The sequence below is a fragment of the Tamandua tetradactyla genome, chromosome 7 (genome assembly GCF_023851605.1).
Source record: "Tamandua tetradactyla isolate mTamTet1 chromosome 7, mTamTet1.pri, whole genome shotgun sequence".
Classification (NCBI taxonomy): domain Eukaryota; kingdom Metazoa; phylum Chordata; class Mammalia; order Pilosa; family Myrmecophagidae; genus Tamandua; species Tamandua tetradactyla.
Genome location: NC_135333.1, coordinates 58,685,824 through 58,830,002, shown reverse-complemented (window position 1 = coordinate 58,830,002; position 144,179 = coordinate 58,685,824). Strand labels below are relative to the sequence as shown.

Genomic DNA, 144,179 nt, shown 5'->3' with positions numbered 1-144,179 from the left:
GAAAGCAAGGATATATTTAAAAACTAATAGATGATGTCAAAGTACATAGGAGTTAGGTTGAAGGGTCTCTACTGGACATATTTGAGATAATTTGTGAATAAAAAAATGATAGCAATGATCTGTTTTATAACTACTTGTCAAAACATACTTGAAAATTTACTGTTTTTTGTATATATGTTATATTTCACAATAAAAAATTTATTAAAAATCAAGGCACAGAAAAAAGTGATAATAATGAATTAAAAAACATGGAATTTCAAAAAAGAATCTACGAGTCCATAGCTATATTCAAAAGTGAGAGAGAGGGGGTGTGCCGGTTTGAATCTGTTGTGTACCCCAGAAAAGCCAAGTTCTTTAATCCTCCTTCAGTACTGCTGCATGGGAGCTTTTGAATTGTTTCCATGAAGATGTGACCCACCCAATTGTGCATGTTAACTTTTGATTAGATGGTTTCCATGAAGATGCATCTCCTCCCATTCAAGGTGGGGTTGTTTACTGGAGTCCTTTAAGAGGGAAACGTTTTGGAAAAAGCTTTAGAGTCCATGCAGCCAGCGATCTTTGGAGATGAAGAAGGAAAATGTCTTCTGGGGAGCTTCATAAAATCAGAAGCCATGTGCCCTTCTAGCTGAGAGAGAAACCCTGAACTTCATCAGCATTTCTTGAGTGAAGATAACCTCTTGCTGGTTCCTTAATTTGGACATTTTCGTAGACTTAGAATTGTAAACTTACAACTTAATAAATTCCCCTTTTTAAAACCATTCTTTTTCTGATATATTGCATTCCAGCAGCTTACAAACTAGAATGGCGGGGGGGGGGGGGGAGTAAAGGGGAACTCTCTTCTGCAGGAGAAAGCCTGCTACCAAATATAGAAGGGATTACAGAATTAATCACCCTTTTGCAAATCCAATGTCAAAAATTTTTAAGCAAATATTGTCAGCAAATGGTAAAACCATTGGAGGAAAAGTTAGTGGGAGACAGGTTATTTATATACTCTCAAAATAACAGACACAGAGATTATTTATTAGTTACTAATGTAAAATGGTAACTTACAATGGAGAAATCTCACATGTGATACAGTAAGAAGTGCATGACATCACTGATGTGGTATTCCTGAAAAAAATGCTTAACCTAAATCTAAACATGAGAACAGAAAAATCTAGAATGTGGGACATTCCGAAGACACCTGGCCTGCATTCTTCATAAAAACCAATATATATAGAGAGAGAGAGATCAAGCAAAGCAGTAATAACAGGTTAATTTACATAAAGAGTACACTGGAGACCCCTGGCACCATCTTTACAACTTTTCTGGTGATTAGAACGTTTTTTTAATTAAAAAATTGGGTGTAGGGGTACAAGAGTAGTTAGTTCAGTGGTAGAATTCTCGTCTGCCATGTGGGAGAACCAGGTTCGATTCCAGGTCCGAGCACTTGCAAAAACAAACGAACAAGCACTCAAAGAAAGAAAAACAAGCAAACAAAAATTCAACAAATGGTGCTACAATAATGGGATACTCACATGGAAAAAGAATGAAATGTAACCCCCACTATACAAAAATAGAAAATTGGATATAAAAGCAAATATATAGAGAATCCTTTGGCTCCCACTGGACAGAGGGGAGACTTGAAGTTACCTTGATGTTAAAGCACTGACATGCTGGCCTTTTCTTCATAACAAAGTTTGAATATTTGAAAGTAGCCTAGGAGAGAAAGATGAGCCAGTTGGGAATGAATGTTATTGTTTTGAGAAGTCCCATTTTCACTTCTGAATTGCTACAGAGCCCCACTAGTGATAGTCTCATTAGCAGCTCAGGTTCAATCCAGACTTCTCTGGACTCTGTATGGGTCTGAAGTTAGCAAATCTTGCTGAAAACACATGCACTTAACCATATGCCTGCTGCTAACCAAGATGACTGTTCAAATTTTTCCCTTTCCTACAAGGGAACATAAAGAACCCCAGTGAGGCTCAGTGAGCCATCTACCTGATATATAGAGTGTGAATATAGAGAGAGTATACAGTGTGAATGAAAATAATGATTTTTATCATTCCCATGCCATGGTGGGAAAATAAATATCAGGTGAGTAAAAAGAGAAATAAACTAAGAAACTGTGCAAAAATGCAGTAGAAAGGGAAAAAGGCAGACTATAAAATAACATCTGTTATATGGCTACAAATACAAACCCAAGCTTCCTCCAGTTACAAATTCCAGTAATTCAAGCCCTTGTTTGAAAAACACGGGACCTCTAGTGCCACACTACCACCCACAAAACCCACTGAGCAATTTCTGGAGTTGTTGCACATGAGATACTGGCCAGCTTTTTTATATTCTTCCGCCCCTAACCCCTCATCCTGATAACATGGATGTTCTTTCCAAATCTACAGACCCTTGTGAGACCAATGTGACATTACTTCCATCAGTTTTCACTGAGATAAGGTCAAGCTGTGTTCCACAAAGAATAAGGAGGCTGACCATTTCTCAACTTCTTACAGGGAGACCCCTTTCCATTTCCTCCTCTAATTACCCAAACTAGTCCACAAAATTATTCCAATAGTAAAGCCAATTCTAATCGGTGCTTTTTGTAGCTATGCTTCTCAGACATAAATGCACAAAATAATCACCTGGAGTCTTGTTAAAGTGAGGATTTCAGTTCAGTAGGAGCTGAGCCTCTGCGTTTCTCGCAAGCTCCCAGTGAAGCTGACGCTGCTGATCCACTAACCACACTTTGAGTGGCGAGATGCTGTAGTAATTAGTAGCTATGTTCCTCGCACACAGTATGTTTCCAATAAACATGTTTTGAAGGGAAGACTGAATTTATTGAATGTTTCTACAACAGTAGGTTAAAGAAAAAATGCTTTATCAAGGTATCTCTTACTCATGTTCTTTTTGGTTGGAGTTATGTGACTGGAATGTTGTTAGGTGGAAGCAGAACTGGCAAAGAGATGTTTACCTTGTCCTGTGGAGCAGAACAAGAGAGCATTAATAGCTGAGAGTTCTGGCCCATTCTGTCCAGTGTCCTAGCATCCTTGAACATATTGCAGAGGCTTCCATTCCTATCCCCATAACAATCCGTGGCCAAAATTGGTAGATTTATTCATCGCTTATTCCCTATTTCCCCTAACTCCAAGACACACACACATGCACACACACATACATGCAAGCACACTTCTTTTAGTTCAGATTACTTCTTCTGTTTCTGTAATGGAAATGTGTGATCACACATCAAAAGCAAACTATTAGTGGAGTTACTGCCTTCTAGCCTAGCCCTAGATCTGCACAGAACAAAACACACATGCTTCACCTATCTATGATTGTCAGATATAAAATATAATGTCAATGGAATATGACTCTCTACATTTGTCTTTTCGAATAAATATATGATACTCTCTCATTTTTATTTCATTTCAATAAAATTATCTTCAATTATAGGCTCCATGTCTGCAAGAAACACTCACTCCTGGTGCAGAGTTCTGTTCAGTCCTACTGGTCAGAAATATTTCAGAGTCATTCAGCTTTGCAAACAACAAGATCCTTGAAAATGTAGGTAAGGAAGCCTGAGCGCTGACAGAATTTGTGGGTGATCCTAAGTGATTTAACATATCTGTGCCTCAGTTTCCCCTTTAGAAAAATAAAGAGATTTAACTAGATGAGATCGCTTTAAAGTCAAACATTCTTCGATTCTAGACAAGTTCACAAAAACAAAAGCACTTAAAATACCTAAAGAATATCTTCTCAAGCATATGTGTTTGCAATTGACAAGCAACTATATATATATACACACACACACACACATATATATATATACACACATTGCTAGTTCTATTTTATACTATATCTTTCAGGTTAAATTGATTAAAATAAATACCACACAGATCTAGTTTTCATACGACTTGACTGCTTTTCTCACTCTGCCATGGATTCTCTGTGACCTTCAACAAGACTTACACACACACAACGAGTACCTGCACCCATCACATTTCTGTTTCCATTGATCCAATCCTGTCCTCAACAAGTGTATTTCTCTAACTCCAACATACACCAAATCCTAAAGTTTCAGCATCCTGTCAGATTAACTTTTACCAACATGAATACGGTGCCTTTTAGGTATTGTGGACATACCTAATAGTTTCAAGACTAAGAAGATTGGGTCCCTCTGTAATTTCCATTTATTAAACCTGTTTCTCTCAGATGGAATTACATTTTCTTAAAAAATCAACTCCATTCTCCACATGAAACCTTTTCAACATGGGCAAACATCTCTCCCCTCTGTCTTTTTCTTCTTCAGATGAGATTTTCCCAGTGTTTCTGACTTCTGCGACATCACTTTCAGGTCCTTTAGCCTCTTACTTAGCTTCTTCAAGTCAAGCTCCCATTTATCAATAACACTTTAAATATATGACATCAAAAACAACTATGCTCTGAATACATACAACATTCTTTGAAAAAAAAAGGATTCGTAGTATTTTCATTATTCTTTTTTCTAGAGCTTTTGTCTTCTCTCAATGTGAACATCAGAATTTGAAGCATTTTCAATAGTAAAACTTCACAAAGAAAAGTACACCATCTCTTGAGATGAAAGTATCTGTTTTGATCTTTGAAGTACATTTCAAGCTCTTTCAAGTGGGAAAATGAGTTCCCATAATGTTTTTTTCACTCATTGTGAAAGCAAGTTTATAATTCTTAGATTTAGGTTTCCACTCTGGGGTACACACGGAGTCCTGATTCTTGTTCCACTAGGCAATCCCACTTCTGTGATAGAGACTCTTCTCTGTATTACTTCTACTCCATTGTCCAAGCAATCAATTTTCCTTCTATAGATTACAGTACGAATTAGTTACCACAGTTACAACATCAAGGAAATGAATCATTCTACAGCCAAATGGGATTATTAAGGATGTGAGGGACATAGTTTACTAAGCAAAGGTCTGGTTCCCACGCATCTACGTAAGTGTGTAAAGGAATAACACCTTAAGATGGTAAAGTGCTGTGAGCTCTTTCTCCAGCTAGCACATTTTCTTTCCCCAATCCTATTTCAATTATGGGGCTGACCTGTTGCCATTGACTCAAGAGAGCCATGTAATAGGCAGATAAACAAGAAGTCTTCCTGGCTTTGGTTTCCAAAGACGAATGTTCAAAGGAGAGTAGAGGGGATTTCTGGCATGAAATAAATGTTTGGAAGAAACATGTGTCAAAAAAGCAGACTCCCTTACCAAGCAGAGAAGAAAAACTGTACCAGGTTAAAAGTGGGTGGTGGAGGGGTGCATGGGTAGGTAGTTCAGTGGTAGAAGTCTCACCTGCCATGCATGAGACCTGGGTTCAATTCCCAGCACATGCACCTTCCCCCCAAAACAAAAACAAAGAACATTGTGAACAAAATCCCCTATGATATACGTATCACATATTTCCATCTGTGTATGTATAGCTATAGAAATACATATATGTAGGGAGACACATTTTTTAAAAAGTGGGTGGGAGGTGAGAGGGAGAGAGTATATGGAAGAGGCTGTCAGGAGAATATAGACATCATGGGGGCCCAGCACGAAAGAGGGAAGTCATAGCAAAGGGAATCCAGAAAGTCAGTCTCAGCTCAAATAGGCACCATGTACTGACTTCACCAGGGGCCCGACAAATTGTCTATTCCCTTTCTCATTTCCTGGCTTAAGTATTCTCCCAAATGTCAAATGGTTCTGACATTAGCACATTTGAAAATCTACATTTTCATATACTTAAATACAATCAAGTAATCACTTGTGGCAAAGAATTAAAAGGTTCCAACATAATCCATAAAAAATAGAGTATCAAGTCGTTCATTCTTCTATCTCTTCAATGTCTTGCCAAAGTCACATATATAAACCCTGTAGGTTTCTCTCAAAGTCTATATACAAATTTTAAATAATATTTTTTCTGATTATAGAATTATGCTCATTACAGAATCTTGAAAAATACGTCAAAATATCAACCGTATTTGTTAAAAGATTACCTGTAATCTCACAACCAGAACCATTTAAATAATAATTAAAGTATCTTACATGTCTTTCAATTTTTCTGCTGTACAAATCATAACAAAACTTAAATCACATTATCCAGTATATCTGGTTAAGGATTTTCCACATTGTTGCTTAAAATATTATCATGATCATTTTTCCTTGGCATGAAAACTTCTTCAGAAATCCCATTCTTAATAACTGCATTAAATACCATATACGAAAACACTGCAATTTACTCTAAAATCCCCCTAGTATTTTCTTTTTTTTAAGTTTCTACTACAAATAACATTCCAATTTAACTTAGAGGTAACACTTTTGACCTCATTCTAAAAATTAAGATTTCTGGGTGTCCTCTAGATCCTTAAACATGATTCTTTATTCTTATCTCTGACTATTTTTTAAGACTAGATTCATAGAAAAAATATTACTGGATAAAAGAGTAAATGAATTTTTTAAAAGATTCTTGATGAAATCATTGCAGAAAACAATTACATTGCCAACAACAAAGTACGAAAAATGTTCAACCTCATGAACACAAATAAAAGCAAATGAAAATAACCGAGAAAACACTTTCATAATATTTAAGTTCAAACCCAGCAAGAGTAGGAAGAGATCTCTCCTACCCTATGGCATAATTTGCTTAAGTCAATAGGCTTTTTATTCCTGTTGCCAAGGAGAATAAGAGGAAATGTTCATTTTGGAAGCATCTTTCTTAGTCTAAGGAGTGCGTGAGGCCTTAACATACATTATCTCATTTAATTCTCACAATCTAGCATGATGGAAAGGACTTCCCTCACTTTGGTCAATACAAAATCTGAGGTCCAGAGAGTCTAAACAAGTGGCAAAAGATCACTCACACAAAAATCTGGTGGAGCAAAACCTATCTGATTTCAAAGGATAAGTTTTGAGCCCCAGAAACAATATTAATTATCTAATACAGCACCATCCAGTAGGAATGCAGTGAAAGCCACATATGTAATTTTAAGATTCTTAATAGCCACATTTTGAAAAGTAAAAAGAAGTAAGTGAAATTCATTTTTATATCATATTTTATTTACCCCAATATATACAAATATTATTTCAACATATAAAAATGAAAGAAATGACTAAAGCTATATATGTATATATGTATATATAATGTATATATAATATTATATATATATACATATATATGTGATAAGGAATTCTCACTATACAATCCCAGCGGTGTTGACTATCTGGCATAGACTTCTAAATCACTAAAATAACTTTTCCTTTCTGGTCAAATATTTTAATTTCACCAATCCATTCAGTTCTTATAAGGAGCCAATTTTGCATTAAGGCATTTTAAAGTTCTTTTCATTTCCACATTTATTTATTGAGCAATTACTAAATTGATCTAGGCAAACCACTGGCTTAGAGAGGTGCAAAGAAGGGGGTTACAGAGTTCAGAAGGAATCCTTTGCCCTTATGAAACTCAAAAATTAGTAGGGGAGACAAAGGAAATGACTTGTTTTTTATAATGGCATACTGTGATAGGAACACATACAGAAGCCTTATCAGAGCAAGAAAACAAGCATCTAACTTTACCCAAGGCTGTGTTTAAAACTCATTGTCATTTTGATACAAATGAATGTAATAAACTGTATAAACAATGTTGTGAGATGAGAGCCCAGGAAGTCAGGGAGTCAAATAAAATCCATACCACGTAAAAAATTCAGAAATGAATAGTGCAATACCATTTGATTGTAGCACAATAATGTAACTACACTGAGTGATGCTGAATATGAGTATGATTGAGGTAGAAGGGCTGGGGGCACGAATGAAACCAGAAGGAAAGACAGAGGATACAAACTTAGACGGTATAATTTAGGAATGCGTAGAGTAAGCAAAGATGGTGATTAAACGTACAAATGAAGACCCATTTTTTTAAAAAGGCTTTTACCTCTCTCCAGGGAAAGGAAGGACAGATGCCTTTTTGGGTCACCTGCTTGGCTGTCCAACTTGCCATCCCCAAAGTAGGCCCAGCGCAACGGTCTGTTTGATTTGTAGACAAATCCAGCAGATCCACTTAGAAGATACAAATTTTCTCTAGTGGCAAAGGAAACCGAAACTCTTCAGAACGTCTACAGAGAGCAAGGGGTTTGTCTAGCAGGATCCCAGAGAGCATTCCAATTTGTCAGATCTCCCAAAGTTCTCCATGGAGGCAAAAAGCTAGTGAGAAGGGGGCAGGCAGATTAATGATTCTGCCCAGGGCAATAACTTTCCTTTGCCACTCATTCCCTCCTAGCCACTGTCCCCAGCGCCAGTGAAACTGATTTGGGATCTCTTGTCACACATCTGCAGATTCATCAGTACAATGCTAAAAACTAAACTAAACAAAAACCAGCGCATTCCTATCTTCTGTGAACTCTGGTCAGTTTTCCTTGGCAGAACTAGGTTTTCTACCTGTCTGTGGTGCTTCCTACACTTTTCTGTTTAACTGTAAGCATCTTGAGGCTAAGGAATGCTTATCTACTACTGACTCCACAGTATCTGAACTTTAGTAGAGAGGACAAATATCTGATGAACAAAAAAATGAATGAAGACACGAAGCCAGAAGCTATATCACAGAAAGTTTTTCTCTTATAGTCATGAAGCCCCTTTAGTTCCCCTTTTCCCTCTCTTGTAGTAAAACGGAATGAACGCAAGAGAAATAGGAACTTTTGATTTGGGCAAGAGAGCAGATTGCAGTTGTCAAAATCTTCCCACTATAAACTCATAGAAATTCTGAATTAAACATGCAGTGTTTTAAAATGTTTCTCTGAGCAAACAAGAGAAAAGGGGCAGATATCTCTGGCCCCAAGATAAGAAGGAACTAAAAGTTAAATTTATAAATGCAAGAGCTGATGTCACAATTGCCTAGGGAGAGCCTGGTATTCAGGGACATTGGTTTTAACATAGTCACGGGGCCAGGGAGATGGTCTTAGGCCCACGTAAGATAAGTTGTTATAAATCAGACTCCTGTAAAAAGCCAGCTCTACAGAAGCACAACCTCCATAAATGGTGGTCTAGAGAAACACTTCACCCACTAGCACAGGGAAAGTTGCCTCTGCTTAGTTTCTAGCAGAAAAAGGGTCTTCACCCAAGAAATCAAAACTCTAGTTGTGCTCTTCAATTTAAATTTTGAATTTACTACTATCCACATGGTCATAAAAGTCCCCAACTGAGAAATTATCATAAAATTCGCCCTATGCAGGTAATATCTCTGGGCCAACTAGACGAAACATACACAAAGCATTTCCACAATAAAGGCTGCTGTGGATTTCTGTAGCTCCAAAAATGAGCTAAAACTCCAAATTAATAATTATGCAAGGAAACAATCCAACATAAATGAGAATAAACTAATGCAAAAATTTGAAGGGCTGAAACTCCAAGCATTTCAGATAATAGAACAATCTAAAAAGGATTATAAATACACATATTTTACATTATTAAAACCACAAAATAAATTATCACAGCTATAAGAAAAAATATAAATTTAAAAAACAGGCAGAATTGAAAAATATTTTAAAAATGAATAAAACTTGAAATAAAAATATATTGAAATGTGAACTTCCAGAACAAGGTAAACAATGCTTTAAACAGATAAAGAGACAACTAGTGAATTAAAAAATAGATCTGATAAAATTACAGACTATCACACAAAAGACCTAAGTAAATGAGAAGTATGAAATGAGATATATGAAAGAGAAGTCAAAATAGAGGAAAATTACGAAGTCCTCTGTTTCAGTCAGGATTCACCTTGTTGGCTTGGGTCAATTCATCCTTCAACTTTCCCCAGCCTCTCAAAAATTTGTCTTGTGGCCAACTCCTAACCAGAAACATGCAGGGAAGGTAATTCTGGGAAATGTAATTTAGCTTAGCCAAGTTGACGTATCACACATCTTTGTACATACATTTAATAGGAATGCCTAAAGGAAATAATAGAGAGTGGAAGAGAGGCAATATCAAAGAAATAACAACCAATACATTTCCAGAGTCGGTGAATTAATAAATCCTCAAATTCAAGAAATACAGTAAGTCCCAAAGGTAAAGAGAAGATGGCATTAAAAGAAACCAGCAATAGGGGAAGGATAATCTAATTAGGGGCAACTTTTAGATCTACAGAAGACTTCTCCACACCAACAATCTAAATAAGATGGTGGAAAAATATCTTCCCTGGGTTGAAAAAATATATGTATCTGCTCATCTAGAATTGTATTGCTGTGATAAATTATCATATAAGAGTGAAGACAAAAATAAAGACATTTTCAGACAAACAACATTATGAAAATTTATGATTCCCAAGCCTCACTGAAAAATAAAGGAAGTTCTGCAGGAGGACAGAAATTGAAACCAGAAGGAAGGAGTAAGATTCAAGAAGCAATGGCAAGCACAGAAATTGATAAACATATGGGTAAATCTAAAAGATCATTGATTGTATAATATAAATGACTGACCTGTTTGGTATTTTGACTATCTTAAGGGGAATGAAGTTAAAATGGACTTAAAGTGTTAGACAACAATAGCATGTAAGAAAGAAGGGGATTATCACAGTTAGTTGGTCTAAAGTCCTTATATTGTCCAGGAGAAGTGTAGTCATACGGATTAATTTTAAACATCCTTAAGTCAAATGCACATTTGAAAAGTTTAAAGATAATCATTTGTGCTGGTTTGAAAGGATTTATGTACCCTAGAAAAGCCATGTTTTAATCCTAATCAATTTTGTGGGGTCAATCATTTCTTCTAATCCCTATTCAGGACTATAGGTTGGAAACGTGATTAGGTTATCTCTATGGAGATGTGACTCAATCAATTGTGGGTATTAAAGTTGATTAGATGGAGATGTGTCTCCACCCATTCTATGTGGGACTTGATTAGTTTACTGGAATCCTACAAAAGAGAACGACTGGACATTCTGGGAGAGCAGATAATGATGTCAGAAGGACAAGGGAACCACAGAGTCCACCAGCCAGTGATCTTCGGAGATGAAGAAGGGAAACACCTCCTGGGGAGCTTCATGAAGTAAGAGGCCTGGAGAGAAAACCAGAAGATGTCACCATGTTTGCCATGTACCCTTCCAACAGAGAGAAATCCTGAACCTCATCAGCTTTTTTGAACCAAGGTATCTTTCCCTTGGATGCCTTAGATCAGACATTTCTATAGACCTGCCTTAATTGGGACATTTCCATAACCTAAAAACTGTAGACTTGCAACTTATTAAATTCCCTTCTCAAAAGCGATTCCATTTCTGGTATATTGTATTCTGGCAGCCAGCAAACTAGAACCCCATTCAAAGGAAAAAAAAATAGAACATACAACTTCCCATAATGTAGAGGGCAATCTACTTTCAGTATAGAGGAATGAGTACTTACAAACTCATTCTCCCACTGGACATGATGTAAAAACAACTTCTGTAGTTCTTTGGTGACTGAACAAAGACAGATAGGTTTTGGAAAGGAATCAGCACTTGGAGTAAGTGGCTGGCAAAGGGTAAATATCGTGAGTACTACTTTTTTTTTTTTTTTTTTTTTTTGCCTTGGCCCTGACAGCAGCCACACTTGAGGCAGTAGTGGAGACAGTGGCATAAGGGCAGCTAAAACTACAATGGTGAGTCCATCATCTTTCTGGCACGAGGAACCATGGAAAAGAGCATAGGAATCCAGGGTTGCTGTAAAGTTAAAGAAGAACTCCAAAAAGAAGAAAGCCAGAGAAGGGAAAGTCAAAGTCAGTGTTTAAGCTTAGCCCAAACCTTGACTGACCCCTGAAACATGCCTGTGTTGAGGCAAATTGAAAGTACAATCAGTACAGCTTTTTTCAGTTGTCTGAGTAAACAAAATGCCAAATCCAAGACAACCCAACTGTTGGAACTATCAGACAGGTACCACTTTTAGCTACATTCAATGAGATAAAGAAAAAATATGCATGCCTAATGAATGAAAGGATAAGTAGTCTTGGCAGAAAATAAAAAGTATAAGTATAAATAGAATTCAATGGAAATTTTAGAAGTAAAAACTATAGCACCTGAGATTAAAAAATAATTAGATGAACTTGAGAGCAAATGGAGATGCCAGAAAAAAAGGTCAACGAACTTGAAAGTAGAACAATAGAAATTATCCAATCTGAATAAGAAGAGAGAAAAGAGATAGAAGAAAATTAACACAGCCTCAGATCTGTGGGACAATTTAAAAAAATTATCATATGGATAATTGGAGTTCCAGAAAGAAAAGAGATACAGATTTGGACAAAAAATATTTGAAGAAAAAATGGCAGAAAACTGCACAAATTTGGTGAAAAACTTAATTCACAGACAAAAAGTTTAGCAAACCATATACAAGATAAGAGAAAGAGAAAAAAGAAAATCTTGAAAGTAGCCAGAGAAAAATGAAACATTGCATACAGGGAAACAACTTGATGATTGTATACTTCTCATCAGAGACTATTCAATGCAGAAGATGGTGGAACAACATCTTTAAAATACTAGAAGAGAAAAAAGAATCTGTCAACCCAGAATTCCATATCTAGGAAAAAACACCCTTCAAAAATAAAGATACAGGCAGGCCATGGTGGCTCAGCAGGCAGAGTTCTCATCTGTCATGCTGGAGACCCAGGTTCCACTCCCTGATGTCTGCTCATGCAAAAACATAAAAAAAAAAGATACAATAAAAGGGAAACTAAAGTAACACATCATCACCAGACCCACACAGCAAGAAATAATAGAGGCACTCCTTGACAGAGGCTAAAGGAAAATTATACCAAAGTGAAGTTTAAAGCTTCAGGAATAAATAAGAACATGAAAAATGATAAAAATATGGGTAAGTATAAAAGACTATTTTTCTTTTAATCTCTTTAAAATACATATACTATTTAAAGCAAAAGTTATAACTGTGTACTTTGGGGTTTTTAATATATGTTGATACAATGCATATGACAACTATACACAAGTCAAGTCATAGATGGGCTACATAGTTGCAAGTTTTCTCATTTAATGTGACATGGTGAAATGGTAATTCTAAGTAGACTGTGAAAAGCTAAATATTTACAAAATAATCCATAGAGCAATCTCTAAAAAAATAATGTAATGAGGTACAATAAGAAAATTAAAATAGAATTCTAAAAAAAAATTCAAATTGTCCAAAAAGAGGAACAGAAAAGCAAAAACCCAGAGAAGACAAACAGAAAACAAACGATAAATTGGTAGACTTCAATTATCTATATAAATAATTAGGTTAAATATTAATAGATTAAACAGCTCCCATTTTAATAGCAGAGATTAGCAGAATAGATTAAAAAGTAAGACCCAACTATATGCTGTCTATGAGAAACATACACAGATAGACTGAAACATATAGACACAGATAGATTGAAAGTAAATAGATATAAAACGCAATCCATGCAAACAGTGAACATAAGAAGGCTGAAATGGCTAGAGCAATATCACAAAACAAACTTCAAGAGAAATAGTAATACCAAACATAAGGGGAACATTTTATGATGACAAAAGGGTCACTTTATAAGGAGGACAAAGCAATTATAAAAGTGTATGGACCTAATAACAGAACCCCTAAATACATGAAGAAAGAGTTAACAAAATTAAAGGGAGATAAGGCACCTCCAAAATTATTATAGATTTTAACATTCACTCAGAAAATGATAGAATGAGACAAAAAAAAAAGCAAAATTATATTACACTTCCCTGATTCCTTTTTCTCTTACTGCCTAGCTCTGATATTGAGAAAAGTAGAGAATTATTATATAAGCGCTTTGAGCACACTGGAGAAATGAGCTTTATAAACGCAAATCATTTCTACTCGTATGTGAAGGTGAGCAGCTTTTCCTTCCCACCCTTTCCCCACATACACACTCTCGACAGAGTACCTACTTCCCTAGACAACATTCCCATGCTGAATGTTGCTCACTCAAGCAAGAGAAAGGAGCAAGAATAGCAGGATGCGGCATTTATATTTCAGTGATGGGTAGGGAGGGAAATCACTGTTTACTGAGAATGGTACCCCAGGGATTTTTGCTCACTCATTATCCTCTTGCTGTCCAAGACTCTCTTCAGTCCTCCATATAATGCAGCCAGAAGCAGTTTTCAATTTGTAAAGCAAATATATTGTCTTTTGAGGTCTTAATCTCCAAGAAAGGCATATTGAGGTCTGCAAAGTTATGAGGTCTATGAGGCATTGCCAGTGGAACTCTTCCCCACGCTCCTGTTGATGTCCGGAGAGCTACTGGAATCCATGGGCCAACCCAGAATGTGGCAACTGGTGAGCCGGTCTCTGTCTGGAGGGAGGGTGATGGACTCAGAGGACAGCTACTGACACATAGATGTTTTAGTCTCAAGTCTCAGTGGAGCTCTGGCATCACTGGAGGTTTTTTAGGAAGCCTGACAGAGCCATAAGAAAGGAAGAAGCCACTGTCTATTGCCTCTTTCTTAAGTCCATATCCTAAGCCAGTTCTCCATTGGGAGAAATTTTTCCCAAGGAATATTTGTCAATGTCTGGAGACATTTTTGGTTGTCATGACTTTGGAGGAGGGGGCTAGAGGGAGGGATGGGAAGCTGGTACAAGTGGCTTATCTAGTGGATAGAGGCCAGGGATGCAGCTAAGCATCCTCCCATGCACAGGACAGCCTCCCACAAGAAGGAATTTACCCAGTAAAAACAACATCAATAGCATCAAGATGAAAGACCTTGCTCAAGGAGTACCAAAGTTTGGTATGCCCACAATACTCGCCTGGCACTCCAGAAATCATAACTGGCAGAAAGAGAATTGAACTCAGGTTTCCAACTGTAAAGGTTAAGTTCTGATGTCAACTTGGCCAAGTAATGATGCCCAGTTGTCTGGTCAGGCAAGCACTGGCCTAACCTTTGCTGCAAGGATATTGCATGGCTGGTTGATGAACTGGAACACTGGTATATTCAATCATCAGTCAGTTGATTGCATTTGTGGCTGTTTACATCTGCAATCAACTAAAGCTGTCTCCCTGACTAAAGCTGTCTCCCACCAATAGGATAATTCAATCAGTTGAAGACTTTTAAGGGAGAAGAGAGACTTTTTCACTGTCAGTGCGCCTCTCCTGCGGAGTTCATCCAGACCCTCCACAGGAGCTGCCAGCTTCACAGCATGTCCTACAGATTTTGGACTCTTCCATCCCTACAGTTGTGTGAGACACCTTTATAAATCTTGTATTTACAGATATCGCCTATTGGTTCTGTTTCTCTAGAGAACCCTGACTAATACCAACTATCTATCCCTCAAACTACAGAAAATCCATTGTTGCCTAATTCTTTGAAATGAAAATACAAAGGTCAAAAATTCCTCTCCCAAGAACAAAATACATGAATGAACAAGTGACCTAGTCAATCTGGATTATCCTAGATCTCCCAGTTCTAAATTGGAAGCCATATTGCCTCTAATCTCAAGAGATGCTCAGCCCAGACAGCACTGGAAGAAGGAACTGGAATGAGGTCCAATTTCATATCTCCATGAAAAATGCTAAAACTCTCCTAGGGCTTTGGAGTCATTCTCAACAATGGTTTTCCATTTCCTCCACAAAATACCCACAGTATTTAAGAGTTTGACAACTTCAGAAGTCTACTTACCTCCTCAACTAGAGGAATTGGAATAAAGTGGTATAACTGTCTATGATGGGTAATTGTGGTCTCACCTGAAGGCCTGGAAAGAACTGGCTACTCTTGCATGACCTGTTCACTATCAGTTAAGTCCAAGGTTAAAGGTGGATGTTGAAAGAACTCAAGGGAGACTTAGACTTCCACACTTACTCTATCACCAAGTACCTGTGTGATGTCCTGCCTCAGTTTCTTCCTCTCTCCTCTATCTCCCCATTACATGTTAAATAAAATCCAAACAGCCTGGCATTCAAAACAATTCTCAGTCTGAGCCCAGCCTCCTAACTTACCCTTCCTTCCCATCTCCCAATCCATCTTCCTACCAATCCCTCTCTTCCTTGGCCATCTCCAGGCCAGACTGTCCTTTCTCTCTGAAATCTCTTCTGCTTCCTGGTATACTTGTCACCTGTCTTGAGTCCTCAGGATAAGGGTGCCCCCTTCTATTCAATGGCGTTTGCCACACTGAAACTTGGTTCTGTTTCTAAATGTCTTTCTAAACTGTGAGTGTCCAATAAGGAGAGGGACCACAACCAACCTACTTATCTTTGAATTCCTGGGGGCCCTGGCAATTACCCAGTGCCCAGTAAGTGCTCAATAGATATTGAATGAATAGATGAATAAATGAGTAAAAGCTCAAGCGGTTTCACCTTAGAAGCTGGAGGCATGGGAACATGTGTTGTACGTGTGCCTTTCATGCCCTTTGATTAGAACAGACACAAGAAGCTACATGAATAGCCAGAGACAGCACTGTGGCATCAGAATCCACAAGATTTACAAGATGGACAAACTTAAAAACACCTTCTCTACTTTCAAAGCAGGCCATGGCTACAAGTTTCCAAAAGGAAGGTCGGGTAGAGGAGGACATAAGCAAGGCTGATATCAGTAAGAAGTAAGATCAGTAATAAAACTCTTCCAAGAAACTGCTTCCCAGTTTACCAATGTGTGTGTGTGTGCGTGTGTGTGTGTGTGTTTAATCAATGAAGCAAGTTGCTAGGGCAGGAGGGGGAAGTGGGAGGTCATGGGAGGATAGGAGGGGTTGAGGATACAAAACGCCTGCCATCTCATAACGTGGACAACTAGATCTAGCTATATTTTCAATGAAATCACATCCCGGTGAAGACACCACGTCTGGAATTACGATCCACCCTGTGATCTGTCACTTTTATATACACACACAAGGGAGTGGAGCAGTTTCCATAGAGAGAAACTATCACAGCCCACTTACGAGCAATACAATAAAAGAAGGAGCCAGAGACCCCAGCGGAGACACAAGTTCAGGGTGATGCTCCTGGAACCAGCGCCCAGGTCCTGAAGCTGCTGCCTGCCTCACTGAGCATTTCTCCTCCCAGGGAAGTGCACTTATAGGTAAGAATTGGGTTGGGGTCTGATTTATGGAGGATGCATTTCTGGACAGGTTGCAAGCGCCCCTGGGTGCGAGCCCAAGGGAACAAACGCCGTGCTAAGCGCCACGATCTGTGCTTTATATAAGGAGAAACCGGCCCCAAGAGACTATGGAGAAGATTTCTTATGGGGTAAAATGATCCTTTCTTTGTTGGTATAGAAAGACCTGCTTCACAAAGGGTAATAAATCCAGGGGCAGAATGTGAACTTACAAATTGATATATCTAAACAGAGTTCAATTGTGAACAAGAAAAACAGCCCTTGGTGATAGTCTACAAACCAGGGAATGAGCCGGGCGGAGGGGTGGGAGGTGGAGGTGAGAAGCTACAGCAGGGAGGATACTGGCATTGATTGCCTGTCAAGTGCCAGGATCTGCCACCTATGTCATCTCCTGTCATTCTCCTGACACACCTGTGAAGCAGGTAATATCTCCATTTTACTGATAAGGCAGCTGAAACAGAGAACTTAAGTGTCTCATTTAAGGCAAATATGGGACTGAGGGACTTTTTGAACACAGGTCCTCTGCTTCCAAAGCCCAGAACCCTGTCCACCTGGATACACTGGGGGCATTAGAGGAGGTGAGTTGAGGGGATAGAGGGAAAAGGTATCTGCATTGATGGACTAAGTACTACTTGGGGTAGGGAAAGGGCGATAAAAAGATGGGTGCTTGCTGTCTAAGAAGTGTCTGAGTTTTCTGAGAAATCCTGTTTGCAATCTTTCATTTAAGCTTAGCTATCTAGGGGGAAAATAAAAAAACCTCTGATGACGGATTAAATAAGAAAATGTATATGGGTACTGCAAATAACCAGAGTTATTTATAAAATATCCATTTTCTCCTGGCTGTTCCTTGCTCTGCAAGGGAAGTGGCTTTCCTATAAAAATGCTATCTAAAAAGTTTTTAGAGGGGGGTGCAAGGGTAGTTCAGTGGTAGAATTCTCGTCTGCCATGAGGGAGACCTGAGTTCGATTCTGGCTCATGCACTTCACCAAAAACTAACAAGCAAGCAAACAAACAAACAAAAATTCAATAAATGGTGTTAAAATGACGTGATACTCACATGGAAAATGAATAACTGTGATCCCGGGCATAAAACATACAAAAAAAAAAAACAGTTTTTAGGGTTAACTATTAGCCTTTAGGGTGAATCCTTAGAGGGTCTAAGTGTAATAAGTATAGAGATGTCACACTTAATCACTTCCATGAGTCTTAAAAACAAAACAGCTTATTATTATATTATCTTTTTTTAAATGTTTAAAGGTTCCCTAGATTCTGCAGCCACTATTTTATAAAGTGTTTTATAAGTTCTTCATTTTGTAGTTCAACTTTCTAGTGTTTGCAGACAAACTGGACAAAATGGGGAATGGGTTTGCCTTCCTTGGCCCTGAAAAGTGGGGCTGGCTACTGTGGAATCTGCCACTTTTGCCTTCTGGTCTTACTGCCCCATGCTCTTTTTTCCTTCCAGAACTTTTTTTTCTGGTGGGTCCTCTGAACTTTAGGCTCACCAGATTCCACCCTCATTTCTTCACATTTTAGGGCTTGGGTCTCACATAGCTCTGAGAAGTGACTGTATATCTTTAAAACCCCCCCTAGAAAAGTACTTCTATAGTAATCCAGAGGAATTATTGAGTTTCAGGTACCAGAAGGAGAAAAATATAGATGCAGAGCTTTCCTGGGATGGCACATAGGATGATGGCTTATTATCATAGCCATTAGAAGGAAAATCTAAATTGTTGTTTCACTAAGGGTTATGGCTTTTACCCTTTTAGGTCCAAAAAAATGTAGCGAAAGAAAGAGGCTTGCTTAAGATTTAGACTCTAGGTGGGGAGTAAAGACTGTCTTTTCTTTGTGGAAGGTTTCTTTTCTTTTACCCAGAAAATTCTATCTCTAAATAAATTCTAAAAGGAAAAATTCCAGAAAGAGATCTAAACCTTTCCTCTTTACAACTCCCTTCCCTCCACAGCCACTCACTTTGATGGTGAAAATATCTAGGACCACAAAGAATCCTTATATTTTAGGCAATCTAGAACTTACATGGGGCTTCTAGATCATGTACTATTCATTACAGTTTCATTTGCTTTATAATTTTTCATTAGTGCTGAGATTAAGGGAACACCATTCATTAACCTGACAGCCATGCCCCATGCTAGAGCTGAGAGGGTTTGCAGAAAGAGAAAACTGCTACGGTCACAGCCACATACAGAACATTTGTTCCCAGATACTTTTTACAAGTAATTTAGACACCAATAGTATCCCCTCCACAAACACAGTTTCTTCTCTGCTGCAAGTTCTGGGATTTTAAAATAAGAAAATAACAATTTTTTTAAAGGCACAGTCTTTACAAGTTGACCAGAAAACATGCTAAAAGGTAAATACAGAGTTTAAAAGGATCTCTCTTCCCCATCCCCAGAGGATTACTTTCACAACTCAGAGCAGACCCCGAGCATTTGCAGAGGGGCATATCCAGAGGGTTGCCCTTAGCAAAGGAAGACTTTCTGAAATGTATCCCAGGAAAACTGTAAGAAGTTATTTATACAAGGCTGTTTCAGAAATTCTCAAGAGATGCCAATATATACATAGGACTTAAAAGCAAAAAACAAAAGCCTCATAAAGGATTATTTCCCTGCGTTAAATAATAATATACATATACAGAGAGAGCATATATGTAAAAAGAGACTTTAAAAGAAGTTGCTTTGCCTTGGAAAAAAAAAATCATTTAATTAAGTGCCAAGGAAAAGCATGTCTGCATACTAATCTGAATTTCTATGGATTCTTCAGTTTAGTTATCAAATATTTCTTGAACTTCATAGTATAACGCAGGATTGACCACTTCAGCCTTTCCCAATCACCCCAAGTAGCTCAGCCCACAGCCAAAATGACCCAGGACAATTTCTGGGTAGGAAAAGCTTTGGTATATTGTAACATAGATGGAGATGCCAAAGAAATACATACTCAAAGTACTCCAAGTCTTTAAGAGGTTAAGAATATAGAGGCAAGAAAATTCACATCAGAAGAACAGCCAGGTGAGCAGAGATAGAGTCCCAAGACTGACCTGGAAACAGAATGTATTCTTGAGATATTTGCAATTACTGTGTAAAATTCCAGGTAGTTGCAAAAAACTATCCTGGGCAGGGATTAGAGGCAGGTGGGCTGGGGAACGTTCTTTTCTGTGCCTGTGGGTTAAGCTGCAACATTTAGGGAGGAGGCAAAGCTAGGGGAGGGAGGGTGAGCCATATGCAAATCAACAATGTGGAGAGTAGGAAGACAGTGCCAAGACTGGATCCATTTTAACTTTCACTTAGAACCTGAGCTTTTCTTCATTAGGAAGAGACAGAGAAATCATTTAATTCTTCTGGTCCCTTTTGTAGAGGGGCGTGTTGCTTTCACAGGTAGAAAAGAAAAGGAATCAGAGCAAAGAGACGCTGAACTTACTCTCATAGAAAGAAGCACTGAGACTCCGAGCATTTGGGGGACATGACTAAGCCACAGAGCTTGTTAGTGGGAGGGATAGGATTGAGAGGCAGATCTGTGAAAGGAACAAGAGGAATAGAGGGGCACAGAGAGGGAAGTTTTTCCTACAACTTTTCCACCAGGGTTAACCCTTTCTCTTGTGAATTGTATTTTGGTTGTTTGAATCCTTCCAAGGTTAACAAGCCATTAAAAATTGCTCCCAAGCCTTAAGATGTCTTCAAGGTACAAAGAAGGGAAAATCAGGACTCATGCTATAATTATCCAGAAATAACTAACTGGATCTTCATAAAATGATAGAGTTGTAAGTCTAGTTATTGAGCACAATATTTAAAGAAAGAATAAATCTATTTTTCCATAGAGGCAGTAAAAACACCCCCTGAAAAATGTTCTCCAGGAACTTTGACATATGGACTGGGATGCTTAGATTGGTGTTTCTCGATTGACAGTCTCTGGAACAGCAGCTTTAGCATCACTAAGGAATTCATTAGAGATGCAAATTATCAGGCCCCCCACCAAACCTATGATTCAGAAACTCTTGGGATGTGTTCAGCCATAAAAAGGAATGAAGTTCTGATGCATGCTACAATATGGATGGGCCTTGAAAACATTACACTAAGTAAAATAAGCCAGATACAAAAGGACAACTGTCGTATAATTCCACTTATATGAAATATAAGCAAATTCACAGAGGCAGAATAAGCAAATTCATAGAGACAGTAAATTATAGGTAACCAGGGATTAGGGGTAGGAGAAATGGAGAATTATTGCTTAATGGGTACAGATTTTCTGTTTGGAGTGATGAAAAATGGAAGCTGGTGATGGTAGCACAATATTGTAAAAGTAATACCACTTAATTGTGTACTTTAAAATGATTAAAATGGCAAATATTATATTATGTATATGTTAAATATATATGTTACCACAATAAGAAGAAAGTGGGGAGGAGAATGAGAAAGGGAGGGAGGGAATGGCGGAGGGAAGAAGGAGGGAAGGAAGGAAGGGAGGGAGGGAGGAAGGAAGGAAGGAAGGAAGGAAGGAAGGAAGGAAGGAAGGAAGGAAGGAAAACTCTTGGGATGGGGCCCTGTAATCTGTTTGAACAAACCCTCCCTGTGATTATAAAGCATTCTAAAGTTTGAGAACTACTTAGTTTAAAGTAATGGCAAAAAGAGTCTGCTTACGTTGGGTTGACAAGGGTGGTACATAACCAAGAAATACAAGCCAGAAATACAATTTAACAAGGATATTCGTCTGCAGGATCAAATTACTAGATCATATTACCTGGCTTATGTATAGTAAATGCACTTCTGTAAAGGCTGTGAATAAATCAAATCTTATCCTAAAGGACCTGTAGATTATTCATATATAAATAAAGGTGAACCAGCTTTAATTAAGTGCCTGGTTATACCAAGAGCTTGTACACATTCATCTTTCACAATAACCCTTGCGAGGCAGCTATTATTATCACCATTTATCAGATGAGGACATAGAAATTCAGAGCAGTTAAGTAACCTGCCCAAGGCATTCAGACAAATTCAGACAAGCATGGAATTTGGACCTATGTCTATCTAACTCCATAGTCTATGTTGTTTTCAGTGCACCATGTTACATGCCCAAATGCAGCTATTTTAAAACTGTGGATTATTTAAAGCAAAAATCATGTATTTTTTTTCACTAATTGTTGGACAAACTAAGCTCCAAATTTTTATAATGCAAAACAAATGAACCAACAAATAAAATAAGGAAAAGACAGTAGCTGCAATGTAATGCCTAGGAAAGCAAAAGATTTCTACAGATCATTTGTCAAGCAAATACATGTGTACATGGTACGTGTGCATATGTGTGTGTGTCTCCAGGGTAAGTAAAAAAGCAATGATTTACATCACCTTCCACTAGAGAACTAGCTCAGTTTTTTTGTGGTTCTCATTGCTATTTTTAAGGGATGAATTCTAATCTCCATCTATTCACAGCATAAAGAAATTTGGTAAGGGAGTTTCTATTCATTTTACAGGAAATGACCTGCCTAAGGTCACATTGCCAATAAGCTGCAGAGCTCAGCCTAGAATCAGGTCTCTGATTGCCGATCCCCTTCCTGCCACTACCTTTCTTATCACTACAGGAGACATTTAAATGTTTTATTACAGCTAACTGTTCAGAGGAATCCTTATATTGATTTATCCAATTTTTCTTAGTTATTCAAAACTATATAAAAAAATAATTTCCTCAAATGTCATAGTTAATCATATCCACTTAGCTTCCTTTTATGGAAGCCAGGTATGTCTTAGATAATAAAATAAACTCCAGGTTTAGATAAAGCACCCAGAATATGAATGGCCTACCCTTTTACTACTTGCATCTTATAAGATAGTCCAGAGGACATTTTATTAAGACAATGCTGCTTGAGAAAAAAATGTCAGGGTGTCAGCAAGTCCGAGGATAAGAACAGCTGGCCGTGCTAACTCAAGGAAGAATTAAGACAAAATCCCAGACATGTTTGACCTCACGTTTCTTTTCTCATGTATGATGAAGAATGCCAGTGAAGCAAATGAGCTTCAAGTCCTTACTTTAGAGCTGGAGAGAGTGAGTTCACCAGGCAGGCAAAGGGAATTGGGGTTGGGCCAATCCTAGGCACAGGAGGTAAATTCTGCCATTCCACAGTTTTCCAAAGGGACTACCTCATTGCCATTACCTTCTCAAACAACCGTGTGCAGAGGAGACTGGGCAGAGGACATGAGTGGCTCAATAGCAGCCTCTCTCCATTGCTGGGAAAAGCAATTCAAGGTCCTTGTCTAATCCTATTGATCAATGGGCCAACAACCATTCACTGATGGAAGGTTTGGCTCAAATATCTGACCTTTAAAGCCTCAACAGCTCAAGTTACAGGAGGGCCTGTGATCTGGACATTTTCATCGGCACCTATTTCAGACTCATTAAGGCATTCTTTTTTCCCTTATCTTTCTTTTCCTTTTAAAAATAGAAAAACAGATTCAAATGGTCACTATAGACTATGATTGTTCCATATGTCACAGTTTTTCCTCCTTGCCCTGGAGACAATTGCCTGAACCACCCTGCATTTGGAAATACCAATGAACAGGCAAAAGAGGAAGGCATCAAGCCATTCCCAAAAAGCATGATCCTGGCCAGCAGCACCCTGGATTGATCATTCACTGTGATCAATCACTGTCATTCAGTCTAATAACCAAGGGCACACACATATTTTTAGAGATAAACAATAATTTTAGGACTGAGGTCCCATGACTGGAGGATATAGATTTTCTGTGAGATACCGAAAGTCTCACATGGAGACCAAATGGTTTTGGCTTCAAACTTCTGTAGTCAAATCAATGAAGTTAAAAGACCTGATTGTTCTTAAGAGAAGCTGTGATAGCTAGCAGAGCTAGCACAGGACTAGTATTGAAGATTTAACTCAGGAACATTCACTAGATCACCAACTATGAGGCCTTTAAGCAATAGGCACGTATTGAACCAGGCTTGTTCATGGAAAGAGAAGTAAAAATTTGCTTGGCTGCAAAAATACACCAAGTTAGGCTGCTAGCCACTTACTTGGCATATTTGTTATTCACTTTGGGCCAGTGTCTATCTGCAATGCTGAATTAAGTAAAACTTAGTAAAAAATTAAAATTAAGATGGTAGTAGAGTAATTGCCCTCAAACTTTAGTGTTCAGTAGAACCACCTGGAGGTCTGTCAAACCACAGATTGCTGGGACCTAGAGTTTTTGATTTACTAATTCTAGGGCAAGGTCCGAGAATGGTTTGCATTCCTAACAAGTTTCCAGGTGATGCTGATACTACTGATTTGAGGACCACACTTTAGGACCCACTATGATAGAACATCAGCAACACTCCATTGGATTTTATTCCATGTCCATTGGACCTCTGAACCTCTCTTATACCTCTCCCCTATCCTTATTTTCTACTACAGGGAGAGATGCTGCTGCCAGCCCACTTCCTGTTGCTACTGCTCCTGCTCCTAGGGACCCCAAGGGCAGGCCTCTCCCGTAAGTTCTACAAAGCCGAGTCTGTCTTCAGCTGCATCAACACAGCCCTGTCTGAGGCGAAAAAGAGTCAACTGGAGGATGCAACCCCTCTGAGCAAGCGAAGCTTCCACTATCTGCCCAACCAAGACCCGTCTTCAGGAGAGAAGGAAGAGGAGGAAGAAGAGGACAAAGAGAAAAGGACTTTTCCTAGCTCTGGTGGTGGAGGCAGGGCTGGAAGCACCAGGTACAAATACCTGTCCCAAGCACAGCTCAGGGGGAAGCTGTACCAGGACAAGGCCAAGAACGACCAGCGCACCAAGTTCACCCTGTCCCTCGACGTCCCCACAAACATCATGAACATCCTCTTCAACATTGCCAAGGCCAAGAACTTGCAAGCCAAGGCAGCTGCCAATGCCCACCTGATGGCACAGATTGGGCGGAAGAAATAGAAGTGGAGGCAAAGCAGGAGGGCAATGCACCAAGGTCAGAAGTCAAGGACAGAGGTCAAGGGCAAAGGATGAGGGGAGACCAAGTGCTTTCCCATCCAACTGCTTTGTATTTTGGGGATCAGTCCAGGTTTACAGGCTATTTATTACTGAACCCCTCTTGCCTCCAACCCATTTTTCCTTTCTCTCTGTAAATATACCCAGAAGTGCAGTATTATTCAACCTTTAAAGAAAACAACATAGTTAATGGCTCTTCCCAGATTCTGTGTCTCCTTTCTCCTTCCCCATGACAAGAAGCAAAAATCTCATATTTCTTCTCTCCAAGCTTCTCCCCGTTGACCCGTTGCCTAAGAGGAGAGCAATCAAAGCTCCTCCGCTTTCTATACACCACCTCCTGCGAAGACAGGAGGTGAGGAGATGCATCTGTCTTCACCTTGCCACCAAACCCCTTCCCTACCTCCCCCCCCCATTAAAACCAATGGCTTCTTGAACTCCTGGCTTATTTCAGTTCAATTAACTCCATTATTGTACAATAAGTACACTTTTTGAAAACTACAAAATAAAAAGAAGTTAATCTATCTTATGAAGGTTGGTAGACTTCCTAAGAGTCAGAATACTTTATGAAGGACTGTGACTATGTCTGCACTGAGGACCTTCCTCTAAAGCCAACTGAAATTTAAAAATAAATAAAAATTTAGCTGTTAGTAGAGAGATACTGGGTTGAATGATACAAAAGGAGAGAGTGAGTTTTCTGTACTGCCAGTTGCATTCAAAACTCTGAGTTTGGAAAAGGGAAGGGTAATTAGGGAGGTTAGTGATGAATCAGCTCCCAAGAGGGGAAATGGTTCTTGAAGGGCTTGGAAGGAGTAAAGGAGAGATCAGAGGTTAAGAGATGTTGAGCGGCAGTACTGTGTTAGCTGTTACTAGATCTGGAGACACTTCCATGTCCTGATTCCATCCAAGTGACCTAACCTGGGATCAGTTTCAGAATTGCCACCTGAGCTTTAAATTGTCACCTAATAGCTTTACATTACCCTCCTCAGGCTTGCCAAACACTTGCATGGCTCCCTAGGGCATGGGGCCATTAATTCTTTAAGAAGTTCTCACTGCAACCACAAAGACTGCCCAACACTGTGCTGGGTCCTAATGGAGATATGAGAGGTATAAGGTAAGACCTCTGCTCTACATGAATTGACAGTCTAAGTGAATAGACAAAACCAAAATAGCAAACACTACCAGGGAGTATGTAAGTGATGAACTGAAAAGAGATAGCAATTTGTGTAAAAAAAAAAATATATGTATATATGTATATATATATACATGGACTCCAGAGATTAATATAAGCAAAATTCCATTAAAAATGGACATTAGCAGGAACTCTTATGGCTTCCTGATGGCAATGCCTGACAGCCAGATTTTCAGAAGATGATCCTTGGTCCTTGGTCCCACTACTTTCTGCATGGTGATAAGTTAATAAACAAATAAATAAAATGAACTTCTGCAGGGTAAAGTTAACAAAGCAGACAAACCAACAACTACCATCACTACTACCAGACACAAAGTTAACAGACTAATGGCAGGGTGCAAGGGTCTTCCATGCAGGAGACCCAGGGTTGGTTCCGGACCCATGCACTTCCCAAAACAAACAAACAAGCAAAGAAAGAAAGAAAAAACAAACAGAAATTCAACAAATGGTGCTGCAATAACAGGATAGTCACAAGGAAAAAGAAAAAGAATGAAATGTGACCCCCTCCATACAGCATACAAAAAGAAAAAAAGACTAATGGCAGATTTGAGAAAATATATGCCATTCATATCAAAGACAAATGACTCCTTGGTCAAATATATAGAGGTACTAAAAATTTAGAAGAAAAGGAAAAACTCATGAAAAAAATAAGCAAAGGACATGAATAGACAGATCACACACAAATACAAATGATCCTGAAATACATGAAAAGATGGTCAACTTCATTCCTAATAAAAGAAAACAAATTAAAACTGCACTGTTATACAATTTCTCACCTCTCAGATTGTCAGAATTCCATAAGTTTGATTATATACTTCATTGGTTGGTGTTAATAGCTTCCTTCCTCCATTGCTGGCTGGTGGGAGCATAAACCCTAGAGAGACAATCTGGCAATATTTATCAAAATTACAAATTCAGGAAGATGGCCGACTAAAATAGCTCGAGATTAGCCCTGCTCCACAGAAAAGTTAGAGAAGGGACAGGAGGGCGATTGAGGTGGCAATTCAAGAGGGAGACTGACCTGGGAGAGACTTCTGCACCACATGCGGCAGCCCTGGTTATAGAGGCCAAGGAACTGAGAGGCAGAAAGCTGGAGCCTGGCGTGGAAGCGCAGAGCCTGCAGGAGTGCACGGACAGGAGTCAGGGGCTAGGAAATAAGCCAGGCCGTGTTCCTTATGTGCGCTACCTTCACCAGCACAGCCTCTTAAGCAGTGACTCACTCCACACCCCACGTACCTGAACCCCATCACCCACTTCCATTCCCCAGGCACCCCCACCCCACCAGCCTCCAATGCACATACCGGCCCAACCTACCTCTCCTGCACTCCTCCTGAGCACTACCTCCCCCTCCCTGTTCCCTGCAGGCTATTGCTAGCACATAAAGGCTGTAGACACTAACCTCCATATCTAGGCTACCCCTGCCTCCCCCCATACTGTCGCATAGCCTCACCCTGCCCTCCCTGAGCTCTGCGCATCCCTTTACAGCACTCCTAGGCCCACACATGCACACGGACCCCAGTCATGTCATTCAGCTCTGGAAACCACACTTTACGGCAATCCTAGAGTTGCACATGCACACAGTCCTCAGCCTCACTTCCCAGGTCTGAGAAAGTGCCAACCTGCAGAGCCAGATCACATCTGCCCCCAACCCATGAAGGCATAATGCTGACCTGCTGCCACAGCTCTACACATGTGCACAAAGGGCCCTGTGCCTTAGACCAGCACACACCAGGGTTACACCCCTCCAGACCGGAGCAAAGCTACATCCTCCCAGGCCGCTGGGTGCCCACGTTCAGAAGCATCAGCGTAACATCCCCAACCTGTGCCCAAACCTGCCCTGAAGCAAATCACCATACTGAGTGCTCCACCCTGTGCCCTGATCCCTGCTGTACAACCATCCTGCAAACATAAGGTCTTAGACTATTGAAAGAAATCAATTCCCAAAGTAAATCAACAAAGATATTTATATGCCACGAAGACAGCAGAAGATCACTAAGCATATCGCAATGTAGACAGATATAACCCTGCCTAATGACCAAACTGAAACACCAGAGGAGACACAGACGTTGGAACAACTAATTAAAGATGTTCAGACAACTCTACTTAATAAAATAAGTGGGATGGCAAATTACATAAAGGAGACCAAGAAGCCAGTAGAAGAGCATAAAGAGGAATTTGAAAGAATAAATAGAAAAATAGCAGATATCACAGAGATTAAAGACTCTGTTGACCAAATAAAAAACATGCTAAAGGGTGGGCCACAGTGGCTCAGCAGGTGGAGTTCTCGCCTGCCATGCCAGAGACCCTGGGTTCTATTACCAGTACCTGCCCATATGAAAAAAAAACATAGTAGAGGCACACAACACCAGATCTGAAGAGACAGAAGAAAGAATAAGTGATATAGAGAACAGGATTTTCGAAGACTCAAAACAGCAAATGGCAAAAAAGGTGGAAAAAACTGAATGGAAACTCAAGGGAATGATAGACAAAACAAAGCACACAAATATAAGAATCATTGGTGTCCCAGAAAGAGAAGAGAGGAGTAAAGGGTTAGGAAGAGTAGTTGAAGATATAATGGGGGAAAACTTCCCAACCCTCATGAAGGACATAAATATACAAGTCAAAGAAGCCAAAAAAACTCCAAACAGAATAAATCCAAATAGGTCTTCCCCAAGGCATATATGAATCAGTCTGTCAAATGTTGAAGAGAAGTAGAAAATCCTGAAAGTGGCAAAGAGAAAAACAGTCTACTACATACAAGGGAAATCAAATAAGACTGGTACCCTGGAGGCAAGAAGGCAGTGGTATGATATATTCAAGATCCTGAGAGAGAAAGAATTGCAGCCGAGAATTCTGTACCCAGTCAAATTGTCCTACAAAATTGAGAGAGAGAGTAAAGTTTTCACAGACAAATAAGTCCTTAAAGAATTTGCCAACAAGAGACCAGCCCTACAAGAAATACTAAAAGGAGAACTGCCAGCTGAAAAAAACAAGACAGGAGAGGGAGGTCTGGAGGAGGGCACAGAATTGAAGAGTACCACTAAGGGTAATTTAAATAATACAAAGAGAAAGAGGGAAAATTAACAATTCATTTTTCCATCAACCTAGCAATCCTGCTTCTGGAAGGCATTATTAGAAGAAGTTAGAATTGAAATTAGAAAATTGTCAAAATTGAAATGTTTTTTAAAAACTCCCATTTCCTAAAAAGGTCAAGCTCAAAAAATGAAGCAAGATGCAATGGGAAAACCACATGATAGAGCAGAAAGAATCCTAGGCTGCAATTCAGAATGCTTATATCTGAATCCACGTCTATTTATCACGAGTTTATGAGCAAATCCTTTAGCTTCCCTGAATACTGGTGTCCAGGAACTCTGCTAGGTGCTTTTTATAAACATTATTTCATTTAATTCCCATAAGTGCATTTCAGGGTAGCTCTTACTTTTTCCATGTTGAAGATGGAGAAATTGAGAGCAAGAGAAGTTAGAGAATGTGTCCAAAATCTCCCAGATTTTAAGTGACAGCATCAGAATTCAAACTCAGATCTGTCTGGCCACAAATTCCTCCAAGCAGTCCTGACTCTTCATTTGTAAAATGGACATAAAAATACCAGACACCCTACCTTAATTCCCTAGAGCTGTCTTAAAGTGCCACAAACTGGGAGCCTTAAAACAACAGAGATGTATTGCCACAGTTCTGGAAACTGAAAGCCTGAAATCAAGGTGTTGGCAGGACCACGCTCCCTCCAGATGCTCTAGGGAAGAATTCTTCCTTTTGTCTGTGGTGGCTGCTGACAATCCTTTCCATTCTTTGACTTGTTGGCAGCAAAACTCCCATCTCCGCTCCATCTTCACATGGCTTATGTGTCTCTGTATCCAAATCTCCTTCTCCTTTCTCTATACGGATACCAGTCACTGCACTAGGGCCCACCCTAATCCAATTAGATCTCACCTTAACTTGAGAGCATCTGCAAAGACCCTATTTCCAAATAAGGTCATATTCACAGGTACTTGGAATTAGGACTTCAACATAGCTTTGGCGGAAAGGGATACAATTTAACCACAGCTCAAATGACCTATGAATGTGAAAGCAGCTAGCAAAGCACCACACAAACATCCAGGGTTATGATTAGTATGTCTCCAGCAGGTGAGTTGGTATTTAATATGCTTTCAGAGCCATACAGATGATTTACGGCAGCATAATCACATGGTGCATGAACTAGAGAGAGCTTGCAAAAGCTGTAGCACACCAGCAGCAGTTAAGAAAGCATGTTTCCCACTAGATCGCTACCATTAGGCAAGCCCAGCCATCTGCTGTCTGGAATCAGACCCTGAGAGGAGGATTTGAGTGCAAATCACGCTCTTCTAACCATGTGTTCATAATGATATCCATAACGTGTGGAAACCAGCAGTAGTCAGATCCAAGGGTCACCATCACTTTTGGTGGGGCAAAAAGGAAGAACTGATGTCAAGTCTTACTGTCCTAAAAGGATGAAACTTCTGGGCCTCCTGCCTTGTCAGTCAGGGAAGGATAAAAAACACAGAGAAGAACTAGCCTTGCCAGACACTAGATTCTAACAATCCAACTTCACAGCAAGGAGCTATGGCCAAGGAGTATTTTATTAAAATATGACAAGCTTATGATAATCATTGAGTGACACAGTAGGAACTTAGTGACTGAGATTTTTCATGAGTCCAAGGGGCATTATAATTTGTCATTTTGTCAGGGCACAATTTTGAATTACTCTGCAAGGCAGATGTACACGAATAAGTTACTTCTCTGGTAAGCAAGCCTGGCCAATTACCCAGCATCTGTGTCCCCAAGTAGACTAGGTTAGTCTCTGCTAATTGTCATATATGCCCCATATCATTAAAGACCTCCACAGGGTTGCTTATGTGTTATCATTATATATCACTACATTTTGCAGAGGAAGTTGCTGATAAAAGTAGCAATGCACAAAGGTCTCCAGCACAGTTTCTCTGAGTATAAGGGCTATTTGATTCTGTTTTAGGAGTTTACCAGAGAACCATACCTGTTATTATGCCCTCAACTGTAATATATGACTTGTTAGGAGACTGTCTAGGAGAGAACACTCAAAAAGGAAAGGCTAACAGAGCGAAGTTGAATTGACATGTGAGTGTGTAATAAATATACATTTTTAAGTTAAAAAATAGAAAGAGGTTAATTTACCTTATAAAGGTTAATGGGCTCAGAATAGTTTTTGAGGGACTGAGACTGTTTGCATTGAGGACCTTCCTCTAAAGCAAAACTAATTTTTTTTTAATTATAATAATGCTTTAGCAGTGTCGGTAGAGAGATACTGGTTAAGTGATACCAAAGGAGGTGGTGAGCTTCCCTTATCAAGAATCACTAAGATTCTTAGGGCCAATAAGAACACTTAAGCAGCAATTCATCACAGCCAGGAGAAGAATTTGTAAAAAAAAAAAAAAAAAATGTAATAAAAATAAGGAATGAATAAAAGGTATATGAGGTTCATAAGAAAAACAATATAAAATTTTGAAATGGTCTTTTCAGTAGATAAAATGATTTGGTGTGAGTGAAAATTCTAAAGACATTCTCCATCAGATTCTTTGTGCTGGTTTAAGCTCCTCAAAAAAAGAAAATTAGTGTAAGTCCCCTTTTAAAAACAAGGATCAATTGTCTAGTGAACCTCTCCTAAGGGGACAAGACAAGTGGACAGATGGGATGATCTCTAGATGTTCTATCTAAGAAAGAATCCTGAAAACAAGTACTAACAGCAAAAGAAGCTGCCTGTTTCTGACAGAATTATATAGGAAGCTGTAACCAAATAATTGGGGGAAAGTAGAAATGACACCCAGAATTCAATAAGATGCTTTATGTAAATCCAAGAAATGGGTGGGACCCAAGTTTAAGGGTGTTGAGTGTTAAACTCAAAAGAAAGACACTTTCATCTATTAAGAGCCAAAGAAATCTGAAATCTAATCAAATCATGCAGATAGCTACGATTAAGAATCACAGATACTAATCTGATTTGAAAATTAGATAATAACAAGACTCAAATCTAAGAGTGGGCTATTGGACCATCGTGTTCTTTAATTACTGAAGTTCCTATTATAGACTATTGTTGAGTGCAGCACGTCCCATTAGAGCTGCAGATAAAGAACTAGTCACAGTCTGGTCAACACCACTAAGGAGCCTCAGCAAGCTGAGATGGCAAACAGAACAATGACAAAAAAAAAATGATCTTGGGAAGTTAACCCAAACCTATGAGATGACAAGTTCTTTTCTTAAAGAATAGTATATTTAATCCCAAGAGGTAACACACATACACACACACACACACATGCACACACACACTGCATGTACTGATCGCTCTCACTTTAAAATCACAAGACTCTTCAGGTGGGCTCTTTATACTGTCCAGTACTGATAGAACATTTCCATACTATTCAGACTTCAACTATCCTAGACTTTCACTCATTTTCTTCTCGCCTCAATTTTCTAAAATATCCTCCCCATCCAATCTCAGTTGATGCCCCTGCTTCCTGTTTTACTAAGAAAATTTAATGCTTCAGAAGCAAAATTTCACAAAAATCCCACCCACAGCCATCTACCTAACAGCCTGTGGACTCATGAACTCTTCCTTCCTTCCTATTAAGGTTGGTGAACTATCCATGCTCCTATGTAAGGACAGCACCTCTGTCATGGTTTACGTTCCCATCCCCCTCACCTACTAAAGAACACAGATCCAGCAACCTTTCTTTTTTACTCTCACATCATCAACTTTACCCTCTCTACTGAATCATTCACATCAGCAAACAAATTTCATTCTTACTTCTCCCATACTGAAAAACAAAACAAAGAAACCTTATGCTACTTCCTCTTCCAGATAAAAACCCTTTGTTCTTCTCCCCTTGGGAGCAAAACTCTTTGAACGATGTCTCTATGCTCATTTTTCTACCGCTTTTCAGTAGATCTGTGTTAGGTAACACATCGTTCCATGGGCTCATCGTTCCACCGAAACAACCCTCTTCACAGACAGCCATGACCCTTATGAGGCTAAATTCAGTAGTCAACTCTCAGCCCTCATCCTACTTGACCTATAAGCAGCATTTGATACAATGGACCACTACTTCCTTACTTTATGTATTTTTTCCACTCTGCTCTCCTCCTTCCTCCATGGCAATGCCTTCCATGTCTCCTTTGCTGGTTCCTTTTGCCAGCAAATGAGATGGTTTGTTTTAATTCCAGAGATCCACATTTGCTTTTCTCATTTCCTTTATCTTCATCAAAGTCTTCATTCTCATTGCGGTCTCTACTAATCACCTTACTTAAAACTGTAGTTCCTTATCCACCTGACTTGTTCAATTATTTTTCCAAAATATCTCCTATTGCCTTTTAACATGCAATATAACGTACTTATTTATTATGTTTGTTGTTTGTCTCCAGATCCCGCCTCAGCCCAATTATGATATGGACTCCATGAGGTCAGAGATTTTTGTATTTTTTGTTCAATGTTGTATCCCCAGTGACTAGCATGTGCTAAGTGCTCAATAAATAATTAAACAAGTAAATCAAATAAAGATGTATTGAAGTTCTTGTCATAAGAAATTTGTACATGCTTGATATTTAAAGTATGATATTTATAACAGTTAACAGTATTTGGCCTAATAGAACAATATCAGCCTTGTAATTACAATTTTTTTTTTCTGGCATGGGCAGTCTCCAGGAATTGAACCCTGGTCTCTGGCGGCATGGCAGATGAGAACTCTGCCACTGAGCCACTGTTGCCCATCCTACAGTTTTAAAATATGTAAACTAAGTAAATAATTTACACTTGTGAGCTAAAGTAAACATCTTACCAGTTTATAGACAGTTTTGGAATACCTATAACCCATAATCACCATATTTAGAGTTTAATTTATTAGATTTTCAAAGAATTACGATATTTGGGAAGAACTTTCAGGCAATGAAAGACCTAAAAGAAAATGGAGTCTATCAAATTTATAAATGCAACCTAAAATATTTGAGAGTTTATCTAAGACTGTTAAAGAGGACCAAAAAAAATGTATATTACCTTTAAAAGAGAATATTTATATTTGCTAGACTTAAAATAAATTTGTAAGCTGAATTAAAAGCATAAGAAATCATTATGATTTTATCTTAATTTTAATAGATTAACTATACATTTTTAAAAAGAAAAGAAAACCCCTAGATGGTGTTTCGGTTTTTTTGTTTGCTTGTTTTCTTTTTTTTATTAATTAAAAAAAAATTACAGGAAAGAAACACAAACATTCCCAATATGTGTTTGCTTGTTTTGACATGCGCAAATGCACAGGTGCACACAATGTGCTCCAGAATATCGAAATCTCACATCAGTAATCAAGCCTGGTTATTTAAGCATTTCAATAGTGCCCTCCAGTGTCTGAAGAGAGAAAGAACACATGTCTATTAAAGACAAGACTTTGTGAAAGTCTAATTAAACTCCAAACCATTGTGTAGGTTAAGAAAATGGAAAAAAAAAGTTTCATCAACGAGAGATTTCATAATGCCTCTCAGTTACCTACAACCCCTGGGGTGGGAGCAAACGGATGACATGGACCAAGAGGCTTCATGGAGCAAGTGACATTTGAACTGGGCTTTGAAGTGGGGCTTAACTCACATGGTCACAGAGGGAGAGAAGAGAGAAAGGGGTGAGAATGAGGAAAGGCATACGCATGAGAGACAAATGGTCTAGTTTGAGTTAATGAATAAAAGAACAGAGGAAGACGGGATTGGAAATTTAAGTTGCCACTGGCTGGGGCAGCCTCTGAATTTCATGCACAAGAGTTCAGACCTCATGTTTAAGGCAGTGAAAATGTTTTCAGCTTTGAATAAGGGAGTGTTTTAATTTGTTAAAGCTTCCAGAATGCAATATATCAGAATCGTAATGGCTTTTAAAAAGGGAATCTATTAAGTTGCAAGTTTACAGTTCTAAAGCCATGAAAATGTCCAAACTAAGGAATCCAGAGAAAGATAACTTGATTCAGGAAAGGCCGATGGGTCCAAAACAGCTCTTTCAGCTTGGAAGTCTGCTAGCTTTCTCTCCCAGCTTCTTCAAACAGCTTTCACGGGGGCATTTTTCTTCTGCTTCTCCAAAGGTCTTTAGTTGTATGGGTACTAAAAGCTTTTTCAAAAATGTCCCCCTTAAAAGACTCCAATTAGCAACCCCACCTTGAATAGGTGGAGACATCTCCATGGAAACCACCTAATCAAAAAGTCCCATCCACAGTTGGGTAGGTTACATCTCCATAGAAACAATTTAGCCAAAAAGATGCCACCCAAGTGGGCCCAGCCTTTCCAGAACATCAGCTAGTTCCCTCTCCCTACCCCATATTATTGACAGCCCCTTCCAACGTGAAAAAGTTAGAATGGGCATAGCCCAGATATCCCGAAAGAGTGGAAGAAAGATTAAAGGTGATGGTGGAGTTATACAGAGAAGGTAGAGCTTAACAAACAAGTATAATTTGTTAATAATCATTATATTGATATTTCTTTTAGATTCTAGTATTTTAAAGGAGCTAGAAGTAATCTCCAGTATTTCAAAGGAGCTAGAAGTAAAAAGCTAAAATTGTGGAATTGTAACCCACACCGAACTCTGAAATCTGTTCTACAACTAATTGTTGTGCTGTGCTTTGAAATTTATTGCTTTTTTGTACATATGTTATTTTTCACAAAAAGAAAAAAAGTTGATTGTGATGATAAAAAAATATTTATTCCTCTAGCCTCCAATATTCTGAAGCAGCTAGAAGGAAAAATCTGAGATGATGGTATGGTATCCCATGACAAACTCTGGGATCTGTCCTGTAAATACTTGTTGAAGAGTGCTTTGAAAACTATTGCTTTTCTCTTTCTTTGCTTTGCATATATATTAGAAAATTTAAAAAGTTAAAAAAAATTAATATATCAAGCTAAAAGACATCTCCTGGGATTACACAAGAATAATCAGGTAGAATATGATAAAAGCCTTCTTACCATATATCAGAAGTAGCAAACTGCTGGTCCTCTGGGCCAAATGCAGCAGGCAGATATTTCCCCCCAATTGAATTGTTGCTACTCCTCCTTCTTCCTCCTCCTCCTCCTCTTCTAATGAACTGACTTTTTCTTTAATCAATAAACTATATTTTGTCTGGAAGAAAAAAATGCCACCCAGCAATATTGACAAGCATTAAAGATACAGGGAGAACAGAGAGTAAAATGATTCAAGCTATATCTGAGAATGTTTAGTCATGGAGTAGTAGTCAGAAGGAAAAAACAAAGGCAGTAGAGCATTTAGACAGTACAGTGGTTAAGGGGAAAGATGTGATGACCTGAGTTAGGATGGCTTCATTGAGGAGGAAAAAAAATGTATTGAATTCTGGAAGGATTATGGAAATAGAATTGATAGGATTTAATTCTACGTAAAGAACAAGAAATAGGAAACTGTCAAAGATGGTGGTGTTCATAAGTGCATGGAATCTTGAATAAGGCATGAGATTTTACTGGTTTTTCCAGGTTAATGTGATGCCCTCATAAATCCCAGAGTAATTTGGGCAATGAATAAAGAAGTATTTGCAAACTGTGGAGAAAGGAGGAAATATTCAACTTCCACATTTGGAGAATTTCTGATATTCTCAAAAGCAGTGGGGAGAACCAAATCAATAGGCTAAGCCCTCAATCTGGGGGTTTGCCCTATGAAACTTATTCCTGAAAAGGATAGGCAAAGCCTACTTGAAATTAGACCTAAGAGTCACCCCCAGAGGACCTCTTTTGTGGCTCAGATGTGGCCTCTCTCTTTCTAAGCCAATTTGGCAGGTGAACTCACTGCTCTCCCTCTTACGTGGGGCATGACTCCCAACGATGTGAAATCTCCCTGACAGTGTGTGACAGAACTCCCAGGATGAGCCAGGACACAGCATCAAAGGATTGAGAAGCCTTCTTGACCAAAAGAGGGAAGAGAGAAATGAGACAAAATAAAGTTTCAGTGACTGAGAGATTTCAAACAGAGTCAAGAGGTTATCCTGGAAGTTATTCTTAGGCATTATATAGATACCTCTTTTTAGTTCATGGTGTATTGGAGTGGCTAGAGGGGCATACCTGACACTGTTGAGGTGTGTTTCAACAGCCTAGATTTTTGATAACGATTGTATAAAGATATAACGTTTGCAATATGACTATGTGACTGTGAACACCTTGTGTCTGATGTGCCTTTTATCCAGGGTATGGACAGATGAGGAAAAAATATGGGTAAAAAAATAAATAATAGGGGGGACAAAAGATAAAGTAAATTGAGTAGATGGAAAAGCTAGTGGTCAATGAGAGGGAGGGATAAGGTGTATGATATGTATGAGTTTTTACTTTTTATTTCTTTTTCTGGAGTGATGCAAACGTTCTAAAAAATGATCATGGTGATGAATACACTACTATGTGATGGTATTGTGTATCATTGATTGTACACATGCATGGAATGTACGTGTGTGAAGATCTGTCGATAAAAACATTGGAAAAAACACAAAGAAAAAAAGAATAGTGAAGGGAGTTCTTGTGTCAGAGGAAAACGATTCAAGATGGAAGCACGGAAATGCAGGAAGAAATGAAGAGTATCAGAGAAAGTACTATGAGGTTAAATTCAAATAAATATTCACTGTTTACAACATTAATAATGGATATCTTGGGGGTTTAAAAACATAAACAGCATTAAAAGATATGGTAATATATGCCAAAGGTGGGAGGAGAATAAATGAAGTTGAAGTGCTCTATGGTCCTTTCATTGTCTGGGAAGGGGTAAAAATACTAATGCATGGTAAATGCTAATACATCAAGTTTTAAGTTTTAATTTCTAGGGTATCCCCTGAAAAAATAAGAAAAGAATGTTGAACTAACAAACTAATAAAAAGGAAATAGGAAAAATAAAGAAAAATACTTTATAAATCCAGTATTGATATAAGGTATGAAGAATCAAGTGGTATAATAAGCTGATAAAAGTTAGATCCTCAGAATCTCGCATTGGAAAGGGCCTGAGAAACAACTTTGTCCAATATAAGGATTAACATATAGAGAGATTAAGTATATATTTCAAGGTTACATAATTGTAGCAATGTCATGACATGGACTCATCTTTCCTAATATCTAGTTTAATAGTCCTTCCATGTTATTCATTACCATATTACAGCCAGGATTAAAAGAAAAAGCCCAAAGAAAGGTATCTGGATCTTAATGACCAATCCTTAGGAGACTTAATCCTAAACCTCACAAGTATGTGAAATGTTCATAATAGACACGTCATCAAATACCTTTATTTACTACTGACTAAATTGTGATTTTAAAGTGCAAACATGAAAAACATAGGTTAATTGTAAAATAGAACCCTCCCCTGAGCTAGTTGAATACTAGCATAGGATCCTTCAGGCTTTGAAGAAAGTTTGCTTCTACACCGAAAGTAAAGAGCCAGGCAGTCCACCATTTTGTCTTTGTTGGATTTGGTGAAATGTCACTAAGGTTCACTAAGCCACTCTTTTATTTGGAAAAATATATTTTTACTTTCCACCAAATGTTTGATCACCTCAAATCAGAGACAGGACAATAAGACTCAAGTTCCCATGCTTCTACTATATTGGAAATCCTGGTACACCTCAGCTCTAACAGATACCTGGTTTTGATTAGAATTCTGATATGAGGTGGTTTTAGTACCAGCATTTCCTTGGCAGAGGGCCTTGGAAATAGGGTCTGAATGGGACCCAACCAGATGCTTATAGAATTGAAAACAGCCAAAATTCAATGATTGTTGTCTAGCATACCTTTATAGACATTAATAATTATCATTTTTATCATGCTCCGGGCATTGGGAACGATGGTTTGAGTTGAAACCAGGTAAATGGTACATTGTTTGAGTGGCACTCTTGAAGCCCATACATCAGAGCAGTGCTTTTAGTATGTAAAAGAATCTCCCTGGGAATTGTTAATAATGGTGGGTCAGCTCTTGGGTCCAGATGACAAAAATAGAAGACAGCAGAATTGTATTTTGGTAAGCCTCACAATTAGGCACACAACTTGATATCCCAGCCAAGGCTTTAGGGCATACTATTTTCAGATGCCTATGAGGGTCAAAGGCATTTAGCATGTGGAAAACAAGAGAAAGCAGAAGTGGCAGGCCAAGACCGAGAGGTAAAATACTCCAGATAATTGAGGCACCTGAAAATTATGTACTGTCAGTTCAAGAGCAACATCTAAATCCAAGAGAACAAATTTCATAGGATTTAGTTCACTTTAGTTCCAACTATTAATCAAACTAATGTCCTGGTTTTGATGTACTTATAGAAACTTCTAAGCTGTTTGAAAACAGGACAATTCAGTACCAAAAAAGAATACTACGTCATACCCTCTCCCATCCTGGAAATTCCCATTAAGCGAGTCTGAAGTAAAGCCAAAGAATCTGCACATTTAAGAAGCATCTTAAGTGGTTCTGATTCAGGATTCTGCTGGCCACATTTTGAGAAACACCTCCTCAGAGACCAGAGACCTGAAAGAAATCACTTTTACCTTCTCACCTGCACGACGACAGATTCAGATTTCAGAAAGGCCCAGAAGTGTTTGGTGTTTTTGTTTGTATAAAAAGCAAACAAATCTTATGGTGCATGTTTGGAGAAAGGAAAATAACTGTACTAAAAAAATGCAAATATTCATTATTTAATCAATATAAAAATATAGACAGGGGGAAATAGCATTAATAATCAACATGTTCTGTTTTCTACCATAGGTACAGGAAAAGGAAAGCTTAAAATTTAGGATTTTGTGGTCTCTGTGTTAAAAATTATAGCATAGACTAAAGCCAGGATTTCATTTTGACAAGAAAAGTAATAATAATAAATATAGAAGTGATTTAGCAGTTTAAAGCACTACAAATCTTAGAGAGTTCACGGGTAGCTGTGCTAAATTATGCTAATATATAAGGAAGCATTTGTTCATCATTAGTACTGACTCATTTAACTTGGTGCTGGAACTCAGAGTCTTCCTGATTTTATTCCTTTTTCTTCTAATCAAAGGAACTCTACCTAACAAGTATATAATGGTTTGAAAAGGAAGCATATTTTAACTTAGCATTCATTTTCACTAGCCATGCTTGCATCAGCAAATTTGCCCCACTTCCTCATAATCCTTCTCCAGGGCTGCCAAATCTTCCCTAGCTTCTAAGAACTCCCCTTCTTCCATGCCTTCTTTAATGTACCAGTGCAGAAACGCCCGCTTGGCGTACATGAGGTCAAACTTGTGGTCCAGGCGGGCCCAGGCCTCTGCAATGGCCGTGCTGTTGCTTAGCATGCAGACGGTCCGCTGGATTTTGGCCAGGTCGCCTCCTGGCACCACAGTGGGCCGCTGATTGTTGATGCCCACCTTAAAACCGGTGGGACACCAATCTACAAACTGAACAGAGTTCCTCGACTTAATGGCTGCAATTGCTGTATTCACATCTTTAGGGACCACATCCCCTCTGTACAGTAGGCAGCATGCCATGTACCTCCCAAGCCGAGGATCACACTTGACAAGCTGGTTGGAGAAGTCAAAGCAAGCAGCAGTGATGTCTGATACAGAGAAATGCTCGTGGTAGGCTTTGTCAGCAGAGATGATGGGGGCAAAGGTTGACATGGGGAAATGTATCCTCGGATAAGGTACTAGGTTGGTCTGGAATTCAATTAGATCCACATTCAAGGGCCCTTCAAACCGGAGGGAAGCAGTAATAGAAGACACCACTTGGCCTATCAGCCTATTAATGCCAGTGTAAGAGGGGCATTTGACACCAAGCTTCTGATGGCATATGTCATAGATGGCCTCATTGTCCACCATGAAGACACAGTCTGAGTACTCAATAGTTGAATGGGTAGTGAGGATGGAGTTGTAAGGCTCCACCACAGCAGTAGAGATCCTGGGGGCTGGGTAGACAGAGAACTCCAACTTTGTCTTTCTGCTATAGTCTATCGAGAGCCGCTCCATTAAGAGAGATGTAAATCCTGATCCAGTGCCTCCTCCAAAACTTCGGAAAATCAAAAATCCCTGGAGTCCACTGCACTGTTCTGCCTGGGGGGAGGTAAATGAGATGTGAGAACTCAACCAAATACATCCAGAAGCAGCGGTAATGGAGGGATACAACAAGCTCCCTTAAAAATACTTTCAGAGGGTGGGCCATGGTGGCTCAGCAGGTAAGAGTGCTTGCCTGCCATGCCCGAGGACCTGGGTTTGATTCCTGGTGCCTGCCCATGTAAAAAAAAAAACAAAAATACTTTCAGAAAGGACTTTACCATTGTTAACTCCACAGCAAACAGATCTATTTTGCAATATACTTGGGTGGTGCTTCTGGAGTGGGGGAAGTTCCTTGGAATTTCACTATAAACAAGGAATAAATATACAACTGTCTTTCACTGCTCTCCATGAATTTATGAGTATGCGATCTCAAGCAATGCCTTTACCAATAGCAAAGAAAAGGAAAGGATTAATAAAATATTGAAGCAAAATCATTTTTCCTTCAGAGTAGATGAAGTGTCTATCACTTTATGCTCAAACTACTCTCTGCTGGTTTAAAAGGTTACCTGGGGATTGCACCAAGCACAAAAACACTTACTAGGTAAAGGACTCACCAGGCTCAGGCTCTTAAAAGGTGCATTAACTGTTGGCAAGTAAAGTAGCTAATTCCAGTAAGGAGTGCCTCCTCTAACTTTACAACTCATAATGACTATTAGAAAACAACAAGTTTTAGAGTGCTTAGCAAGCTCCAGATAACAAATAGATACTACATTAGCAGAAGCCAGGGTAGGGGGGCACACAGTAAGTGCAAAGGCTTTTTGCACCCTTCCCATATAGCAAAGCACATTCATATTCAACTTCAAGGCACTTCTCCAGCTGTGAGCATCCACCGTGAGGCTCCAAGGTGAGTGGGCTGGGTAGTGATGGGGGTGGTGGTAGGTGATATTCCAATACTTAGGAGTCCTGCTGGAGAATCAGAGGTGCCCAGGCATGGCCAGGTCTAAAAAGAAGAGAAGCCACTTGCCAACTTTCGGGTCCTCTCTAGCACAAGGTCGATGATCTCTGACCCCACGGAGTAGTGACCTCTGGCATAGTTGTTCGCAGCATCCTCCTTTCCGCTAACGAGCTGCTCTGGGTGGAAGAGTGAACAGTACTTCCCTGTCCGAATCCCATCTGCAGAGGATGCAAAGTTGTCAGTGCTCTTGCTCAGTTCGGCTCTTTAACCTTTTGCCACTCTCACACAGCCCTGTACCCTGACCCCCATTCTTTCCCGTACAAATTCAGCCTTGAATAATCATAAAATTGTATTGATCTTCCCCATGATTAGGGAGAAAAATTTAGAATAATTTTCAAGTATTCTGCTCTTTATAAATAAGTGATGCCAAGTTTTTGATTCTTGGCCAGCAGCCTCTAGCAATTAGCTCACAAATCCAGGAAAAGATGTAGTGTTCTGCTACAACAGATGTGTGTGAAAACAATTAGCAAGGTTATAATTAATTTCATCATACATAAAATGAGGACCAATGTTATCTTTCCTTTAGGCATATTTGTCATGCTAATCACCCTAAATGACCACTGAGTGATCTTCTAAAGTTGGACAAGGACTGTAGGAGCCTATTCAGACAGCGTAGTATAATCTGAAAATTCTACCCTTTGATACTTGATTTGTTTGTTTTGACTGTGGACAGTTGAGTACACTAGAATTTAAAACTTTCATTACCTATAACAGTTGGTTCCAGGTCCATGAAGAGTGCTCTGGGCACATGCTTCCCAGCTCTTGTCTCACAGAAGAAGGTATCGAAAGATATATTCCCATGCTCCATTTTTGCATTTGCCAGTTGATCCTTTGTACTATCGAGAATGATGCCATCTGGCTGGATTCCATGCTCCAAGCAATACAGTTCCCAACAAGCATTCCCAATTTGGATACCAGCTTGGCCAATGTGAATGGAAAGGCACTCCCTCTGAAATAAACCACAGTAAATTATAACTGCACAGGCCTTCTTAAGATGAACAATGTTACTCAACATGTCTGGTTAAAAGTAAAAGAAACCAAGCTAACTTAAGCCAACCAGAGATATGTATTATAAGGATAATTAAAAGTTTCTCCTGGAAACCAAAAGCCAGAGTGCTTCAGTAACAACTGAAGCCAAGGACCCAAATCCCATGAAAAGGTTTCTAACAACAGCATAAATTTAGCAACTATTGTGTACTAGGCTAAGACATGGGTTGAGATTGTATTTACTGTGAATAAATTTAACTAGTTATTTAAAAGAAAAAGAAACCAAACTCAGTGTATAACCTTGTCACATTTTAAAACCCCTTTGCAGGGGGCCGTGACTGATGCCGGATTGAGGCGGCTGGGTGCTTGGGGACGCGCACTTCATTCCCCGCCCGCCCGCCCGCCCGCGCATCGCTCGCGCTCCCCGCCCGTCGCCGCTGTGTTCCGTCGGTTCTCTCGTTAGTCCTCCCGGCTCTCCTCAGCAACCCGTCAGTGCCTCCAAACTTGCGACTCGCGGAGCGGCGTCCTTGGCGTGAAGAGACCGGAGTTGGAGTCGCCGCCTGAGTGCCTTTCATCTGAGAAGTCCAAGGTACTTTGTAGAACTTCTGCTACACAGGCTGTGCATTTTGCAGCAGATTTGTAAGAAAGCTACTGGGGGAGTGGAGACAATACAGAGCAGCTCCCGGAGCCACGACGGAGATCAAAGGGACAGCGTACCCCATCCTGGAACGGCTGACTGTCTGGGAGAACCAGCTCCGGTGAGAACACCGAGGGACGCGGGCTTTCCTGGGCGGGACGGCAAGCGGCCAGAGTCCCTCCCTTCCTCCTTCCCAGGCCAGCTGGCAGAATTGGGCAGGCGGTCCCCTCAGGCCGCGGCGGCTGGCGTCCCCACCATGTGAGGCCCCCCGGACCAACTGAAAGAGTTGGGTCAGAAATCCCCAGACTGCGGAGAATGGTGACCAGTGGGACCCTTCCAAACACGTGACTCCCCGGTCCGCCTAGGAACAGTGTACTCTCCCAGGCTGCGACAGCTGGCGCCCTTCCGCCACACTTGGCGCCCCAGGTCGACTAGGAAATTTGGTTGGGCGCTCTCACGTGCTGCGGCGGCCGGCGACCCTCCCTGCGTTCGGACCCCCGGGCTGGCTGGCACTCTTCCAAGACACTTCGGCTGCCAAACCTCCCCTACGGTGAGAGTTTTCCAGAGTTAAAGGACCCACAGCAACTTTTACTGGTGGATCCCATAGACAAACGTGTGCCACGAGTGCCACCTACTGGGCAGGATAAGAAAAACAGAACCCAGAGATTTCACAGAAAAATCTTACAACCTGTGGGGTCCAACACTCAGGGAAATCTGACTAAATGCCCAGACGCCAGCAGAAGATAATGGATCATGCTCAGAAAATTGAAAATATGGCCCAGTCAAAGGAACAAACCAATAGTTCAAATGAGATACAGGAGCTGAAACAACTAATGCTGAATATACGAACAGAAATGGAAAACCTCTTCAAAAACGAAATTGATAAATTGAAGGAGGACATGAAGAAGACATGGGCTGAACATAAAGAAGAAATAGAAAAACTGAAAAAACAAATCACAGAGTTTATGGAAGTGAAGGATGAAGTAGAAAAGATGGAAAAAACAATGGATACCTACAATGATAGATTTAAAGAGACAGAAGATAGAATTAGTGATTTGGAGGATACAACATCTGAATTCCAAAAAGAAACAGAAACTATCCGGAAAAGAATGGAAAAATTCGAACAGGGTATCAGGGAACTCAAGGACAATATGAACCGCACAAATATACGTGTTGTGGGTGTCCCAGAAGGAGAAGAGAAGGGAAAAGGAGGAGAAAAACTAATGGAAGAAATTATCACTGAAAATTTCCCAACTCTTATGAAAGACCTAAAATTACAGATCCAAGAAGTGCAGTGCACCCCACAGAGATTAGACTCAAATAGGCATTCTCCAAGACACTTACTAGTTAGAATGTCAGAGGTCAAAGAGAAAGAGAGGATCTTAAAAGCTGCGAGAGAGAAGCAATCCATCACATACAAGGGAAACCCAATAAGACTATGTGTAGATTTCTCAGCAGAAACCATGGAAGCTAGAAGACAGTGGGATGATATATTTAAGTTACTAAAAGAGAAAAACTGCCAACCAAGACTCCTATATCCAGCAAAATTGTCCTTCAAAAATGAGGGAGAAATTAAAACATTCTCAGACAAAAAGTCACTGAGAGAATTTGTGACCAAGAGACCAGCTCTGCAAGAAATACTAAAGGGAGCACTAGAGTCAGATACAAAAAGACAGAAGAGAGAGATATGGAGAAGAGTGTAGAAAGAAAGAAAGTCAGATATGATATATATAATACAAAAGACAAAATGGTAGAGGAAAATATTATCCAAACAGTAATAACTATAAATGTTAACGGACTGAATTCCCCAATCAAAAGACATAGACTGGCAGAATGGATTAAAAAACAGGATCCTTCTATATGCTGTCTACAGGAAACACATCTTAGACCCAAAGATAAACATAGGTTGAAAGTGAAAGGTTGGGAAAAGATATTTCACGCAAATAACAACCAGAAAAGAGCAGGAGTGGCTATACTAATATCCAACAAATTAGACTTCAAATGTAAAACAGTTAAAAGAGACAAAGAAGGACACTATCTACTAATAAAAGGAACAATTAAACAAGAAGACATAACAATCATAAATATTTACGCACCGAACCAGAATGCCCCAAAATACGTGAGGAATACACTGCAAACACTGAAAAGGGAAATAGACTCATATACCATAATAGTTGGAGACTTCAATTCACCACTCTCATCAATGGACAGAATATCTAGACAGAGGATCAATAAAGAAATAGAGAATCTGAATATTACTATAAACGAGCTAGACTTAACAGACATTTATAGGACATTACATCCCACAACAGCAGGATACACCTTTTTTTCAAGTGCTCATGGATCATTCTCAAAGATAGACCATATGCTGGGACACAAAGCAAGTCTTAACAAATTTAAAAATATTGAAATCATACACAACACTTTCTCGGATCATAAAGGAATGAAGTTGGAAATCAATAATAGGCGGAGTGCCAGAAAATTCACAAATACATGGAGGCTCAACAACACACTTTTAAACAATGAGTGGGTCAAAGAAGAAATTGCAAGAGAAATTAGTAAATACCTAGAGGCGAATGAAAATGAAAACACAACATAACAAAACTTATGGGACGCAGCAAAGGCAGTGCTAAGAGGGAAATTTATTGCCCTAAATGCCTTTATCAGAAAAGAAGAAAAGGCAAAAATGCAGGAATTAACTGTCCACTTGGAAGAACTGGAGAAAGAACAGCAAACTTATCCCAAAGCAAGCAAAAGGAAAGAAATAACAAAGATTAGAGCAGAAATAAATGAAATTGAAAACATGAAAGCAATAGAGAAAATCAATAAGACCAGAAGTTGGTTCTATGAGAAAATCAATAAGATTGATGGGCCCTTAGCAAGATTGACAAAAAGAAGAAGAGAGAGGATGCAAATAAATAAGATCAGAAATGGAAGAGGAGACATAACTACTGACCTCACAGAAATAAAGGAGGTAATAACAGGATACTATGAACAACTTTATGCTAATAAATACAACAATTTAGATGAAATGGACAGGTTCCTGGAAAGACATGAACAACTAACTTTGACTCAAGAAGAAATAGATGACCTCAACAAACCAATCACAAGTAAAGAGATTGAATTAGTCATTCAAAAGCTCCCTAAAAAGAAAAGTCCAGGACCAGACGGATTCACATGTGAATTCTATCAAACATTCCAGAAGGAATTAGTACCAACTCTCCTCAATCTCTTCACAATAATCGAAGTGGAGGGAAAACTACCTAATTGATTCTGTGAAGTCAACATCACCCTCATACCAAAACCAGGCAAAGATATTACAAAAAAAGAAAACTACAGACCAATCTCTCTAATGAATATAAATGAAAAAATCCTCAATAAAATTCTAGCAAATCGTATCCAACAACACATTAAAAGAATTATACATCATGACCAAGTAGGATTCATCCCAGGTATGCAAGGATGGTTCAACATAAGAAAATCAATTAATGTAATACACCACATCAACAAATCAAAGCAGAAAAATCACATGATCATCTCAATTGATGCAGAGAAGGCATTTGACAAGATTCAACATCCTTTCCTGTTGAAAACACTTCAAAAGATAGGAATACAAGGGAACTTCCTTAAAATGATAGAGGGAATATATGAAAAACCCACAGCTAATATCATCCTCAATGGGGAAAAATTGAAAACTTTACTCCTAAGATCAGGAACAAGACAAGGATGTCCACTATCTCCACTATTATTCAACATTGTGTTAGAAGTTCTAGCCAAAGCAATTAGACAAGAAAAAGAAATACAAGGTATCAAAATTGGAAAGGAAGAAGTAAAACTATCACTGTTTGCAGACGATATGATACTATACGTCGAAAACCCGGAAAAATCCACAACAAAACTACTAGAGCTAATAAATGAGTACAGCAAAGTAGCAGGCTACAAGATCAACATTCAAAAATCTGTAGCTTTTCTATACACTAGTAATGAACAAGCTGAGGGGGAAATCAAGAAACGAATCCCATTTACAATCGCAACTAAAAGAATAAAATACCTAGGAATAAATTTAACCAAAGAGACAAAAAACCTATATAAAGAAAACTACAAAAAACTGCTAAAAGAAATCACAGAAGACCTAAATAGATGGAAGGGCATACCGTGTTCATGGATTGGAAGACTAAATATAATTAAGATGTCAATCCTACCTAAATTGATTTACAGATTCAATGCAATACCAATCAAAATCCCAACAACTTATTTTTCAGAATTAGAAAAACCAATAAGCAAATTTATCTGGAAGGGCAGGGTGCCCCGAATTGCTAAAAACATCTTGAGGAAAAAAAACAAAGCTGGAGGTCTCGCGATGCCTGACTTTAAGGCATATTATGAAGCCACAGTGGTCAAAACAGCATGGTATTGGCATAAAGATAGATATATCGACCAATGGAATCGAATAGAGTGCTCAGATATAGACCCTCTCATCTATGGACATTTGATCTTTGATAAGGCAGTCAAGCCAACTCACCTGGGACAGAACAGTCTCTTCAATAAATGGTGCCTAGAGAACTGGATATCCATATGCAAAAGAATAAAAGAAGACCCATCTCTCACACCCTATACAAAAGTTAACTCAAAATGGATCAAAGATCTAAACATTAGGTCTAAGACCATAAAACAGATAGAGGAAAATGTTGGGAGATATCTTATGGATCTTACAACTGGAGGTGGTTTTATGGACCTTAAACCTAAAGCAAGAGCACTGAAGAAGGAAATAAATAAATGGGAACTCCTCAAAATTAAACACTTTTGTGCATCAAAGAACTTCATCAAGAAAGTAGAAAGACAGCCTTCACAATGGGAGACAATATTTGGAAATGATATATCAGATAAAGGTCTAGTATCCAAAATTTATAAAGAGATTGTTCATCTCAACAACAAAAAGACAGCCAACCCAATTACAAAATGGGAAAAAGACTTGAACAGACACCTATCAGAAGAGGAAATACAAATGGCCAAAAGGCACATGAAGAGATGCTCAATGTCCCTGGCCATTAGAGAAATGCAAATCAAAACCACAATGAGATATCATCTCACACCCACCAGAATGGCCATTATCAACAAAACAGAAAATGACAAGTGCTGGAGAGGATGCGGTGAAAGAGGCACACTTATCCACTGTTGGTGGGAATGTCAAATGGTGCAACCACTGTGGAAGGCAGTTTGGCGGTTCCTCAAAAAGCTGAATATAGAATTGCCATACGACCCAGCAATACCATTGCTGGGAATATACTCAAAGGACTTAAGGGCAAAGACACAAACGGACATTTGCACACCAATGTTTATAGCAGCGTTATTTACAATTGCAAAGAGATGGAAACAGCCGAAATCCCCATCAACAGAAGAGTGGCTAAACAAACTGTGGTATATACATACGATGGAATACTATGCAGCTTTAAGACAGGATAAACTTATGAAGCATGTAATAACATGGATGGACCTAGAGAACATTATGCTGAGTGAGTCTAGCCAAAAACTAAAGGACAAATACTGTATGGTCCCACTGATGTGAACAGACATTCGAGAATAAATTTGGAATATGTCCTTGATAACAGAGTCTAGCAGGAGGTAGAAACAGGGTAAGATAATGGCCAATTGGAGTTGAAGGGATACAGACGGTGTAACAGGACTAGAAACAAAAACTCAAAAATGGACAGCACAATAATACCTAATCGTAAAGTAATCATGTTAAAACACTGAATGAAGCTGCATCTGAGCTATAGGTTTTTGTTTTGTTTTGTTTTGTTTTGATTTTACTATTATTACTTTTATTTTTTTCTCTATATTAACATTCTATATCTTTTTCGGTTATGTTGCTAGTTCTTCTAAACCAATGCATATGTACTAAGAAATGATGATCATGCATCTATGTGATGATGTTAAGAATTAATGATTGCATATGTAGAATGATATGATCTCTAAATGTTGGGTTAATTTCTTTTTTTCCGTTAATTAAAAAAAAAAAGATAAGGGATAATTGGAGCTGAAGGGATACAGACTGTACAACGGGACTGGATATAAAAACTCAGAAATGGACAGCACAATACTACCCAATTGTAATGCAATTATGTTAAAACACTGAATGAAGCTGCATGTGAGGTATAGGTTTTTTGTTTTTTGTTTTTTTTTTCTTTCTATTATTGTTTTAATTCTTATTCTGTTGTCTTTTTATTTCTTTTTCTAAATCGATGCAAACGTACTAAGAAATGATGAATATGCAACTATGTGATGTTATTAAGAATTACTGATTGTACATGTAGATTGGAATGATTTCTAATTGTTTTGTTAATTCTTTTTTTAATTAATAAAGAAAAAAAAAGTTAACTCAAAATGGATCAAAGATCTAAACATTAGGTTTAAGACCATAAAACAGTTAGAGGAAAATGTAGGGAGATATCTTATGAATCTTACAACTGGAGGTGGTTTTATGGACCTTAAACCTAAAGCAAGAGCACTGAAGAAAGAGAAATAAATGGGAGCTCCTCAAAATTAAACACTTTTGTGCATCAAAGAACTTCATCAAGAAAGTAGAAAGACAGCCTACACAATGGGAGATAATATTTGGAAATGACATATCAGATAAAGGTCTAGTATCCAGAATCTATAAAGAGATTGTTCAACTCAACAACAAAAAGACAGCCAACCCAATTACAAAATGGGAAAAAGACTTGAACAGACACCTACCAGAAGAGGAAATACGGATGGCCAAGAGGCACATGAAGAAATGCTCAATGTCCCTGGCCATTAGAGAAATGCAAATCAAAACCACAATGAGATATCATCTCACACCCACCAGAATGGCCATTATCAACAAAACAGAAAATGACAAGTGCTGGAGAGGATGCGGTGAAAGAGGCACACTTATCCACTGTTGGTGGGAATGTCAAATGGTGCAACCACTGTGGAAGGCAGTTTGGCGGTTCCTCAAAAAGCTGAATATAGAATTGCCATACGACCCAGCAATACCATTGCTGGGTATCTACTCAAAGGACTTAAGGGCAAAGACACAAATGGACATATGCACACCAATGTTTATAGCAGCGTTATTTACAATTGCAAAGAGATGGAAACAGCCAAAATGTCCATCAACAGAAGAATGGCTAAATAAACTGTGGTATATACATACGATGGAATATTATGCAGCTTTAAGACAAGATAAACTTATGAAGCATGTAATAACATGGATGGACCTAGAGAATATTATGCTGAGTGAGTCCAGCCAAAAACTAAAGGACAAATACTGTATGGTCCCACTGATGTGAACGGACATTTGAGAATAAACTTGAAATATGTCATTGGTAACAGAGTCCAGCAGGAGTTAGAAACAGGGTAAGATAATGGGTAATTGGAGCGGAAGGGATACAGACTGTGCAACAGGACTAGATACAAAAACTCAAAAATGGACAGCACAATAATACCTAATTGTAAAGTAATCATGTTAAAACACTGAATGAAGCTGCATCTGAGCTATAGGGTTTTTTGTTGTTGTTTTTTACTATTATTACTACTTTTATTTCTTTTTTCTATATTAACATTTTATATCTTTTTCTGCTGTGCTGCTAGTTCCTCTAAACCGATGCAAATGTACTAAGAAACGATGATCATGCATCTATGTGATGATGTTAAGAATTACTGAGTGCATATGTAGAACGGTATGATTTCTAAATGTTGTGTTAATTTCTTTTTTTTTCTTTTTTTCTTTCTTTCCGTTAATAAAAAAAAAAATTAAAAAAAATTAAAAAAATAAAATAAAAAAACCCCTTTGCAGATAAATTTGAAATATTACCTTTTCATGCCTTAAGATTTTATATTTACTATTCATTTGTTCTCTGAATAGGGAAGGATATTCTAAGCTTAAAACTAACAGAAAATTTACCAGGGGAAAAAGCAATAGACTTAACAACCTAAAAATGTAACACTTTTATAGCACAACAAACAAAAAACTGGCCTAAGTTTTCCAACAAGCATGCTAAAAGACTATATATAAATCAATTTTTACATACATCAGTTTTTAAAGAAACATTTGAAACACCCATTAGATATACAGGCAAACAACATAAACAAATGAGTTTCAAAAGGGAGAAATAATCTAAAATGCAAAATTTAGACACAGTGGCATTAAGGCGTGATTATAAGAGTGAAAAACAAGAACCAACTTACTTAACCATTTACCTATTGCTAGGCATTTAAAAGATGGTACATCAGTACAATGGAGAGTTATGCAGCCCTTAAATGCTTAGAAAAAAATTTATGAACTGGAGAATGTTTATGATAAAATATTAAGTAAAAAATCATAACTATATATAGAATATGATATTAAATACATTTAGAAATAGCCATACGAAAAAGCTCAAAGAAAATGTATCAAAATATTAACTCGTTATAGCTGGGTGGCAAATGATTTTGTTTTTATGGTTAGATTTTACTTGATTTCCTCCACCCTCATCAGCCCATATCTCTTACCCCATGAAATACCCAGGAGTATAGATTTCACTTTCAAATCAACATTCACTTTTTTTTTAAGGACAAATAACTTTCTTTGGTAATTTGAAACATATACAAGTATCTACTCCTCTAAGAAGGAGAAACAAAAAGCTAAATCTTAAAAAGTCTAAAGTGGCAGTGATGGTTGATTTTAATAATAATGTATTTTGCTTGCCAGTAGCCATGGAACACGTCTACATAGTGTGAGGCACCTGTGTTTTGTAGCATCAGGGCCCTTCAGCTTATTGGACCTCATAAGCTGACAGGCTACCCCACACTCTTCCATGGCTGCACTGGCCCAAGGTCTGAGATTCAACTACACTAAGACCTCAGATCTCCTTGGTCATCCCCTGGCCTGCAGCCTCCTCACACGAGGGAGGGAGAGTGTCCTGGCTGATTCACACCCCTGCAATTTGACTTGGACTCTGTTCATTCTCAGCTGTATCAAACCCTTGTACTTTGTCCCCTTGACTCATAAGGAACCCTCTTTGCTATATGAGAAACTCAAAATCACTACTTAATAAGTAGAATTTCCATTTGGCGCCTTCTGTGCATAACTATCAGTTTCGTGTGTCAAAGGCTGTGAACGTCATTTAAGAAGCATTTCACTTAGCACCAACCAATATTTGAACCTCCCTCTGGTACATAAAAATCAAAACAACACAGTCCATTATAAACAGGCTTTTGACAGCCTTATCTGCAATGCAAACTTTTCATTCCTCTCCCCTCTGCCTGGACTTAAAATAGTCTGAAAACATCATCTGCTGTGATCAAATCAAAACGTAGTTCCCCAGATTCAGGTAAAACCAAAAAAAATTGTGTTTCTATACCATGATATTTTCTCAATCTAAAAAGTTTACATGTAGATTTCTTTCACCAGCTCCCTTCCTTAGCTGTTTATAACCAAGTCCTGGATTCCACTGATAAGTGGAATTGGTATTTACTCACAATATTCACAAGAAAAATAATCCTCAACATGATTATTGTCCTTCAGAAGGTCTGTATTCAAGTGGTTCAGACATTAGAATGAGACCATTCTTTTTTAACTCACCAGGAGTAAATAGCAGTAAGGACCGACTTTGCCCTTCTTGGTTTTAGAAGTAGCTGGGTTTATAGCATAGCTGTGCCCAAGGGGATTCAAGGCTCACTTTACTTTATTCATCTCCTAGCTTCTCCCTCCTTTTCAAACTATCTATTAAAATACTAGTCACACTATAATATAAAATCATAAAATGTCAACTGAATGTCAATATTCATAAGTCACAGCACATTAATCAACATCATTTAAAAGCTTATTTAGATTCCTAGAAAAGTGAAATTTTTTAATTAAACTTTTACTTTGAGATAATAATAGATTCACATGCAGTTGTAAGAAACAATACAGAGAGCTCACTTGTGTCCTCTTACATTTTCCCCATGGTAACATCTTGCAAAACTATATGGTATATCACACCCAGAATATTGACATTAATACAGTCAAGATACAGAACATTTACATTATCACAAAGATCCTTCATGTTGGAAGGCAAAATTTTTAAAAGTAAAACAGTATTGAATATACTTAAAATGCACAAAGATGTGAGAAGATCAAAGCTGAAAAAGCAGTGAGAAAGCTTGCTTCCATTTAAGAACTAAAAATACTAAGATACTAAAGATTATGTGGCTTGCACATAGGATATTAAAAGGGGAAATGGATCTTAAAAGGTGGCCTCGGAATAGAACTATTGTAGGTAATTATATATATTATCATACCCAAAGAGCTAGGCTCAATAGAGGACAAAGATTATCTGCGCACTTTAACCTGCCTCGCGTTTATGAGCTTAGCAATGGAAACGTGGGTCTGAAGTCTCCCGAAATTCTAAGAGCATAACTAGAAGTGAAACAATCGATTTGTACAGAGAATAAGTACAGCAGGTCTAAAAGAAATGTAAAAACTAAAGGAAGGAAATGTTCTCTCTTCAATGACTCAATTAAAGGAAGAAAATGACTCAAATCAACTAAGCTTTACGTTAAAAGAAGCAAAACTACAGATGAATCAATTAGAGCTCACCCAATTTGCTTCAAACTTACATGGATGTTGAAAGAAACAAACGTCTCTAAAACACTCTCCTCTCCTATTAAGAGTTCATTAAATTGTTTGCGGGGGGAAAGGGTCAAATATGATTAAAATTTGCCGCGAGTCAACAATTTGCAAGTATGGTAGCCACTTACCATGCTGGACTCGGCACTCTCACTGCCCTGTGGAAATGATTAAGGAGTGCTTCCACGGAAACTTTATCATAGGGCCAGGAAATGACTCCACCTGAGGTTTTTCTTCACTTAAAGCAGTACAACCTCCAGTCTCAAAGTAGCTAGCTGTCTTGAGCCTAAACCTGTGAAAAAGTTTCTGCACGACTACAGATAAATCAGTTAGAGCTTATGTAAATCTGCTTCCAATTTATCCCTATACTGAAAAAGATAAATATCTTTGAAAACTCCTCCTCTGGTATAAGAACTTATTAAGCATGGTTTGGTGGGAAAAAGGAGAGAGTATGAGTAAAATTTACGGCAACATGAAATCATGTTTTTCTATTATATGAGTACAAAAAAAAGTATTATCTTCTCCTTAAGTAATTTTCAAACAATTCCCAAATGCAATTGAGTAAACCAAGCAAGTGTCCTTTTTACCTCTGCCTCATGTACCTCTACCACTACCACCTTCAAATATGTGGAGGTTTTTGTGGGTTTTGCTGTTATTTTTTATTAATTACATTAAGATCAGAGAATGTAATCCATATGATTTCTCTCCTTATATGTTTGTTAAGACTTCCTCTTTATCCTGCTATATGGTCAACTTTTAGAAATGTTCCATGAATGCTTTAAAAGAATGTGTATTCTGCAATTGTTGTATACAGTGTTTTATATATACATATATATATATATATATTTGACCATTAGGTCAAATTGACTCATTGTATGGTCCAAATTTTGTGTATCAATTATTGGTAAAGGTATGTTAAAATTTTCCATTGATTGTGGACTTTTCTATTTCTCTTGATCTCAATTTTTGCTTTATATATTTTGAGTCTATTTTATTAAAAGCATATAAAAAAGTTTTATTTTTCAGGGAAATGAACGTTTTATCTTTTCAAAATGGCTCTTTATCTCTACAAATTATTTTTGCTCCAAAGTATTATAAAATATTAATATTGCTGCACTAATACAGTCTTCTTATGGTTAAGGTGTAATAGGTCTCTTTTCCCATCTTTTTACATTCCTAGAAACTTAAAAATCATTCAGTATTTTTAGGCTTTGGATGTGTTACTTGTGAACAGAAGATTATTGGCGGGTTTTTTTTTTTTACTATGTTTATATTTTAATTGAGAATTTAGTCCATTACATTTAATGCAACTACTTGGTTTTAGATATACTACCTTATTTTGTGCTTCCATTTGTCCCATATTCTAGATTATCTTTTCTCTCCTTTCTGGTCTTCTTTTGAATTGATGAATACTTTTTTAACATGATAATTTTATTATTTATTAATCAAAAAAGATTTTTATTACTCAGGAATCTTAGTTTGTAACATCTCTTCCTCACAACTTTTAGGAAATGAAGACATATATCATGGTTGCTAATTCAGCCAACTAATTGTGATGTGCTACACAGGTCTGGGATAAAAACTTACCAAGAGTAACACAAATGGCACACATTGAGCATCTGTAAGGCCATAGAAATACTGCAATAGCTCCTTAAAAGTAGGTTTGTGTTTTTTTTTGCATGAGCAGGCACCTGGCATCGAACCCAGCTCTCCGGCATGACAGGCGAGAACGCTGCCTGCTGGGCCACCATGGCCTGCCCAAAAGTAGGTTTTGACTAGCTGTTTATACATAATCTAGCAATTAATCTAATAAAAAGTAAACTGAGTAATACAGTTAAAAATGGCTTTATTGAAATATAATTCACATACTGTTCAATTCACTCACTTAAAGTACACAGCTCAATAGTTTTTTGTATATTCATAGATATGTGCAACTATCACCATAATCGATTTTACATTTCCATTACTTCACAAAGAAACCCTGTACCCCACAGCTATCACTTCCTAGTGCCCCTGTTATGGATTGATTCATGTTCCTCAGAAAGACATGTTCAAGACCTAATCCTGACCCTATAGCTGTAAGCCTGTTTGTAAAGATGACCTTTGAAGATGTTAGTAGTCATGGTCAGGCCAAACTGAATCAGGGTAGGCCTTAATCCAATGTGACCGGAGTCCTTATAAGCAGAGGAAATTTGGGCATAGTGAGGAGTAGTATTACAAGACAGAAAGAAATTGATGGCCATATGATTAAGGTAAAGATCGAGTTATATGTTGCTGGCAAACCATCAACAGAACACTATATCTTTGGAGAAAGCATAATCCTAAGAACATCTTGATCTTGGCCTCCTAGTCTCCCAAACTGTAAGACAATAAATTCCTGTGGCTTAAGGCAACTAGTCTGTGGTATATATTATAGCAGCCCTAGTAAACTAAGATAATCCTGATCCTCTCAGCCCTAGGAAATCATTGATGTACTTTTTTGTCTCTAAAGTTTTACATACTCTGGACATTTCATATAAATGGAGTCATGTGATATGTGACCCTTTACATATTTACCATGTAAAATATCCCCATCTCATTAACTCCCAAGCATACAGTTGAGTGGCATTAATCACGTTTACAATGTTATGCAACCCTCACCGCTATCCCTTACTGAAATTTTTCCATTACACCAAAAAGACACACTGTATGCATTCTGTTTTAAATTCCTATTACCCCTCCATTCCAACCCTGGTAAACTACCCTTTACTTTCTGTCTTCTGAATTTGCATATTTTATTTTAGTTATTTCATGTAAGTGGAATCATACAATATCTACACTTTGGATCTGGCTTATTTTACTCAATATGGTACCTTCAAAGTTCACCCTGGTTTTAGCATATATCATAATTTCATTCCTTTTTTTAATGATGAGTAAATTTTCATTTTATACACACACACACACACACACACACAACACACACACATATATATATAGACCATACTTTATTCATCTGTTGATGGATACTTGGGTTGCTTCCACCTTTTGGCTATTGTGAGTAATGCTGCTATGAACATTTGTGTACAAGTATATGTTCAGTTGTCGTTCACAATATTGCTTTCTTCCATTCTCTCTTTCCCCTCTTTTTTGTTAGCCTTTTTACTATATCTGTTAGGTCTCTTAATTTCGCATATTTTCAATCTCTTTGTATCTCTGAGCTACATTCTGGATAATTTCTTCAAGTATCTTTTTGTTCAGTCTTTCTTTGGTTATTAAAATCATACACTGAGTTTTCAATTTCAATTATTTTATATTTTTTAATTTCATTTCGTCCTTTTTTCAAATCTACTACTTTTGTTATAGGTGATTTTTTTTACAACTGGCTAGTTCCAGAAGGTATTGCCCATCTTGCCTTTTATTCCTTTACACATAGTAACTATAGATGTTTTATAATCTGTGACTGATTATTCCATGAAACCAAGTTTTTGCAGGTCTGTTTCTTCTGTCAATTATTTCTTCTGGCTCCTGACCATGTTGACTTTTTTCCTTGTGTGCTTGCTTTGACTGGAAGCTTCTGATTTTCTTTGTAAAAGTATGTAAGAGAAGTCCTTGAAGACTGTCATGAAAGTATATTTCTCCAGAGCAGATTTGTATTTTCTTCTGCCAGGCTTCTAAAGGCATTACCTATTTAAACTAAATATATTCATTGTAGTTTTACTTAAAAGCCTTCCAAGTGATGTGATTTGGGGTTGTCTATCCGTCTGAAAGCCAGCTTGCAGTATAGCTTCTCAGAAGCAGTTCCCCCCAAGTCCCTGCTCTGCTCACGTATTTGCAGTCTTTTGGGTATCGAAGCTGTAATAGGTTTATCCTTATTCTAAAGGCATTACATTTGGGGACTGAACTTTTTAGGGAAGGGACTTCTATTAAACTGTATCTTAGATGGGCCCTAGGAATTGATTTCTTTCAATTATGTCTCTGGCAAGTACTTTTAATATAAAAGGAGTTTCTGACCTCTACTTACTTCAATGAATTTCTGCTTTCCTCTCTGACAGTTCGGTGAATCTTTATTACCTTATTCATCAATGCTTTTAACATGTTCTTTTGTATTTTGGTAAGTATTTTTTGCTTTATTTAGTGGGAAGGGATCCAAATAACTTATATTATTGGAAATGGTATCCCATTTGTTTATTTTCAAACATGTTTTCAGCATATCTCTCATAAAAATAATGATACATTTTATGAGCCCTTGCATATCCAAAATGTGCTTACTTTCTTTTCACACTTAAATAATTATTTGCCTGAATATGGGCCACACAGTTCAAAATCCTGTTTCCTCAAAACTAAAATATTGACCTTCTATCTTCCCTTGTTATCAATGAAAAATATTTTCTGCTATGATTGTTTTTTCTTTGTAGGTGAAGAATCCCATCACATAAAAATAGTGAGTCTCTGTCCTTGGAAAAATGTAATCCCATCACATTTAATGTATTTTACTCTCTAGAATCTCTTATGAGTTTTCTCTTTATTTTTTGCATAGTGAAATTTTTCTTGCTCTTTCTATATGTAGATCTTTTTTAAATCACCTTAACCTATACTTAATGGACATTTTCAATCTTCGGGTCAGATTTTGTCCTGGGGCTAGAATTTTCTTTTTATTTCTTTCACTATTTTCTCCTCTCCATACTACCTGTTCTCTCCCCTGAAATTCTTATTAGATGGAACTTGAAACATTATATTCTATACTCTTGACTCTTAACTCTTCTTACATACTTTCTATTTTTTGTCTCTTTACACTATATTCTTGGGGAATGCCTTAGCTAAAACTTTTAGGTGACTGATTTAGTTTGTTAATTGCTGCCAGAATGCAATATACCAGAAATGAAATGGCTTTTTAAAAGGGAATTTATTAAGTTACAAGTGTATGGTTCTAAAGCTATAAAAGTATTCAAACTAAGGCATCCAGAGAAAGATACCTCGATTCAAAAAAGGCTGATGTCTAGCACATGGGAAGGCACACAGCTGGCATCTGCTGGTGCTTGTTCCCGGTTCCACTGCTTCCAGCTTTTGATGCAAGGGTTTTCCTCTCTAAGCATCTGTGGGCTTTCACATATCTCCTCTGGGGCACAACTCTGCATTCTGGCTTGCTTGGCATTTCATGGGAAGTCACATGGCAATGTCTGCTGGGTTTTGCATCTCTGATCTTCTGTGTCTAGGTGTCTGCTCTCTCTGTCAGTACTCCAAGCATCTCCAAATATCTGTGTCTTTGTCGACTCTGAAGCAACTCTTTTCTCCACAATGCATCCCCTTTTAAAGGACTCCAGTAAACCAATCAAGACCCACCTTGAATGGGCACAGTCACATCTCCATCTAATCAAAAGATAACACCCATAACTGAGTGGGTCAGTCTCCATAGAAACTATCTAATTAAAGGTTTCCATCCTACAATATTGAATCAGGATTAAAGGGCATAGCTTTTCTGGGGTACACAACACTTTCAAACTAGCATACTGACTAATTTGCTTTTCATCTCTGTTAGTTCTTCTATTAAGCTGGTCTTTTGGTTTCTTGTTATTTTTAATAGTCAAAATTTATTCTTTTCTTTCTGAGTATATTGGCATCCCAACTCTCCCTTTAAAATCTTTGTGTGTGTGTGTTTGCTTTATTTACTCTCTTTCCTTGTAAGTTAGTTCTTCCCCCTTTGTGAATTTTATGTCTCTCTCTCATTATGAAGGTATCCCTTAAATCTTTCAGCAGTTGTGATTTTGTCTTAAACCTGTTTTCCAGCCTGCCCTATTTTCTACAGTTGTGTATAAAGACAAAGCAGAAAGGGTTAGAATGTATTGCCAATTAGAGTGGGACTGTAATCTATGTTCCCATTTAGTACTTCTCATTTTTTTTCCTAGTATATTCAGTTACCTGAGATACTATCCTGCATCTATAGCTCCAAGGTCTTCTATCACTGTTTCAACCTATGGATAGATGTGACTACACAAACAGAGGAGAGGGCAGAGGCTAACTGGTTTACCTGTTCCAAATGCACCTCCAGATTTAATCACTCCAGCAAATCCCGCCCCCAAACCCCTTCTGAATCTTGTATCTGTTGATTCTTCATGAGGCTCTCCCTTAAGTATAGTATTCTTCAAAAGTTTCCTCCTGAACTTATTATGGGCTCTAAGTGTCTCTGGTTTTGATCTTCCTTAAGTTAGTTCTATCTGTTCCCCATCTGCCAATAATTCTCCAAATGTTTAGACCCCTGATAATTCCTTATAATGAAAAATAAAAGTAAGCCACTACCCTTTTGTAAAATCAGGATGGTATTTGATTATTTTGTTGCTATATCAAATTTCTCCCATTCTTCCCTGATGCAATATTTGAAACAAGATGAGGGAAAATCAGTCAATTTGAATGTCTCATGTCTAATCCACCAAAACACTGAGTATTTTTCATTAATGTTTCTAAATTCTTAACTCCACTGTGAGTTATAATTAATTTAGATTTGCAAGGGATTCAGAAGAAAATCTTAAACATCTCTTTGGTAATATAATTTAAGAAATTAATCCATATTTTCAGTAATTTCTTTTTTCCTTGAAAAATATGTCTTCAAGAAAAAAAGTGTCTTCAAGTAATAATTATAGGAATTTCAAGTCTGCTGAGGTCTCCTGGTGATTGTCCTCAGGTCCCGAAAGAGAGTAAAAAAACTTACAAGTGAAAAAGTTTGATGTTTAGATTTAGGATTTTCCTTCTCTTCAAAGTTCCTTTCTTAGGTATGTTTTAATATGGGTTATCAATTAACCAGCTAAGTAATGAGAAAAATATATCTTCTGGGCAAGGAATTTTTGTGTTTTTCTTATTCAGCTCTGAGAAATTATTCTGACTGATGTTCTGACACTTCCAAAGTTTTCTTTGATAATTCTCTGTTGGCAGTCCTGGATGCTGCAATCACTTTCACTGTCATTCCCACCCCACTCCACCCAAGTCTCTCTGTTTCCCTTCCTCCAACCTCCTTCCTGATTACTAACATAATTCAGCATTTTAAACCTTCAATGACCTGTTAGTAAAATAGTCTAAACATAAAGGAAATTAGTTTCAGTCTACTTGTCTTTAATAGTGCCTCTTTCTGGCTACACAATTTTCTTCTCAAGTTTCATTCTCTTTCTTTCCAAAAGCTAATACACCCATTTAGGATTTTTTTATTTCCCTCATTGGAATATCTGAAAGCAAACCAATTTAGTTTAAAATAAAAAAGCAAAACACAAACACACACACATATGCAATCATTAACCCAATGTTAATAGATTTTAAGGGACACATTTGATTTATAATGTACCCGCTTGTCAGGCCAGATGATTGAATATTTTTCTTCAAAAAATAAGTTTAACCCTAAAGAACAACCAGGACTCTATCTGAGATCCTACCAAAGTTGCACACACTAAGTTTACTTTTCAGAAAACTAAAACCTTCAGATGGTTCCTAGGCCAAGTAAGTCCTGAAACCCAGAGGTGCCAGTATCACCAAGAACATGAACCAGTTCCATCCCCCTATCCCATATTGTCACCAGCCCTTTTCAACATGAAAAAAGTTAGAACAGGCATAACCGAAATATTCCTAACGATTGGAAGAAGGATCAAAGGAGAAAGAGGAGTTATAACAGAGCAGTCAGGATTTAATAAATGAATACGACTATGGAATAATTATATTGATATTTCTTTTTAGTCTCCAGTGTCTTGGAAAAATCAGTGGAACTATAACCCATACCAAACTTTAAAATCTGTTCTATAACTAATTGTTTAAAATGTACTGTGAAATGTATTGCTTTTTTGTATATATATTTCATGATAAAAAATGTTTACCATAAAAGTAACCTCATTAGCAGCTTAAAAAAATATCAGTTTCATTGTCTTTAAACAAGCATTCTTCTGATTTTGATTTTCTGCAAAGGTAAATCTGCAGACTAAATGAAAGAACTGATGTATCCATGATGCTGAAGGGTAAATCACAGTCTTGGAAGAGGCAGAAAAAAAAATTGGAAAGGGTGTTTTCTCTCTAAATTGAATTATAGACAGCTGGTTCATACAAATAGGGCCACACTGGCTGTTAAGAAATTGAAGTACTTCCATACTAGTTGGTCCATAGCTACTGTTGTGAGTCAACGAAGTCCCTCCCAGATTGCCCCAGCCCCACCCCTAGAGCCTCCCCTACCATATCACTTCAAACTAACAACTAAAGGAAGCTTCAGGGGCCTGGCTTCAGTTCTGAAGGTCAGTGCTTGTTCCAGTGTGCCCCAAAAGTCCAACATTTAAGTATTGACTTCTCTAGGAATCCTGGAGGATCAGCTAGTGCCCTGCTCACTCATCCATCCTATTCTTGGGCAGCTCTGGTGGGCCCCATTGGGAACCACCCAAAAGGTCCACCAGCCAGTACTCTATGAATTACTCCTATCATCTCCCAACCTGTGCACCTGCCAGGCAAGGACAGAATGAGACCTCAGGGAATGGGCACCTTGGCACACAAATACCAAGTCCTGACTCCCAAACCTGTGGCCATCCATCTCGGGCTAGCAGTGTCCTCATGAGTTCATTAACACCCACCCAACACCCACCCTTACACAGAGGTAACAACATTAATTTTATCAATAAAAATGAGAGTTAAAGGTAGCCCAGCTCTGACTGTATGCCAATGACTTTTCAAAAGGTATATTCACACATCATTACCCACCCTATACACCTGCAGTTTACAGATGAGGAAACTGAGAGGAAGGAAGGTTATTTTAAACTAAACAAATTAAGCCAGGATCTGAACTCCTGCAGCCTGCCAAGAGCCCACATAGATAGCTACTGTGCTACCCTGTCTTTTATTTCACAACAGCAATTAAATTTGACCCATTAATTTAAAATGTCAGTCTAATAAAGTGCTTTTATAACTTCATCATTTATACAGATACTAAATGTATTTTTTTAAATTTCAGACATTATTGTAACATTATATCATATATTTTGTACATATATATCATATATTTATCCCATACATAATTGCTACTACTTCTTAAGAAGCTAAGAGAAAAATCAGAACAAAAAGAAAAAAAAATTGTTGATGTAAAGAGAAATTGTGTAGCTTTTAAGACTTCTTGCCAAATGATTATCAATATGATGCAGAAGTTATGGAAAGAATTTTTTCATTTCACTATGTGAATTCATATCATTTAGCTAGTGATAATCAATGGCAAACAAAAGATCACACCAAAATCAACAAATAATTGGAATGCTTTGATAAATGCTTTTCACTATAACATATCATTTAGTAAACAGTTTTACAAGAATCTAGTTTGGTTTATTTAGATAATGTAAAAGAGCAAATTTTGCAATTATTAATTTATACATTAATTTACCTTAGCATAATAGTGTTAATATATTTAATATCAGCCGAATAATTATTGATATTATTGAATATGAGTGGTGAAGATTTTGGAAATTATCTTTGAGGAAGTTTCCCAAGAGAATAAATGTAAATCTATGGTTGGAGACTAGAATTGAAGAAATCTGAGTAACACTTAGGTCCAATTACAGGGCTATCTTCTTAGGGAAAGAAATTCAGAGTGGGATTTATATACATTTCATATATATATATATATATATATATACATATAAAAGATGAAACCTAACCCTGTCTATTAAGGGAGGAGGATGGATTGTACAGAACTGAGAAAAAAAGAGAATTCAGGGAAGAATTATCAGCCATTTATTTGACACTGTCATGGCAGAATCTGGCACTAAATTTGGAGGCAGAGGTTCTCAGATTAGCAGAAAGTTAACTTCTTGTAGGAACCAGACACTTCACCAGACTTTTCCTTGTCCCCAAAGACCAACCCTCAAAATAGTCCATTTTCCTTTACTCTGCTTCTCTGGTACCCATAAATTTTCTTAATAAAATTTGTCTTCTGTTCATTATTTCCCTTCTATCTGGCAGGGCCTGGCAGATATTATAGCAGGAATTCAAAAAATACATTTGAATAATTGAACAAAATGATAAGTTCTAAAGTGTCTGTTAATTGGAAAGGGTGTTCCAAAAATGGTGGAACGAGATAACTTCACACTGTTGACATTCTGGATTATCTGGCGCTGGGAGTTGGTTATTATAAGTCCTCAAAGGACTGATCACCTCTGATGACATCATCAAAACCAGTTTCAGGACCTGTAGAACTGAGAACATGCTCTGAATTGTGAAGATGTCACCAAAGTACGTGGTTGAAAATACAAAATTGCTGTTTCTACAAGTTAATAAAGGTCAAGTACCGGCAATTCCATATGCTTCAATCTAAATGCATGTACCTTGTGAAGTTGTGTCTGGATGGATGCCAACTCAGCCTACATTTTGTATCATTTATTCTAACTGCAACAAAGCAATACTTTTTAATTGCAGAAAGGGGAGAGGGAGAGTAAGATGGAATGGGGTGATTCTTAAGCAAAAGCATCCTACTCCCTAATTTCCTACCATTAAAAAAAAAAGGTAAAGCACTTTTCCTTATGATTTAAAGGTAAAGCAAGTTCCATTCCTTGTCATTTTAAAATATGAGAAAGTAAAAAGAGGAAAATTTTAGACACATTTTAATTCATTGACTTCATCTTTTTCTCTGTGTAATCTTTTGTAATACATAAATCTAAATATAGTGAATATATCTCCATATTCACATTTTTATTTAAAATTATAATATGCTATTCTACTATACACATTTTAGATCATTTTAACTGGCTGAAAATATTCTTTCCTGTGGATCAACCATAATTAGGCATTTCCCTATCATTGTTTTTTCAGGCTGTCCTTAATTTTCTGACATTTATTAAAACAATGTCCTTCATATCTTCACGTATGAAGCTACATATCTACATATTACTGTCTATCTATCTATCTATCTATCTATCTATCTATCTAATCTATTTCTCCCTTTACTGTACATTCCCAAAAGTGGAATTATAGTGCAAAAGAGAGGCTATATTAAAAAAAACATTTTTTACTATGAAATGAAACATACATACAAAAAAGCAGTAAATTTCAAAGTACATTATAACAAGCAGTTATAGAACAGAGTTTCAGAGTTTGGTATGGGTTACTCTTCCACAATTTTAGATTTTTCCTTCTAGCTACTCCAAGATACTGGAGACTAAAAGAAATATCAATATAATGATTCAGCAGTCATACTCATTTGTTAAATCCTATCTTCTCTACTGTAAATCTTCCTTCCCCTTTGATCCTTCCCCCGATCTTTAGGGGTATTTGGGATCTGCCCATTATAACTTTTTCATGTTGGAAAGGGGTGTTGATAATATGGGATAGGGGAATGGAACTGGTTGATGTTCTTGGAGAGGCTGGCCCTTCTGGGTTTCAGGACTTAACTAGCCTAGGAACCCATCTGGAGGTTATAGATTTCTGTAAAGTAATCTTAAAATGTGAAACTTTTGAAGGCTTTCAGATAGAGCTCTATGTGTTTTCTAGGGTTACCAGGAATGGTTTGGTTGGGAATTGACAAACCGTGGCAATTAGCAACATCTAGTTGAAGCTTGGGTAAGAGTAGCTTCCAGAGTAGCCTTCAGAATAACCTCTTGACTCCAACTGAACTCTCTTAGCCACCAATACCTTATTTTGTTATATTTTTTTCCCCATTTTTGTTCAGGTAGGTATTGTTGAACCAGGGCCAAGCTCATCCCTGGGAGTCATGTGTTACATTGTCAGGGAGATTTCCACCACTGAATGTCATGTCCCATACAGCAGGGAGGGGAGTGAGTTTTCTAGCAGAGTTGGATTTAGAGAGAAAGAGGCCACATCTGAGCAACAAAAAGAAGTTTTCTGGAAATAACTCTTAGGCATAATTATAGTTAGGCTTAGCTTCTCCACTACAGAAATATGTTTCATAACAGCAAGACTCAAGATCAAGGGCTTGACCAATTAACTTGGGAGGCCCTAATGTTTGAGAGATTATCAGGGTTTTCCCCAGTGGAAAAGTTTAATAGTTCCGTATTTTTTTCTCCAATCCCTCAAGGGACTTTGCCAATACTTTGTAATTATCTGCCCAATATACCCTGGGATGTATCTGGGTATTATATAAGCTATACAGAATTACAAGCCCTCCTTCCCATTCTGGGCTCCATGTGTTTGGGTTGTTAAATGAGCTATCAAGGCAGGTGGATTGTGTGAAAATTTAGGTTTAGGAACCAGAATAAACCTCTCTCCCTTTGGTCTCATACAGTAGGTGAAGCTATATAATACAGACAATATCATCCTTTCCCCTGTATTCTGATTTGCCTTACTCCCAATCCAACAGACTTCATTCTTATCTCTAATTGAAGCCAGAACTCTATTTTGGTTTCTTTATCAGTTGTTGTATGTAGCGATGCTGACTTTCTGAGCTGCAGAGGCTCCGACTCTGAGTCTTAGGTGTCACACAGGTAGCCAAAGTTCCAGGGAGGTACCAGGTTATACATATACAGCACAGTATCTCAAAATCTAGAAATAACATTTACAGCTCCAAATTAAATGTGACTGCTATAAGAGCTTACAATCTAGGCCCCAATTTTCTTATAGGTATTTTCCAAAAGAGACCATACAATATTTGTTCTTTTGTTTCTGGCTTATTTCACACCACATAATGTCCCCAAGTTTCATTCACCTCACTGTATACCTCACGATTCAATATCCCATCATATGTATACACCACAGTTTGCCATTCTACTTCCCAGTCAACGTATCCTTCAGCTACCTCCAACCATTGTGCATCATGTATAACATCCAAAGTCTGCAATTGATGTCTCACACTATCCTTACTTCACTAAACAATCAACACTATCATTTTTAGATAATTTTCATTGCTCCAAAGAGAAAAATAACCAAAAGCATGCCTTCACCAAACAGCATGTCCAAACCTCCCCTTAGCTCTTGTCCTTCCCCACCCCAATTATTTACCCCTGGTATTACTGTGGTACTGTTGATGTCTTCCTGTTAAATATAGACCATAGCACGCAATGGTAGCTTTTCCCCTATACCTCCCTCTCATTGACTCTTTGTAGAAGATTCATACCTTTGAAGTAGTTCATGTAAGAGCTGATTTACATTTGTAGCATTAATCTGTGGGATAGATAGCTCTATACAATCCTTTTTAGTCATGTTCATCTTCAGTATGGCAATAGTACCTATAAACCCACTAATGAACTACCATAACTCCTATCCATTCCCTCACATTTAAGTTTCACCTCATTAGTACCGTTCACCCATCTCTAGCTTCTGTATATCGCTAATTTCCCCTATATTCTATATTATAAGCCTCTGAGTTTACTTTTACCAAGGTCATAACAGCAAAATCATTCAGTATCTATCTTTTTGTGTTTGGCTTATTTCACTCAGCATTATGTCCCCAAGTTTCATCCATGTTGTCATATGCTTCAGGACATCATTACATTTTACTGCTGGAAAATATTGCATCATATGTATATATCACATTTTGATTATCCACTCATCTGTTGATGGGCACTTGGATTGTTTCCATCTTTTGACAATGGTGAATAATGCTACTATGAACATTGCCGTGAAAATGTCTGAGTGTTACTGCTTTCAGTTCTTCTGAGTATATACAGAGTAGTGATATTGAGGAGAGGCTATTTTTAACCTTTGACATATATTGAACAATATGTAAAATAAGAAACGTTTGTTTATCAATTGTCTTTTTTAAGAGGATCCTTTATACTATGTTTTTTGCTGACTTCTTATAAATAGAGGATGAATGCACTTTCATTCTGTTTTGCTAAGGAGAGACTGTTCCATATTAGGAGACAGGTGGGCACACAATTAGATTTTCCTGGTGCATACAGACAACCCCAAGAATACATTTTTCATTACCTCTGGTGATTAGAGACATATCTCACATGAATAATTTAGTGTGCATAGGACCAATAACCAAGTTTCGTTTTAAGTCTTGAGGATTTAGCGATGGAATCAGAATTAAATCCATATCCACCCACTAATCATCTGCAGATTTTCCCAGCTTCCACCCCACAACCTCTCCTTTTCTGTTTCTATTTACGCATATGAGTCAGAGGCGGGACTCCAGGTCTCCTAGCAACCTCTGACTATTCCCCGATTGGTCTGTCACTTTGCAGCCGCCATTTTCAAACCCCCGGATGATTGTGGCGACAGCGGCTTCCCCCTGACAGGAACTTTTCTCCCTTCCAAAAGTTGTCGGGCACGGTGCCCGATCCTCTCGATCTCCCCGGGCATCCGGCCCACCGCCCCACCCCGCTTTTCCACGCCATGGAGCCAGAGCTGGCGCCTCAGAAGCAGCCCCAGCCGCGGAGGCGAAGCCGCCGGGCTTCGGGGCTCAATATTTCTGGCGCCACCGAGACTTTGGTCGACACCCAGCCGGCTCCGGACCCCGACAGGAGGTAAATGCCCGGAGGCAAGCCGGGGCCATGTAGGGACCCGGATTTGATTCACCTTCCCACTTCAGGCCCCAAATATCTAACTTCCCAACAAATATCTAACTTCCCAATCCCCCAGACCCGGGGAGGAGGGGGCGAGGGGACTGCGAGGGAGTTGTCACCAGTCGCCCCTGACTCCCTTCCCCAAGAGTGAGGAGGGCTTAGCAGAGGTGGCCGGGCTCGGAAAAAGGTTGTGGGTAGGAGTTTTGGCTGGTTGCAAAATTCGAACTGTGAGGCCGGTACTATCAATGAGCCTGGGGAGGTCGGAAGGGGCCGCGGGGTGAAGAGGCGGGGTGGGGGGCGCGGGGAGAAGGGAATGTGTCACCGGAGCGGGGGTAACTTCTAATAGACACTACGCTTTTAGCCCAAAAGCGAGCGTTAAAAATGAATGATTTTGCAGCTACCAGAATCCTTCCAGAGAGAACCGGCAACGTTAGTGACTAGAGCACAGCTCACTGTCTCCCGGGTAAAGAGAGAAAGGAATGGTGGCTGACATTTTAATTATTAACTCTTTTCACATTTCCTCGTATATTCATTATGTGAGTCTGGACAGTCAGAAACACTAGATGAGGGTTTCTAAAGGTTACCTCTGGGAAAGGAGCAGGACCAAAAGTACTGAATACATTGCTTTCACATCATAATATTGGAGTTGGTGGGTTCAAATTACTGGTTGCTCGCTAAGGCTGTGAAATGGAGATTATAATACTATCCACTTCATTGTTCTGAAATTAAATTCTTAGCATAGTGCCTGCTGTGGTCACTAAATGTTAACTATTGTCAGTTTTTATCTATAAGAATAATATTTCCATATCTGTACCATCTTTTCAAAAGTCTCTGTGGTCCATTTAACAGTTTTGTTTAGATAAATTAAAAGTGCCTTACATAATTTACATTCCAGTCATGCCTGGATATGCTGATCTCTTTCTGAAGAATAGGAAAACACCTTAGTCTCATAAATAAGGCATTTATAAACCTCTCTAAGTTACTCTGCAGAGAGCTAGACTTTTTCTATCACATACTGATTTTTTGTTAGTTTGAAGTTTAAGGTAACTTCTACCTGAATATATCGTTCTGAAATTCTCCATATACCGATTCCAGTCTTTATTTAGGAGATAGTGAAAGAGCAGAGAGAAAGAAATCACTATGTCTGAAACTGAGAAGTAGAATCAGGAAAGACTAGTTAAGGGAAAGGGGAAATAGAATTGCAAAAGGATGAAATGGAGACAGCATTAAATTCAACTACATTGATTCAGAAATATTTGTTGATCACCTGCCCTGTGGCAGACATTGTTGTAGATACTGGGAATTCTAGTAAACAAAACAGGTAAGTCCCTGCTCTCATGAAACTTAAATTCGGGATTGGGGAGAAAGATAATCAAATATATAACATGTCAGTTATATGCCATCATCAGTTGGTGATGCTGTGAAGAGAATCAAGGCATGGTAAGGGGCACAAAGATGGGGAGAGCAGAGAAAGGTAGTGTTGCTATTTTTAAAAGATCATAAGGAAAAGGTTCTCTGATGATTCTGGTGACATTTGAACAGAGACCTGAAGGAAGTAAGGAACTAAGCTAATGTGAATTTTTGGGAAAGATGTTCCAGGCAGAGAGAGGCAGCAAGTTCAAATTTTTTGAAATGGAATCCTATTTGGTGTATGAAGAATATCAAGTCAATGTGAGTGGAGTGGAGTGAAGTAAGGGGGAGATGAGGTCGGAGAGATGGTTGGGACCAGATCGTGTGGTATTTGGTAAACTGTTGTAAGGACTCTAAGTTTGATATAGTGATTTGGGAAACAATGTGATCTATTTTAAAAGAATCACTCTGGCTATTCCGTGGGAAGAATGGAAGCAGGGAGACCAATTAGGAGGCTGTTGCAGTTGCAATATCAGGTGAGAGTGGTGGAGATGGTGAAAAATATTCATACTTGGGGTGTATTTTGAAGGTAATGCTGACAGGATATGCTGATCAATTAAATGTGGAGTTAAGCAAAAAGGAAGTGTGAAGGATGACTCCTGCGAACCAGAAGAATGAATTTCCAAGTTCTCAGAAAGGGAAGACTAGGAAGAAGCTTGCTTTTGTACATGTTAAAGTATGAGACTCCTATCAGAGAGCTCATCACAACAATTTTTTTGACGTTATTAAAGTATAACATTTGCATATAAGTGTGTTTGAATAATAAGTGTTCAGTTCAATGAAATTTCACAAAGTAAACCCACCTGTGTAACTGGATATAAATTTGGGAGTTATCAGCAAATTGATGACTTGAAATCATGGTACTGTATAAAGACATTTAGATACTAAAATTTAAAAGTTTTAGGACTAAACCCTGAGGCACTCTGAACATCTAAAGGTCAGTGTAATGAGGAGGCTTAGAAGGAGCATCTGGTAAGACAGGAAGAGAACCAAATGAGAACAGATCCAGGAGGCCAAATGAAGAAAAGTTTTCAAGAAAAAGGAGATGACATTGTTAAGCTATGTCAAATATTACTGATAGGTCAACTAAAATAATGACTGGAAAGTTTGTTTGGTGAGGAATGAAATGATCATTACATTTGTTAATGAGAAGAGTATATTGATCTTAGATGGCTTCCATAAAATAATTAGAATAAACACTGTTTTGCAGTGGATTGAGAAAAGAATATGGTGTGATTTATTCAGGATATATGTAAGTGTGATTTCCCAGGAAATATGCAGGTGGAATATATTGTCCTTAATTTTTTTTTTTATTAATTAACGGAAAAAAAGAAATTAACCCAACATTTAGAAATCATACCATTCTACATATGCAATCAGTAATTCTTAACATCATCACATAGATGCATGATCATCGTTTCTTAGTACATTTGCATCGGTTTAGAAGAACTAGCAACACAACCGAAAAAGATATAGAATGTTAATATAGAGAAAAAAATAAAAGTAATAATAGTAAAAAAAAAAAAAAAAACAAAAACCTATAGCTCAGATGCAGCTTCATTCAGTGTTTTAACATGATTACTTTACAATTAGGTATTATTGTGCTGTCCATTTCTGAGTTGTTGTATCTAGTCCTGTTGCACAGTCTGTATCCCTTCAGCTCCAATTACCCATTATCTTACCCTGTTTCTAACTCCTGCTGGACTCTGTTACGAATGACATATTCCAAGTTTATTCTCAAATGTCGATTCACATCATTGGGACCATACAGTATTTGTCTTTTAGTTTTTGGCTAGACTCACTCAGCATAATGTTCTCTAGGTCCATCCATGTTATTACATGCTTCATAAGTTTATCCTGTCTTAAAGCTGCATAGTATTCCATCGTATGTATATACCACAGTTTGTTTAGCCACTCGTCTGTTGATGGACATTTTGGCTGTTTCCATCTCTTTGCAATTGTAAATAACGCTGCTATAAACATTGGTGTGCAAATGTCCGTTTGTCTCTTTGCCCTTAAGTCCTTTGAGTAGATAACCAGCAATGGTATTGCTGGGTCGTATGGCAATTCTATATTCAGCTTTTTGAGGAACCGCCAAACTGCCTTCCACAGTGGTTGCACCATTTGACATTCCCACCAACAGTGGATAAGTGTGCCTCTTTCACCAGCACTTGTCATTTTCTGTTTTGTTGATAATGGCCATTCTGGTGGGTGTGAATTGATATCTCATTGTGGTTTTGATTTGCATTTCTCTAATGGCCAGGGACATTGAGCATCTCTTCATGTGCCTTTTGGCATTTGTATTTCCTCTTCTGAGAGGTGTCTGTTCAAGTCTTTTTCCCATTTTGTAATTGGGTTGGCTGTCTTTTTGTTGTTGAGTTGAACAATCTCTTTATAAATTCTGGATACTAGACCTTTATCTGATATGTCATTTCCAAATATTGTCTCCCATTGTGTAGGCTTTCTACTTTCTTGATGAAGTTCTTTGATGCACAAAAGTGTTTAATTTTGAGGAGCTCCCATTTATTTATTTCCTTTTTCAGTGCTCTTGCTTTAGGTTTAAGGTCCATAAAACTGCCTCCAATTGTAAGATTCATAAGATATCTCCCAACATTTTCCTCTAACTGTTTTATGGTCTTAGACCTAATGTTTAGATCTTTGATCCATTTTGAGTTAACTTTTGTATAAGGTGTGAGATATGGGTCTTCTTTCATTCTTTTGCATATGGATATCCAATTCTCTAGGCACCATTTATTGAAGAGACTGTTCTGTCCCAGGTGAGTTGGCTTGACTGCCTTATCAAAGATCAAATGTCCATAGATGAGAGGGTCTATATCTGAGCACTCTATTTGATTCCATTGGTCGATATATCTATCTTTATGCCAATACCATGCTGTTTTGACCACTGTGGCTTCATAATATGCCTTAAAGTCAGGCAGTGCAAGACCTCCAGCTTCGTTTTTTTTCCTCAAGATGTTTTTAGCAATTCGGGGCACCCTGCCCTTCCAGATAAATTTGCTTATTGGTTTTTCTATTTCTGAAAAATAAGTTGTTGGGATTTTGATTGGTATTGCATTGAATCTGTAAATCAATTTAGGTCGAATTGACATCTTAACTATATTTAGTCTTCCAATCCATGAACACGGTATGCCCTTCCATCTATTTAGGTCTTCTGTGATTTCTTTTAACAGTTTTTTGTAGTTTTCTTTATATAGGTTTTTTGTCTCTTTAGTTAAATTTATTCCTAGGTATTTCATTCTTTTAGTTACAATTGTAAATGGGATTTGTTTCTTGATTTCCCCCTCAGCTTGTTCATTACTAGTGTATAGAAATGCTACAGATTTTTGAATGTTGATCTTGTAACCTGCTACTTTGCTGTACTCATTTGTTAGCTATAGTAGTTTTGTTGTGGATTTTTCCGGGTTTTCAACATATAGTATCATATTGTCTGCAAACAGTGATAGTTTTACTTCTTCCTTTCCAATTTTGATGCCTTGTATTTCTTTTTCTTGTCTAATTGCTCTGGCTAGAACCTCCAACACAATGTTGAATAATAGTGGTGATAGTGGACATCCTTGTCTTGTTCCTGATCTTAGGGGGAAAGTTTTCAATTTTTCCCCATTGAGGATGATATTAGCTGTGGGTTTTTCATATATTCCCTCTATCATTTTAAGGAAGTTCCCTTGTATTCCTATCTTTTGAAGTGTTTTCAACAGGAAAGGATGTTGAATCTTGTCAAATGCCTTCTCTGCATCAATTGAGATGATCATGTGATTTTTCTGCTTTGATTTGTTGATGTGGTGTATTACATTAATTGATTTTCTTATGTTGAACCATCCTTGCATACCTGGGATGAATCCTACTTGGTCATGATGTATAATTCTTTTAATGTGTTGTTGGATACGATTTGCTAGAATTTTATTGAGGATTTTTGCATTTATATTCATTAGAGAGATTGGTCTGTAGTTTTCTTTTTTTGTAATATCTTTGCCTGGTTTTGGTATGAGGGTGATGTTGGCTTCATAGAATGAATTAGGTAGTTTTCCCTCCACTTCGATTTTTTTGAAGAGTTTGAGGAGAGTTGGTACTAATTCTTTCTGGAATGTTTGATAGAATTCACATGTGAAGCCGTCTGGTCCTGGACTTTTCTTTTTAGGGAGCTTTTGAACGACTAATTCAATTTCTTTACTTGTGATTGGTTTGTTGAGGTCATCTATTTCTTCTTGAGTCAAAGTTGGTTGTTCATGTCTTTCCAGGAACCCATCCATTTCATCTAAATTGTTGTATTTATTAGCGTAAACTTGTTCATAGTATCCTGTTATTAACTCCTTTATTTCTGTGAGGTCAGTAGTTATGTCTCCTCTTCCATTTCTGATCTTATTTATTTGCATCCTCTCTCTTCTTCTTTTTGTCAATCTTGCTAAGGGCCCATCAATTTTATTGATTTTCTCATAGAACCAACTTCTGGTCTTATTGATTTTCTCTATTGTTTTCATGTTTTCAATTTCATTTATTTCTGCTCTAATCTTTGTTATTTCTTTCCTTTTGCTTGCTTTGGGATTAGTTTGCTGTTCTTTCTCCAGTTCTTCCAAGTGGACAGTTAATTCCTGCATTTTTGCCTTTTCTTCTTTTCTGATATAGGCATTAAGGGCAATAAATTTCCCTCTTAGCACTGCCTTTGCTGCATTCCATAAGTTTTGATATGTTGTGTTTTCATTTTCATTCGCCTCGAGGTATTTGCTAATTTCTCTTGCAATTTCTTCTTTGACCCACTCGTTGTTTAAGAGTGTGTTGTTGAGCCTCCATGTATTTGTGAATTTTCTGGCACTCGGCCTATTATTGATTTCCAACTTCATTCCTTTATGATCCAAAAGTGTTGTGTATGATTTCAATCTTTTAAAATTTGTTAAGACTTGCTTTGTGACCCAGCATATGGTCTATCTTTGAGAATAATCCATGAGCACTTGAGAAAAAGGTGTATCCTGCTGTTGTGGGATGTAATGTCCTATAAATGTCTGTTAAGTCTAGCTCGTTTATAGTAATATTCAGATTCTCTATTTCTTTATTGATCCTCTGTCTAGATATTCTGTCCATTGATGAGAGTGGTGAATTGAAGTCTCCAACTATTATGGTATATGTGTGTATTTCCCTTTTCAGTGTTTGCAATGTATTCCTCACGTATTTTGGGGCATTCTGGTTCGGTGCTAAATATTTATGATTGTTATGTCTTCTTGTTTAATTGTTCCTTTTATTAGTAGATAGTGTCCTTCTTTGTCTCTTTTAACTGTTTTACATTTGAAGTCTAATTTGTTGGATATTAGTATAGCCACTCCTGCTCTTTTCTGGTTGTTATTTGCGTGAAATATCTTTTCCCAACCTTTCACTTTCAACCTATGTTTATCTTTGTGTCTAAGATGTGTTTCCTGTAGACAGCATATAGAAGGATCCTGTTTTTTAATCCATTCTGCCAATCTATGTCTTTTGATTGGGGAATTCAGTCCATTAACATTTAGTGTTATTACTGTTTGGATAATATTTTCCTCTACCATTTTGCCTTTTGTGTTATATATATCATATCTGACTTTCCTTCTTTCTGCACTCTTCTCCATACCTCTCTCTTCTGTCTTTTTGTATCTGACTCTAGTGCTCTCTTTAGTATTTCTTGCAGAGCTGGTCTCTTGGTCACAAATTCTCTCAGTGACTTTTTGTCTGAGAATGTTTTAATTTCTCCCTCATTTTTGAAGGGCAATTTTGCTGGATATAGGAGTCTTGGCTGCAGTTTTTCTCTTTTAGTAACTTAAATATATCATCCCACTGTCTTCTAGCTTCCATGGTTTCTGCTGAGAAATCTACACATAGTCTTATTGGGTTTCCCTTGTATGTGACAGATTGTTTTTCTCTTGCTGCTTTCAAGATCCTCTCTTTCTCTTTGACCTCTGACATTCTAACTAGTAAGTGTCTTGGAGAACGCCTATTTGGGTCTAATCTCTTTGGGGTGCGCTGCACTTCTTGGATCTGTAATTTTAGGTCTTTCATAAGAGTTGGGAAATTTTCAGTGATAATTTCTTCCATTAGTTTTTCTCCTCCTTTTCCCTCCTCTTCTCCTTCTGGGACACCCACAACACGTATATTTGTGCGGTTCATATTGTCCTTGAGTTCCCTGATACCCTGTTCAAATTTTTCCATTCTTTTCCCTATAGTTTCTGTTTCTTTTTGGAATTCAGATGTTCCATCCTCCAAATCACTAATTCTATCTTCTCTTTAAATCTATCATTGTAGGTATCCATTGTTTTTTTCATCTTTTCTACTTTATCCTTCACTTCCATAAGTTCTGTGATTTGTTTTTTCAGTTTTTCTTTTTCTTCTTTTTGTTCAGCCCATGTCTTCTTCATATCCTCCCTCAATTTATCGATTTCCTTTTTGAAGAGGTTTTCCATTTCTGTTCGTATATTCAGCATTAGTTGTCACAGCTCCTGTATCTCATTTGAACTATTGGTTTGTTCCTTTGACTGGGCCATATTCTCAATCTTCTGAGCGTGGACCGTTATCTTCTGCTGGCGTCTGGGCATTTAGTCAGATTTCCCTGGGTGTCGGACCCAACAGGTTGTAAGATTTTTCTGTGAAATCTCTGGGTTCTGTTTTTCTTATCCTGCCCAGTAGGTGGCGCTCGTGGCACACGTTTGTCTCACGTGTTTGGAAGGGATCCCCCTGGTCACCGTTCTCCGCGGCCAGGGGATTTCCGATCCAATTCTCTCAGTTGGTCCGGGGGGCCGCTCGTGGTGGGGGCGTCAGCCGCCGTGGCTTGAGGGGACCCTGTGGCTCCTATTATTAATGCCCCTATTGGTGTTTGGTTGGACCCAGTCCCTGCCACTGTCGGAAATTCCCTCCTCTCCCTGGAGGGGTGCCAGTCGCCGGTCACCGCGGCCTGGGGAACTCGCCACCGGACCAGGAAGCCACCTGCGGGGAATGGGCGCCAGTTGCCAGCCACCGCAGCTTGGGTAGCCCTCTGATCCGAGACTCGTAGCTGGTCCAGGAAGCTGCCCGCGAAAGAGGGGCGCCGGCCGCCGTGGCTTGGGAACCTTGCCTCTCCGAGACTCTCAGCCGGCCCGGGAAAGAGGGAAGGAGGTGCTCCGGCCGCCAGCTGCCGCTGCTCGGGGAATCGCGCGCTGCTCGGGGATCTCACCGCAGCAGAGTCTCGCAGTCAGTCTAGCCAGTCCAGACTGGGGTAAGCTGTGTGTCCATTCCCTGCCGTGGCCCCAGGAGCTGTTCTACACTGTTTCTGTTCACCTGGTAGTTGCTCTGGAGGAGGAACTAAGACACGCATATCTTACTAAGCTGCCATCTTGGCCCCGCCTGTCCTTAATTTTTAAGACCTTATAATCTAGTAGGGAAGAAATTTAATTTACAAATGTGTATGACAAAGATTGCTTCATAGATATACTGAGGATGTCACAGATGCACATAATGAAAGCACTTAATCCTGACTGAAGAGAATAGGAGATAATTCACTATAGTAATCTTGAGGGATCAGATCAGAGAACAGGAGTTGGAGTTAATTGGATGATTTCAGATAGGGGAGAAGCATGTAAAAAGGCCCTGAAGCAAATGAGCAGGATGAGTTCTGGATACCATAACTGTGTCACTATGGCTAGATACCAATTGCGTAGAGGAAGGAACTGAGATAGAGGGAGGGAGGAGGTTATAATAAGAGATTATGCTGAATATAAGAGCCATGTCATGAAGGGAACTTAGATGCCATGACAGAGTGTTTGAGTTACATCTTAAAAGACTTTAAACAAGCCAATGACATGACCAGGTTTGCATTTTTAAAGGTCACTCTGTCTTTCATCAGGAAAAAAGATAGCATTTTAGGGTCATGGCACTCTTTGGAAATCTTAAGAAAACTATTCTGAAGAACAGTGCTCATGTATATAAAATTTCAGGAAATTCATGGTGCCCTGGAGCCCAATTATGAATACCAAATAAAAAACCCCAAGTGCAGATGATGGACTGGTGGGAAGTAAGTCCATTGTAGCCTAGATGAAAAAAATGAGCTGGCACGTGGGATTGGAGAACACTATACACTGAGTTTCACTGAAACAGCAAAAAAAGAAATAATAAAGGAAGAGGACACGAGTTTGTGGGACAGGAAAGAAAGGAGATGATTAAACAAGGACTTAAAAAGGCAGAAAAAGATGGAATCCAAATCTAATATAGAGAATTAAGCTTGGCAAGGAGTTATGAATGGTATAGTTATAGATATATTGGGGAGTGGGTGAAGAGAAATTCAAGGACTTTTCCACCCAGTTTCTATTTTTGTGTGAAGCTGGGAATCATATTTCCTGAGAAAAAGGTGTTGACATATGCAACATGAGGAAGGGTGATAAAGTTTAACAGAGAATGAAATAACTCATCTATATTCCGTTTTCCAGAAAGGATATATGACTGTCTATAAGATCTATACAATTACATAAATTATGACAAAACAGTATCAGTTGATAGTAGAACAAGAAACAAAAAAACTATTTAAGGATGAAATCAGATCCCAGAAATAACAAAGATGGACAAATATTAAAGCCTTTTGTGTGGCAAAACTCACTATAAACTAATTTGAAAGACAAAAACAAACAAACAAACAAACAAACCTAGCCAGAGACCTGGGTTCAATTCTCGGTGCCTACTATAAAAAAATTTAAAAATTAAAAAAAAAAGAAACTCATGTCTTATAGCTGTTACTTGCACTCCACCTGCTGCTCAATTATTCAGATCTTCTTTACTTTCTTCCAGAAGTATTTTGTATATATTTTGTAGTTTTCAGAAGATAAATTTTGCACTTCTTTGGCTACATTTATTCCTAAGGCTTTTATTTTTGTAAATGGAATTGTTCTCTTAATTTCATTTTCAGATTGTTCAGTGTAAATCTATAGAAACACAACTGATTTTTGTATAACAATCTTATATCCTGCCACCTTGCTGAATTCATTTATTAATTCTAATAGTTTTAGTGGATTCCTAAGGATTTTTTATAAACAAAATCATCTAATCTGCAAATCAAGATAGTTTTACTTCTTTTCCAATCCAAATGCAATTTATTTCTTTCTCTTGTTTAATTACCTGCCTAGAACATTCAGTAGAATGTTGAATAGAAGAGGTGGGAGCAGATATCATTATCTTTTTCCCCAATCTTAGGGGTAAAGCATCAGTCTTTTAACATTAAGTTTGATATTATCTGTGGGTTTTTCATAGATGCCCTTTACCAAGTTGAGGAAGTTCCGTTATATTCCTAGATTGTTGATAGTTTTTAATCACAAAAAGGTGTTGGATTTTATCAAATGCTTTTTCTGTGTCTCTTGCAATGATCATGTGGAGTTTTTTCCCATAATTCTGTCAATATGGTATATTATGTTAACTGATTTTTAGATCTTAAACCAACCTTGCATCCCTGGTATAGATACCACTTGGCCATGGTGTATAGTCCTTTTTATATATTGCGGGATTCAGTTGGCTATAATTTTGTTGAGAATTTTTGCATATATATAGTCATCAGTCTGTAGTTTTCTTGTGATGATATCTTTGTCTGGATTTGGTATCAGGGTAATACTGGCCTCATAAATGAGTTGGTAAGTGTACCCCTATTCTGTTTTTTTGGGAGCATTTGTAAAGAATTGGTATTATTTCACCTTCATTTTTGAAAGATAGCTCTGGTGGATATGGGATTTTTCATTGATGTTATTTTTTTCCTTGAGCATTTTGAATTTGTTATTCCACTGTTAAGATTTCTGTTATAATAAGAGATTATTAGAAACAATTGGCTTAAGTGACCATGGAAGTTGGCAAGTCTGAACTCTAGGTTAGGCTGAGATGTTGAAGTTCTTAGTCTGAATTCTCCAGAAGTTGGCTGACCAGAAATTCCATCTAAGCCAATACTGAAGTTGAGACAGAACTTTGTCTAATGTATGAAACCCTCAGTTCTGGCTTTTGAGACCTCCAGCTGATTGGATGAGGAGATTGTCCCCATTGCTCAGTACAATTTCTTATATTGATTGTAGATGCAATTAACTGTTTGTAAGTCCCATGTATGAAATACTTCATAGTAACAAGTAGGCCAGTGTTTAACCAAACAATTGGAAACCTAGGCATAACCTTGAAACATTGGATTTCAATAAATTCTTAAATAGTTCAGCCAATATTTCTTCAATAGCTTTTTGCTTCTTTTCTCTTTTTCTTGTACCCCCGTTTTGCATGTGTTGGTGGGCTCAGTGGTGTCCAATAATACTCTGAGGCTTTCTTCATTTTTTTTCAATCTTTTTTGTCTGTGTCTTTCAGCTTGCTTAATGTCTATTGACCTGTTTTCAGGGTTGTTTATTCTTTCTTTTGCCGGTTCAAATCTACTGATGAGCCCCTCTAGTGCATTTTTCTTGTTACTATACTTTTTATGTCTAGAAATTCCATTTGGTTCTCATAATTTCTCTTGGTTAATGATATTCTCTATTTGATACAGCATTGTCTTCCCACCTTCCTTTACTTCTTTAATTATGGTTTTCTTTAGTTCTGTGAACACATGAATAATGGTTGTTTTGAGGTCACTCAGACAGTTTCTGATGACTGCTTTTTTTTCTGGTGCATGAGTCGTACTCTCCTGTTTCTTTGCCTGACTGTAATTTTTTTTTTTTAACTGGACATTTTGCAAACTATATTATAGCAACTATAGGTACTTGTTCCATACTTCCCCCTGCCCTTCCCCATAGGCTATGTTATTGTTATTTGCTTGCTTATTTGTTTAGTGGTTGGGTGGATTATTTTAGTGAAGTCCCCCCAGCCCTTCTTCCTCGCCCCCCCCCCCCCCACACACACACACAGTGTTAAGCTTCTGATGTTGCTCCTCAGGAAAGCACAGCTTTGAGTATGCCCTTGTTCACTCTAGGATGACCGTGGTTTCAGTAGGTCTCTCTTTTTCTTTTTCCCTAACCACATCCAGCTGTCAAACTCCATTAATTGTGGCTGAGGGCTCAATTGTTTTCAACAGTGCCCTGTGGCATACATTGCTCTACAAAGTATTCCATTTAAATTTTGACTCCTTTGAAGGAATAGTTTCTGAGGTCAGTGTTTGTTATTTGTTCCAACCCCAGGAAGGCTCCTCTAAGCAGACTTAGTCCCTGTTTCTCTCCTGCAAAGGAGGCAACCTACAGTTTAGCCAGAGAATTAGGAATGTCCTCCATATTGCCTTTCACCACTCCACCATTGTTTTTGAGAGTAGACTTTTTCCAAGCTCCATTTAAAATGGAGTCTTTCCTTTGGTAAGATATTAAGAGCCATCCGTTTTAAAACCTGCCTCTCCCTGCTTGCAGAATTTTTGAGCCAGGGATCTGGAGCTGGGAACAATGGCAAGCTTTTCTCATTCCCTCTAGGAGCTGAGCACTCAGTGGATTTGGGGCTGGCCAGATACCCTCTTAGTTTGCCTCTCTTGGTGTGGAACCCCTACCTCACAAACCTGAGCAGGATGATCAGGGCCCAGTCTGTTCAGCACTCTGTGCCCATGGGTTGAGAGCCCCCATCTCTCAACTGTACTCACCCAGGACTTAGTGCAAGCAATGTAGTGGGGAATGGAATGAGAAACAGTGGAGTGGTGTCTCTATCTCCCTTTGCTGGGAACAGGAAAGGAACTGAATTTTTTTTTTTTTTTTTACCAAATCTTTGAAACTTTTTTTTTAACCAAGTTTTTATAAATTTTCTTTGAACATATTTTTTTCACTTGCTGTTATCTTTAAGACATTTATCATTAAGACATTTTCTCACTCATTTCTATGGGGAGCAGGTCACCAGAGCTTCTCACTCTGTCATGCCTGAATTTGATCCATTGCCTTTTGTAAAAACAGCTTTATTGAGATGGTATTTACATAGTGTTTTAGTTTGCTAGCTGCTGGAATGCAACACACCAGAGACAGATTGGCTTTTAATAAAAGGGGATTTATTTTGTAGCTCTTCAGAGGAAAGGCAGCTAACTTTCCACTGAGGTTCTTTCTTACGTGGGAAGGCACAGGATGGTCTCTGCTGGCCTTCTCTCCAGGCCCCTGGGTTCCAACAACTTTCCCCGGGTGACTTCTTTCTGCATCTCCAAAGGCCTGGGCTGAGCTGCAAGTACTGAGATGAGAAATGCCAAGCTGTTTAGGCTATGCTACTTGTGCTCTCTCATTTAAGCACCAGCCAATTAAGTCAAACGTCATTCATTGCCGCAGGCCCGCCTCCTAGCTGACTGCAGATGTAATTAGCAACAGATGAGGTTCATGTACCATTGGCTCAAGTCCACAGCAACAGAACTAGATGCGTTCACCTGGCCAAGTTGAATCCAACTACCACATATAGTATAGAATTCACCCATTTAATGGATGCAATTCAGTGGGTTTTAGTATATTTACAAGCTTGTGTAAACATCATCAGAATCTAATTTTAGACCATTTTTATCACCCCTGAAAGAAACCACAGACCCATTTGCAGCCAGTCCTTGGCCATCACTAACCTTTCTGTCTCTAGGTTTGACTATTCTGAACAGCATCATTGTCTTTAAATATAAATTAGATATGTTGATTTATTTTTTAAAAATCATAATAGATAAGGACAAAGAACACAGGTAGTTCATGAAGGAATATATGTGACCAAAACACATATGAAAAAATATTGAAGTTCACTAGTGATAAAAAAAATACAAATAAATCAAATAGGAATGGTTTTTTTGTTGCTACTTATCTGAGTGGCAGCTGTGCAGATTTTTCTAGGGCAGCAGTTCTCAAAAATTTTGTCCTCTGGACCTTTATAACGCTTAAAAATGATTAAGAATCCTAAAGAGTTTTTGTTTATGTGCCTCCTTACATGTTAGCATAAATAACATATTTTTTGAAACAATTATTTTCCCAAATCAAATAATTAGTGGAAAAAGTGGCATTGTTTTACAAATTTCACATCTCTTGTGACTGACTTATAAGAGAACTGGATTCTCATATAATTCTACATTTAATATGTTGCAGTATGTTGTTGTGCCTAAAGTATATAAAGAAAATATGACTTTAGATAGATTTGTAATGAACTCCAGTGCAGGTTTTCAATGAGTTAATCAGTATAAACTGGCTGGCTGAAGTATTCATAACTTCTGAACTGCTGAAATCGTTAAATTCTCCCTTTAAAGTCTTTAACTAGATTGTATGAGACATCTCTTGTTGTTGAAGACAATCTCTGTTGTTGATTTTAGATATAATCAGCCATAAATGTAGTCAACTTACTGGTGATTTAAATCTGTGAAATACCCTCACAGTAGCAACAATGCCAGTGCTTGCTTAATGAAACAATTTGGCGCCATAACCTACCAAGTTGATGCCTGAACTTAACTATCACAGTCCACCCTTTGTCAACATTTGGCACCCATAACATCTCCTTAAATCATACGTAATCTCTAAATAAAAACAATAGGAGTCACATTTTCACCTAACACAATTCATCCTGTGTATAACTGAAAGTACATTAACTTTCTCCCTGGAAGAGGGTGCAAGTTCTTGGGTAATAGTCACTCTTAAACTTGATATCCTGTAATTTAAATACTATGACATAAAGTTAATATAAATTATGCTATCTGATAAGGGGATAAGATAAGGAAGAAAACAAGGATATTTGCTTTATATATATTTACAAGCATTCATAACAAAACAAGGAAGAAATATAATCATTACAATCCTCCTTTTTTAACCAGTCATGAGTTCATAGTTTATATTTATAACTACTTTCTTCTACTGCCCACGCCATATTCCATTTACCTTCAATAAGCACCTCTTCTGGTCTTGGTTCTTTGCTTGGTAGGGTGACCCAAACCTTCATTCCTGAAGTTTCTGGACCATTAGTTGTCCCACCTGCATTGGATTGTTGACGTTTTCCATTGACTTAAGTACTAAGAGATGCCTTAAGGGATCTCCTATATTCCAGGCAAACTCTTCTTTATCTCCATTGTGAAGTAACAGTCTTATCTCCCCTTGATAATCAGAATCAGTCACCCTGACCAGTATAGTAATTCCCTTCTTTGTCTATTGATTCACAAGCATGAGAACCTCAAAGTGGTCAGGTGGCAATCTTAACTTCCAGTTCAAAGGAATCATTGTTGTGTCTCTTGGTTGACGCGGTCCTGACCAGTAGAGCTTTAGGTTGCAGGGATAGGAAACAAAATTTTTCCTGTTGGATCACTAGGGGTAGTAATGAGTTGTACAGCACTCATTTCTACCTTTTGATTACTGGACCTATTAATCCTGGATATGGGAAAACACAAGAGAGTGGATGCTGTTTAGAGCATATACAGCCTCCTGAAGAACATTTCTGCAGCCCTGCAAGGTATTGCCACCCAGTTGGTGCTGTAATTGAGTTTTCAAAAGGCCATTCCACCTTTCTACAAATCCAGCTGATTCAGGTTGATGGCAAACATAAGACCAGTGACTTCCAAGAGTATGTGCCCATTCCTTTACTTCATATGCCATGAAGTAGGTTCTTTGATCCAGAAGCAATGCCATGTAGAATACAATGATGGTGGATAAGACATTTTGTACATCCATGGATGGTATTTTTGGTAGAAATATTGCATGCAGGGAGGCAAACCCATATCTGGAGCATGTGCCTATTCCATTAGAACAAACCACTGCCCCTTCCATGATGGAATTGTCCAGTGTAATAAACCTGCCACAAGGTTACCTGATTACATTGGTGAATGGTATCATATCAGGAACTGAATAGTGGTCTCTGCTGCTGGCAGATTGGTCACTCAATATTGGTTGTAGCCAGTTTGGCATTGGTGACTGGAAGTCCATGTTGCTTAGCTGATGCATAACCTACATTCCTACCAACATGGCTCCTTTCTTCATGAGCCCATTGGGCAGTGACAGGAATGGCCAGGGAAAGACCAACTGCTATCCACAGAGCAAGTCTTCCTACCCATATGATTGGAAAAACTTGAGCAGGGAATCAGGGAACTGAATGACAATATGAAGCGCACAAATATACGTGTTGTGGGTGTCCCAGAAGGAGAAGAGAAGGGAAAAGGAGGAGAAAAACTAATGGAAGAAATTATCACTGAAAATTTCCCAACTCTTATGAAAGACCTAAATATACAGATCCAAGAAGTGCAGCGCACCCCAAAGAGAATAGACCCAAATAGGCATTCTCCAAGACATTTACTAGTTAGAATGTCAGAGGTCAAAGAAAAGAGAGGATCTTGAAAGCAGCAGAGAAAAACAATCTGTCACATACAAGGGAAACCCAATAAGACTATGTGTAGATTTCTCAGCAGAAACCATGGAAGCTAGAAGACAGGGGATGATATATTTAAATCACTAAAAGAGAAAAACTGCCAACCAAGACTCCTATATCCAGCAAAATTGTCCTTCAAAAATGAAGGAGAAATTAAAACATTTATAGACAAAAAGTCACTGAGAGAATTTGTGACCAAGAGACCAGCTCTGCAAGAAATACTAAAGGGAGCACTAGAGTCAGATATGAAAAGACAGAAGAGAGAGGTATGGAGTAAAGTGTAGAAAGAAGGAAAATCAGATATGATATATATAATACAAAAGGCAAAATGGTAGAGGAAAATATTATCCAAACAGTAATAACACTAAAAGTTAATGGACTGAATATCCCAATCAAAAGACACAGAATGGCAGAATGGATTACGACCCAGCAATACCACTGCTAGGTATCTACTCAAAGGACTTAAGGGCAAAGACACAGACGGACATTTGCACACCAGTGTTTATAGCAGCATTATCTACAATTGCAAAGAGATGGAAACAGCCAAAATGTCCATCAACAGACGAGTGGCTAAACAAACTGTGGCGTATACCTACAATGGAATATTATGCAGCTTTAAGACAGAGTAAACTTATGAAGCATGTAATAACATGGATGGACCTAGGGAACATTATGCTGAGTGAGTCTAGCCCAAAACTAAAGGACAAATACTGTATGGTCCCACTGATGTGAACCGACATTCGAGAATCAGCTTGGAATATATCATTGGTAACAGAGACCAGCAGGAGTTAGAAACAGGGTAAGATAATGGGTAATTGGAGCTGAAGGGATACAGACTGTGCAACAGGACTAGATACAAAAACTCAAAAATGGACAGCACAATAATACCTAAGTGTAATGTAACTAGGTTGGAACACTGAATGAAGCTGCACCTGAAATATGGTTTTTTGTTTGTTTGTTTGTGTGTTTGTATCTTTTGTTTTTGTTTTTTTCTTTTTCCTTTTTATATATATATATATTTTATTAGTATTATTATTTTAATTCTCTTTTCTATATTAACATTCTATATCTTTTTCTGCTGTTTTGCTAGTTCTTTTCCTAAATCGATGCAAATGTACTAAGAAATGATGATCATACATCTATGTGATGATACTAAGAATTACTGAGTGCATTTGTAGAATGGAATGATTTCTAAATGTTGTGTTAATTTCTTTTCTTTTTTTTGATTAATAAAAAAATTAAAAAAAAAAAAGAAGGTAATATGACAGGAGTGAGTGCTATGGGCTTGTGGACCACTTCCTTATGTAACTTACTTGTGCCTTCAGAACATACATGAGCCCAGTCTCATATATACCACTTCCATTTGATAATGGAATGCTGCTGTGCTTATCTAACTTTATAGCTTGGTGGGTGAGACAACATCTAGTTCATGACAGGTGTGCCAGTTTGAATCTGTTATGGATCCCAGTAGCCAAGTTCTTTAATCCTCATTCAGTATTGCTAGGTGGGAGCTTTTTTTTTTTTTTTTTTTTTTAAAGGAAAGACAGAGAGAAGGAAGGAAGGAAGGAAGAAAGGGAAACATCTTTAAACATTTCTTGTTTTATTGTATTTTGTTTTTCCGTTTTTTGTTACATGGGCTGGGGCCGGGAATCGAACCGAGGTCCTCCGGCATAGCAGGCAAGCACTTTGCCCGCTGAGCCACCGCGGCCCGCCCTAGGTGGGAGCTTTTTGATTGTGTCCATGGAGATGTGACCTGCCCAGTTGTGGGTGGCAACCTTTGATTAGATGGTTTACATGGACATGTGTCACTACCCATTCAAGGTGAGGTTTGCTTACTGGAGCCCTTTAAGAGGGAACCTCTTGGGAAAAAGCTTTAGAGCCCATACAGCCAGAAATCTTTGGAGATGAAGCAGGAAAATGCCTCGGGGAGAGCTTCGTGAAACAAGAAGCCAGGAGAGAAAGCTAGCAGACTTTACCACATGCCCTTCGTCAGCCTTTCTTAAGTTAGGGTAACCTGTTTTTGGTGCCTAAATTTGGACATTTTCACAGCATTAGAATTGTAAACTTGCAACTTAATAAATTTCCCTTTTTAAAGGCTGCTCCATTTCTGGCACATTGCATCCTGGCAATATGAAAACTAGAACAACAAGCAGTTCATCTTTCATGGTCACTTGGTGGCCCGTGGTTAAGTTTTCAGTCTCTACCAAGGCCCAGTAGTAGGCTAAAAGCTATTTCTCAAAAGGAAAGTAGTTATCTGCAGAGGATGACAAGGCCTTGCTCCAGAATCCTAAGGATCTGTGTTATGACTCCTCTATAGGGGCCTGCCAAAGGCTCCGGACGGTATCTCTACTTGCCACTGACTCTTCCGGCACCATTAGATCTGCTAGATCATTTGGCCCAAATGGCAGAGAAGCTTGCACAACAGTTTGGACATGTTGCAGAGCCTCTTCTTGTTCTGGTCCCTGCTCAAAACTCGCAGCTTTGCAGATTATTTGGTAAATGGACTGGTGTAGCTTGCCCAAATGAGGAATATGTTGCCTCCAAATTCTAAAGAGGCGAACTAAGTATTGTGCCTCTTTTTGGTTGTAGAAGGGGTCAGATACAGCAGTTTATCCTTCACCTTAAGGAGAACATCTCAAATGCCCCACACCCCTGGATGCCTAGTAATTTCATGGAGGTGGAAGGCCCCTGAATTTTTGTGGGATATATCCCCCACCCTCATGCCTTACCAATAAATCCAAAATAGTTGCTACTTCTTGCTCACTAGAAAACTACTCTGTAGATCACCATGACATTTTGGGTCCCCGAGAATTAATGTCAGTTCTGAGCTAGTGTCTATCAATCTCCAGAATGTCTGATCATTTCTTGTTCCCTGTGGTAGTTAGATTCAGTTGTCAGTTTGGCCAGGTGAAGGTGCCTAGAGCTATTGCTGTGAACATGAGCCAATGGCGTGTGAACCTCAACTGTTGCTGATTACATCTGCAGTCGGCTAGGAGGCGTGCCTGCTGCAATGAATGTTTGATTTAATTGGCTGGTGCTTAAATGAGAGAGCTCAACGTAGCACAGCCCAAGCAGCTCAGCATACCTCATCTCAGCACTTGCAGCTCAGCTCAGGCCTTTGGAGATGTAGAAAGAAATCACCCTGGGGAAAGTTGTTGGAATCCAGAGGCCTGGAGAGAAGGCCAGCAGAGACCATCTGTGCCTTCTCACATAAGAAAGAACCTCAGTGGAAAGTTAGCTGCCTTTCCTCTGAAGAACTAATGAAATAAATCCCCTTTTATTAAAAGCCAATCCATTTCTGGTGTATTGCAGTCTGGCAGCTAGCAAACTAGAACAGATTTGGTACCTGAGAAGTGGGGTGCTGCTGCAGTTTGCAAATACCAGATATGTTGGAACATTTTTGTGGATAGCTAAGGGGAAGATTTTGGAGGAACTGTGAAGAGAATGATGAAGTCCTGGAGTGCTTGAAGAGACTGTTGGTGTAAAGGGAACCACTGCCAGTCTGGTCAAAGGGGGCACACAAAAGGAACAAATTGGAGTTTGCAGAGTGAGATCCATGGAAGCTTGGGTCTGAAGCCAAGAAACCTCGGCCAGGAGAGTGGACCCACCCATATACATGGAGAGGGTGAGTTTGCCCTGAGGACAGAGGATGAGTCTCCCATCTCATTGCAGTGAAAGAGTTGTGCCGCCTCAGGCCTTTGAAAAGGTACAGCATGCTCCTTGGGGACTGGGGAGGGCCTGGCTGCCACCACATGGAGGGGCTGAGCATGTGCCCTGGAAATGGCAGAGAGCCCAGATGTGGCCCCACGCCTGGAGAGAGTGGAACCGAGAAAGAGGTCTCCTCAATGTTCCCCGAGGTTGATTTGGAAAGAGGCAGGCCACTGCATAGGCCCTTGGAAAGGGTGGGACTGCCACTTGCTAAAGCTGAAGAATAAATGACTTTCAGACTTTGAAATCCAATGGTGTTTGCCCTGCAGGTTTTCCTTCCAATTTCTCCCTGTGGATCCTATGACTGTCTCTCCTTTGCATATTGGCACCAGATATCTTGTTTTGAGATTCATAGGTCCACAGCTAGAAGAGAATTTTTACACCTTAATATTGTTTAAGGTGATGCGTGTAGTTTCCAAGTTGACTTGTGGTAGTTAAATTCAGTTGTCAGCTTGGCCAGGTGAAGGTACCTACATCTATTGCTGTGGACATGAGCCACTGGTGTGTGAACCTCTGTTGCTGATTACATCTGCAGTCAGCTAGGAGGCATGCCTGCTGCAGTGAATGATGTTTGATTTACTTGGCTGGTGCTTAAATGAGAGGGCTCAACATAGCACAGCCCAGGCAGCTCAGCATACCTCATCTCAGCAGTTGCAGCTCAGCCCAGACCTTGGAGATGCAGAAAGAAATAACCCCGGGGAAAGTTGTTGGAACCCAAAGGCCTGGAGAGAAGGCCAGCAGAAACCATCCTGTGCCTTCCCAAGTAAGAAAGAACCTCAGTGGAAAGTTAGCTGCCTTTCCTCTGAAGAATTGATGAAATAAATCCCCTTTTATTAAAAGCCAATCCGTTTCTGGTGTGTTGCATTCTGGCCGCTAGTAAACTAGAACATTCCCCAATGCTGTCCTAAGTAGAGATAGAAATTTTCCTTTCTGACTGCTAGAATTATCAGTTCTCCCTTTAAAGCCTTCACCTGATTGGATGAGTCTTCTCTCATTGCTGAAGGCAATCAACTGAGTAATGATTTAAATCCATCCGTGAAATATCCTCAGTTATAGTCAGGTCAGTGCTTACTTGTTTAAACAGCTGGACACCATAACCTAATCAAGTTGACACAGGAACTTAACCATTCACAATATTGTACTACCATCAGCAGTATCCCATTTCCCCAATTCTTTTATCACCTCAGACGAAATCTATACCCATTAAGCAATAGCTTCCTCTTCCCATCCCCCCCTCCCCCAACAGCCTCTTGCAACCTATAATCTAGTATTTGTGACAATGAAATTTGTTTCTTCTAAGTGTATCGCATAAACAAGATTATACAATCTTTATCTTTTTGTATCTGGCTTATTTCACTCAACATGATATCTTCAAGATTCATCTATATTGTAACATGCATCAGAGCTTCATTCCATTTTTTGGCTAAGTAATATTCTGTTGTGTTTATATACTACCTTTTGCTTATCCATTCAACTGTAGGTGGACACTTGGTTGTCCACCAAAGATGGTTGCTTCCACCTTTTGACTAGTATGAATAATACTTTTATAAACATTAGTGTACAAATAACTGAGTTTCTGCTTCCAGTTCTGGATATAAAGCAAGAAATGGGATTGTCAGGTCATGGTAATTCTATTTTCAACTTCCTGAGGAACTAAAATTGTATTTTTAGCTATGTTAAATATATAACGCACAAATAACTGAATCAGTTCTTATAACCCAGGATCATCACTATTGTTTCTATTTATGTTTGTAGTGTGCTAAAGATAAAAATATGGTCACATAAGCTTGTTAGGCTCCCACATCAAATGACTGTACTTTTTAACAGTTTTACTGAAGTATAATTTATGTAACAACTTCCACCCATTCTAAGTGTACAATTCAGTGATTATTATTAAATTTGTAGAATGTGCAGCCATTACACAAAATATTACCTCAACTTTATTTGCAATCAACCCCCCATTCCAAACCCCTCCCTAGGCTCCCTGGGCAGCCATAGATCTGCTTTTCATCTCTATAAATCTCTGCTTTCTGGGTATTTACATAAATGAAATCATACAATATGTAGTCTTTTGCATCTAGCTTCTTTTACTTAGTATGTTTTTGAGATTCATCCATGCTATAACATGCATTGATATTTCATTCCTTTTTAGTGCTGAAGTATTCCATTATACTATTATACTGCATTTTGTTCCTCCATTTACCAGTTGTTGGACATTGAATTGTTGCCAGTTTTTTTACCATTCTGAATGATGCTGCTGTGGATATGTGCATCCAAGTCTTTGTGTGTACCTGTGTTTTCATTTCTTTTGGGTAGATTTCTGTGGGTAGAATTGCTAGGTTGTATTATGTTTAACTTTCTAAGGAACTGCTCAACTATTTTCCAGAGAAGACTAGATTTTTAATTATGTTTGCTTTTAGTTCTTTTCCTCTTCCCTCACTGTTATTTGCTGCTATAGTTCTATGTATCTGTACTTCATTCCCCGAATTTGCTGCTGTGGGCAAGGCACGTGATAAACCAAGTATATTAGAACTGAATAATGCAAAAGCACCAAATAATATCTGTGACATTGTGTTGTCTGGTTTGGGGTGGGGGGGTTGTTGCTGGTTTCTAGATGTTCAGCTGTGTTCCACACAGATGTTCTAAGGTGTATATATTGGGACTCTCAGATGCAGGGGAGAAAACTCCAGTGTGATAGGGGATATAAATTTGTGATTATCAGATCCTCCAGAATCTTTTTGAAGTGGGAGAAGAGATAGTTCCTTAATAGCAAAGATGCTGATCAGTCAAAACAGTAATAGGTGTTTACTATATCAGATATTTGTACCAAATAGGTGAATTGCTTTTGTAATAATTTTCACTTTTTTTTGCTTATTTGCAAAGAAATTGAGAATTTTAGTTCAGCACCCCAAATATCTACAAGTATTTACTATACAGGATAGATTACATTGTTCTTTCTGCATTCATAGTACCCTTAGCATTTATAGACTAAAATTTTTTTATTTTAGCTGTTCATGAGTGTGGTAGTTAGATTCAGTTGTCAACCTGGCCAGGTGAAGGCACCTAGTTCTGTTGCTGTGTACTTGAGCCAATGGTACGTGAACCTCATCTGTTGCTAATTACATCTGCAGTCAGCTAGAAGGCGGGCCTGCAGCAATGAATGACGTTTGACTTAATTGGCTGGTGCTTAAATGAGAGAGCACAACGTAGCACAGCCTAAGCAGCTTGGCATTTCTCATCTCAGCACTCGCAGCTCAGCCCAGGCCTTTGGAGATGCAGAGAGAAATAACCCGGGGAAAGTTGTTGGAACCCAGGGGCCTGGAGAGAAGGCCAGCAGAGACCATTCTGTGCCTTCCCACGTAAGAAAGAACCTCAGTGGAAAGTTAGCTGCCTTTCCTCTTAAGAACTAACAAAATAAATCCCCTTTTATTAAAAGCCAATCTGTCTCTGGTGTGTTGCATTCCAGCAGCTAGCAAACTAAAACAGTGAGTTACACATAGTTCATAATTTGGCTGAGGCATTTATTTGAGCTGCGTTGCTTGTATGTGGAACAACTTCCTTGATCCAGCAGCCATATATCAATGTTGTTGCATTCTTTTCTTGATTTTACATAGAAAGTAGTTCTTACTGGATCTGAGACATTTCTTACAAATTTGTTATGTTTTAGGTGTTCCTGTCTGTATCAAGGTTTATTCCATGCTAATGTCAGTGACCTACTCTGCTGTTTTCCTATCATTAATCCTATTCCACTTGAGTTTTAAAAATATTACTTACTCATTCCATTTGGCTTTCATTATAAACTCCTAAATTTCTACTTTATAAGCCAGTTCACATATTTATATTTCTGTGGTTTCTTTTCCTTTTTATTTGGAAGAGTTCTCTCACTTATGTTGTGTTCTAGTTTGCTAGCTGCCAAAATGCAATATACCAGAAATAGAATGGCTTTTAAAAAGGGGAATGTAATAAAGTTGCAAGTTTATGGTTCTAAGGCCAAGAAAATGTCCCAATTAAAACAAGTCCATAGAAATGTCCAATCTAAGGCATCCGGGGAACGATACCTTGGTTCAATAAAGCCAATGAAGTTCAGGGTTTCTCTCTCTTCTGGAAAGGCACATGGCAAACCGGGTGTCATCTGCTAGCTTTCTCTCCTGTCTTCCTGTTTCATAAAGCTCCCTGGGAGACATTTTCCTTCTTCATCTCCAAAGGCCACTGGCTGGTGGATTTTCTGCTTCTCGTGGCTGTATCATTCTCTGCTCTCTCAGAATCTCCCTCATTCTCCCAAATGTTTCCTCTTTTATAGGATTCCAGTAAACTAATCAAGACCCACATGAATGGGTGGAGATACTTCTCCACCTAATCCGATTTAACAACCATTCTTGATTGAGTCACATCTCCAGGGAGATGATCTGTTTACAGTTTCAAACATACACTACTAAATAGGGATTAGAAGAAACGGCTGCCTTTACAAAATGGGATCAGGATTAAAACATGGCTTTTCTAGGGGACATACATCCTTTAAACCAGCACACGTTGTTTACAGTACTTGTAGCACTCAATAAATGGTAGCTAATTATTGTCCTTTTTAAAAATCACTGTCAAGCTTTATCCCATTCTACTTAGGATCTTTATCATGAAACACCTTGAAGATAAATTCCATTTTAAAGACTGTTTAATTGTTTTCCTGTTGGTTATAATAATGTCATTTGGAACATTTTATGAAGATGTTCATTTAGTTACCTTTCTGCCACTTATAATTCCAGTTTACCCTTTAGTTATCAGCCAGGATGGAGGATGGCAGTCCCATAAAACAGAATCTCTGAAAATATAACTTGGCTTAAGCATGAATTAACAGAATGATTCTGTTTTTGAACAGCAGCTTTCTAAACTTATATTGTTTGGACTAAAACTAGTTTGGTTTAAAAATAATTTACGTTGTTAAAAAACACATTGTTTTAGTTTGCTAAAGATGCCAAAATTCAATGTACCAGAAATGGGGTGACTTTTACAATGCGGATTTATTAACTTGCAAGGCCAGGAAAATGTTCAAATCAAGACATCAACAGGTGATACTTTATACCTCAAGACTGACTACTGACAATCTTCAGCTCCTCTGTCACATGACCAGCACTTGATGTCTGCTGGTCTCTTCCTTTTCTTTTGGGTTTCTTTGCTTCCAGCTGTTGGCTTCAGTGACTTCCTCTCTGTTTCTGTGGGGTTTTTCTGTGTTATGTGCCCCCTTTCTCAGCTTCTCTGGCTTTTCTCTCAGATTCCCTCTGTGTGCTTCTCTGAATTTCATCTCTTATCGGACTCCGGTAAGAGGGTTAAGACCCACCTGGAGCATGCCTCAACTGAAATAACCTAATCAGAAGGTCCCAGCCACAATAGCTCTATACCCATAGGAATGGATCAGCTTTAAGAACATAATCTTTTCTGGGGTATATACAGCTTCAAACAATCACATGCCCTAAATGATAGCAAAGAAAGCATATTAGAAACCAAGGAAAAATCACAGTGGTATTAAATAAGAAACACAGTGAATATACTAAGCTTATTCCTTAATGTACTAGTTTATTACACCTTAAATTTTATAATTATTTATATATTTGACAAAAGGGAATTGGACAAAAATTATTGAAAAGCTGGAGTTCCCTTTCTTGTTACACATTTCAACTTTTAAACTATCTACACACATGTGCACACGCACATATTTTATGTAGTTTGTAAACTGTTATTTCCTGTCCTAGCTATGTTTTATGATTTTCTGCATAATTTTAAAAAGACAGGTTTTTGTCATAAAGCCTCTCTTACTTTATTCCTTCACATTGAATGGACGAAAGACACCAGAGGAAAATTTATTGCTTAAGAAAGAACAAAAGTCTTGTCAATTTTTTTCACTTAACTTTTTATTAGGGTAACGTATATACAACTCAAAATTTCCCATTTTAACGTCTTTCAGGTGTACAATTCAGTGGTATTAATTCCATTCACAATGTTGTGCCAGCATTACCAACATCCATTAACCCAACTTTTTCATTATTTCAGAGTCTAGTCAAATTTCAATCTTATTCAAGACCTTTGTATCAGATAAGTAGTCAAAGCCTTTTATCTGGTTTACTAAATCATAATTTTAAAAAGTCCTTCTAGAGTGAATTTACAACATGAAATGCAAATAAAGTGCATTGAGGGTCTGCTTATTATAAGAGTATCCTTTTTTAAAAATATTAGGAATGAGTGTTAACTTTTGTCAAATATTTTTGTTTTTGCATTTACTGAGAAGTTCATTTACTGTTTCTTATTTGATCAACTGATGCAATATATTATATTAATAGATTCCATATTATTGACCAGTGAGTGTATCTGTTCCTAAGATGAATTCTGCTTGGTTTCATGAGTTGCTCTTTTAAAAATTCTTCAACTGTCCACTGATTATACATTCACTCTCATTTTAAAGATTCTGAAAATGACCAGAACCTAGACCCTGGGTTTTTTTTTTTGTTTGTTTGTTTGTTGTTGTTGTTGTTTTTGGCAGACCCTCCCTCTAATTTCTAAGACTAAGTGACTAAGACTAGTGTAAGCAGTTTTGGAACTATGAAAATATATCTGTCTGTTTAAGGCTTTATTATACTGAAATTTCTCTCAGTATAATTAATTGTTTGAATTTTCTTTTAACAGATACTCCCTTCGGAGAGGTAGCTCCTTCACATTTTTAACACCTGGCCCCCACTGGGATTTCACTTTGGTGAGTAGATACCAGGGTTTTCCATTTCAGGGTATTAGAATCAATTCCTGGGTTGTCTTTTAGTCTGACACACAGTTTAGTTGTTTGAACTTCTCTAAATATCTTGAGGTACAGAATTTTTATAGCTGTCTTTGGCAGCCTTATTTAATCTTTTCTGTCTGCTAACAAGCCAAAGGAATTTTTATTTCAAGTAAATAAAAAACATATTTTGAAAAGTACTCACTCATAATCTTTAACTCTTTATGAAATCCTTTCACTTACACTAATCTCTACCAGTATGAAACAAGTTGTACATTTTCTTGCAGTTCTGTTTTCTTGGTTAAACATAAAAATGCTTAGTTACATGTAATATTTATAATGAATGAATGATTTTCTCCTTTTAATAATCTTAGAATGGATGGACTGCTTATTATTAGAATGAGATTTTACAGAGGCGTCTAACTTTGTGTGAAGTAACACCAGAAAATTGATTGTTTTCAAAATTTAAGTCATTACCTCATTATTTATGTTTGTGTGTAATATAGATAGATAGTATGTACAAATAGAGCATGATTCTTATGCCTTTCTTATAAGGGAAATAGCAAAAATGATTGTTTCTAGTTTACCAAAAAAATTATTTGCATGGATATTTTGATGAGTTTAACAATATATGTTTAATTTGTATTCTGTTTTTTGTTTGGGGATTTCTGTTATATCAACTATTATATCCATTACATACATTAATTGGCCAGTAAAGCGCTCACAGTGAGAGTCTCGTGGTTTTAATGCAATTCTGCGTTTTCCTTTCATATTATTCCTTCTTCAGTCCCTTTCTTTTATCAGTTGATGAGCCTAAACTTAAGCAGAGAATCTTTAGTAGATAAGTGTGTCCAGACTTTTTACTGTACTTGTAAATAAATAAATGATCAAGATGTAGTGGAACACATGATGCTGACATGGGTTAGAGTAGAGGTTGGGGGGTGAGAAGACTTATGAGAAGAGGAGAGTGGGATGAGGAAGGAAATTGCCAAGCAAAATGAGGATTTTACTAGAGGAAAAGAGCATATATATGTATTTACGTAAAATTGTGTATGTGTGTGAGCACATGTATAAAGAAATTTAACAGATTTTTAAATATTCTGCTGTATTATCTTCTAAATATTTTAAAGTTTTGCTTTTCATATTTATATCTTTCATTCATCTGGAATTTATTTTTGTATGTATGTGGTGTGAGGTTGGCTTACCAGCGCTCCCAACACCATTTGTTGAGAACACCATTTCTTTATAATGCCTGTAATATAGAAGTTCTCATATATTTGTAGGTCAGTTTCTGTGCTCTTTCTTTTGTTACATTGGTCAGTATATCTATTCCTGAATCAATACCATGTCATGTAATAACTGTATCTTCAGAGTAAGTTTACTAATGCAGTAAGTCATACTCCCCGACTTCTATATTGCTTTCATTGTTCTGGGCTCCATACTCTTCCACATGCATTATAGGGTGAGCTCTAAATATTCTAATGGGATTTCTATTAGAATTAAACTGAATTTGTAGATTAATTTGGGGAGAACTGACATTTTTATGATACTGAATTTTTCCTTGCATGAATATTTCATATCTCTCTAATTTTTCCATAAAGATCTCACATGTTTTTCATAGATTTTTTTCACAAATACACACAGAAAGGTTCACCTAGGCAGGTATTTTGGTTACTTTTGCTTTTCAAAATCGGGATCATATTATTCATACTTTTCTGTATCTTCTCAATATGACCTTGAGAAAAATAAAGATTTCTTGAGTTCTCTCACCTCATTTTTTTAGTTTTTTCCCCATTTTGATTTATATTATTCTTTCAGGCCTTATATCATTTTCTTAATGTCTTTTAGTTCAATTTGAAATGTTATAGTTTTGCCCTCCTTTTTTTCAGCATGTCTTTCTGATGTGCCTGCTTTTCCTATAGTGATATTATTTTGCCCTTTATTCTTTTCTTTCTTAGAGTTACTTTTTTTTAGGATTTGATTTTGAGAATTTTCTTTTCTTCATTTTAATACGGATTTCATTTTCCTGAACTCTTATAGGGAGGCTTGGATCAGATAGTTTTTCTAACTTCCATAGAGCCCATCTTTCATTGTTTTCATGTAGTTTTAAAAAATATGGTAGCTTACTTTCTGAGACTTGTTGGCTCCATTCACTGGAAATTTGTTTCTTAAAATTTTCTTAAGAATCTATCCTTAATCTCTGAGCCTGACTTTGTTGTGTGTGATACTTATTTGGCAGACCTGATTTATTTAAAACATAATTTTTAAATTTGCTTTGTATCTTTTTTTTAACTTTTAAGACTGTATTTATATTCTTGCAATTTGTTTTTCTCATTTAAATAATTTTGTAAGGACTGTATTTTTAGCATTTCTGTTATTACCATGGCTTACATTTCACTGGTTATCTGTATCATATGTAATCTGAAACGTTATTTTGAGATGTAGGAGAATGAAGTGTTTTGTAAGGATGATTATTCAATATTAAGGACCAGAAATCATAGATATGTACACAGTTTTGTCATTTCTGACCCCTGTAGTACTGAATGAAGGTGATAGGTGATTACTGGAAGGTATTCCAGTGAGACTGAATATTCATCTTCCAGTTGAGAAATCTTGCTTCAAGTAGCAAATCTTAAGTACCTTGTACCACGAGGAAAGGACATATTTTTCCTAGTGGAAATCCCTCCTCCATAGGGTAAATAATGTTTTTCTTCTCAAGAAAAAAAAAACACTTGTTGCCTTTATGTATAAAACCTATTTTATTTTTTCTCTAAGAAGTACAGATGCCCTTGGCTTACATAACGTTCGGTTCTGAAAAACTTGACATACATAAGTTTTTTAATAAGGTAGAATTACTTCAGAGCAGGAAATTATTTATTTAGTCAGGATACTTGTTAAACAGTATATATGTCAGAGACAGTTTATTAGCATCCCTCATCAAAATAATTTCCCTGTGACTACAGCTAAAGCTGTCAATTTTTAAAAGTGATTGTTTTAGTTTTATGGAGTTCTTTACTTAATGGGAGTAAAATACATTCCTTCTGTAAAAGAATGAAACTTTTTTTTCTTATAGAAAAGAAAACGAAGAGAGAAAGATGATGATGTTGTAAGCCTTAGCAGCCTTGATCTTAAGGTAAGCCTCACCGGTCTATCAAAGAGAAGCTTTTTAAAATAGGCAAACAGCACTTTATTTCTGTGCTATGAAAATAATAACTGCTTCTTTGTTTTTCTGCATTTTTTTAAGTGCAAAACTAAATAATATTTGTTCTTTTAGATAGTTTTTGTCATTCTAGTTCTTTGTTAAGCATGAGGGAAAACTGCCCTCCAAACACCATTAAGCTGTAACTAGTGGTCATAAACTCGAATTCCTAAAGAGCCCAAGCTTGTAATATATACAAATAAAAGAGGTAGGGTAGGGACTATGAGAAGGCAAGTACCATGGCCCTTCTCAAAGAGGCATGCAGCCCTGTTGAAATCTGGAGTTTTATTTCAAATCTAAACTTTAAATGTTGGGTAAATTTTTTTCAAAACCATGTAAGCCAAACAGTTCTTCTACAAGTCAGATGTAGTTTATGGGCTTCCAATGTGTGGCCTTTGATAAACTAAAACTCAAAATGCGAGACTTCTGGGCCAAGATGGCGGCTTAGCAATATGCGCATTTTAGTTCATCCTCCAGAACAACTACTAAATAACCAGAAACAATACAGAACAGCTCCTGGAGCCATGTCAGTGACCGGACACACAGCGTACCCCAGTCTGGACCAGCTGGACTGGCTGCGAGCCCACGCAGAATCGTGAGTTCCCCAAGCCACGGCGACCGGCGCCCCTCCCCACAGGCTGCTTCCCAGAATGGAAAGGAAACAGACTTTACCAGCAGCAGGGACTGGGCACAATCAAACACCAATTGTGGAATTAATTAACAAATTCTGACTACTAAAAAATAGGCCCCCAGCTCAGGTGAACCTGGTCAAAGTGGAGGTCGCTCATTTTTGCCCCAATGCCAGAGGGGCAGGGCTGACAGAAAAAAAGAAAAAAGAAAAAGAAAAAAAAAAGGAAGCAGAGGTTTTTGTGGCTGTGTTTCTACAAAGGTTTGACTGCCTTTGGATACAGCAGCAGGACTTCTCAGGCTGCAACTGGCCCAGGCATAGGCAGAAACAAGCTTGTTTGAGACTTGTCTAGAGCCTGTGCCTTCCCCAGGGGAGGGGTGAAGCCCAACTCAAACCAGCCTACAGCCTCTCCTCTGTCTCCACCACGCCTCTAGCAGGGAGAGTCTGTCAAAGTTAGATACAGCATCATCTTATGCTAGTGGGACTGCAGGCAGACAAGCACCACATACTGGGCAGGATAAGAAAAACAGAGCCCAGAGACTTCACAGGAAAGTCTGTCAATGTGCTGGGTCTCACCCTCAGGGAAAACCTACCCAGGTGACTCTTTCCTCCTGATAGGAGGCCAGTTTGGTCTGGGAAAATCCAGCTGGGGTCTATAATACCTACGTAGACCCTCCTAAGGGTGGGGGGATGGGAAAAGGCACCATACAAGCAGGGCAAGAAACAAGAAAACAAGAACTGAAAAATTATACTCTGTTAAACAAAAACTAAGCTAGGGGTCCAGAAAAAGTTGAACAGAATGTCAAAGAACAAAGAGACAACAAATTCATCCAGCAAGAAAACGCTAGGTAAGAGAAGTGAAAGCAATCTCCAGAATAAACTAATTAAGGTAATTAAATGCCTAGACATCAACAAAAATAACAAATCACACCAGGAAAATTGAAGATATGGCCCAGTCAAAGGAACAAATCAACAATTCAAATGAGACACAGGAGCTGAAACAATTAATTCAGAATATATAAACAGACATGGAAAACCTCATCAAAAACCAAATCAGTGAATTGAGGGAGGATATAAAGAAGTCAAGGAATGAACAAAAAGAAGAAATCAAAAGTCTGAAAAAACAAATCATAGAAAGGCACGGTAGAAGAGATGAAAAAAACAGTGGAAACCTACAATGGTAGATTTCAAGAGACAGAACATAGGATTAGTGAACTGGAGGACGGAACATCTGAAATCTGACAAGAAAAAGAAAATATAGGGGAAAAACACGGAAAAATATGAGCAGGGTCTCAGGGAATTGAAGGACAATATGAAGCGCACGAATATACGTGTTGTGGGTGTCCCAGAAAGAGAAGAGAAGGGAAAAGGAGGAGAAAAACTAATGGAGGAAATTATCACTGACAATTTCCCAACTCTTATGAAAGACTTAAAATTACAAATCCAAGAAGTGCAGCGTACCTCAAAGAGTATAGGTACAAATAGACGTACTCCAAGACATTTACTAATCAGAATGTCAGAGGTCAAAGAGAAAGAGAGAATCTTGAAAGCAGCAGGAGAAAAGCAATCCATCATGTACAAGGGAAGCCCAATAAGAATAAGCGTAGATCTCTCAGCAGAAACCATAGAGGCGAGAAGACAGTGGGATGATACATTTAAGATACTAAAAGAGAAAAACTGCCAACCAAGAATTCTATATGCAGCAAAATTGTCCTTCAAAAATAAGGGAGAAATTAAAACATTTTTGTACAAAAAATCACTGAGAGAATTTGTGACCAAGAGACCAGCTCTGCAAGAAATACTAAAGGAAACAGTAGAGACAGATACGAGAAGACAGAAGAAAGAGATGTGGAGAAGAGTGTAGAAAGGAAGACTATGAGTAAAGGTAAAAAGAAGGAAAATTAGAAGGACATATAAAAGCCAAAAGGCAAAATGGTAGAGAAGGGTACTGTCCGTGCAGTAATAACACTGAATGTTGATGGATTAAGCTTCCCAGTCGGGGGACATGGACTGGCAGAATGGATCAGGCAATGGGACCCATCTATATGCTGTATCTAATCAAAGGACATGAGGGCGAGGACACAAATGGACATTTGCACAACAGTGTTTATTATAGCAGCATTATTTACAATTACCAAGAGATGGAAACAGCCAAAATGTCCACCAACAGATGGGTGGCTAAACAAACTGTGGCATATACATACAATGGAATATTATGCAGCTGTAAGACAGAATAAAGTTATGAAGTATGTAGCAGCATGGATATGGACCTTAAGGACATTATGCTGAGTGAGATTAGCCAGAAACAAAAGGACAAATACTGTATGGTCCCACTGATATGAACTGACATTAGTGAATAAACTTGGAGAATTTCGTTGGTAACAGAGACCACCAGGAGATGGAAATAGAGTAAGATATTGGGTAATTGGAGCTGAAGGGATACAGATTGTGCAACAGGACTGAATGTAAAAACTCAGAAATGGACAGCACAATACTACCTAACTGTAATACAATTATGTTAAAACACTGACTGAAGCTGAATGTGAGAATGATAGAGGGAGGAGGGCTGGGGGCACAAATGAAATCAGAAAGAAAGATAAATGATAAAGATTGAGATGGTATAATCTAGGATTGCCTAGAGTATATAATGACAGTGACTAAATGTACAAATTAAAAAGATGTTTTTGCATGAGGAAGAACAAAGGAATGTCATTACTGCAGGGTGCTGAAAATAGATGGTAATTATTATTTTAAAATTTCAACTTATGTGTGAGACTGGAGCAAGAAATGTTTATTTGGTACAAAATTTATTTTTTGACTAGTGCATTTCCTAATATAACTTATGTAGATAGCTTGGTTGAACAACATAAGTACATGGAACCATGGGTAGGACATGAGATTTTGTTGGTTTGTCCAGAGTGATGCCCTGATGAATCCCAGAGTGATTTGATCAGTGATTGGAAAAGTATTTGCAAAATCCCCTTTGGGGAATGGTGAGAACAGGGGAAAATTCAACCTCCCCAAGTTGAATTCTTGATATTCTCACAAGCAGTGTGGACAACCAAAGCTATAGGCTGAGCCCCCAGTCTTGGGGCTTAACCCCACAAAGGATAGGTCAAGCCTACTTAAAATTAGGCCTAAGTCACCCCCAAGAGAACAGCTTTTGTTGCTCAGATGTGGCCTCTCTCTCCAGCCAACACAACAAGCAAACTCACCACCCTCCCCCTGTCTACATGGGACATGATTCCCAGGGGTGTGGACCTTCCTGGCAACGTGGGACAGAAATCCTAGAATGAGCTGAGACTCAGCATCAAGGGATTGAGAAAAACCCTAGAATGAACTGAGACCCAGCATCAAGGGATTGAGAAAACCCTCTCAACCAAAAGGGGGAAGAGTTAAATGAGACAAGAGTCAATGGCTGAGAGATTCCAAACAGAGTCAAGAGGTTATCTTGGAGGTTATTCTTATGCATTAAGTAGATATCACCTTGTTATCCAAGAGGAAATGGAGAGGCTGGAGGGAACTGCCTTAAAATGTAGAGCTGTGTTCCAGTAGCCATGTTTCTTGATGATGATTGTATAATGATATAGCTTTTACAATGTGACTGTGTGATTGTGAAAACCTTGTGTCTGATGTTCCTTTTATCTACCTTGTCAACAAAGGAGTAGAACATATGGAATAAAAATAAATAATAGGGGGAACAAATGTTAAAATAAATTTAGTTTGAAATGCTGGTGATCAATGAAAGGGAGGGGTAAGGGGTATGGTATGTATAATTTTTTTTTCTGTTTTCGTTTTATTTTTCTGTTGTCTTTTTATTTCTTTTTCTGAATTGATGTAAATGTTTTAAGAAATGATCATGATGATGAATATGCAACTATGTGATGATATTGTGAATTACGGATTATATATGTAGAATGGAATGATCACATATTAAGAATGTTTGTGTTTCTTTCCTGTAATTTTTTTTAATTTAAAAATTAATTTAAAAAATTAAAAAAACTCAAAATGCACTTAAAAATTATTGTGCATCATTTTATGCAAAATTGTAAATAATCCCCAAAACCTGGTATCTCTGGAATTACTTGGCCTTTTTTTTTTTTCAGCTGGCAAATATTACAGAAACATCTTGGTTTTAGGGATCTATTTTAAAGATTATTTTGAAAGGGCTATACATTTTTTAAATGAGAGATTTTATAAAATGTTTGACATCCTCTTTAATGGTGGCAGCTGCTGCTTTTTAAAAATAAAATATTTTCTAAAAATTGAATTTTTGTAGGTCTGCCCATCTGAATTTTCAAAAATACAGCAAGTGAAGTTTTTCTTACTTTTAGTACATAATGTCTTCACAGAGAATTTATGTTTTAAGTGTTAGTGTTTTGCAAAATGGTTTAGTTGCATTTTTAAATCTTATATTCAAAGAAGAAATCTTATATTCAAAGAAAGAAAACTGAAAAAAAAAATGTATGAAATGTCAATCAAGAGTATTATCAGGCATGTTTCACATCAAACCAGTTAGGAAATAAGACAGTGTCTGTGGTTTGCCATAATGAAATACATTGTCAGGTCTACTTAAATATAATCATCTGTTTCTTCACCTCAGCTGTAATATTTATCAATATACTGTCAGCCCTGTTTTGTCTATCCACTCAGCCACCCCTCTCCTGGATTATTTGAAAGCAAATCCTAAGTATCATATAATTTCATCTGTAAATATTTCACTAACTGTCCCTTAAAGATAAGAACATTTTTCCCTTAAACACAAATACCATTTTTCACACCTAAAAAAATAAAGCAATTAATTCCTTAATATTATCAAATTCAGTGCTTGCACATTTACTCGATTATTTTATACATTTTTTTGTCTTGCTTTTGTTCATTTTGTCTGTTTGAATCAGAAGCCAAATAAGGTCCATACATTGTGATTGGTTATTTCCTAGGTATCTTTTAATCTGTAGATTATCCCTGTAGCTTTTTGGTTTGTTGCAGTTGTTGTTGTTGTTGTTGTTGTTGAAAAACCATGTCATTTGACTTATGGAGCTTCCTATAGCCTGAATATTGTTAAATATATCCTCATGGTATCATTTACTGTTTCTATACTCTGTATTTCTTATATATTAGTAGTTCTATCTAGAAGCTTAATCTAATTTGTTTTGGGTTGCATAGGAGGTTTATAATGTCTTTTAGTGATATTCTCAGAATCGGTTGCTGAGTGAAATCTTTGCCCTCCCCACAACGTGGGACATGACATCCAGGGGTGAAAGTGTCCCTGGCAACGTGGGAGATGATTCCCAGGGATGAATCCAGACCTGACACCGTTGGATCAACAATTTCATCCTGACCAAAAGGGGGGAAAGAAGTGTAATTAATAAAGTATCAGAGGCAGAGAGAGTGCAAATAGAGTCGAGAGGCTATTCTGGAGGTTGCTCTAACGCAAGCGTCAGGTAGACCTTGCTACCTATCATAACCTGCCAACCCCCAACCAGGACCATTCCAGCCAATCCTAAAGAACACATAGGACAAAATATAAGATTCAACAAGTTAGATTCCAAATGTTACTCCATGTACTAGAGTAACATTCCAGAAACCTACAACCTCCAGATGGGTCCCTGGTCCAGATAAGTCCTGAAACCTAGCCCAGACCTTCCAGAACATCAGATAGTTCCATCTCCCTACCCCATATTGGTGACAGACCCTTCCAATATGAAAAATTTAGAATTGCCATAGCCCAAACACCCCCAAAGAGAGGGACAGCAAGATCAAAGGTCATGGTGGAGTTATACAAGAGAAGATAGGATTTAACAAATGAATATGAATGCTGAATCATTAAATTGATCTCTTTTAGTCTCCAATATTTTAGAGCAGCTAGAAGTAAAAACCTAATATTGTGAAATTATAACCCATGTCAAAATCTGAAATATGTTGTACACTAATTGTGGTGCTGTGCTTGGAAATTTATAGCTTTTTTGTATATACGTTATTTTTCACAAAGAAAGAAGGAAAAAAGTCGATGGTGGTGATAAACAAATATATAGGCCCTCTAGCCTCCTATATTCTTGAGCAGCTAGAAGTAAAAATATGAGAGGATCGTATTGTGGCCCAAGACAAACTCTGGGATCTGTCCTGTAATTACTGTTGAAGAGTGCTCTGAAAACTATTGCTTTTTTATTTCTTTGCTTTGTATATATGTTATACAGTTAAAAAAAAAGTTTAAAATCAAAAGAAAAAGTTAATGAGCTGGAAATTTGAAGTGTATTGCAAATAGGCATACAGCTGATGACAGTGCTGAGAAGCATTCTGATCTCTCTAGTGAACCAGCTGGTTCAATGGTGGGCATAATAAACAATTACATATAGAATTAAAAAAAAAAATCAGTTGCCATTCTCAGACTAGCATGCCATTGAGCTTTTGTTGGAGTTTGAGATTTCTCCTTTTCTCAGAGCCATCAGAGAAGCCCAGTTGCCTTCCCTTTTCTTCCTCTTGCACTGGGTTTCATTCATGTGTGGTTTATCTGCTCATATTTTGGGGCATGAGGGGAAACCTTGTCCTTCATTTTGCTGTAGATTTTGTCGGTGACTTTTCTGGTTTGCTATGCTAGTTGCTTTATCTGCCTTTTTTTTTTTTAAGAGTGAAAACCTGTCAAATATTTAATTAATGAACTAACAGTATAGTAAAGCTAGTTCAGAGGACTATAGGAAACACTAATGTATCTTAATCACTGAAAAAAAGAATGGTGGAATGAGATCACAAAAATAGGCATAAACATATATATCCTCATCTACTGAATGTATTTGCCTTGCTGTCGACAACCATTTGCATTGCTACCAGTTTTGTGCATAACATCTACCCTGACAGAGTTTGTAAAATAACCTATTTAATAAGAAATAATGAATTGAACAAAAGGTACATAACCCTGGAAAATGAGATAACCCACTGAAAGGACATTTAGGCATCCTTTTTGCCTTTTTTCAGATTTTGGATTTTAACAGTCCTCTTGTTATCAAAAATACTCTCCAAAACTTATTCATAATTACAAACATAGGTTCAGCAAGAAGTGTTAACATATTTAGCCTTCTTACAGTATGGCTAGCAAAAGTAAAGCTACATAGAGTTTAAGCAACTACTGATGGCATAAACTTAATTTCCATCAGAAAGTAGTGGATCATCATTCAAGAAAGTACTAAAAAAAATGAAAAAGACTGGAGATACTATCTTTGTAGTTTGCTTTTAGCTTTCAGTGTACACAATTTATAATTCAGAATTTTACATTTTTGACCTATAATGACAAAGAGAAGAAATTGACAGAGGGTGATTTTTCACAACTGTTAGACAACGAATGTGTAGTGACAGACAGCAGTAGTAGAGCATTAGACTCTAATGATTATGATTCCCGGCTGCCTGAAAATGTTACCAGAACAACTGGTAAGTATCACAGAATTGGGTTTCTTCTTACAGCCCCCCTAGTTAGAGAGAGCATGATCTCAGTAATCGTTATTGTGTCCCAGAGGAGGGAGGGTAAAGACAGGATATTTAGATTTTGAAATCTGATTTAAGGTGGGTCTTTCAGTTGGGGAGGAGAGCTTAATTAGTATGGGTAAGGATCATGATATGATCCCTATATAGCATAGCAAGGGGTTCAAAGAACCTGGACCATCATGTTTCACTAAAAAGATATGTAATGCTTATATGCCAGTTGTGATGTTTATGGTGTTAGGGCATCAAAATTTACTTGATATAAAGAAGCTTGCTATGTCTGAATATTAAAATGTCTTATTCTTTTTTTTTACTATCCCTTTCTTCTTTCTTCTATATGATTACAAAATGACTTAAAATGTTAAAAATATTTTTAAGTCCCTTGTACCCAGATGGTAAATGCTGATGACTGATTTCCCTAATATACTGAAAATTAAAGTATTATTTGGAGGGTTTCTTTGCTCTTGTGTTTCTTCTAGGTTAGTCTTTATTTCTGGACTTATTTCATTTAAAGTTCTTTCCTAATTCTTACCACCTTTCTAATTCTGATTTATGTTCTTTCAAAGCTAATTTTGAAATATTACATTATAGTTTTTTTGTGTTTTGGGGGCATGTTTTTCTATCATTTTAAAATTATCTGTAGGAATGTTATTTTCCCCCATATTATATCTTTTCTTTCTTCTAAATCCTTTTTATGGTATTTGACTACTGTAATTTTCTAGTGCGCATTTTGATGTGAAAGTAGAGGAATGAGTCAGTAGAGCTTTTCTAGCTTTACGACTCTAGAGCTCCCTCTTCTGTTGTTTTTGAGAAGTGGCTGGTGCCAATTACTCTGGCTTCCTTGAATTTAAAATGTGGGAGTGTTAGCCCAGGTTTCCCCTCAGAAAGCAGAATCTGAGGCAAAGGCTTGCATGCAGGCAGTTTATTTTGAGAAATACGGGACTGGGAAGAGTGAAACAGTCTGGGGGAAAAGCCAGTACAATTGTTTGATATTGACTTGGCAACTGGGGCTCAGTCCTACTGGGCCCTCTGAGAAGTCATAACATACCCCATAGGTAGAAGAGGAAATGTTCTTCTTGATTGGTTCCCATCCGCTATTGGTTAAAGATTGCCCCATAAGGTATATATTCCCTAGTATTTTATGGTTACACATTAGTGAAGCATTAGAGAAGCCCTAAAGCAGAAAGTGAGTGATTTGTGGTTCAACATATTAAAAGGTAAGGAAACCAGATATGAGGGGGAGATACATGTGATGTTTGATACTGATTACTCCTTGCACTAGTCATATGTGGTCAGGCACTTCATTAAATCCAGTCTGTTATAGAGGCTTCAATGTAGTAGCCAGACATAGTCTCTACAAAAATTTTAATACAGAGGAGTAAGCTACAGTTTCTGCTGCTGCATAAAGCCATAATTGATAAACATTATTTCACTCCTTCACCACCCTTAACAGATCTTCCTCACCTTGAGCGTGGATTAAGGTGCTTGCCGTATCTTCATCCTTGAGGGATCTAAGCCTTCAGTTTATTGTTGCGCCATGATTACTACAGTTGCTCCTTTGCACTGATCTTTGGACATCGAAGCAACAACAGACATGCTAGTGAATATATTAGGCTCCAGTTGTACTTCTTTCTGTCCCTATTGTGAAGCAGCACCCATAGTGCCTTATGGTAATCAGAATGAACAATATTGTAATTTATTTCTTTGCCTGCTATTTCACCAGGATAAGGAGACCAACATGTTCAGATGCTATTTGGAGCTTCAAATTCAGAGGAACCCTGACCCATAGTGGAATCTTGTCCACATCACTTTCCAGTCCAACCCCCAAACCAGGACTTAACCAATAGAAACAGGCTGCAGCAGTGGAAAACACAAAGTATTCTCTGGGTATGGTGATGAGAGGGGCCAATTCTATTTTTACCCCTTGATTCCTGGAACCAAATATTGTGGCTTTTAGGGACACAGCACCAAATATAGGCTGTTTCACATTCTGAAGAGCAGTGCTCCAACCCTGCAGAATTTTGTCACTGAATTGGTGTAATAGCTGAGCCATTAATAAAAAATTATATCGTTCTATTAAGCTGTCAGCTTCTGTTTGGGGAGGTATATGGAAGGGACAGTGGATCATGGGATTATCTTCCTGTTGTTATAATTCCTGTACTATAAAATAGGTCCCTGAGTCTGAGGTAATGTCGTGTGGATTCTCATTCTGATTAATCTGATATTCTGTAAGCTCTAGATGATGGTGCTGGCAGAAGTCCTGAAGATAGAGAATGCAATTCAGTATCCAGTAGAGATGTCATTTCCAGCAATGATAAATTACTGCCCACTCTCAAAGCAGAGGGTTTCATATAATGAACTAGCCACCAGATGGCTAGCTGGTCTACCCAGGGGGTGAGGCTATATGTTCAGGTTTCAGCATCATTTCACAACTGCTAGCAAGTTAAGCATTCATCAATGGCAATGACCAGATCAACCTTGGTAAAAGAGGGCCTTTTCAGATGTCCTCACATATAACCTTCATGCCTGTCATCATACCTACACTCTTTGTGTATACTCCATTGTACAAGTTCTGGGGTGGTCCAGGAAAGAATATCCTTAGGATAAATCATCCTGTCTACTTAGTGCCTCCTAGGCTCTAGTGCCTTTGTGCTCCCTAATAAGCATTAAGATAAGACAAAGATCCTCCCACTTTGTGCTCAGTCCCATAGGGCTTTCCATATGCCTCTTCAAATTTTGTCTCCACTTTCTAATCTTACACCTTCCAAGCCCCTGACCAACCAGCCCAACTATTTGCCACTGTTCAGGAACCTATATATGTATCTATACTACATGCCATGTCTTCATCCATATAAAGTGAACAACCATGTGTACTGCTTATTTTTGTCCACTGGGAGTATTTCCCTTTACCACTCTCCTTCAGGATTAGCCCTAAATGGAACTGCAGTGTACTAGTGGTCCATTTTCTTCTTGTAACAATATATGAAGCTAATCCATCTGTGAACTAGGGCCAAGTTTTTCTCCAATGTCAGTTGGTTATAGAGAGCTATCCCCATCACCACCAAGTGAGGCTACAAATGTAAGTTGAAGGAGAAGTATTAGTGTAATGTAGTGGATAATATGGAAATCTGGCCCATCTGTTCATGTAACTTATGTGCTCTTTGATCTTACTTAGGCCTGATCCAAAATATTCCATTTCTCTCATATAATAGATTGCCACTGTACCTGCTCAACTTTATGACTCTGTAGATCTGACTTTGTCCATTAGAGCAACTCTGATTGCAAAAGCACATGATGTCCTGTGGTCAGGTCCTTAAGCTTTAATTGGGCTACTGGCACACCAGTAGTTTTTGCCACAGAGCCTTGCTACAGTACATTAGAGATCTGCATTGTAATTCTCTTCTTGGCCTTGCCAGAGATGTCATGCAGCATCTTTGTCTACCATAGATACTTTAAGATTGATCAGATATGCTAGGTCAAATGACCTGAGCAGGAAGACAGCTTGCAAAACAGACTGTACCTGCCACAGAGACTACTCTTGCTATGAGTGGGCAGAAAATATATATATATGCTCACAGTGGGCAAATGATAATATATATTCCCAGTGGGTAGAAATATAAGCATTACACATAGTAGTTCACTTTATATGGATTAACTTTTTTTATTATGAAATATAACATATATACAAAAAAATAAATTTCCAAATACATTTTAACAAGTAGTCATAGAAAGTGATAGTCCCACTCAAAACTATCAGCCTTTCAGATTACCCTATTAATGGGTTAAAGTAGAATTCCCAAATCTAGTATATACTCCCTCCAAAATGTAAAAGCCCTACCAAGTGCTCTGCCTCTTTCTTAGTGCTGCAGAGTATGTGGTGTAATAATTGTTCTTTACCTTTGAGGAGATATCCCAGAAAGCCCCAGGCCACTGGACTAATAAAAACTTTTCTAATGTTGGCATACCCTGAATTTTCATGGATTAATCCCTCACCCCTTAGTATATGTGAGTCTTACTACAGTATCCAGAATACCTGGCACTTCCTGTTGACCAGATCTTGCTGGTATGATATCATCAATATAGTGGACTGGCATGATAATCCATGAAATATTAAGTGTTTTATGGATGTATATACACACAGTGGAATATTATTTAACCATAAAAAGGAATGAAGTTCTGTTATGTGAGTAGGATGAACCTTAAAAACAATGTCCTTCAAAAACAAGGAGGGATTAAAATATTTTCAGACAGATACTCTTTGTGACAGGGAACAGCTTCAGAACCTGACAGCAAATGTAGACTGCTGTCCTTAACACTTAATAACCAACTACTATTGATCCTTCTTACTAATGTGATTGAAAAGAATACATAGGCCAGATCAGTAACCATATACCAAATGTTAGAGGATTTGTTGATCTGCCCAGGGAATACTCTACATTCTGCACAATAACTAGCTGAGATTAGAGCTACTACTTGAGTTAAGTTTACAGTAATCCACTGATATTTAACACAATACCTCTGATTGTTGCAGGAGGAATACAGATTAATCAAACTGGGGTATAATGGAGACTAGCACTTCTGCATTCCGTAATTTTGATGGTGGTGCTAATTTCTGCTTCCCATCCTGTGTGTTTAATCTTAACACCAATCTCAGTGTCAGTGTCTTCTAGATTCCCTGTAAAAATCAGTATCTGAGACAAGGGTTAATTAATAGGTTGTCTATTTTGAGGTACCAGGGAACAGGAATGGGGATGTAAAACAGAGAAAGAGACCAATGCAAGTGTCAATAATTAAGCTGGTTACCACTATGGGCAACTGAGGTTTGATCTTGTTGGGGACTTTCTGACAAGCTGTGAATTGTCTTCTCAAGGGACTGAAGACAGGAACATTTATCCACCAGCTCCTGTGCCCCATTAGCCAGTGGTTGCTCTATGGGTGTTAATTCCTCACTACTAGGTTACTTAAGTATAAATGCCACACAGCGGCATCCAAGAAGTCAGAGTGAAAAGCAGGAGATGCACAGTGCAGCTGAAGCAAGGTGCTGTTAGGTTACAGCTGCATAAAGATGGTTGCTGTGACAACAACTAGAGTAAAAAGTGGGTTAAAAAAGGTATAAAGCTGAACACAAAACAGTATTGTTTTGTCTTCCATTTTTTGACCTTAGCTGAATTTGAGCAAAAATGGGAGAAAGCATAAGTGATCTTACATTACACTAAGAATGATATGTTATACTGTGTACTTGAGATCAGCACACCACTGGCAGCACCAATATCCGACTTTATTTGCTGTTTCTATTATTGTTGCAAAAAGAACCATTGTTTTGATAATAGCAAACCACTTCTGTTTAGTCTTTCTAAGAGTATTTAGTTGATCTGAATTGATCTATTCCCAATAAATTTCTAGAAAAGCTTGGAGACACTCAAATTTTTAATCCAAAGGATTTTTGAAAACTCAAATCCACATAAAACTTCATTACTTTCTTTCATACTAGTTCAAATGGAACCACCTTTTTTTTTTTTAAACTTAACTACTCCATAATTTAGAGCTCTGGTTTCTCAAAAGTTCCATTTTGTTAATATTTCAATGTTTCCTCTTGGAATTCTGTTTTTTACTAACCTATTTTTAGTAAGAAATATAGTAGATATATGTAATCTTGAACTTTAGAGTTGTAAAATGGAACACAGTTTTATGTTTAGAAAAAGTCCTTAAAATATTTCCTGTGAGGTGGGCTACAGTGTCTCAGAAGGCAAGAATGCCCGCCTGCCATGCCAGAGGACCTGGGTTCGATTCCCGGTGCCTGCCCACATAAAATATATATATATATATATATATATATATATATATATATATATTTCTTGTGAACTATAGAATCTTTTTAATCCACTAGTGTGATTTTCTTATATGTTTAATTTAGTAATATAAAATAAAAAGCTACTTAAGGGATAAAGTTACAAATTTTACTATCATCCATATTTTTCTACAGATAAAACAATTGTTTATACATCATTCATGGAAAAGTCCTTACAAACATAATTACAAAATTCAAAGAACGGGTTGACAATTGCATTTCACAATATTTCATGTAGAGGGCAGCAGAGACTTAGATTTTGTTTACCTTTTGCTCACAATAAGGCCTTCCTAGCCTAATTTACAATTGTTTTCTATTGTTCTAGACAAAAGTAATAAAAAAAAATCTAAACAAAAAAACGGTAATTTTTATGCCCTAAATTCATTTCTAAATTCTAATAACATTGTAAGGTCTGGAAAAGAAGACCTTACAATGTTATCTTTCTTTTTACTTTATTCATATCATAGGGAAGAAAGAATTAAAGCTTCCATACAAGCTGAAGAAAAAATATATAACTAAACCCAGTCTTTGGGAGCCATTAATTCTTTTACCAATAACTAGACGTCTTTTATAAAGTTGCATTATTTTTAGATAACCCACTTAAGTTTTTAAGTTTATAAATTCTAAGTCTTCTTACACAAAGAAAAGACACTTAACCAATCTGTGCCCAATTATGCCATTTGTAGTAAGTCATATAAATAGCTGCTATTAATAACATAATTAAAACACTCCCATCAAATGAAATAGTATTTCTTTGAAAATTTAACAACTCAAACTATTTTATTATATTTTTACTTACCCTACCTTGATACATAACAACTGTGAGGCAGCTAATCAGTCTCTCACAACCTTCTTTGTGGTTTCCTTCTCTGTAAAATACTGGCAATTATTTAGTGAATACTAGCTTAGAACTCAGGAGACTTAGATTTAAACCTAGTCTGCTACTAACTCACTGAAAGACATTAACAGTTTTACTGATTTTTACTTAGTACATACCAGTAATTACCAAGAACATGTGCTAAAGGTTTTTTATTCATCATCTTATCTGGAAGGTGCATTGTAATAGGAGTTGAGCAGGCCAGATTCAAATCTCTATTTGGGCACTGATTAACCATGCAACTTTGGACAAGTTTTTAAACTCTCTGAGCCCCAGTTTCCTGTTATATGTACCATATAGTGTTGATTAAATAAGATAACATGCATAAAGCTCCTAGTACAGAGGAGGAATTCATTTTTTCCTTCTATTTTTCACCATCATCCTTCAAGAAAAGTGAGGAGGGTGGGTTCATGATTTCAAAGGACCTTTTCATTTTGTGGAACATTGCTAAATGTTCTGATTTCATGGAACATTGATTGCTATATATATATAATGATTCATGAACATTGATTCAATATCTCTTAGAATGCCAACTGCATATCTACCTGTTCACTGTTCCTATTTTAGATTCTACTTAAAGTTGTTTAAAATACATTTCGATCACAAATCTGAATATTCAAAATTAAACTAAGATTTTAATGTTGATAAGCTGGGATTTTTGTGCTCATGGTGCTCACCTGTAGGCCCTTTTGGGCTCATGCGAGCTTTCTATTTTTACATATAAAGACACCTATCTTTACCTCTTGGGTCCTCAGTTAAACAAGAGAAATAAAAGATGCCCCTTCTTGTTATTTTGGCCTTACTTCTATCAGAGCTAGTGTGAAAGCACATTTTGAGAAAGATATGTGGTAAGAGACCCATGTGAACTCCCTAGAACATCTTTTCTAATTCTCACAATCCTTTATTCTCTTATGAAATAAAGTGGCCCTAAAGTATTGACTTATTTGCACTATTTTTTTAAGTAACTGAATAGACTATAGTCTGAGTTTTGGTTCAGACTTATCTTATTAGCTCTGAGAACTTAACTCACTTTTCTTACCTATAAAATTAAGCACCTAGATTCATGATTTCTTAAGGTGCTTCCACTTTAATACTATATAAAAATATCTTTTATAGTCAACCACTAAAGGCCAACCACGTCACATATTCCCAAGGTGTGATCAGGTAATAGAGGATAGAAGAAGAAATGTAAGTGATCACCATTACTTAAAAATAAATTTTAAAAAATACCATGAAGCAGACAGATGAATTAAAATCATTGCATATACAAAGCACACTGGTGGCTACAGAAGGGCAGCTATTGTTTCTTCCTGCAAGTAACACTACTTTGTTCTGTATAACTCAATGAATTATTTTTTTATAGATTATCATTATAGTCGTGTGCTCACTAATTCTTATTCTGCTCTATTCACTCTTCAGTCTCTGCAGTTTACCTTCTGTCTTTATTCCACTGAATTGCACACTTGAGGTCACCATTAACCTTCAAATCACTATGAATTCATGTATCTTTTCTTACCCTCCTTAACCTCTTTATTATAATTAGCACACTTTTTTGTCCTTTGGCTTCATGCTTTGTTACTTTCATCCTAACATCCTTTTGCAGAATTCTCTTTCTCTTGGCATTCCTCCAACGTTAGATCCTTGGATTCCCACTTCCTTTTGTCCAGATTTTCTCTTCCTGGCATCTTATTCATGCTCAAGGCTTCACCTCCGACCTCTATGTGGCTGACTCCACCCTAAATCGACCTCTGGTGTCACTTCTAAATCCCTGTTCAACATTTCCAACTATTAGCTGAATATTTTCATTTACTTACTCTTCTACCACCTCAGACTCTGTATTACAAAATTAAACTTAGGGCAGTTTGACAGCTTAGTGGCAGAATTCTTACCTGCCATGCCAAAGACCCAGGTTCGATTCCCATGTGCCTGCTCATGCAAAAATAAATAATTAAACCCAGAATTTTCTTTCAAAATTGGATCTTTATTTCTTTATTTTCATCATCTGTTACCCCTCTTAGCCTTAAAATCTTTGGCTTTTTTAATATATTTTCTCTTGCATATATTCTTTTTCTTTCCCACGCTCCACCTTAGGCTTCTTGATGCCCACCCCACGCTTCTTGATGCCCAATTAGGATTTTTACATGTTTCCAGACTACCTTGAACACCAACCAGATATGTCTTCTTACAACATGGCTTGCATTATCTCTCTAATCTGCTCAATAAAACCTCTGCTTGTTTTAAACCACAGCCTGCAACCTCACAGAGTCCATGTCCTCAACCTCCTTTGGTCAAGCCCTGCACCTTTCCCTTGCTCAGATCTATGAAAAAAATAACATGCCCTTCAAGGCACCACTAAAATAACATCTTGCCACCTCTTCTACTGTCTTTCTTAACATCTTAGCTGAAGACTGCTAGAAGTGTTTTTTCCTTCTCTGGAACTCCTGTAGCACTTACTATACAACTTATTTTGGAAATTTTCAAAAGCTGTCTTGTATTAGTAATTTCTCTGTGTTGCCTGTCTTTACACAATAGTCTGTAACTCACCAGGTATGAAACTACCTGGGGTTTTTTTTGTATCATCCACAAGTATCTAGAATGGTGCCTTTTACATAGATTTCTTTACTCCTAATGTATCTTAAGAATAGAAGTGTTTTTGCAAATTACTTGCATCATATTGTTCATAGTAATACACAGTTGTTAAAATCCTACCTTTTGAAATAGAATACAGTTCTCTGTGTTAAAGAAGAAAAAAGTAGGTCTTTTGACACTATTAGGATCCCATAGGAAAGGACTGTCATACATTTTTAGAACAGAAATCACCTTTTGAGTATTTTTAAAACATTTAATACACAGGTAACATTTTTTAAAATATACAGAAAAAACATCTGCCTTTAGGTCCAAGAATACTTTTTATCTGAAGTAGCCAAATTATACTTTACCTATAACCCTATGGGAGATTTATTTCAGGAATAGAGTAATGCCTACTGTATCTACCTGTTAGTCACAAGAAAACATGATGGGGAGCCATTTTATAAAGACTTAGATAATTTTACAATTGTGAATATGCTTTGAACTTAAGTAAATAAAAGCAAGTTCCCTGGATAATTAGGTATTTCTTTACTATATACAGATATTTAACTCCAAATTACTATTTTCTTATTTCAAGTTGTCCATAGTAAATGCCTTCCTAGGTTAAAAAAAAAAAGTTTAATTAGAAAAAGTATTCCCTGTCTGTAACTGAGTACTATGTTAGATGACCTATACAAGCAATTAGTTCTCCTTTGGGGAAGTTCTTTTCAATTACGAAGAGAAGTTTCTTTACCTTTTAACCCAGCTTTCCTTTCCCTTCTCTTACTGCAGAAATTCCAAACCTATTGATAAAAGTTTTCTCTTCCACAGTAAAAAAATCTGAGAAGCCTAGGTGTGCTGCTGCTGCGAATTTATCAAAGTCACGTGATGTCTTGGGCGCACGCCCGCTAAAGCATAGTTCGAGGTTTAGGCCCCGCCCACAGAGCCTTGAGGTCTGCGTGCTGCTTACTCCAGCTCACAGAAGCAATTAGCTCCACCGCAGGGAGAGACATGGGCAAATGGCTGCCAAGGGTGACTGAGCACTCAGAAGAAAAGCCTGTGTGATTCTGAGGCAATTGGTTGTAGGGCTGACTCGGATGTGGGTTAATTTTAAAGATCTTAAGGGATACTTGGTAAAGCATGGTGGCGCATGATGAGATTGGGGGTCTCCTACCTATTAAAAGGACTATTCGAGTCCTGGATGTTAACAATCAGTCCTTCAGAGAACAAGAGGTAAGACTTTAAAAGAAAAATTAAGCAAAAGGAATGTTTTCTATCCCTACGGAACTTTTAAAATTTTTAACAATTTCTTAACTGTATAGTTTTAAACTTACTTTTGATCTAGCGATCCAAATATGGTAACTGAGTGTTAGAATGATCATATGTAAGTTTGAAGTGTATTTGGGAACTGTTGTGTAAGTTTAAATAGATAAGATTATACATAGCATAACGAGAACCCAAACTTTTATGCAAAAAGAAAAAGGTTTTAAATGTGTATGCTACACAATCTGGGAACATTTGTTTTTGGTGCTTAATATAGGTTTTTTTAGCTTGTATTTAAATTAACACTTATATAGACTTAGGAACTGCCTCATGGAGTAAGAGGAAAAGAATCCTTTCCTTGCAAGTTAATGCTAGTGAACAAATTGCAGCTGAAGAAGTATCTGACCCAGTGTGCATTTTTATTTTTTCTTTACACATTTGATAAGTTGTGTGCCAGTTTTTTTCTGTAAAAAAATAGAGAAATGTTAAGGTATTTAAACCATCGAGTCATTGTAAAACTACTTCTGCCTTCCTTGCTTTAATTGTGGTTTTCAAATCTTTGTGAACATTTATCCAAATAATTCAAATTATTTTTATACAATTTTATGTAATTTTAGCAGTTGATTTAATACTGTATGGTACTGTATCAGTTTATGCTAAATATTGCAATATACTTACAATATAATAAATACTATATTATCATTTATGTTTTAGAAATAGAATCCCTGTATTCAATTGACTATATACCTCTTGAGTTTGATGATAGTTTCACAGATATATACCTATGACAAAACTTATCTCATTGTACTTTCTAAATATGCCCAGGTGTTTTTTTAATATATATCAGTAATACCTCAGGAAAGCTGTTTTACACATACACAAACCTTTTGGTAATTAAAATATCTGTCATCTTTAGGAGGCAAGCTTTTATTTGTTGTGGTTTGGCTTTTTTTGTTTTGTTTGTTTGTTTTGTATGTTCCAGTTTTCATAAAGTGTTTATATTAAGCATTTCCTTTCAGCAGTACAAGTCAAATACATGTTCATCACTGTAAATTCCAAACCTGGTCATCTTGTTTTGGACCATTAAGAGCTAGTCTTTTTTGTTTGGTATCAGCCATGGGCCATGTTTCAGGTATACTTTTATTTGAAAGATTAAAAACACAAGGAATGTTTTAAGTATCTCTGTTACTCCTACTAAGCAGAAAGCTATGTGATTATAGCTCATTTTCTATTTTAAAAAACTTTATTTTCATTCTTCATATTTTAAAGTTTTTGCCATAGAGGAGAGAAGGTAAATGTCTTGATTTAATTAACTGTAGAAGTCCTTCCTAAAGTATGTCCTCTTAAATGACATCATTATTAGAAGAAAAAGTCTTTTTATAAAAAAGCTAAATTCACAGCAGGATTTTTCCATGTTATTGCATTTATGTGCAAGGGGCATTCTGATAAAAGATTTTAAATTGATCTTAACAATTTTCTGTTTATAGATATCCAGAAAATATTTTCAGGTATAAAATCTGAACAAAACATGGATTGTTTAGGATAATTAATTAATTAACAGCCCAATCTGGAGGCAGATTTCCTATAATAGTGCACATGATTGCCTACTTAAATAAAGCATCTGATTAAAACTTAACCTAAATAAACAACATAAATTTACGTTAACAGGGTGTTGATCCTTGCACCACCCACCCACCCTCCCCAAATGAACTTTAGTCCTGGCGAAAGGTTACCTACAGTTAGAGATCCAAAACACTAGTAAACAAATAATAACAATAGCAGCAAAACCATTATGTAAGTCTTATTTACTGGTAGGCTAGGTATATTCCCTGCTCCTCTTTTCCTTCATTGCTTCCAGATATTGTACCTGTGTGTGTGTGTGTGTAAAGTTCCAGTTTTCCATAATCATTATTTTAAAAATATTGAAACCAAACCAATATAAAAAAAGTGGCTAAAGAAAAGGTACTTTTGGTTATAGTTCCCATGGGCCAAATCCTAACCTGTATTTCAAGGGACAAAGTTTTATACTAACCTTAAAGGTGATCCATGAATATAAATATACCTAATCTATATCACTTTTCCACAAAAATTTTCTCTGAGATATTTGTATCCTGAAATTAGTAGTATACTATGCCATAACTCATATTCAAGATTACACCTCTACCTTTCCATAATATTTTTGAAGTTATTTTATTTTTTTAAATATAAATCTAAAAGTTTGTTGTTTCTTTCAAATATTCTTCTCATGTGCCCTTTTAAAAAGAAAGGTAAGAAAGTTACTATTGGATCCCCAAGAGCATGTGGGAAAAGTGCAAGTTCCCTCCATTCCCAATATTTCCTAATTTAGTACCATACTTTCTTACCAGGGCATTTTTTAAATTAAACTCTAAGTGTAACATATCCTTTGTGGAGAAGGGAGATATAGATGAGTTTTTAAAGGACCCCCTATAGCATTTAACCACCAAATAGCTCTCTAAGCTATTATTTCTTTAAGAAATTGCATAAATAAAATCCATATTAGTTTCAGAAAAAAATGCATTTAGAAATATATACATTTAGTTAACATTCTAAATCTATTCTAATTCTGTAGATTTAAGGATCACGTAATTTTAAGTTGTCAGGAAATTTAGTAGTTATACAAGAACTGTTCCTATAAAGGTAAGAATTATTAATTTGATTTTATGTACTGAAAAAATATTTAAAATTCCTTTCCTCCCACTTAAGCTAACTCTTCCTTTCAAATTCGCTGGAAGGAACACTTTGACAAAGACTTTTAAATTGAAATGAAATATTTCCTGAGAAGTCAGATTTCTTACCCTTTAAATGAGGAAGAGGAGTTAACCTCTGTTTCTAAAAAGAGGAACAGGACTTTCTGACAACTGCTTTGTTTCTAGTTAATGTTGGCATATCTGACTTTGTGAGGTAATTATATCTCCATTCAAACAGAAGACTCTTTGTACTGTCTTTACTAAACAGAAAGGAATGCTTATACAGAACCTTCTGCACATGCATGTGTCACTTCATCTTGTACAGATGGATATTGTAAAGGCACTCACACATGTTCTTGGCCACACAGTGTCCAGAAATCTTGAAGGTTTCTTTTTCAGTTCATTTAACATTTGCAGAGTTGTGACTTTATAGTCAAGGTTTTACTTTGGAGTTAATTTGGGAGTTGAGGGGTAGAAGGGATCTAAGACTAACTACCTCTTCAGGCTTTCAAAGTTTGATTATGTACAAAGTGTACTTATGTTAGTCATTTACATTCCCTTTTTATATAAATGTGTACAATTTAGGAACTTCAGTAAATCTAAGTTTTGCATCTTTGTCTAGTTGAATTAAGTTTCTTTCCAAAGATTTTTAACTCTTTTTGCCACTTTATTCTTAATTTATTTTAAGGGTGTATTTGTATTCAATTTCCTTATCCCTTACTTAATGTCTGACATTAAACATTTGATTATTTTTGTTGTATTTCTTTTAAAAGGTTAATTTTTATATGAATTTATCCATGTCAAAAATGTTTTAGAAAAAATATAATTCTATTTTTTTAGCTTTTTTTATCATAATGTAACAAGCACCTTTTCCATTAATACAATTTTAGTGAGATATATTCACACATCATTCTTCTATTAATTTTAAATGGTAGTTTTTTAAAAATATATATCCTTCCAAATTCTCATCCAAATTCTTTTGTCAAGTATGCCACAATTGTCAGAGGCACAAAATACAAATAGGTTATTATACTCTATAGACACTTCAGAGGATCGGCCTGTTTTATGATCTGGCATTCTTTATTTCAACAGCTATACGAGTCACCTAATGGTATGCTTTCATTTCTCCTACCAGTAAAGTTAGAATAATGCAATTTGTGTGAAGTTTTAAGATCTTTGAATAATTGATGTTTGCTATATTATTTTAAAAGCAATAAATGCAGAATATAACTATTTCTTCTGGATTTTTGTATTTTTTTCATTAAGTTAATAAATATATGAGAGAGGATCTAATTATTTATAAAATCCCAGTGTTTAGATAGGAGGTATACATATCCCTAAGAAAGAATGTTAGTAAAAGCTAAAACTTAACTACATGCCAGACACTGTTCTAAACCCCTTAAACATGTCTCTTTTAATCTTCACAATAGCTTTATAAGGGAAATTTTATTATTAATGCCATTTTACAGATAAGGAAACTGAGGACCAGGGTCCACCCTAGCAAGTGCTAGAACCAAGATCTGAGCTCAGGTTTCCTAATTCCAGAGCTTGAGTGTGCTCTTAACCATTGTACTCTCCTACCTTTGCTTAAAAACCTCCAATGACAGGGACGTCACTGCCTTTAGTTTCCATTCAATGCCAAACATCTTTATTTAAAACTTATTCTCCAATAGAAGTATTTGAGAATGAAATAATATGTTTGGGATTTGCATTAAGATATTCTTGTAGCGGTAAAGATAAAACAAATTGCTATATTAAAAACTGTTGAAACTGAATAATGGGTAACGGGGTCCATTATGCTATTCTTTACATTTATGTATATGTTTGGAATTTTTCGTAATAAAAAGGAGGGTTAAAAAAAAGGAAAGAAAAGTTATTCTCTATGTTAAACTAAAAAACTTTTATAGGGTTTCAGAATCAAATTCCTTTGCTTTAATTTTAGCTTTTCTCCTGTCTAGTGGTAATATTTTTATGTTCTCAGAGTGATATTCAGATATTTGACTGGCCTTTCTAATACTTTTTTCTAATATTTATTTTTTAATAAATTACTGCTGTTCAGAAATGTTCTTACTATTTTAACAATGAAGAATAACATTCACTTTCAGAGTTCCATATTTCTATATTTCATGATACACAAAATATTCTTTTGTGTTAGGGCTTAACTTTGTCCAAACTTGTTTGAAATCATTGAGCCCAAAAACACATTTAATATAACCTGTTTTTGTTTTTGTTTTTGCAGGAGCCAAGTAATAAAAGAGTTCGACCTCTAGGTCGGGTCACATCCTTGGCAAATTTAATCTCTCCTGTTAGAAATGGAGCAGTTAGACGCTTTGGTCAAACTATACAGGTAAGGAAAAGAGAAAGTATGGGGTTGCTTGGTGAGGGACTTAGATAGAAACCTAAAATTCTTATTTTTCATTGAGCTACAGTACAAACAAATTTGCACTATTGTACTTTAGCATAAATTTTCTTTTTCAAATGCAGTGGTATGGAATACTGTTACCAGAACAGTACAGTATAACTTCATTATATTAATTTGAATATATATCAAAAGTTAGGCTTAGGGTGGGCCACGGTGGCTCAGCAGGCAGGAATGCTTGCCTGTAATGCCAGAGGACCCGGGTTCAATTCCCGGTGCCTGCCCATGTAAAAAGAAAAAAAAGTTAGGCTTAGATAATTTTTATTCCCAAAAACTAATTTTGGGTGATAAATATTTTTGAGTGATAGATTACAGCTTGGATAAATTATTTTTTATATGCATTGAGAAATTCTCAGAACTTTGTTTTTAATTTGTCTTTTATAATTTCTATATCTTCCAAATCTTACCATTTTCTCCTTTGTTTTCCTCTTTTGTTAAAAAGTCATTTACACTCCGTGGTGACAACAGATCTCCGGCTTTTGCCCAGAAGTCATATAGCAGATCAACAGTCCCGACACCTACCAAAAGAAGAAATAGTGTACTGTGGTCAGAAATGTTAGATGTCAATATGAAGGAGTCTTTAACAACCAGAGAAATCAAACGTCAGGAGGTATGCTGGCTGGCATTCGGTATCAAGATCCTGTTTATTGGGTTATACATTCGGTGTCAAGACCCCTATTTATCAGATTATACTAAAAAAAAAATCCCTGTTTTTTAAACATATTTTGTCAGAAGAACAGCAACAATGCCTTTGGCAATATTGGCTTGTATTTTTGTATTTGAACAATAATCCATAACACATGCTGAGCAATACTTAATCAAATTAAACAACTCTAATGGGGTAAAATTATAAAACATCTGGCAACCTCTTATGTGGCATTCTACATTGAATTATAGTTCTTAGACTAAGTCACTTAAAAGCATGAGTTAAGGGCAGGCCTTGGTGGCTCAGCAGGCAGAGTTCTCTCACCTGCCATGCAGGAGACCCAGGTTTGATTCCCAGTGCCTGCCCAGGCAAAAAAAAAAAAACATGAGTTAAATATTGTAAAAATCAGTTGTATATAATTTTCCTTTCTCAAAGGACCTATGATGTTTGCTGAATTTTTTTTAGGCAATATATGAAATGTCCCGAGGTGAAAAGGATTTAATTGAGGATCTCAAGCTTGCAAGAAAGGTCAGTGAATAACTTTCTGCTTATCATATGCTCTAGTTTTTAAAAATTACATTTAATAAATTCTAAAGGATAGTTTTCTTGCCTTTAGAAGTAGAAAATACCTACTGCTGAATATTTTATTTTTTATATGAGATTTAGATCTCTTCTAATATGAGTGTTAGTAAAGCAGTCTATTTGGAAATTAACATATAAGTCTTTTATGTGTAGCAAACAGAATCCACACTAGCTTTTTTTTTAGTAATTAAAAAAATATTTTTATATTGTGAAAAATAACATATATACAAAAAAGCAATAAATTTCAAAGCACACCACAACAATTAGTTGTAGAACAGATTTCAGACTTTGGTATGAGTTACCACACTAGCTTTTATATAAGTAGTCATGTTTGCATTCAAATATAGATCTCTCATCAGAGTTTTTTTGCTTGATCTCTTTGTGTGACACATTTTTCCTCTTCTGATAGGCCTACCATGACCCCATGTTAAAGTTGTCTATTATGTCAGAAGAGGAGCTCACACATATATTTGGTGATTTGGATGCTTACATACCTCTACATGAAGGTTAGAATGTGTCTTAATTTTCATTATTTTCTGAACAGCAGTAACACAAGTAATTTTAAATCTAAACTTTTGGTATTTCTGCTTTCTTCAGACTTGTTGGCAAGAATAGGAGAAGCAACCAAGCCTGATGGAACAGTAGAGCAGATTGGTCATATACTTGTAAACTGGGTAAGTACCAAGTTGTTTATTCTAGACATCTAGATAGTTCATGTCATACCTGCAATTTGTGGTAAATATCAGAATATAAATTTGATGCATTAACTGAATTCTATGGACACACCAGTTTAAATAGGTGTAAGAAGTTAACAGTCTCTGTTTAAAAAATAAAAAATGGCAAACTTAGTTTGTGAGTAGTGCAGTTTTATTTGTTTTATGAATATGTTCCTCCCTAGACAGAATTCCTACATTATATACCATTAATTATCTGTTTGTCATTTTGAATGCTTATCAGATGCATGCACTGTCTTAAGAGCAGGGGATTCAATGATGAAATATAATCTCTGCCATTGGTGTTCATAATCTAATCAGAGTGATAATCACAGAAATGAGCAGTCTTGAGGTTGGTAGTGAATGTGATAGAGGAATGTTCCGATGTTATAGGAATATAGAATCTAGTGTCTAACCGAGGTTGGAGAAGTAGAAGTCATAATCTTTAGTTGGATTTAGCCAAGTAGGGAAATTGAAAGAGGGCATTTTGGTATTGCTCTAGTATACTAGCCTACTCCCATTGATACATGCATGGAAATTTTTAGAGCTTGCTACAAAACTCAAGAACAATTAGGAATTTTGTGTTTTATGTTCACAGGCTTATTCATGGAGTATTAAATCATAATAGAAACTCATACTTTGTTTTGTTTTATTACTTTTCAGTTACCAGGCTTGAATGCCTACAGAGGCTATTGTAGTAACCAGTTGGCAGCCAAAGCTCTTCTTGATCAAAAGAAACAAGATCCAAGAGTACAAGACTTCCTCCAACGATGTCTTGAGTCTCCTTTCAGTCGAAAACTAGATCTTTGGAGCTTCCTAGATATTCCTCGAAGTCGCTTAGTCAAATACCCTTTACTGTTAAAAGAAATTATAAGACACACTCCAAAAGACCACCCTGATGTTCAGCTTTTGGAGGAAGCTGTAAGTAGGTTAAAGAATAATTCTCTTATATTTTTTAAGATTGTATATTTGGTTACCTTAGAAAGACATAAAATGATACTCTAAAATCTTATATACATTAAATAAGCATACTGAAGTGTTTTTTTAATATTTAAGTACCTGTTACATTAGTGCATTGTGTATTAAGCAATAAAGAAATGTGTGTTGTGTTTAAGACATTTTATGTTTATATTTTAATCAAGAAGTTGCATTCTAATCTGGTCTCTTCCACTAATTAGCTTTGTAACTTTGACCAAATCACCCAGTTTTACTGGGCTTGTTTCTTCATCTGTAAAATAAATTAACTGATTTCTCGAGTTCCTCCAAGCTTTAAAATTCTGTAATTTGAAGTGAAATTCTTCCCCTGCAGGGAAGCAGGGTAAGTCAATATACTAAAATTGCTCGATCATTTTTTGACAATTTTTAGGTATTGATAATACAAGGAGTTCTCTCTGATATCAACTTGAAAAAAGGTGAATCAGAATGCCAATATTACATTGACAAACTAGAGTATCTGGATGAAAAGCAGAAGGATCCTAGAATTGAAGCAAGCAAAGTATTACTTTGCCATGGAGAGCTGAAGAATAAAAATGGACATGTAAGTGTATATGAATACTAATGTGAAGTAAGCTATTACTTTCCTTTTGCCACATTGTCTAATTTCTTAAAATTATAAAGCAGGTTTCACATAGTGAAATAAGGTTTGTATTTTTTTATTTTATGTTATCAATTTTGATAAAGCAAACTTTGATTTTCATAGCTATAGAATAAATAAGATGACTTAAGTACCTCAGTAGTGAATCAGGATTTTTTACTTTTTAATTTTGAAGTATAAGTCAACTTAATTTGGCTAATGGTTCCTTTTTAAATAAATTATTAGTTCCATAATGCAAAGTATGTCCTTCAAAAATTTATTTTGAAGAATATACTTTCTAGTAATGGAAGCAGTTTTTAGCACTACTAAACAAATTTCTGAAGCAGATTGAATGAAAAGAAAATCGATTTTTAAAAGTCTTAATTACAATAGTACCTGCCAGAACTAAGTGTAATCATGAAGAAAGGTATTTTAATTTCATTTTCAGCTTTTCAGAAGCCCTGTTTATAAGGTAAGTTTATTTGGGAAAAGTCGAAATCTGACATCTCTGATTTCTATCATTGAGGCCTAATTGTTCTGCAAAGGCTTAAATTTGTATTTGACAAAATAGAACCATTAACAATTTATGGGCTTACATTTTTAATCCCTATTTCTTAGAAATCTGTGGCATGCAATACTGGTGTTTCAAGTCATATTACTACTGATAGTCAAGTCTTGGTGATGTGTACTATTTACTTAGCTGTTGCTGAATCTAATGTTACACATCAGTTGTTTAAAAAAAGAAGCTTTACAAAGTCTGAGATTAGAAAAACTTTCTAAGTAGGACATGCCTATAGCCTGGAAATTGCCATCTTCATGAAGTTATCTATTATAAGGGAGACCTTATAAATACTTCTGGTGAAATTAATAATAATGTCAAATCAGATTAATTTACAATCTATTTCAGTTACTTAAAATCACAATGTTCCATATTTAGAAACATTTTGTTTCCTGTTTCCAGAAACTTTACATTTTCCTGTTTCAAGACATCTTGGTTTTGACTCGACCTGTTATAAGAAATGAGCGTCATTCTTACCAAGTTTACCGGCAACCAATCCCAGTCCAAGAGCTGGTCTTAGAAGACCTGCAGGATGGAGATGTGCGAATGGGAGGATCCTTTAGAGGAGCTTTCAGCAACTCAGATAAAGGTAAAAATAAAAGCTTGAAAATAATTTAAAGAAGTTCAGAACCTATAGGATGTTAGTTTTAACCTTTAAGAATTCTGTCCCTACACAAACAATTTAAAATGGAATGTATCCCATTGTTCTATACTTGTTAGATTCAGCAGCAGGTGTGTCTAATAAGTAATGCATGGGCTTAATTTAATATACCTGACTAATAGATTTTCACGTTATACAAATACCAGCACCTATATTAAGATTGTATGACCTCTTTAGAACAAACTATTTTTAAAACTTTATACTTTTAGAATAAACTTTTTAAGTCTGAGTTCCTTTTTTTTTTCAATTTGTGTGTCTCCAGCTAAAAATATCTTCAGAGTTCGCTTCCAAGACCCCTCTCCAGGCCAGTCTCACACTCTACAAGCCAATGATGTGTTCCATAAGCAGCAGTGGTTCAACTGCATTCGAACTGCTATTGCCCCTTTCCAGCAGGCCACCAGTCCCACAGAGCTTAAAGATTTGCCAGAGCTCAATGAAGAGTGTGAAGAGAACAACCCCTCTGCTTCAAACATCAAAGCTCAGAGAAGAGCATCAACAGTTTCTAGTGTTATTCAGGTAGAAGTTGATGAAAATGCTTCAGAATGTAGTTCCAGTGTACATACAACAGAAGACACCAAGAGTGTAAAAGCACACCGAACACAGTCTGGGTTCCGAAAAGCAAGAGACAAAGCCCAGTTAAGTGGTAAACGAAAAGAGACTTTGGTATAAAGACAGCTCTATATATTGACTGGTGGAGAGACTGTTAATTTATAAATGTGTACAGTTTTTTTTTTTCTCTTGTAATATGAGCATGGAGCATTGTAGGGTTACTTTACACCAGTCTTAACATTTTCTGGTTTTTGGTTGTTAATGAGTTGTTTTTTCTCAATGGCAGCTAAAGGTATATAGATTACTGTTAAATTACAGTCTTTGAAAAATATTTTCTGGGTTTATTTAGGACATGCAAACCTGATATTTTTAATCAAACAAAATATTTATGAAATAGGTTTTCTCCTAATTTGGATCCATTTAAATGACTTTCCAATTCCAATCAGTTGTGATATTTACAACATTTGTCAAAGCTTAGAATTTTACCAGTGTTTCTTTGGTCTTTTATGCAGAATTTGAAATTTTAACATTGGCACCAAAAATCTACATGGAATATACACATGTAGTATTTCAAAATTTACATTAGAACATTATTTCCTTGGAAAAAACACAGAATTTAAATTTTTTCCATTTTATCAACTGGAATGCTTTATGTTAGTTTGTTTCTCTCACTGCGTATTTCTCATTTTCATCCATTTAGTCTCCCAATTATTTAAATTTTTTTATTGTTGTAAAGTAGTTTTTAGTATTTGCTTTTATTTTTTTACTTTAATACCTTTTCAAATTGGCATGTCTAAGATATTTTTCTTCCTTGATTAAAAATGTGTGTGTTTGTGTGTGTATATATATATATATATTTTTTCTTTTTTTCCCTAAATCATATTAACTGTACCAAGTGAAACCAAGCCAAACCATCTTTGAGCCAATTAAGAAAATTGCAGTTTTTAAAATGTAGCGTTTTGGGGTGGTAAACACACATGAAATGACTTAGTTTCTGGACTACTGAAAGAAAACCACCTTAAGAATTTTGTTGAAAGTTTTAGCATCTGAAAAGCAAGAGGGAAGGCAAATTGACTGGTAATAAGTTAAAAAAAAAAAAAAAAAGAAGAAGAAGAAGAAGGAAAACAGAGAGTAGCTTTGTCTTAAAGTAAAAATGTCTGGTTGAGCCAGAAAGAAAGAAGATAGTAAAAGCTAAACTTGAGGGATTGTAGTAAGTTGTAGAAGGCTTGAGAGGAAGTGAATTTTATTTGCCTTGGTTTATAATACCTGCAAATAGTGAGCTTGAAAAGAAATAATGAAGTGTACTTAAAATTTGACAATAATTGGATAATTTTGGTGGATTTATTCATAAGATGGAAAAAAAGACTGGTGAATCTTTTACTATAAAATGTTACATGGGAGATATACAGAAAGTGAGATTAGAATTTAATTTCTCTCTGTTAAAAATAACAGAGTTCAGTCTTTAAAAGGGGGGAAATGGAGATGTCTGGACCAAAACCCTGAGTCATGGCATGTTTATAATGATCAATCCAAGTAAATGTTGACTATTATGTGAAATATATTTGGCCAGTGGAAATGAAAGTTGGAAAAGACTGTAAATAGATCATTTCAAATGATTTTGCTGTATAAATGAATTATATAATTAAAAAAAAGCACACACAGAATCATCTTAAAGGTTTCTTGGCTGATGAATGTTTGCGGAGTATTTTGTAGTAATGCTTTGGTGTGGTAAAGAAAGTAATAGAAGCCTCACAAATTTATAATAATAATAAATTTTTAAACCTATTTTTGGTAAATAAGAGAAAAAGGATCAACTAAGCCAGGTCTTTTGAATCTTTTATTAAACATTTTAGGAACACAGTAATCAGAAATAGCAATTGTGTTGAAGGCAACTGAACATCTGGCCACTTTCTGGATATGATAGTAATGCTAAGAGCCAAGCATTCTGGTAAATTTGATTAAATTTAATTTTCATTTTTTTATTTCAATTGTCCAAACTTTGGAACTTCCAAACTCAAAAGTGTACATTATACTAGTGATTGGGATCTGAAAAATCAGAAAGCGAGATTTTTTTTCTTTTCTAAAGTTAACATATAGACTATGATTCCTTCCAGAATTAGCTTGGTCAGCTTCTAAAATTATAGAAGCAAATAATAGTTTAAATATTGCTAATGGAATGACATTTCATGTAAAATTCTATAGCTTCCTTTGGCTCCCTCATGGGGGAAATTAAGAACCAAAAAATGAGTATTTTTCAACAGTAGCATCTACATTTGAGAGCTTTTGATGACCTGGCCCAATAGTTCTCTATAGGCTTCAGAATCACCATGGGTACTTTTAAAAAACAAATCCTCACCCTTCTGCCTGTCTTCCACCCAACTCACATACGCATTTCACTAAATCAGTATCTTGGGAGGAGGTGAGCTGGTAATTTCTATTTTAAAATACTTCTCCTGAGAATTCTGATGCAGTAATTTCCTTGGATCAGCACATCTTCCCGGTTTACGTTAACTTTTTAGGGTCAGTGAGAACGTTTCAGTGAGAACGCTTGTGTATCTTGTTTACCCTTCAGTAAAGGACAGCTTTTATCTGAGAAGGTCTTTTAAAACTTAGAGCTAAATTTCAGGATATGTGCAGACAAGATGGTAAAGGAAGCTAAATCTGAGTTTACTCTAGCAGTCACAAAATCACCCTTGCAGATATCTATTAAAATTAGCATTTAATCTCGAGATATTTGACTACTTTTGTGCTAGTTAGATAAATCCACATTGTGATTAATGCTTTCTGAATATGCAAATTAAGCACTGTATTTGGTTTCTTTAAATGCAAAAAAAAAAGTGCCTAACTATAATGTTACTAATTATATTAGTTTTGCAAACATTACAAAATGTCTAGTTAAGGCTTCCATCTGTAAATCTTAATGACTGAGATGCAGAAAAACCTCAAGTGGACATCTTATAGTTTGCTTTCATCATCCTCTGTAAGTTAATTTAAGCTTCTAAATGCCTGTCCTTAGAGAATGAACTGGTAATAAGTATTGTCTTTATCTTTAAAAGTCCTAGGGATTCAAAGTAGATGATATCTCAACCTATATAATTGAACTTTTCTTCGTTGGCATGAGAGAACACCTATGAAAGAATAGTATTCCTTTTCAATGTACCTAATTCCTGTGGGAAGAACGTCCTAGCCAATTAAATCTCCCTAGATCCAAAGAAAGTCCTGGATCCACAGGAGTTTTTATTCTGCACGTTTGAGCAATTCCAAAACCTACTGCAAGACTTCTAAATGGATCGTTCTCCAAATCAAATGATAATTCATTCTATTAAGAGCAGAAGCACTTTGAAATGCTAATAAAAGTTCTGGACCCTCATCCCAGAAAGAAAGGGTGCCTATATACATAGACAGTCACACAAATTAGGAAGTTCAAGGATATTCCCCAAACCTATCTGAACCCCAATTTAAGATTTGCTCAAGCTTGCAAAAGGACTTTGTTTAGGGATTACTGACTTGTTGGAAGCAGAATTTGCCCTTTTTTCCTGTGGATTTTCAAAACATTCTTATCATAACTGTTTTATATGGTAGTTGGAAATTATCATCTTCCATACTTCTATACAGTCTTCTGAGTCACATTTGTGACACATTTGATTCTTGTGAATATAATTTTCTTTGGATAACAAGAATACTGAGTATGATTTTTGCCAAGTACTTTTAATTTGATGTAACAGTACTAGCTTCAAAATAGTCCCCCATAAGCCCTTTTCTCTCCAGAAGTACCCCTCCTCTCTGCTTTCCCAGATGGGCTGTGATGGTTAGGTTCTGGTGTCAACTTGGCCAAGTGATGAGGCCCAGTTGCTGGTCAGGCAAGCACTGGCTTGCAAGGTTGATAAACTGGAAAGCTGGTATATTAAATTCTCAGTCAGTTGGTTGCATCTATGGCTGATTATATCTGCGATCAATTAAGGCATGTCTCCAACACCGAGATAATCCAATATCTCCGATGGCCAGTTTCTTAAGTACATTGCTGCCCTTTAAGAAAAGATAGTATTACAATATCTGGTAATGTTGCATGTTGAGTAGATCAGAAAATAAGGGCAAAATTAGCTAGATTCAAAGAACTCTGATATTTAGCTTTCTCAATAGCTGCTGCTGGGAATAGGGTGGTGGGGGGTGTAGGAGGGGGGTGTTTTCCTCTTTCACTGAGTAGAACAAGCAGAGACAAAAATCTATCACCTTAGACCTGGAACCCAGTACAGATCATTTAGTTGGATACCCTCTCTCCCAGTCAAGGAATCTGTGAAGTGACTTGCCCAAGATCAGACAGTTGGTTTGTGGCAAAGCTGAGATTAAGCGTATCTAGGTACCCATCCTGTATTCCACTCAAAACACTGCCTCTTGGTTACCAGCCCATCATAATACCTACCTTAGTTTACCTGCCTATTTGTCTGCTGGAAACAGACCTTGGAAATTAGTATATCATGCATATTGAATGTTGGGGAAGTTAATGTCTGGTTTCCTACTGGAAGAGGCTTACAAGACTTACTTTTTGTCTTGGCAGTTTCCACTGAAAAGGGGTCTGGTACCATCCTGTATACTTCTTTGGACAGCTCTGCAGAAAATTAATTTAATTCTATTCCCAGTAACAGGAACACTATTCTCACACTGAAAACCAAAAATAAAAGCCCTTTCCATCCAAATGACACTTTATACTTTCCAAAATAATTAAGTGGATACCATTTTCCACGTTGCACAAATGCAGTATCTGAGCAGTTAAACCATTATTCAACGTAACATAGTGAGGAGGTGACAGACGGAACTGGAAACCAGAGCTCAGGCTCCTGGTCCAGGTTTGTTCATGTACCATGTTCGTGACTCTTGGGATCCCAGATCTGCAGAGGGAGGGGGTAGTGTTTTAAAACTGAATTGCTGTGTCCTTGACTAGAGAAGTTGGTAACCTGCAGCTGCTGCTAAAACCTGCCCAGGCTTTTTCCAGTTCTGCCCCTCCTCTCCAGAACTGCCGATCAGTAAGGACTCTCTCAATTTGAAATGGAGGAGAGTGATGCAAGGTTTGTCAGAGCATTGGGAGTAAATAAAGATGGAAAAAAGTTGACTCCTCCTTTCCTATGTTAGATAATATGAGGTTTAGCTTGGGCTGTATAGCCCACTTCTCAAAGGATGTCTCTGAGCTCTCTGGCTTGTGTTGAGAGGGCCTAATGGTTACTGACAGTCTGGTCTCAGCCTGTGAACTAGAGTACTTGTCCTCCTAAACTAGAAAACAAAAACTTAAAAACAAATTCTATCCCCTTCCCTTTCTTCTTCCTCGAAGCCCCTCTAGGGTTCCCTCCAGAGCATAAGCACTAGTGGACTCTACCTTATCTCTCTCCACCCCAGCCCAACTGTCCCAAATACTCATGTGATGCTTCAAGTGTCCTGCTAAATCTGTCCCAATTCTACAGGCAAGACTAGCTGGCCCCAGCAGTTCAGCCAAGCATACTTGTCACCCCAGACTTCTCCAGAAGCTTCAATGAGACCCTCCACCCTCAGATTTGGCTACTACCTAGAGTCCTGTGCTTGCAGTTGAAACTTAACAATGTGTTAAGATGACTCCCTAATCCCATTACACAATCACTGAACACTGAGACCCAGCTCTGCCTCTAGCTTGAGATTAAGGCCAAATGATTCTGCTTCCTGGTCCCCAACCCCATCCTGCCATGCACAAGCCCTACACTCTTGCTCCTGACCAGTCGACCCACCCTCAATCCTGACGGATGGAGCCCCTCTAGGGTTCCCTCCAGAGCATAAGCACTAGTGGACTCTACCTTATCTCTCTCCACCCCAGCCCAACTGTCCCAAATACTCATGTGATGCTTCAAGTGTCCTGCTAAATCTGTCCCAATTCTACAGGCAAGACTAGCTGGCCCCAGCAGTTCAGCCAAGCATACTTGTCACCCCAGAATTATCCCCAGTATATCACTACTCAGGAATCAGCCTCATCAAACTGTGCCCCCCCCCCAGCCCTTTAGAGCCACATGATCACACTTTTGCCCAGTTGTCCCAATTCACTTTCTATACCATAACTCCCCAGCTTCCTCTAAGAAATGTAGACTAAACCCACTGTGCATCCCAGCCCCAGTGGCCTACACCTTCCAAAGTTAATTATCTGTCCTCAACACATCCAATCTCCCAATAGCATAAGCCTCTTTCCTTCTTAAAACACCTTCTCCCCCAGACCTCTGTGCCAGCACATTCCCCTGTGCTCCTCCTACCTTCCTAACATCTTCTCCCATACTTGTGTGTGGGAAAATCCCAGAGAATGGCCACTTTAGCTCACTTCACTCCTCTGCTCAACTTCTCCCTTTGCACATGTCAGGACTCATTCATATGTCTGCTAAGCAAGGGATTCCTCCACTCTGGCAGCACAGGACGAGCAAGGCTTGAAATATCAGCCTTGTCTCTGCCCTGCTTGCCTGCAAATGGGAGGCCCCAGCAAAGCAGAGCCATCGTCCCTTGGAGTCTTTACAAGTTATTTCTTCCATCATATCAAGTTTCATTTTTCACTTTTGTTTTACTCTGTCATTTGAACTGACAATCCAACCCTTTGAGGGTCCTGTCCAATTGACGTAGACTAAGATAGTAGCAGAAGGAGTCAAAGTGAGGGGCTTAGGGGACCTGGTTTCCCATCTCTGCCTGCCTACTTCTCCTTGGCAGAGCCCAGACAAGTCTCTTAACCTCTCTCAGCCTTCGTTTTCTCACCTGCAATGTGGAGATTATGATGCGCAGTTTTTGGGGGGTTGTGTGTGTGTGTGTAAGAAAGAGAGAGAAGAGGGGGCTAAGTGACATGAGGCCCTTGAATATGTCTAGTTACTAGTAAAATCTCAAGTACAAGTAAATATTAATTCAATAAAACATTGGGGCTTTTAAAATATGTTTTTTTTTTCTGATGCTAAAAAACCATACCTGTTCATCATAAAAAAATTTGGAAACCTCAGAAAAGTATGAAAAAAAATTACCCATACCCAGCCAAAAAATAAAAATACTTCCTTCCAGTCCTGTCTAGAGAGTCCATAACTGGAATAACACTCTACATAATTCTGTGTACAATCACCAACTTTAAATGCTTGGCAAGGTTACTTGTGCCTCTGGGGGCCAAAGCCTCCCACTCTCAGCCCACAACTGCTTAGGGAGATTCTAGAGTCAGGTTCTGACAGTGAATGTTCCTTAGGGCTCATCCTTCACAAACCGTGGACACACCCCCGACAGGGGGTGGGGACAAGGAGGACACTTCCTAAATGGTAGTTTCAACAGCAAGGCCCCAACCTAAGAGGAGTGGAGTTTAAATCAGTTTATAGTTTTTTTTTTTTGGTCCTTTTCCAGATGAGTCTGTGACTGTAACTAGACTGTTTTTAACTCACCTGGGGCCAACCAGCCTGAGGAGAGATTCCCATTGCCTCTTCATCTCCCCCTTCTCTTCCCCACCTCCACTGAAGTCAGCTGCGGAGCCCTCCTCTCTTCACCGTGAAGTCAACCCCACAGCTGCAGCTCCAGCCCCATTCCCAGGAGGAATGAGCAATGAGATCAAGAAGAACCAGGCTGCACCTCTCTGGCAGGTGTATTTCTCTCACCCCTCCAGGCCCCATTCTCTGCTGTTCACACGTCAGCTGTCAGTTGAACAGGACTTGGGAAGGTTGGCCCCAGGCCTCCCTCCACTCCTACAAACTGCTCCAGGGCTGGAAAAGTGTCTGCTATCTGCCATCACTTACCTTTGCCAACCATCAGCTATTGAACTTACCTGTCCCCTCCCCTGCCAGACTCCCTGCGAGGCCCCGAAACATCCCAGCCCCTGCTAGATTCTCTCCATTTTGGGTGATTTCCAGGTATGGGCTCAGCCCTTAGCTCCCTGCACCCAACCATGCAGAGAAACACATGGATTCTGTGATGACTGGAGGAAGGGAAAGGAAGAGACTTGGACCAGAAGAGGGAAAGGCAGAGAGGGCTAGAGGCATCCTAAGAACTATCTCTTTAGTAAAAGGGGGAAGGGGATGGGGTAGTGGGACATCAGCCTCCACTTGTTCTTCTGTTTTCCCTGATGTTCCAAATGCTCACGTTAAGTATCTCTGCATGCATGGAACAGGAGGGAGGGTGTTACACCCCAAGTCACTGCCCCAAAGGAATATATAATCTAATACAGGCAGCAATGAAACAGACCACAGGAAAAACCTGGACGTGTAAATAAACTAAATGTTTAAATAAATAGATAGTGTATTCTTTTCCAAAGCATCAAATGTATACATGCATTTTACTGGATAGCAGATGTGGCTGGAAACTCAAAACAGCCTTTAAACTCATAGGGTATGGGCAAGCTTGTGAGTCATGCATGTTTTCAGACCTGAGTGTACAGATCCCAGTGGGGAGTGTACTTTTCCAAAACAAAGGAAAATGACACAAGAACGTATAAATACACATTTGTGTGCACACTCTCCCTGACAGCGACTGGGGAGGGGGGTCCCTAAAATTATTAAATTATGTTTGTCTACAGAGAAGGAACATGAAACAATCCTTTCCACAAATGGAAAATATTTCCATCATTCTCTGCTATTCTAACATTATAATCAGGTCCTCAAGGGCTGAAACTTCCAAGAACTTTCCAACAAGCTGTCTTATTCTGTTTATCACGGTAACCACCAAGCACAGCCATTGGCATTCACCTGCCTAAAGGAAATCTTTCAAAGGATGGGAAACTTTCCATTGGCTTTGGAAGGTTCTGGAATCAGAACTCAATAGAAAAGTGACGTCCTACCTCTGACTATGCCTAGACCCTTAAGTCCCCTTGTTCATCTTGGCTGGCTTGTCCACAATGATCCCTACTTCCTGGTGTCCACTTGCTTCTCTAGTCCTTTCCTACAATATATCATGGTTGGACTGCATGGCCAAGAGAACACAGTGGAAGTGACAAGGTGTCATTTCCAAGATCAAGTGATGGAAGACAGTGCCACTTCTGCCTTGGATCACCTACTCTAGAGGAAGCCAGCAGCCATGTTGCAAGGACATAGAAGCAGCCCTGTGGAGAGGTTCATGGGAGAAGGAAGGAGAACTTACTGCCAAGAGCCTGCATCACCTTGCCAGCCACGTGTGGGCACCATCTTGGAAGCCAATTCTCTAACCCCAGTAGAGCCTTCAGATGAGTGCAACCCCATGCAACTGACTTCCGGGCCTCATGAGAGATACTGAACCAGGACCACTCAGCTAACCTGCTCTCGGGGAAATTGTGTGACGTAGCAAATATTTATCGTTGCCTTAAGCCACTAAGTTTTTATGTAATTTGTAATCCAGCAAGAGATAATTAATGCAAGTCTTAAAAACTGGGATGGGTTGTAGCTACTGCGGGCAGAAGCACAGGAGAAAGCCAGGCCAGCAAGTGTTCATCAGTGCCCAAGAATTCGGACCCAATCAGAGGGAACAAATAAGAAGCAAATTTCAGGAAGAGAAATAGAGGATCATCTCCTGGGACCCAAACCAGAGGTACAAATTCCATGAATATTCCCCAGGCACTGGGGCCATAGACTGCTACACTCTGACCCTGAATCATCCACCCCAGTGGATGTAAGCAAACAAATTGAGCTTGAATGTCTCCATCTTACTCTATTCCTCTTTTGTGCCCTAGTGAGGGGCACGGAGCTGAGAATGGAATTGACTTATTGATGGTTATACAGCTGATTCCAGAGGCTGTAGAGTAAGAATTGTGCCCCAGTTCCTCTAACTCCTAGCTCAGTATGCTTCTTGCTGTACAGCTTTTGGAAATGGAACACATTGCTACACACAGACAGCATGTTCTCTATCTATTTTCCTCTCTCTCTCCTCCTCCCTTCCTGCCCCTCTCTTTTTCTACTTCCTTCTCTCCCCATCCCCCCCACTCGCCCCCCACAGAATGTTTTTGATCATCCTAATCCCTGATGCACAGTCATGAAGGATGGGCCAAGCACATGAACGTTTTGGTTCAACATCACTACCAATAAGAGCTACCATTTACTTAGGAATCCACTATCTTCCAGATCGCTTGCCCCTATACTTGCAAAGTCTGGGAAAACCCTATAATAACCGTAGTTGTCCAGCATCCAGCCCACAGTCTGTCCCCCTTTCTTCCTACCCCGGCTCTGTCTTGCATGTGTCCCAGCCCACACATCCAAGTTCCCTCCACAGCTACCTCCTATCTTCCCCTCCCTCACAAACAGCATCTTGGGCTCAGGTGTGTGAAGGCCAGACACCCAGTCCACAGTCAGAAGCAAACACAGGAAAAAGGACAGCAGGCTCTGGATGCCGGCATGGAGTCATGTGAGTAGAGAATTCTAGAAGTGAGGACGGGGTCTCCAGCTGGTCTGTCCCCTTGGCCCAGGGGTTGAGAGAGGGTCAGCATAGGGAAAAGCCCAGAGCAGGGGCCCCAGTTTCTCAAGTTAAAGAAGGGTACATTTCCAAGCACTTTATATGTGGCATTATTTAATCTGCACAATGGATAGAATGTGGAAACTGAAAGCTTCAGTAGCCTGCTCAAGTTCATCCAGTAGCACGCAATTCAGTCTTTCGCAGAGGGAGTCTCAAGGCCACTGGCCCTGCGGCACAGACCTGATTCCGAGCATCTCTGGAAATTTAGCGAGAGGAGAGTCTGGTGGCCGGCCGTGCAATTGCTGTCGGAACCCTAAGTACTATCACACAACCTGCCAGGCTCAAACTCCCAAGGTAGTCAGGACAAAGGACGCAGAGGCAACGCCCCAGACCAGGGCAGGGGAAAGCCCTGGGGGGACTGGACAAGACCAGGTTCTGATGTCCCCAGGCCCAGCCAGGCTATCTATCCACTCCCATTACAGGCAAGCCCAAGATGCAGGGAGTGGCCTTGATGGCTCTGTAAGAAGACTGGAAGGAGAGCCTCCCATGAGGCTGTCTTAGTCTGCCAAGGTTGCTATGACAAATACCAACCACTAGTTTGGTTAAGCAACAGTAATTTCTCAGCTCACAGTTTTGAGGCAAGAAGTCTGAAATCAAGGTGTCAGAAAGCCATGCTTTGTCCAAAGTCTGTAGCATTGTGGGGTGGCAGTCATCCATCACATGGCATTCTCTCTCTGGCTTCTCCTACTTCTGGCTTCTTCTTCTGTGTCCAATTATCTCCGCTTATAGAGACTCCAGCCATATTGGACTAAGGCCACCCTGGCTCAGTTTGGCCTCACCTTAACTATTAGTAGCATCTTCAAAGGTCCTGTTTACAAATGGGTCCACATCCACAGGACTGGGGTTCAGGACTTGAATGTGTTTTGGTGAGGGTCATGATTCAGTTCCCGACAAAGGCTATCCTTAGATTCTGCCCCAGCGGCAGGTCCTGTGAGGCCCCAAATTACTGGTTTCCAGAAACAGAACGCCCTTGTGATTCCACCCTTGTATTTACTAAAGAAGTCAAGAAGGAGGTGCCCTGGAAGTGATGGAACAGCAGCATCTCTTCTGTTTAAGGTCCTGGGCTTAGAAGGTGCTGAGAGGAGTCAGGGCAAGACCCCGAGAGCCTAAGCCACACAACTAGACTGCTTCTGCAGCAGGTCCCACGTGATGGCCTCGGCCTGCCAGAAATCTCCTCTTCCTGTGAGCAAGGGACATGGGAGCCACCTTAGTGGAAGCAGTTGTTAAGTGGGCTCTGCAAAACCTGTGCTCATGAGGATACATAAAAGTTTGGTTCAAATTTCATGGATGTGGTGGCTGTACCAGATAGCAGTCAACACTTGCTGGTCCCAATTTTAATTCTGTGCATTCGTCAAAACGCCTCACTGCTCTCATTTATTAACTTTATTTCTGTAAATATAATGACTTGTCTGTTACTCTGGGATGACTAAATAGCCAAAGAGATATTTTCATGGAATTTCAGAAATGGAGTTGGAATGGGCTGACCCAGTCTCATTTGAAGACTGAAGTTTCCTTTGGTACCAGGTGCCCATATGCTTCAGCAGGGACCTCAAAGGGATGGGTGGTAAGCTCCCAGGAGCAGAGCTTGAGGCCAGTAGGACTGTCAAGATGCTGTGGACAGAGAGAACAAATGGCGTCTGCAAATATTAGCCAAGAACTGGAGTCATGGGGACCGGCGCGGCAGGCTGGACCTGTACTGAGTGGCTTCCCCACAGCGCTCTCTCTCACATACACAGGGTGAGGAGCTGTGACAATTTCCTGATTTGCCCGGTTTGGGTGATTCTTCTTAGAAATGCAGGAGACCAGTTTTTTCTAAGTTATATTAGAAATCTGAACTTATGAAACAAATATATACTGTTAAATAAATGCTTCTCTCTGGGGACCGGGGCATGATTCTATTTTTAAAAGTATTCCAGTGCTGAAATTTTGAAGTTCATTGGAATAGCTAGTTGCCTGACTGAAATGAAAGGAATTCCCATGATCTAAAGAAAGATTTTCCAGAGAAAGTATATAGGCCGTCAAGGCTGAAAATATTGAAGTCAAGACCCCCCTTCCCTGGAAAATGCTGGGTGCTCATGACTTTGATCTACTGTGATGCCTCTCACAGGCCTTGCTTCATCCCTCCTTCAAGGCTGACTGGTTCACCAGTGCAGACATACACACATGCACGTGGAGGCATATACATACGCACGCAGGCACACACTCTCACACAATTATATACACACATGCAGGCGTGCCAATATGCACTCACACTCAGACACACAGTCATGCACAGACACACACACACACACACTCATGCACATACATACACATACACACACGCAGGCTCACACAGACACAATACATACAGGCACACACATACACACTCACACACATGCACACATACGTGCATATACACACATGCAGTCACACACACATACCCACATATACACACAGGCACACACATGCACACACACACATGCAGTCACACACATCCACATTTTCACATACACACACCACAAGCTTACACACACATACCTCCTCATATTCCTCCCTCTCCCCACTCCACCCCACCTCTCTTGACAGAGGCACTCTGTCCTCAGAAATGTCAATTCACTTGAATAGGAAGCCTTTGGAGATACAGGTCTGGGCAGCTGTCCTCAGTGGTGGCAACTGTGCCACCCCACTGTCTGGTGACCCTTACTCTCTGATGACAGTGACCCCTCCCTCGTTTTCCTGCCTTCAGCAGCCCCCCACTTATCTTGTGCATTTCATTCAGGAGACAACTCAGTGGCCCAGGTTTTGGCAGTTCTAGATTTCCCACAGGCTTTATCAGTTGGTCCCTAAGGTCCCCTAAACCCAACTCCCCATCTCCCCATGCACCCCTGAGTCTCTGGAGAAGTGGTCATCAGGACATGGGCTGTTTTCCAGCCCCTGACAACCATGCTTTCATGTGGCCGGGGAAGCACAACTGGGGAACAAGATCCAGAGAAGACCCTGCCTTGCCATGTGCCTCAGGGAATCAGTCTTGCCCTCGGCACCTCCAGACCCTTGGGCATCTCCATCCTAGGCTTCTGGAGAGAGAAAACTTCAAGGGCATAAAGGGACTTCCAAAGGTTAGCGAGGCCAAGACCCTGACTCCAGAACCACCACAGGCTGACCAGATGCAGGGATCCCTGTCCTTCTGTATCCTATTTGTACTAAGACGTCTCCCCACATCTGCCCCCAAATCCCTCCTGCAGCTGTTTAAATTGATCTCTCTCCAAGCCCCCCAGGCCTGGCCAGCAAGACCTCTCTCTCCCTGCCTCACTTCAGCTCAAACAGTACCAATTCGTTTAGTGGTCTCCCTAGGGACTGGATAAAAATCAGTAGGTCAGGAGACGTAAAGCAAACATCGATTTGCAACCACAGGTTCTTTTCCTAATGAGCAAAAAAATAGACGTTTTGAGACCTCAAAGAAGTTTCGAAAATCTCTATTGAAGTGAATCAGAATATTTGGGATCCATTTTTTCGCAAGGTCCCTTCTGTGGTAGGGTTAGATTTTTGTCTCTTGGTGTGGTTGTGATCTCTTCTCTGGGGCTTGAGAGAGGGCTCTGTGTGTCCCTTCCGGAGGTAGCCTCTTGCCCAGGAAGGCCACAGCAGGACAGAGGCTGGGGAGGCAGGGACTCCACTCCCTGTCCCCCTCAGTCTCCAAGGCCTTGGGGCTTTGTGAGAGCCCCTCATCGAGCTGGGGGAGGGGCTGTCTATGCAGGTTAAGTTCTCTTCCAGTATCCCCCACCGTTTTCATTCCCTTCCTCCCTTCTTCCTTCTCTCACTTTCCCTCTCTCTGTTTTCCTCTCCCTCTCCTCCTACCTCTCTCTTTCCCCTCCCCCCCCACCGTCCCCTTCTCTCCCACTCTCTCCCCTTTCTAAGTCTTCCTCTCCTTTCCTCCCTGTGTCCTGTCTCCCTCACTGTCCCTCCCTGTCATTCTCCAATTTGCTCACACCCTGTCCTCTCTCACACCATGTCTCTCTCTCTGGTTCTGTGTGGGAGACCCTGGTCAAGCCTGTCCCCTTTGAGACCTCTGGCTCTTCCTCAGTAAAACGAGGGCATTGGATCACATCCATGTTTTCCAGAATTCAGGCATCGGAGTACCACCACCCCAATTGTTGTATGCTTTTATACATCATCTACGTAAATACGTTTCAAATCTACATTTTCTATTCAGCAAATGTATTTTAAATGTACCCTTCACATTACATAAATTTTTATAAATAGAAAACCAGCTTCCCTTGCTATAAATAGAAAGAAACTAACAATTCACTTAAATTAAAACAATGCCTATAAGTTCTGCCCAGAGATACCTTTCTTTGCCTTTGAAAGGGAGGCCGGCTCTTGCCTTTGCTAAGTGTACCAGTCAACACCTGAAAACCAGATGCCAAATGTGGTGTGTATCTCAAACTTTGGCAATACTTGATTCAAAGAGCTTTATTGCCCCTTTCAGAGCTATCCTTTTATTTACTTTAAAGGGATATTTACTTTTCTCTGTTTCTTCCCCCCCACTCCAAGCTGCTTTTTGTACACCCCCTACAATAATTATAACACGTAAGTACAATCCTGTGTCTAAAATTGCATGTTTTAAAAGGTGTTTTCTGCCAGAGCCCACCAGCGGAACAAGGGCCAGCATTGTTTGGGGAGAGATGAAGCAAACAATGTTTCCAAAGCCACTCCCCACTGTCCCTGGCAGATAGCAGGGTGGTTCCTGATAGGAAATTCCCTCCTGCCTCATGGAAAACCCAGAAAGGGAAACAGAGCAGTCCCAGCGGACCCAGAGGCCAGGGGCTTTGGTCAGTAGGAGGTAAGAGTGCCACATGGCCAGCAAAACAGAAGTGTGTTCTTCTCTGAGAAGACACACTTGCACAACCACCAGCCTCTGATGTGGGCATGAGCGCCATGCCTATGAACAGGGTCAATTCACTTTTGACTCTTATAACAACTTGATAATGTCTGTGGAGATAGAGATTTTGCTATCTGCATTTTGCAAATGAGACTCTGACCAAGACCACACAGGGCCAGCTCAGGCAAGCCTTTTCCACTAAAATAAACCATTACCTTGAACCCTTTAATCATTGTCTTCTTTCCCGTCACATTCAAGCTGCTTAAAATGAAATCAAGGTCGCTGCCAACCCACTGTGATGAAGTCTCCACTCCTTCTCCACCATTTCCCAGCCCTCCTGCAGTCGACATACACAAGGCTTCACCAGATGTATTGCCAGGTTCCTTCCAGAACCTGCACGATGCAGACCTCCAAGGCCACCCAGGAAGTTGGCCCATGGGCAGAGAAGGAAAATCTGGGTCAGTCTTCCTGCTGCCTCTTAAGATCCCAACCCACCCATCCCATCCTGCCTCCCACACATAGAGCCTTCCCAGGTTTCCTCTCTTTGTGTTGGGCAGTGCCCCCTTTTCTACCTTCCCTGCCCTTCCCACAG

At 38.1% G+C, this 144,179-nt stretch overlaps 3 protein-coding genes across 4 annotated transcripts; 2 read left to right on the top strand and 1 right to left on the bottom strand.

Annotated features, from left to right (window-relative positions):
- The first annotated feature begins 24,433 nt into the window (after window positions 1-24,433).
- Window positions 24,434-24,931, top strand: UCN3 (urocortin 3). The gene has a single exon (XM_077167884.1). The coding sequence runs from the start codon at window positions 24,434-24,436 to the stop codon at window positions 24,929-24,931; it is 498 nt and encodes a 165-aa protein (XP_077023999.1).
- A 14,876-nt stretch (window positions 24,932-39,807) lies between these two features.
- TUBAL3 (tubulin alpha like 3) lies at window positions 39,808-54,593 on the bottom strand. Its single transcript, XM_077167883.1, has 4 exons — window positions 54,572-54,593; window positions 42,904-43,147; window positions 42,204-42,356; window positions 39,808-41,236 (listed from the first exon to the last, which is right to left on the bottom strand). The coding sequence occupies exons 1-4, from the start codon at window positions 54,572-54,574 to the stop codon at window positions 40,296-40,298; spliced, it is 1,341 nt and encodes a 446-aa protein (XP_077023998.1). The 5' UTR covers window positions 54,575-54,593; the 3' UTR covers window positions 39,808-40,295.
- Window positions 54,594-68,580: 13,987 nt separating this feature from the next.
- NET1 (neuroepithelial cell transforming 1) lies at window positions 68,581-129,962 on the top strand. 2 transcript variants are annotated; one of them, XM_077169522.1, is made up of 12 exons: window positions 68,581-68,842; window positions 95,948-96,014; window positions 99,106-99,165; window positions 122,836-122,943; window positions 123,458-123,625; window positions 124,127-124,189; window positions 124,653-124,749; window positions 124,841-124,917; window positions 125,620-125,877; window positions 126,323-126,493; window positions 127,491-127,677; window positions 128,012-129,962. In XM_077169522.1, exons 1-12 carry the CDS (start codon window positions 68,712-68,714, stop codon window positions 128,416-128,418), a joined length of 1,794 nt encoding a protein of 597 aa, XP_077025637.1. In that variant the 5' UTR covers window positions 68,581-68,711; the 3' UTR covers window positions 128,419-129,962. The 2 variants fall into 2 exon arrangements, with proteins under 2 accessions (XP_077025637.1, XP_077025638.1); XM_077169523.1 differs by lacking the exons at window positions 68,581-68,842; window positions 95,948-96,014; window positions 99,106-99,165 and adding an exon at window positions 117,583-117,858.
- Window positions 129,963-144,179: the final 14,217 nt, after the last annotated feature.

Bases quoted from the DNA above. Each gene is read 5' to 3' on its own strand.
- UCN3 (XM_077167884.1), top strand. From the start codon at position 24,434: ATGCTGCTGCCAGCCCACTTCCTGTTGCTACTGCTCCTGCTCCTAGGG.
- TUBAL3 (XM_077167883.1), bottom strand. The intron at 42,357-42,903 runs GTAATGAAAGTT...CATCCTCTGCAG, and splicing joins CCTGGAACCAACTGTTATAG to ATGGGATTCGGACAGGGAAG. The intron at 41,237-42,203 runs GTGGCTTCTCTT...CCCCCCAGGCAG, and splicing joins GAGGACCCGAAAGTTGGCAA to AACAGTGCAGTGGACTCCAG.
- NET1 (XM_077169522.1), top strand. From the start codon at position 68,712: ATGGAGCCAGAGCTGGCGCCTCAGAAGCAGCCCCAGCCGCGGAGGCGA. The intron at 122,944-123,457 runs GTAAGGAAAAGA...TTTGTTAAAAAG, and splicing joins GCTTTGGTCAAACTATACAG to TCATTTACACTCCGTGGTGA. The intron at 124,750-124,840 runs GTTAGAATGTGT...TGCTTTCTTCAG, and splicing joins TTACATACCTCTACATGAAG to ACTTGTTGGCAAGAATAGGA.